A 141,512-nucleotide genomic window follows, 5' to 3' on the forward strand; every position below is an offset into this window, starting at 1 on the left:
CACGCTCATACATACACATCCGCAGATAGGCCTATAAACAAACAAGCAAAATAACATTTTAACAAACACACACCAACATCACCATGAACAGCGGCATAAATAAGGTAGAAATTAGACAGAAATGCATGCCCTTCACCTGTGGATGGAGATGTCATTCTGGGCTTTCCTCTTTAACGGGCCTCATTGTTGGGTTTCCGTTCAATATTCATAAAACAGCACATACCGTGTTCCCTTAAAATTAAAGTTAACTTTTAATTAATTCAGAGCGTTCCAATCATTCCGATCAATAAAGCCTCTTCAATTGAAAGATAATCATAGCTAAACTCCTACCACCTTGGAAGCCCCCTGTACCGGGCTGTATTCGTTATGAAAACCCCTTTTTGAAGGTAGACGAGTGTGACACATTCACTGAATAGGCCGCCTAGTACTATGAATTAAATGGCAGAGCTGCAGATTAGAGTTTACGGAACACGGTCACTGACTCATGTCTTAAAGGCTGATATTTACTCTCAAACTACAGTTTTGGTGTTTTTATTTTTAATTTATAGTTTTTGATTTCATTTTTTTTGCTGCAGTTACTCAAATCTCCTTCTGGCTAGACAGTAAGGATAAGGAGACTGTAGTTGTTTTGCAGCTCCTGTTGACTAAATTGACTAAGTAAAATAATAAAAAAAAACCTATAAGGATTAGACACCACATTGTCTGTAAAAAAAAAATACATTTCAGATTCATTATAATTCATAAAAAGGATCCATGTCCTAATTAATTCCAAAATGGCTCATCATAAAATAATCATTGCAGGGTTGTTTTCAGTTCTTCTGACTTTATTAGCGAACATGCATACAGACATAGCTCAGGTGTTGGATTTGAAAGAAAAAAAAATCCCCTCCTTCTTAAATATTCTTTCACAGAAGACACAAGGAGTGTCTTTGATAGTGTTAATATACACACGATTAAAACTAACCTTCCTCAGTGTTTAATATGTCACTATATTTCATGTTACACTCACTGTCTTCTAACATGCTGCAGGCTACAGTCTGTACACCCTAAACTATACTCTGTTCTGTACTGCGTGTGAAAGAATCCAAGTCATATGCAGATTTGTGAAGGATTCTTTAGTATATTGTTTTAGAAAAATGGACATTGCTTTGTTTCAATTTAACTGTGAAGTTGTGACAAATTAGATTGAATTTAATATCAAATGAGAGCGAACTAGATTTCTCTTTTTTAAATCCTGAAAGAATTTCTCTAAATGCAACCTTCCTTAGCCATGAAGAATTGGTCCTCTGATTTCCTATTTAATTTGTCAATATGAAGATTAAAAAAAAAGATGTAATGAGCAAATGTACAAAGGGGAAGGTAAGGAGACATCAAAGCTAAACTACTGACAAAAAAAAAAGGGTGGGTACGTCAAGATGCTCAAAACCAGGGGCGATTCTAGTTTTTGACAAGATCAGGGGCTTAGTCAATTCTTTGAATTATGTGATTTCTGCACTGCTCACCTGTTTCCTTCTTAAATTTATTGCTCAACATTATTTCTCAACATTGATATGATGGTATTTGAGACAAATAAATGACTATCATTTACATCACTCAGACTGAGACGTGTGGCCACTGACTATTAAATATCATTAGAACAGCCCATCATCAGGTGTCATTTATTATTAGTCTCTCATCTTGAGACAGATATAAGATACAACATCCCAGGTGATGTTCACGAGATCTATTCAGCTATATGAATACACTCACTTGCCAGTTCATTAGGTACACTAGTGAAAACGAACGCATTCTAATACAGCATAGCAATCCTGCACTAAATATTAGCTCTATGACTGTTACCATGTTCGGTTTATGCTGAAACACAGACAGAAAGGTGGCAACTCATCTGCGTGATCCATCTGGAGGATGTAGTTTGTGGTGCTGTTAAACTGTATTCAGTTAAGGCTGTCAAATTAATAGACACGGTACAACACAATGCAACACTGCAAAAAACTACAAAGCACAGCCTCCAGAATGAAAACACAGTTGAATCAACAGCTCTCTTGGTAATTTTAAGCAAATGCTGAATACCATAACCTTCACGAAGCTAAGATTTAGTGCAGGACTGTTACATTAGGATGAATTAGTTTTCATCAGTGTACCTAAGGAACCCTGTTAGAATTGTTTCATAACATGGCCACGTCAATAAAGAAACCGAAGACAGGGAACCTCCACTACCTTGACCATCAGTTCACTGTAGCTCAGTTACTGGTGCTCTCTAGCTTCGTGTTATCGACAAACATTTTTTAGGTCATCAATGCTCTGTGTGCAACACTTAATTACTCCCCCCTCTTTCGGATGCTGCAACTCAATTTCAACCCTACAAAACCTTTTTTTTTTAGGGCAAAAATTTTCAGACAAGGATTGAAACATTTGAGGCTATGATCCCAGATTTTAGAAGGCCCAGGGGTGGACAATATTAATATTTAAAAATATTTAAATTGTATTACTTCAGTGATTTTGTGGGAAACTGTTATAGAAATGTAAATGAACCTTATAATAATTACAACACTGTGCATTAAAAACAAATGTGCCTTTCTGTAGAACAAAATCCAAAATGCTATTTATCTTCTAAATGTATTGATGTTTCATGCTGAAAAATGAGTTGTAATCTGGTGAGTGGTCCTGGCTGTTTAATGAGACACAGCATTTATAAAAGTCAAGGCTATTTTTCATTGCACAATGCAGGGCCACTGGAGTATAGTATATGGTGCAACTTGGTCTCCTGCCCAGGGCTAAGACAGCTGATCTGGGTGTTATATATGATGTAACCTAATGTGGCTGAGACGTGTTTTTTTTTTTTTTTTTTTATCAGCTTGTGTGTAAACCCGTCATCTGTATCACATACCGTTCATACAGTTTATGTTCTGTAATGCATTTAGGAGTTTCGCCAGATCAGCTGTGGTACGTGATTCTCCACAACAATGTCTGTAGTCTTTGCTTGAGTATCTGCATTTAAGGTTCAAGTATTTACTTCCTGTTGTTTTGCCTTCAGTAAATGAACAAGAACCTCTTGACTCAAGTATTTTTTTTTTTGTTTTTGTTGTACATTTAAGCAGTTTGCTTTTAAACTTGTCCAAGATCTTAATAATGGAAACATGGATCTTCGTCTTCGTCTTTGTCTGCAATCTCTTTATGCCCATTATCTTCTTTCAGCCTAATGCCTGGATGGAAGATTATCTCGAGTGCTTTTCTGCAAAATTTGAGCATATTTCTCCCTCTAGTGGAGATTAAGTGCAACTACACGTAATTTATTTCAGGTGTTTCCAAACTTGTGCACTTGCACAGAGCTTATCTGTCCTCCCCTGTAATGACAAAGGGTTTGTAAATTAACTTACAGCTCTGTTTCTGAGTAAATAAAATTCAAGGATCATTCATTTCAAGCAGAGTGATTTTAATGCAGTGTTACAAAGAACTGAAATGTTGCATACAGCAGTGCTATCAAGTCTCAGCCGTCTCCCAGTACAGCAAGGCAAGCAAAGCATTTAGTTTGATTAGTTCAACGGCAGCGAGCAGAAATACTTAGCTGAATCGCAGTGATTTCACGGAGCAGTGCGACAGGCTGAAGGATGTGCAGGGTCTACAAGAAGTTAAAATCAGAGCTCACTCAAGGTCAGAGGTTACGGTCACAGGTTTTCTGCAGCAGTGGGTTTGTCCTTTGAGTCCGGATAAAGCAGGAAGCCGGAGAACGTGCTGTCGTCCTCGCTGCTGGAGTAAACCCCGTTCCAGTCCCTCAGCGTCTCCAGCCACACCTGGTCGCCTTCGCTCAGCTGCATCAGGGCAAGGTTGGAGGCCTGATCGATGTCCTGGCCATACAGAGAATCTCTCGTTCGCAGCTTCCGTATCCCATTAACCACCAGGGCAGCACGCACGGGACGGTTGCGCACGGTGATGTGATAACTGAATAAGTAGACCCCCGGGTAGGTGACGTTGAACTTATTGAGCGTCGGGTCCCAGTGTCCCTCCCCATTGTAAAACACCTTATCAAACTTCACAGGCAGGCCGGGCGGAGGGAAGGACCTGCTGGGGAACAGACCCACACTGAAAGCAGAGCGAACCTGCTCCACACTCTCACCTGGAGGACCTTTAGGTCCCCGAGGCCCACGCCCACCTTTGGGTCCCCTCTCACCTCTCACCCCTGCCATTCCCCTGCCACCTTGGGGTCCTGGGGGGCCCCTAGCCCCAGTATCCCCCTTCCCTCCAGGAGGCCCTGGCTCCCCCCTCTCTCCCTTTGCACCATCGGTTCCATTCACTCCTGGGGGGCCCATCTCACCTCTCGGACCAGGGGGCCCTTGCTCGCCCACATCACCTTTCACACCCGGTAAACATTCGCCTATATGTCCTTGTTCGCCTTTCTGACCCTTTGTCCCAGCTATCCCAGGGGGACCCATAGGCCCCTCACGCCCAGTGCTCCCCTTAGTGCCATTTAGGCCAGGCTCTCCTCTTTCTCCTGGGTCCCCTTTCAAACCGGTGAATCCACGTTCACCTTTATCTCCTTTGGGGCCCTGCTCACCTGTATAATAGAGAGACTATGATCATATGAGAAGTAACGTTTAAAATAGAAGGCTACAAAAACTAGAACCTTCAAATGATTTGTTTATTAATAATAATAATAATAATAATAATAATATATCATGCACCTTTTTCTCCAGGTTTTCCCGGGATCCCAGGGGTACCAGGCAGACCCGCAGGTCCTTGTTCACCTTTTTCACCTGCAGCAGTTTTGATAAATAAAGCGCAGAAAATGACGTCCACGAAGTACTGACACAAAGCAGCGTTTTGCAAAAAAGGGGTGACGAACAGAGAGACAGAAACCGAGAGACATTTCAGAACGCTCCTGCTGTTAAGCCCCGCAGTACCTATGTCGCCATTGAGTCCATTGGCTCCAGGTAATCCCGCCAGTCCTGGAGGTCCTCTGGGCCCTGTTTCTCCCCTCTCTCCTGGCAACCCTGGAATATAGTTAAGTAAAGGTAGAAGAAGGACATTGCTTTGCCGCGCAAAGTGGAAATTTCTTAAAAAATAAAATTCCGTCTTACCCACAGGGCCCCTCTCTCCTGGTGAGCCCGGTGGCCCTCTCTCCCCCATGGGCCCAACGGGACCCCGTTCTGGTGGACAGCACTCACACATGTTGAAGAAGCATTCGTTGTAGTCGAGAGTATAGTTTCCGTGGGGGTTCCCAGGGGGCGCTATGGCATCGGTGTGAAATTCAGTCGGGTAAGAGTCGCTGGGGTAGGTAGTGCCGTCTAAAGGGGACAGAGAGTACACGTCCATCAAAACCTCGGTTGTGTCTTCAGTGTGCAGGCTGCTGGAAGGAGACGGGGTTGTGGTGGTGGTCCGTCCATATCCTCCACCTCCGCCACTGCCCCCAGCTCGAGGGGGCTTCTTGGTGCTCTGGGGTTTGGGCCAGCGCGTGGTTCTGGCACCGTCGGTCAACGCAGCCATCAGGGCCACGGAGGCAGTGGTTAGGAAGACAAAGTAAAAGGATGGCATGGTGAAGGCTTGCCACAACGATCTGAAGGAAGGAATACAAATGAAACAGGTGGATCAGGAGTCATTTCAGTTTCAACACAGTTAGATTTGTGGGTGAGTCTTACCTGCTGATGGTGTTGACTCTTCACTTCATCCCCTCCAAAGAGTGGTAGATGGCGTTTACCTCTTTCCTTTTATTGCCCCGGTTGTCCAACTTATGCACCTCTGAGCCAATGACAGAACAAGGGACAGAAAACACTGGGGGTTATTAGGAGGTAGGTGGGCTGGCAAGAAGAGATTACGTGACTCCTGAGGGATATGAAATAAAGCAGGTTGCATACAAGGCAAGACTTTATTCTTTGTGATATGGGATATGAATCTAGGGCCCAAGAGTGCATAACCTGCTGAGGTGTTGCCCACACACATGCTTGGTTTGTACACAAGCCGGAAAAAAAATCAGAAGTTACAAAGGCGGACACACATCTTCAGAACACGTGTACATGCACATAGTGTTTATACACACAAACTCACCCATTGTTGGTCATGAATAACGGCTCATATGAAGTGCAACACCTCGTAGCGATCACACCATTTGGCTGTACCTTCAAAGCAGAAAATGGATCACGGTACACCCAGTGGGAGAAGGATCGATGTCCATTCACTTCCTTGATCTAACAAACCCTTTAAATCTCATGGAAACCTGGCACCAGGAAACCAAGCTTCACATGAATGCAGTCTCAACTTAAACTTCGATAATTCACAGAAAATCTGATTTCAAGACTTTACTTGAAGAGTCACTAATTCCAATATACCCTGACAAATCGACTGAATGCACTACAAACACTTATATTGTGGCATGCTATTTGTGCATATAGCGATCAGGCATAACATTATGACCACTGACAGGTCCATCTTGTGACAATTCAATGTTCTGCTGGGACTTTTGGACCTGGCATACATTCGTGTGGCTCTTTCTTAGACATGTAGCACCCACTAGACCAGACCAGGCAACCCCACCCTATAACAATGACACTCCTTGATGGCAGCAGCTATCCCCAGCAGGATGCAGCCTGACACAAGCGCACACACACAAAAATGGTTTAGGAACAACTCTAAAAACATGAAAAACAGCAAGAGGTGTTGACCTGGCCCCCCAATTCCCTAGATCCCAAACTGATCAAGTATGTGGGATGCACTGGAACAAGCCTGATCCACAGAGACCCCTCCCCTCAACCCATAGGACCCAAAGGAACTGACTAACAATATTCTGTTGCCAGCCACCACAGGACACCCTCAGAAGGTCCATGCCCATTCTCTGTTTTAAAGACTGAACATCAGTGCACAGAGTGTAGTGTGGGTTGTCTATAGCTCAGTTGGTAGAGCAGGTTGTCCACGATCCAGAGGGTTAATGATTCTCACTGGTGTGTGAATGTGTGTGTGTGTGTGTGTGTGTGTGTGTGTGTGTGGTGAGCGAATAGGTAGATGTGTCACTGTGACTGCAAAGCGCTTTGAGTACTAATAGGTAGAAAAGAGCTATTTAAATACAAGACCATTTACTTCCAGTTATTCAAATTTGATTTTCTTGCTGTTAATAAAATAGATTCAGTGCGGAGTTAAAGGTGTTAAAGTAATGTGGTTAAACAGTTTTCTCTCAGTCCATTTTGGGTCCTCACACTGGAATAGAGCTTGTTTCACCTTTCACAACAGGAAGAACAAACAACAAATCAATAGCTATTATCAAACAGCCTGCCTGCTCATACGGCTGTCACTACATCCTCTTCTCTCTCGCATCCTCCACTTTCTTTTCTCTGGCACAGAGCTCTTGTCCTCTAACTTCCTATCTACTACTAGTCATGCAATTCTGTGCCATTACTGTTTAGCATGTAAACTTATTTTTTATTTCTATTTTATTTAATTTAATCTTTTCTTTTTATCTGAGGTTCTTAAGAGTGTGTTTTTTATGGACAACTAAGCTACTGTAACCAAGCAATTTCCCTTGTGGATCAATAAAGTTTATCTAAGTCTAAGTAAGTCTAAACTGCTGTGTGTCCCTCCTCTCCCCTCCTCCTCCATCTTCTTGTGAGTATCTCTGTCCTGCAGTTGTGTGTTTCCTGTGGAGCTCCATACTACATCTGTTGTCGTGGTCTCATCAACCTGTCCTGTCTTCATGGCCTCCTGCAGTTATCCACTCTTACCTGAATGAACAATTTCCAAACCTGCCTATGATTCCTCTTACATTTTCAAACTGTCATGTAACATCATCAGTTTGTATCATGGGATTCCACATGTACACTTTAGTCAGATAAATGTATCTATGACGGATGTTGTTGTTTATCTTGCTGTTTTCTTCTCTCTCTTTTCTGTCTCGACCCGGCTGGCCTTAGGCAGATGGGTCCCTCCATATGAGCTGGGTTCTGCTCAAGGTTTCTTCCTGTTAAAAGGGAGTTTTTCCTTGCCACCGTCACCTTCAGGCTTGCTCTGGGGGTTTCAGGCCGGGTTTTGTAAAGCGTCTTGAGACGATTTGTATGTTATTGACGCTATATAAATAAAACTGAATTGAATTGAAAATCACTGGATGCCGTTTTATGACCTCAACATGCTTTTCTCTCTCTCTCTCTCTCTCTCTCTCTCTCTCTCTCTACATATATATATATATATATATTATGTGAATAATTAAACATCCTCAGCTGAGTTCAAGCTGGACAACAGTGACACAGTCAAAGTCTAAACTGGGGGAGACTTTTATTTCCATTTGAAAGCTGCGGAGCTGCAAAAGAAACTGCACAATATGTAATAATAATAATAATAATGTTTCACTGCGTATATAATACATAAACTTACAAATATATACTATGTAAATAATTAGTGTATGTTTTTGCATGTGATGTTGTGCTGTATATGACCAAATTTTTCGGACTGTAGTTGATGGAAGTACCAGTGGTGTAGTACAACGAGAAGCCACCAGGCGGCAACATTTAGTTTGTGCAGTGATTGCTGCAACCAACGCATGAGCCATGTTACTAAGGTATGAACAAAGGCTCAGACTCCCACGAAACACTGGACAGTTACTGTTGGGATCTATAATACGTTATGATTGAATCATGCTATTTTAATTTAGATCTTTTTTTTATCTGTAGCCTATTGTATCCTATTCTTATAATAATTTTATATTCTATTGGTATAAAATGCAGATTCTCATACAAGTCGGCAAGCTCATGAAATGTGGTATTGTTTGATGAATGGGAGATTGATTTAGGGAAAGAGTGTCTACATTTTAAATTTGATGCCTTATATTAGGATGACATCATCATTAGATTCCGCAGTCACCGCCATTGATTCGGCGTCTCACTTGTCCACGTTAAGAGTTTGCAGCTGCGCACTCTTGTCATACATGTAAAAAACGTGTCCGTGTCAAGTTCGCACCATGTTAAAAAAACACAGTTCCGCTAAAGACTTTCAGAATAAAGCGCTTCCTGTAGAGATAACGCTCACTGAAACAATTGCGGCGTTTTCTGTTCTTTTGCTTTATTGAGCCATCCAGCAGACTGCGGATCTTGGTCTCGCTCTCCTTCTGGTGGCTTGACAATTCCCCAAGAATGGAGGCGTGTGTAGGCTTGTGTGTGTGTAACATGTTATGTTGATGCGGAGACTGAATAGACACATATCCGATAGAAGAAACGGGGTCAGCGGTGGAAAAGGAGGACACCTCCAAGTCACATCGTCGACTCTCGCCCCCCTGGCGACTCCCTCCCCGGGGTGGTTATAACCGAAGAGATCCGTCGTTCTACAATGGGCTGTGGGAGATCGGCTCAAGTCGGAGAATCCTCTTGCAGCTGTTCAGAGAGTCGGGTGTAGGACCAAGACATCGGACCGAGTCGATGAGGGTGGCCTGTTCGCTTTTGTCCTGCGCTTCTCCGCCCGGTTTCTTTCAGCCAGTCGTGCACCGTGCGTAAATGTGCTCAGACTAGAGGAGGCAACACCTCCGAGGAGCAGCTTCAATGTCGAAATCCAGCCTTTGTCTGATACTGTGGTAGCGAATCGATTTCTCCATCGTCCCGCTGAGCGGATGGAGTGAATTGTGCAAAAGAGGGGGGGGGAGAGAGAGAGACCGCAGCTTGGTTGCGTGTGATGATAGGAGACACAATGACGCTCTTGTCTCTTCTGGGTCGGATCATGCGATATTTTCTCCTCAGGCCTGAGACATTGTTTCTGTTGTGCATCAGTCTGGCGCTGTGGAGCTACTTCTTTCACACCGACGAGGTGAAAACCATCGTCAAGTCCAGCCGGGACGCCGTGAAGATGGTGAAGGGGAAAGTAGCGGAGATGATGCAGAACGACCGGCTGGGAGGCCTCAGTATCCTGGATGCGGAGTTCTCCAAAACCTGGGACTTCAAGAACAACAACGTAGCCGTGTACTCCATACAGGGGAGGAGGGACCACATGGAGGACCGCTTCGAGGTGCTCACCGACATCACCAACAAGAGCCACCCGTCGATATTCGGGATATTCGACGGCCACGGTGGAGAGGTGGGTTAGACTGGGGGGAGAAAGGGCCCCCGTTTATTTAACACTGCGTTTAGTTTGGGCTCTCCCAGCTCTGCTGCTGCAGCTGCAGCTGCGTCTTCTCAGCATCACTTTGATCCAGAGCTGGCACAGAGGGGGGAGGACAGGACAGGAAGTTTTTTTTTTTATGCTGCATGCAGCAGTAGTTACTGCTATGCACTTAGTCCAAAATCTTTACTTTAATATAAGAATTTAGGCAGATGCTGTGTCACTCTAAAGCTGTGTATTATATCATATTGTGAGATTTTATATATAGCATAGCCTATATGTATTACATAAAATAAAATGAACTGATAAACCTTACACAGAGATGCTTCTATATAAACAGCTCTGGTTGATTGCCAAACCCCCCACTGGAGTTTGTCAAACAGAGCACTTCCCCTCCCTACTTCTGCATTGTGTTCTCTGGTGTGAACACCTCCACCGTCTCCCGCAGCCAGGGAGAGAAACGGCTTGAGATTCATCACAAAAAGCTTTGTGTGTGTGTGTGTGCATGTGTGTGTGTGTACTTTTTTTTTGTCTTGCGCCTCCCTCCTCCACTGGCTGCGTTGTCAAGGGTCAGTGGTTTCTCATGGCTGCCCGAAGACCACTTTGTCCCACCATCATCACTGTCCCCCAGAGGTTTCAGTATAGGACACGCACTTTGTGATTTTAAGTCGACCGTATACATATTCTCAGTAAACATGGTATGTGTTTGTGCAGCCAGAGATGGCATGATTTTTGCACGAAGCAATTTAATCTATAAAATGTGAGAAAATGGAGAAGTATGTGCCTCTAAATAATTTGATGGAGGCAACTAAAACCAACTAATGTTCATATTTGAGAAACTAGAAGCTGGGAGGTTTTGGCGTCACTGCTTAAAATTGACCAAGAACATGAATCAGTCCAAAGAGTTGCTGATTAATTAAAATCTTTTAAGCCCTATTCGGAGGTTTTCGCTGGAGCCAGGGAATTGATTTGCTGTCTTAAGTAAAGAGGACTTAGTTTAGTTGGCTGTCCAGAGATGCTGTAAGTGTTGAGAACTCTGGCTCTTAAATTAAACGTTCCCCTGCTCATCCTGACCCTGAAAGGAACTGCTGTGACGTGATGCACATTCCTGATTCCTTCACATTTGTACGCAGAGAAATACAAAGGGCATCAGCCTTTCATTAGAAAAAAAGATTAGCTGCAAGTGTTTCTATTGGGAAGAGACAACAAACACAGAGAAGTGTTTACTCATCCTCACCGCACTGTCTATTCCCGTCCTGTAAACAAATATTTGCCCTTCCTGTCCTCTCTCGTTTTCCATCTTTTCCTGTGCTTTGCTTTGCTACTTTAGTCAAATTTTGATTTCCCTGCGCAGGTTTGTTTACACGTCTTTTTTGATCTGTAGTCCCTCTGACTTGTGTCCCAACTTTTATTGGGTGATTTTCAAATCACTGCACAGACCTCGTCCTAGAATATGGAAACACATCCAAAAACTGTCCCCAAACCGTAAACGCATAGTTTATCGGTTTCCCTACACACCGGTTTATGCAGGGCTGCATTTTCATGCAGTTTGCCATATTAAATGAAGCGACGTGGCCGAGCCAAGTGTGGGCAGGCAGAACAGGCTGTCTTTCAGTGCAGTGCGTCTTGGCTCTGAAACCATGCAGAACATTTCTCAAACGCTAGTTTTTATCGAGGCGGTGAGTTACGGCCCGGAATTATAAAAGTCAGCACAAGCTGCTGCTCCTCTTTTAACTTGATTTACAGACACTGTTTTCTGTTGAAGCAGGAACTTTTCGTTCTTTACAACTTGGACAGGCCTTCCCTCCAATCTCTATAGTTTATCGTCAGGGAGTAGATACGTTTTGCAGCGATTATTTCACTTTTAATAAAGTTTGTCCCATATTTTACATTTGCTAATTAAATGCGCAGGCAGTGAAATATGTGAGTCATTTAAAAGGGGGCTTGTAACTGCAGTCACACTGGCGTTTTCTGCTATTTACTGCAAATGGAAAACGTACACTTGAAGCTCTTCTGCTGATCCCGCCTCACAGAGCGCGGCTCTCTTCAATTAAGTAAATGAGTGGGTACACGCATCAAACGAAAAGCATGAACAGGAAGTGGGTGCTGCAGGAGGAAATGGGATTTCCTATTTTGCTTAGGAATGTCGCAATCTCAGTCTTTAACAACCTCCGCTTTTAATTACCAACTTCATACTCTTCATCATAAAAGTTTGCAGTAGAAATACAGTGGTTATTAGTTTAAATGTCACCTGTGTCAGTGTGTAACCTTTACTGCTGCTTTAAAGCAAGCAGAGACCGTTTTAGTTGCTTATGAATAAAACTTGGCAAACAGCGGCATTTTTGGCAGATATTAAGATTAACGCGCATGATCCACAAAAGGTTTTAGCAGCGAAAGGTCAAAATTAAACTGAATTCACATAAGGCCTCATACTGTACATCTGCTGCAGAGCTGCTGAAACGTATCCAGAAAGCAGCTCAGAGAAGCAGAGAGAAACATGTGGCCTGAGCTGCCCAGAGTGTCCCGATTTCCACGGCAACTGTGAATATGAAATATATATGGACTGAGGAACGTTAACATAGCATAAAACCTTCCCTTTTTTTTAGCTTTCATTCGGCAGCATTAGCATAATGGGAATCTTGGCAGAGAAAATGAAGGAATGCGCAAATAAGTAAAGGGAGGAGGAGGAGGAGGAGGAAGGCAAGAGAGCTGGAGGAGGAGGAGGCTGTTCAATAATTTAGCGCAGAGCACCTGCTGTATGTAACAAAAAAGGCACTCTAATATAGCACAACCAGTTATATGAATGAGAGCACCTTAATTTATATAAAAGTCACTGACTTAACTATGTAATTATTAGGAGTAAAAAAAAATCTTTTAGTGAAAGATGACCTATTTTTCGCATCCCGAAGACAGTGAGCAACGTCAGCTGCTATATATTTAAGATCTGCTATAACACATGCCAACTAACGCTCTCATTGCAGCTCTGTTTTTGGACTCCGCCGGTCCTCTTTACTGTCTCAGTGCTGCAGCATTCGGTTTGGGTTTATCTTCACTGAAAAGCAAAATGTAGAAAGATTCGAATGATCTGAATAAGTGAGATGACGACTGAGTGTAGAACTGGGATGCCTTGTCGTTAGGAGTGACATTTTTCTTATTACGCATCATATACTGATGCTTTTTGGTTTCAGTACATCGAGCAAACCACACTGAAAGGTTGAAAGTAAAAGCAAAGCAAAATCTGCTGTATGAAAGTCTGCTGCAGTGGCTGAAAATGACTCTTTCTTAACTAGAGGGAAATTATCGCCGGGGTGCACTGGCAGGACAGGAAACTCTTTGGGGCCTTGAGATAAAAATGAGAAAAGGGAAGGCTTTGGCAGATTTTGCAATGACAACCATAAATCCTCTTAAACCTATTGAGGCTCTCGATGCATCGACAAACTGCACAAGTCCACTTAGGGCCCCCCTTCCATCTCCCTGATGACAGATTCTGATAGTTTGCACTAGTTAGTTGTATTAAAATCTTCCAAACTCTTGAATCTTGGGTATTAATGAAGCAGTGCAGCTTGACATTTCTGAACTTTTACTTATTAGACATCAGAGGCAGCTCTGTGCACCACCTCTGCTCGATTGTTCTCTGTTAAGTCCTCTGCGTCTTCCTTTTCCCTTCTTCCTCATGCCAGGCTGCGGCTGACTACGTGAAGGCCCACCTGCCCGAGTCCCTGAAGCAGCAGCTGCAGGCCTTTGAGCGGGAGAAGAGAGAGAGCACTTTCTCGTACGGCAGCATTCTGGAGCAGCGCATCCTGGCCGTGGATCGCGAGATGCTGGACAAGCTCTCGGCCAACCACGACGAAGCAGGTCAGGAGGGGGTAGGAGGTGAATTTGGTGCCCCCGTCTATGCGACATATGCGGGAGACCCGAAGCATTTGTTGGAAAGCTGGATGAGAATTTAGAGAATCGGCTGAAGATTATAATGAAAACGCACCGTTCACAAGTAAAATGTACAAACAAACAGCTCACTGCTGCAAAGTGTGAGCAGGCGATTCTTCTGATGCATTTTACAAATGAAAATCTAAAGCCCAACACTTGCATGAGTCGTTATGCTCCCCGACCTCTTTAAAACGACGCCTTCAGGTGTGATCTACTCACTCTGCCTCTTAAAGCACGTCATGCATCGCAGCACCATGGCCATCTAATAAAATTTCCTGTATAATAACCACTCAGCCCAGGGCTCCCCTTCTGTGCAGTACACTTGAAATGCTGACTTAGGGGAGTACGGCTACTGTGTTGTAACATTGTGCCGCTGCACTTTGCTGATTGAAATGTCAGAGAAACCGTTCAGATTGATTGGTTGGGGGCATTTGATACATTTAATAAAGAAAAAAGAAAAGAAAAAAACTGTTTCCCCACACTTTCGGCCTACCGCTGCCTCCATCATTGATTTCTCTGGTGACCATCAACCACTGTGTCAGGATATTATTAAAGGCACAGTGGACGACTACTAAAATCTCACATTTCATTATCCACGCATGTACACCGAGCTCTGGGATAATAGAAAAGTCTAATCATGATAAATCTCTGTATTTATTAAAGTGTGGGATGTCAATTAAAGTATAATAATAACAGCATTTGGCTCTCTTGACATTTTCATGCCTGCAAAAGTTTCTACTGAAATTCTGGACACAGTCTGAGAAAGTTTTGAGACCAAACTTGAACGTTCTTTCTCGTATACACGCTCAGCAAACATTGTTTTGTGCAACACTGCAAGTCTGGCAGAGATTGCATTTGCGAAAAACCTGTCCTGGTCCAGTGCCACTCGCATCACAGGAATAGTGTGATCACAAAAACACGCTGATCCGTAAATCCTGGGCTTCTGCCACTCCTCGCTGGTTGAAATGAAAAGAATTCTCGACGACAAGCATCTGTGGATTATTCATGACTCTCGCTGAAATTTTTGTTTTAATTTATTTTTCTTTTGTTGTTCTATTTGAATTTCCCATACAGGAACAACATGCCTTATGGCACTGCTGTCAGATAGAGAGCTCACGGTGGCCAACGTTGGAGACTCGCGCGGTGTGTTGTGTGACAAAGACGGGAATGCTGTTGCGCTTTCACATGACCACAAGCCGTATCAGCTTAAAGAGCGCAAGAGGATCAAGAGGGCAGGTACATGATGAGACCAGCTACACTATAATGTGAAGCCTATGCGGTATGCACCTGCACTGCAATGAGGGGTCCTTGGTTGCCATCTATTGGTCAATCTTGGAATAGCGCCCTGTTATGCATACAGTAGTACAGCCACAACATTATGACCACTGACAGGAGAGGTAAGTAACATTGACCATCTTGTGACAATTCAACGTTCTGCTGGGAAACTTTTGGACCTGGCATTCATGTGGATGTTACTTAGACATGTAGCACCCACCTAGACCAGACCAGGCACCCCCACCCCATAGCAATGACACTCCTTGATGGCAGCAGCCATCCCCAGCAGGATGCAGCCTGACACAGGCACACACACAAAAACAGTTTAGGAACAACTAAACAAAACATGAGAAACAGCACAAGGTGTTGACCTGGCCTCCAAATTCACTAGATCCCAAACTGATCAAGTATCTGTGGGATACTCTGAAACAAGCCTGATCCACAAATTATTTTTTTAAAGGTCAGACTCAAATCTAAATGTTTCTGTGCATAACTTTTCTCTTTTGTTTCTCTACTTCCAGGAGGTTTCATCAGTTTTAATGGATCCTGGAGAGTCCAGGGAATCCTAGCTATGTCCCGCTCCCTAGGGGACTACCCGCTGAAGAACCTCAATGTAGTCATTCCCGACCCCGATATAATGACCTTTGACCTGGACAAACTGCAGCCAGAGTTCATGATCCTGGCGTCTGATGGCCTGTGGGACGCCTTCAGTAACGAGGAGGCCGTCCGGTTCGTCCGCGAGCGCCTGGACGAGCCCCACTTTGGCGCCAAGAGCATTGTCCTCCAGTCTTTCTACCGCGGCTGCCCCGACAACATCACCGTCATGGTGGTGAAGTTTAAAAGTGGAGCTGGGGGGAGCAGCAAAGGGGGGCATTAGGTCGAGGTCAGGTTTAGAGCATCAAGCAGCACGTAAAATATCACAGAAGGACTGGAGGAAGTCCAAGTAATGAGTACTGTACTTTTAATAAGTGCACATGCATACAGACATATGCATACACACATGAAAACATATGTAAAAACGATGTTTTGTTTAATTTGACTGAAAAAAGGGGCATTTTAACATAACCATCTCTTAGAAGAGCAACCAATCTGCGAGAATGAAGAGGTTTAGTACTAAGACAACCACACAGAGGATTTTCTCTGAACCAGCACACATTAGACTGTGATTGCTATACTACTGTTTACTGTACACACAGATGGTACAGCTCCACTGGAGGCTTCTACAGAGGAGGCTTCTACTAGTGCCTACACAAGAATTACTGTGCAGCTACAGGAAGTTACTGAAAATGCAGCTGCAAGAAAAAAAACAACACGCAGCTTATGGCATTTTCATAATGCTCTAAAGAAGTGTATGCGACTGTTTTAAACCAGAAATAATTGTTGAATATAAGAAGACTCCAGTGGATCCATACCTTTTATTATTTAACTTGCAGCGACGCTACACCTCGATCTGAATTTTGAGTATGAAACACACATCTCCTGTTGACTTGAGGGGAGCCTGTTAAATTTTTTATTTTTTTTTTCCCTTGAGCTGCCTTTAATTAATTCAGGGTACAATGGATTCCAAAAGTGAGCATTTGCCGCAGTGTAAAAAAAAAAGTGTATCTTGGATGGAGCTCGACAGATATTGCTGCTCTGCGTCTTTAAAAAGTCCCTAAAAAAATTGTCAGAGTGGTTTATCGTTAAAGGAGGAGACCAAATGGGTTGTGAGAACAGGAAAGGTGGTAACATTAATATATTTAAGTGCTCTTGGGACTTTATTTTAAAGTTATTATGGCAGAATTTAATTCTGAATGAGTTCACCGACTTCTATTTGTAATGAGGCCAAATATGCAGAGCTTTTACAGCCTGTTAAATGTTTAACATCTGTTAACTTGTGCCCATTTTCACAGTGGGCTGTCTGAAACATGCACAGCCGCTGGATGTTACTGGAGCCAGGCATTATGCTGCACTGAAATCTGACACCAGTGTAGGTGGGTTTCTATGTCAATGAGCTCCAGCCCGAAGGATGATAACTTCCTTAGTCACCGTCGTCCAAACTGACACGGCCACTGTTTCCATTTGAAGGTTCAGATTTAATATTTTAAATCCACCTTTCAAGTCTGTAGAAGGTGTGTGACGCTCAAATGAGAAATTATGGGTGGAACGTCACCTAAACCGGCATTAGCACACACACACACAAACACACATAGTTCAGAAAAAGAAATGCACTTTTCAGATGTTTATTTTTTTTGGAATGGAAAAGTCTTACATATCAGCCAACGTAAACACTGTCTAATGCAAAAGGGTTTTAACGTATGCAGAGCCTGATTTAGAACCTGACATTCACCTCTTTGCAACGTGAACTGCTCCATAGAGGTGGTTTCGCACCATCTCGTATCCGGGCATGTGCTTTGGCTTTATCCATGTTCAGAAGCTGAGTTCATAGGAGTGTGTATTAGCGGACACCGGTGGCTGCCTTTGACCCGGGAAGCACACAAAACATCAGCTGCAACGGACACACACGAAAAAGCGACGAAAAGATGATTCACCCCAGGCTGCACAGAGCGATAGTAGCTAGAAATATGATATGCTCCTGAAGCAATACAGCTGGTGTCACTGACGGCAACAACCTGTCGAGGGAAGTTACAGTAAACCGCGCTTGATTTCCGACTGTTTTATGTTTCCCCCGTGACCTATCCTCAGCTGAGAAAGATGAGGAGTTTCTTTTTCTTATGTAACCGTTTACCTAATGCCTTATTTATTGGTGATTTTTTTTTGGTTTTCAATTTGTCTTTTTTTGGATGTCTTGGGCAGATTGCCAACTCAACATACTGTACATTCATTTTGTTGTCCTTCTGTACACATGAACAGAAGTTTACAATAAAATAAATTCCCGTGATTTTAATGAGAGAAGTTGTCCATGATTCAGACAGGTTGAGTGGACGCTCAGTGTAAAAAAAAAACAACAACAAAGAAAACATTGCTGTATGTAAACTATCAGTATTAAACATCTGAAATGTAAACCCCCTTTAGTCTTTATTATCACAGAGGCCAGATTCACTCTGGCCTATAAGTGATGCATCCTTTTTAAGATCTTTATTTTCAAGTTTTTAAGTTAGATTCGTAGCAGTGAGTCCAAGGTGATCTGTGCTGAATAGATGTATAGATCAGTTTGAACTGCTTTATTTTTCCAGTGTTTTAGTACATTGAGTGCACTTTTGCAACCTCATAGGACCTGAGTCTTGTTCTTTGCACAAGGGCACAACAATAACAGCCATGTAGGGAAGTGGTAAACAGCTACCAATATTCTCCCCCTTTTGTTTTTTTATCAGCTCACCGGGGATTTGAATCGCTTGTGCCCTTGTTCCATCACAACTGGCACACAAATAGCATGTTGTAAATCATTTGGCTATAAACAACCACAAAGGCTGAGGTGGTGAGGTCACATTGGCATTGGGGGGAACACACGTGGCATCCTCGGAGTGTTTCTGGGATGCCTCTGATCACAAATAGATCTCTCCGTGCCATAAGTGTGCCCCGTTGTCTGCAGGGCAACTGGACCAGGCTGCAGCCGCCCAGGCTAGGAGCGCACACCACTGGAAATTACTCAGCGATGCCAAATATAGTGACAGTCGGCACCAGGTGGACGGGCTCAGAATAGCTCGAACATGAGCTGATGCGAATGCCTAAGAACAGCGTTGCACCACTCCGGTGTCTAGTTGCTATAACATCTAGTGCGTCAAGCTTCAGCTTTACGGGAACAGAGTTTACGCTGTTATATAGATTTGGCGCTTTATAAGCTAGACAAGCGCGCATAGGCCACAGTGGAAAACGCAGGCCACCTAGGCAACTTGGGACCCAGTTCTGCATATTTTACAGTTCACTTGAATCCTTCAAAAGATTACAACATGGGACAGCACAGCTCCAAATCTTCCATTGAAGCCCGCGTAATCTTCCAGCGCTTTGGCGGAGTGGACATGTGTCAGAAAACGGATTCATGCTCTACCCCAGCCTCCGTTGTACGCATTCAGAAGAAGGTAGCCACTCAGGCGGGCTGTCCTCACTCTTCCGCCCGGACAACCGAGAAGTCAACATCCCACTCTTGGCCCCAAAGTCGCTGTGACGCAGGGGGACTGGTTTACGTGATGGATAACCCCACCGGTGGAGTGTGGGTGAAGCCCGAAGAGAAATGGACCAGGTCTTGATACAAAAAAATAAAAATCTTCAGGTACAATTTTAACGTTTCAGTCACTGGAACCGATCAACGTCTTGTGACTGGATGCCTTCTGTGCCATCCGCCTTTGGCACCTTCAGAGCAGCAGATGCCGCCGATTTGGGATCCTGCACTGAGGTAACGTTCCATGACGCGTCCACACGGCAACTGGTGAAGTTGAGGTGGATTTCAATGATCCGGAGGAGGCGTCGGACTGATCACTGACATTATTACATTTTCCTGTTTGAGACATTCAAGTTCATAAAGTCTTAAACTGGGAGGAAGATGGTGAAAAGAAGTGAAGAGTCGTGCGCACTGAGACAACGTGTGTTCTTTGGAAACGTCGTCCTATTATTTCCAGAATGATTGTGTCTGAATAAGAAACATAGAATGATTAATTTATTGATTGATTCAGAATTCTGTGAAATAGATCAAATAAAAGATGGGAGCTTGGATTAAGTCAGTACTACGAGGAAGTTAACTGTAAACACAGTGCACTTTGGTCGACAAGGGGAAAACTGCCCCCCTTGACTGGCTGACTAACCTTCATTTATTTTTCCTTCGCTTTTATTTCATTTTTTAAGAATCCATTGTATTAATATATGTGTAACACCAATGCCTAAGTACTGTAAGAATGTTTTATTTATTATAATGATGGTAGTTTGAACGTGATGGACTCAGGGTAAGCGCTGACCCACTTTTAGGGTTGGAAGTGAATGTCTCTGGCAAGTCTCCACTTTTGTTTTCGAGAAGGACCGAGCAAGATTGAAGAAGGTGGATGGTGGCAACACCCACCTGAAATGTAATAGTTGAAGCAAAGGGCGTTTTTTTGTGGTTCATCACAGACAACAACTTCGTCTTTGATTAAAAAGCAAAATGGAGTCAGAAAAACGGTGTCATCTCATTTTTTTGTATTCAAGGCTACAAATATCACAGAAACCCCCCACATTCTTATTAGCAGGTTTTCTCTTTTTTTTTTTCCAGCAAACAACAGTAAAAAAAATACCTGACAATTATTTCCGTGTGTTTTGTGACTCAGAGCCACAATTTACAATGTAGGTCAATATCGAGGGAGCGTACGGTATAAATCGTGGACGAATCAATGATTTCACTGAGGCAATAAAATTGTGTCACTCTGGTTCAGAGATATGCTCAGGTACAAACTTTGTCCCCTGGTGTGGCGCCTTATCGTGTGGTTCATAGCCAGCGGTAAGCAAATGGCTTATCTATTTAACTCCAGGCAACGCACTAAGCAAACACTGCATGAAAGGGAACTGTGTGGAAGATGTGACTGTCCCACTTGAGCTCACTGTCTCTTTCTATCCGCGTCGACATGGGCCTGCGGGCATCCAAACTACCAGAGGTGCAGGTGCTTCTTCTGGGTCTGGACAACGCTGGAAAATCGACGCTCCTCTACAAACTGAAACACAACACGCGTGTCAGCACAGTCCCCACCATCGGTTTCAACGTGGAAATGATCGAGGCGAAGAAGAACAGGAAGAGCATCGCCTTGACCGTGTGGGACGTCGGTGGTCAGGGGAGGATGCGCCAGCACTGGCAGGACTTCCACAACAACACGGGGGCCGTCGTGTTCGTCGTGGACAGCTCCGACAGGGACCGTCTGAACGAGGCGCAGAGGGAGCTGGAGAACACGCTGAGGAGTGAGCAGCTGCGAGGCCGGCCGCTGATCCTCCTCGCCAACAAGCAGGACGTGGGCGACGCGCTGACCGTCACTGAACTCAAGGACAGGTTCAACCTGAAGAAGACCTGCTCGGACCGGGATTGGTTCGTCCAGCCTTGCTCCGCGACGACGGGGTTTGGGGTAGAAGAGGCCTTCAGACATGTGGTCCAAATGGTCAAATTCCCTTCGGACGGTCCGGTTAAAGATAATATTAAGGGAACAGTGCACCACATTAGAACCACCAGACTCTAACTCTTATTTATTTATAAGAAATGTGAAACTTTCAAACGACTGGCAATGTGACTGGTGAAATGTAAATAGTGTTTGAATGGATCTATCCTTAAATTTATTTTATCCAATAATGTTGTGAGCATTACTCCAGATATACACGTTATACTGCTGTGCATTGAAATGACTGTTAATATTTATTTGTTAATAATTAACTGGTTTACCTACACACACACACACAGTGTCTTCTTTCAGTTATCAGAGTCCTATTATCTCACAGTCATGGGCATGTGCAATAAAACCATGGGTTCCTGGAGGAATGGAGCACCACTGATAACAGCATTAATATCAGTGAAATATGCAAATGTTGGTCTAGAACCTCTACCCGTTCTCATTTGGGTGGCGCTTTTATAAAGTAACAGAGTCTATAAATGTGTAGTTGGTAACAGATGGATTTGTTTTTTGTTGTATTTTATTAAACTTTATGGATCAAAGTGCTAAACGGCAAAGCAAAGTTAATCAACACCAGAAAAAGGGAATTGGAAACACCAGCTTTTAATATATACCATTTTGTTTTACTGACTTATAATGCATTGGATGGTTGATGGTAGACGTAAATATCAGGCGCATTTGGCAGAAACCAATAACCAAACTTGAACGAGAGACGATAAAATCTGTCACAAAATCTTGCAGAGCGTGTAGGGAAAAATGTGTCAACATCTAGTGCGGTCTGCTTTTCTTAAATGCAAACTCCAAAGATATAAAATATGATTGCAAACATCCACTCTTTAGCGTGTCCTTCTCATTTAGCCTGCTGTCCCATAGCGGATTTCGGCCGTCCCGTGCCACCGTCCCGCACTATCTCTTCATATGTAGGCAGACGTCTGCATTCGTCGTATGTGGGCAAATGAGGAGCGGGCTCCGGGTCCTCAAAGCTGTCCGGCGTGGCGCTCTCCAGGAGCTGTTCTTGTGATGTGGCAACAGTTGGCTGTCCGTTCTGCGGCGGGGTGAGCTGCCTGGTTTTGGAGCACAGCGCTCTCTGGATAAAGTAGCCCACGGCAAATAGAAGCAGCAGGATAAGAAGCCCGGAAAGTTTCCGGGTGATCATGGCGATGTTGTAGTAAGTCTTGTCCGCGGACCCCTTGCAACAGTCGGCGACAGCGGTGGCGTTTCCCTGCGTGCAGCAGATCTGGTCGTCCGGGCAGGAGCCCTGTCTGCATCTTGGGATGGCATAAACAACTGTATTGACTAGAAGGCAAACTGTCGACACTAGCAATACTTGGCATCTGTAGAAAAACATCGCTGTTGTTTTCGGCTGGATGAAATGATGTGATGAAACTTGAAAAACAGGATGCAGGCGAGACGATTCACGTGGGCATGGGGCGCTGAAAGATATCTTGGTTGAAACAGTGACGCAGAGCCATCATTAACGCACCGCATGCCCAGAGGAGATTTAAAAACACTGGGAAAAAGAAAAACAACTGCGCAAACTATTCTCAGACCACGGCCTATGTTCACACAATAAATGATAAGAATTCAATAACTGGGGATACTCACAGCTGAATGAACATCTATAGTCTCTGCAACATATGAATATGCTAATATGCAGCTTGGCATCGACTCCCAGGTGTTCTTCACTCTTGATTTATTATGCACTTAGCTGGTATATCAATACTCCTAAACACAGACTTACAGTGCCTTCATACATTTGTCACAGAAGTAAACAGGCGCCCAAGAAATCGACAAGTCTCGACGGCAAAACTGAGAAATGGCATGATTAATCCTGAACGTGGGAGAGGACAGCAAAACAAGTGGGCCCAGAAAGTCTGGGGTTTATACGTTTCAGGACCACGGACAGCGCTCAACACGCCCACCGAGGAAAACAATGAGGGGAGCTGTCCGAGGTGCTGACACAACTAAACCCTAAATAACTTAAATGTTCTTGCTGGCAAGAGCACAGCGAGTTTCCATTTGCAATATTAATATTGCATCGTCACGGGTCAAGTCAGGTCATTCCTTAAAAGGCTGCTGTGGTTTGGTCCATTACAGGCTGATCAGTATATATATGACACAATACTTGCAAAGTGCGACACCTGTTAAGGACTTTTTGCTAAAACTCAAACTGTTGCAATTTTCCCAATATCCCATTACCTCCCGAGAACCGTGACTAATCATTTTACTGGCTGTGCCACACGAAGCCATCGTTTTATGTTGCATCATTTAACTTTCACAATGAAATCAATAATGTGACTACATGAGTGGGTTGCGGGTTGTAATGGAAGGAAGTGCTCCCTAATAGCATGTCTGCATTTCTCCTCAATTGGCATTAGGTTAGATGACTCTGTCAAAAGGATGGATGCGTTGTGTGAGTTTGTGTTAAAGTACACGAAAAAGCATCCTCTTTGACATCCACTTCTGTTGCAGCTCTAATGAGCGTAAGTGCTTAAAACCCAATGCTAATTAAATTGTTTGCAAAAGCCGTATCAAGTTCACGAGCCAAGAACTGCAGGATGTTGGGTTTTGTTGTGTTTTTGTATTTGACAGCGGAAGCAAATAAGAACAAAAAAAACAAAGTTATTGTTGTAAAAGACATTGGAGAGAGAATTTGTCATTTACATACAGAATATACATACGAACTGTAACAAAATATAGTGGAAAGGCAGTACTGTTCCTTCGACAATGGTAGACCAAGTTTACAAGCTTTTTTTTTTTCCCCATATAAGCAACATGGCATTTGAATGACGAGATTAATCTCTGCATTCACTGGGCTTCGTCTGTTGTGTTCATCTTGCAGCTCTCCACTCAAGTATACCGAGGCTCAGGTGGTGTTGTTCTGTGGTGAAATTACCGTTTTGGAAGCTGCTGGCTTTGTGACAAATTTACTGGATGGCTGCACAATGAGGGGTCCCAGCTGCACAGTTTGCTCTGTAAAACAACCCGCATGACACTCATTTTAAATGTGAAAGCTCTCTTCCAGCTCCACAAAAGCTTCAAATAAAAGTTGTTGTTTTTTTCAAAATACAAAAATGGAACATTAACTAATTCAGTATCTCTACTCACCTGCTTTGTAGTCCGTTCCTCTCTTCATTAATTTAGCAGGGGGCTGCTGAGGTTTGTTGCGCTGGCTCGGATGCGCTCCTGGATGGATACGGATGTAATTAGCAGGCTGATGTTTGGGTCTGTTGTCTGAACTTTCCTGCAAGGTCATGGTGGGCCATGCGTTGGTGGTCATAGTAGTTTTAGGAGGTTCTGTGGATGTAGGCTCCTCTTCTGGATGGGAAACATCACAGCTTCTGCATACCTGGTCACTCCCATCCACCGACTGCCATCTAGACAAGGTGACAAATAATTTAGAAATCATTTATTTAATGCATCTCCCTTTTGGGAAAATGGTGCATTGTACTTTAATTAGAAGGTTTGAATGGAGATAGACGTGTTCTGATAGTACAGGCACACTGGGGACATTGTTGAATGTGCTTCATTATTAGTGAAATACCTGCTCTGAATTAAAGAGCAGGCCCGGTTTTGAGAGCCGACAGTCAGCGTGACTGGAACAGCTTTCACGTAGCAGGTTACATAGACCTGTGGGAGAAATACATTGGTGTTAAACACAAGCCTACTCTTGTTTCAGATGTGCCACAACATTAAAACCACTGAAAGAAGAAGTGAATAACATTGACCACCTTGTGACAATACAGTGTTCTGCTGGGAAACTTTTGGGCCTGGTATCAGTGTGACTGTTACTTAGACCAGACCAGGCACCCCCACCCCATAGCAATGCCGTTTTATAGAAAAGTGTGTTGTTCATTCATTATTTCTTCGTCAGTTAAGCAGGTAAAATGGTCTAGTATTTACATATGGAAACTGTTGTTGTGTATGTACGACATTCATGGAAAGGGGCTCTCAAAACAGTCCACCCTTAGGCTGCAAATGCAAAACCAATCTATCGGACGCCCACAGAAGACAACGGTAGGGGACAATCTCGGGATCCTTCCCATGGTAAAGAGAAACCCCATCACAACAGTAAGAACAGTCTCCAGGAGGGAGGCATAACTATCCAAGTCTACAATATACTATATACAGAGAGCTCAGCTTAAAATGCGAACCATTTATGATTTTCACAAATATTATACCCCAAAAACAGGAAAAATAAAGTATGGAGTAGGCTTGGCTCATGATCTTAAGCATGGAGCATCATTTGAAAAATTAGTGATGGCTGTGTGATGCACAAGTATGCACAGGCTTACTGTGTGGGTCACCAGTGTTTATCGATGATGTGACAGAAGATAGAAGCAGCCATATGTATTCTGACAAGCGCAGGGATATACCATCCGCTCACATTCAACATTCAAATGCAGCATAGATGACTGACCGCGCTTCTCAGTACAGATGTATAATGACCCAAAATATTCTGTGAAAGCACCCCGGGAGTTTTTGAAGGTAGAGAAGTGGAACATTCTGCATGGCCGAGTCCGTCACCTGATCTCAACCCTATCGAGCAGCATTTCAGTCGCCGAAGAGAAAACTAAAAAGGCAGAAAGACCCACGAGCAAACAACTGAGAACAAATGTCTGGCAAAGCATCACTGAGGAGAAAATAGGATTTTTGGTTCTAGACTCGCCTGAAAAGGATAATCAAAGTATTTAAAAATGTTTGTCTAATTGCATTTGAGCCCGGGAAAGTAGGGGACTGTGTATACAAATTATTGTACACCTGTTCCCAGACCTTTTCTCCATTTTGGATGTGAATAATATAACTTGAATATGTCTGGAAACAGCAGTGTGAAAAAAATATACAGACCCAATTGTATTTTTTTTTTAAAAAACAGCAGAATGCAAACAATCCACCTGATTGTTGGGTTCTTGGTAGAACCTGAAGGCATCCAGCTGTAATCTCAGCTCGTGTTCTTCGACCCTTGGTAGGAACCGTGAGCTGGAGTTTGTCAGGTAAGCATCTGCAAGACATCTTTTACAGCAGCAAAGAACATTTCTTTAGTTGAAAGAAATGACAAAAAACATATCATATTCCGTTTTTGGTTTTTTTTTTTGTCACAGAAGGGAAGATCTGGTTGTGGAGCTCACCCATGACGCTCAATGAAGCCATATTTTAATGCCGCCTCTGGGTCAGGAGTCGCCGTGGCCACACAGCGGTCAGCAAACACTCGCAGGGGCACGTGGTTGCCAATAATGGCAGAGACTTCAAAACGAACGGGGTCACCCAGGAAGTATGTGTAAGAGCCCCTCTCAAACTGCCAATCATCTGCAAAGAGGTGACATGTCAACACACTGCATTCCTCAAACATGGATCTGTCTGATCTTCAGTGTGAAGCAACAATCAAAAATTTCTGCACATGATCACATGACAAGATGAGCCATTCATGTTAGCCTTTTAATACCGGTCATGAGTAGCAGACTGAAGTCTATCTGGCCATCTACTGAGGCTCTGGAGATAAAAGGAACCCAGGTGGGATGCAGGGAAATCTTATCCACAGAATAGTTCCTGAAAAAGATATATGAAATGAGGCTTAATGCAAATGTAGAAAAACGACAAGAGTTAAAGACAGCTGTTAATGTGCAGGACTCGCCTTTCATAGTGGCATTCAACTGGAATAACTGCTCCATCCAGTCTAAGTAAACCATCAGACGAAGGTTCAGGAGAGTAGACCAGGATATTGGAATAGATAATCTTCTCTCTTGACGACTGAAACATAGTTTTTGATAACGTCGTCTGTACAAGTTTGAACATTCAGTGACTACACGTGACACAGTGCTTACTGAAAGTTTGGCTCCACAATCCACCAGGCGGCCCTGGATGGTGAATTCCTCCTCTCCTGAAGGGACTGCTCGGCATTCACTCCCTTCACTCACAGGACTGAGGCCCAGCCGCAGATGTCTTCCGTCCACCCTCAGGCCCGCGTCCAACATGTCAGCCTGCACCACAACCTCCATCGAATCCGGGTGACACTTGACCACGATAGGTCGAGGCCGCACACTGAGCTCTGCGCTTTGCTGCTGCTGCTCCTGCTGCTGTTGTAGTTTTACGGCCGGCTGCGTGAGGTCATAATAATTCGTGAGCGGCTCGTAACGTGAGTTAATGGCTTGGCCTCGGTTGTACACTAACCGGCTCTCTGTGAGCGTGGGAACGGAGCAGAAGACCATTAACCACCAAGGGAGGATTCGTTGCAGGCCGCGGTCCATTCTTAGCCAGGTTTGGGAAGGAGTGATGAGGTCTGGGGAGCGGCTGGAAATACCACCACAGCTGTAAGTGATTGGAAGCCCTCCAACACACCGGTGCGTAAAGTTTGGCTCGTTACGCAACGTGTGTGCTCATACATTCATACTCATGTGTCGAAAATGCGCTTTTTAGTCAATTAATCATTATTCCTCAATAAATATTAATTTAGATCATATAATAACTTGACATATTTTGTCAGTATAGTCTTTTGGCTGAGCAAAAAAAAAAAAATACATAAAAACATGCCATGAGCTTGATTCCCCACCAGGTGGCACCACTACTGCAGAACTTCAACGTGCTGCTGCGTTTCTATCCACATGGTTTAAACTTTAGATGAATTTGAGCGAACAGGGTGGAGCAAGCGGGGTCAAATAAACAGAGTTGGTTTGTTAATAATTTATCTTCAGTTTTGAAATGTGTCTTTGCTTTTATATTTATCTTAAGCTAAGGAGCCGCACAGTTAAAACTGTAGGTGCTACAGTGTTTAATCATTACACTGAGATGACATTTTAAACACATTACGAGATAAGTGTATGTTTAGAAAAGTAAAATCACGAGTCAATAAGCTCAGAGGGTGCCAAAGAGTAAGAGCAAGAGTGTTTTGCATATTTTCCTGGGCCCGTTAAATGTCTAAAGGACCATTAATAAAACATGACATAAGTATAGATAATAAGACATCAATTGTGTGGTGGGATATGTGCCCTGCTTTTTCAAAAATGCATTATCACATGTTTTGAGATTCCCTGCTCATTCTTTCTCTCCCATCTCTATTTTAAAGTGATGAGAACCTGTTGTTCTGTGGCCAGAACTCCAAAGGTCTTTCTCAACCTCAGCTGCCACAAATGTCAATAGTGCCAGTTCCCTTGAACACGGAAGGCAGACAAAGTGAAACAAAAAGCTGTATTTCACTTTCAGTATAATGTAATGAGTAACCAGGGCAGCTTACCTGCACTTTCGAGACATCATCCCCATGACATGGCAGGTAAACCTGTTGTCCTGGTTTCAGAACACAGACTGGTGTCATGTACACCTTGTATTTTTTTTTTCTCTTTACTGTTAAAAAACACACTGGTGAATATGGTGGAAAATCAAGAGCTGCACACCGAGCATCAGACCCCTGAATGCTGTAATGTCATGTAATGTCATGTATTTACATTCTCATGTGTCTCATGTTGCATGTCAGTGCCTCAGACCAATTGAAACGTGCAATTCATTGCACTCCCAGAGTCCTCAGCTGCATGACTAAGCAATCATTATCTGGATATTCCACTGTAAATTCTTTGCTAGTTGTAAACAATCCACTACAAGTTCAACAGAGTGGCTGTTTGCTGATTGATTGATTATAATCTTGCTGTATATCTAAAAGCCTATTACAAATATTAGCTTAAAACCAAACCATGAGCCAGGCTATGACTTCTGACTGACTTTCACATCCTTCTAAATATCAAAACGGCCAATTATTGCCTTTGTGATGGTAAGCGGATTATTATATTAACACCGGAGTTTCCAAATGATGAGTGAGCAAACACTACGCTGCATTTTGTTTGTGTTAAACATTTCCCTCGCACCCAGCTTGCAGGGCAGAGTGAGAAAAACAGTCATGTGTGTCGTATAGTATTATGGCAAAATCCCATTATGGTGGAAATAACATTCTCTATAGGAATAGTAGACCGGCAAAGAAAATTCAGTTTTCCTGTAAATCACACATTATGTTTAATTGTTGCTGTTCGCTCTTTTATAAAAGCAAATTTACTGAAATCTCACCGCAGTCTATCTTTTTTCTTTTTTTAAACCAAAGTGAACAAATAAATGATAAAACAGCAGGTATTATGCAAGACAAACATTTATTAGATGATTCTTAGAATCAGATAAAACACATCACAATAAATAGTTGAAAATAAATAGTCCGCAATTAAAACAAATAAATAAATAGTTAGGTAACACACTTTATATAAAAAAAAGTATTCATCCACTGGATGTTTAAATATAAATTATATGGTCATATAAACCCAATAAATATGTATCATTAGAAAAAATTATAAAGTAGATTTTGAAGTGTTTTCTGTCACTAGATGATTTGACTGTTACTGTAGTTCATGTAATTTGTATGTGAAGTGGTTTTGTATAGCTTTCTACTGAATATTCTTGTGTTGGAGCTCAGCGATGATTCAATTCGAGTGTTCCCTCGGAGGCCATGTATCCAATGGCTCGGTTGATTGTTATGGTGCGGACCTGGAAGCCCTTCAGCTTTTTGCAGAGGAGCAGTCTTTCATTGTAGGTGCTTGCACGGACCTTGAAAAAACACAAGCAAATCTAATTTGTAACTGTTTCCCTAACAATCTTATATAACAATATTATTATTGAAATGTTTTACAAGAAAACATTTATTAAGGACTGTCTATAATATATATATCGCTTACCTCCTCCAAGTCCGTTGGCGGAGACCACTCGAAGCAGTTCTGTTGAAAGTAAAAGGTTATATTTTTCAGTAACAATTAATGTATGTGAAAAATGGAGCAAATATTGGCAGTGCAAGTACGTCACGTCTAAAGCAGATCACACAACCTGTAGTAGAGTGGTTTTATTCAAAGAGCAAGAGTTCATTTTAAGACACGTGAACACGTACGGTGCTGTGTGCAGTAACTTACCTCCATGAGATCTCGGAGGTGGTTCACGGTTGGTCTGTCCGGATGAGCTGCGAGAAATCTGTAGTAGTAGCTCAGGTCATTTTTGATGTTTTTCAAACAGGACTCCTGGATGGGAAGGCAGCACAGAAACGTTCAAGCAAAGCCAAGATGAAGAACGTCGTAGTGAATGTGTCAAACGGCTCAGATTTGGAAAATGAAGACAAACTAAACAGTGGAAATGGTTTCTACAAGTAATACATGTGTCACAGAGCACGACCTACCCGATTGAACTGGGGTCTAGGCTGAGTGGTTCCAGCGCATGTCGATTCCTGAGGGACAAATACAGTTTTGTAAGTGATCAGAGACCCATCAGATGTTCAGTGTATGTGGGGAAATAAAGATAAGGATGCATCTCGTTAGCGGTGCTGTTGAATAGTTTCAACACTATGGTTCTGTATCTCATAATACACCCTTATGTACCTGTGGCGTGCACACAAGTGGCGTGTCGGTCGTGTACAGCTCCATGTTATGCTTCGTGCAGTTGATTCCACTGAAGAGCTTGTTCTGTTACACCGAAAGAGGATTTTTACAACAAATCGTGAACTCTGAGACGTCGCTCTAGGCGACAGCGAACGATTTCGAGCTCATGTAGTTCTGTAGGCCTACCTCCAAGAGAGTGTCAGTGATGTTCTTTAGAAGCGCCCGTGCGTCAGCGACACAGGTGTCCGACATCTGTCCTTGGCTCTTCACTGGACGAGTCTGACCGACCTGCCACACATCACAGGTGAGCGCCAGGAGCAGCAGTGCAGGAGCGATGTCTGTCATAAGAGAAAAAGATACTTCCAACAGTAAATTTGCAGCTAGTTTAAAAATAAAAATAATAATAATAATAATAATAATAAAATAGTTTTGCAAGTGTAAAACACTGTTCAGTCACGCTGTACTCACAGAGCTTGATGAGCGGCATCTTGGTAAAGTCTGTTGATTCAGGTTCTCTGATTGTGTCTGGCTGAACTCGGACATCCTTAAGTGTTTTATAGACTGGCTGACGCAGGGATTTCCCTCGCAGCACTGTAGTGTGTTGACACCTAACTGTAACTTGAAAGTGCACAGTCAACATTGTGTAATTTCCTGTTCCTCCCCTCCCTACATGGGTAAGGGGTTTGGTGAAACTGGAATTAACACAAGGCACCGTGTCTGTACAAGGTAAAGGTCTATACACCTATGCTGAGGTTACCACAAAGACTCGCACCAGTGAAAACAATGGTGATGTCAGTTGTTGACATTTCCAAACAGGACAAAGTGAAAGCATTACCTTATGTTCTATTTTGAACAGTAAGCCTGCGCAGTCTTGTGTGACACCTGTCCAATATTGTCCGGTGTAGTATCAACCACCAGCAAACATGTTTAATTTGATTTATTTGTGAGAATAAGGAAACATACTGATAGATTACAATATGTGGGATGATCGGTTTGTTAGACAATGCATTTTTTATTGAAGACTGTTTTATACATCTAGGAAAACAAGTATATTTTTGGTATTTTTTCAAGGGTTTTGTAAGGAATTGTACTTCTTGTATTAATACCTTAGCTTTCTTTCAGCTGTATGCATGTGTATTAATTTGAAGAAGCCATCTGAGGTGAAGATTAGTGTTTTTTTCAATGATGAAAAACGAGTGAAATGTACAGATTAAAATTTTTTTTTAATTCCCCCCCTTCTGCTCAGTTAACGTTTAATGTAAATTTCTCATAGTTGCTCATTTCAGCGAGCTCATGAGTGTTATTTTTTGCCACGCTGGTCACGATGGTTCCCCTCTCGCTTGCGGTAATACTCCACAAAATTCAAATTACGCAAGTGTGAACACAAGCATGAATGTGCGAAAGAGCAGAGAAACTCGGCGGCTCCTTTTTAGTGCAACTTCAGAGCCGCCTGCATATGTTAATAGGTGGGCACCGAGACATTAGTCACTTTCGGTGACTCAACGCTTGGAGATTTACCCAAAGGATGTAAATTGCCCCCCTGCAAATGATGAATGGCGAAATGCAAATTAGATCCAATGAAATTCAGCCAAAGTGTAGACAAAATTCACGCACTTGAAACATTTATTACTAGATTTTTTTGTTTTTTTTTTACAATCATAATACAGTACATTTATCAATGGAGGAAACCATATAAAAACAAAAGTTTAACTCTGTGTTAAATGACATTCTTAGAAGGCAAAAAAGGTGAGAACACTTAGAACACAACAAGTCGTCATTCCTTTAATAAAGTATCTTAACATGTACATACAGCATGTCCATAAACCTTTAAACAGATAAAATAGATGTGTGCCTAGGCTTATGATATATTACTTCTACATATTTACTTTAATTTTTTAGTAAATTAAGCATAACAAAAATGAAATTGCATATTTTATTGAGAGGTGGCTCTTTGTGTTAAGATGCCCTCCCCTTCTCTATTTTTTTTTATCCTTTCATCAACCTAAAAATAAAATCATCAAGTTTGTGTATTTTACTTATCAGATCAATACAAATTTGTCCAGTAAAGCTCTACGTATATCTTAAAAGCAGGTGGAAACTGTAGCAGCTACTATCCAGTGTCTAAACTGTGTCTAAATGACTTTTATGTGTGAAGCTGCTGCTGCATCTTGTATATTGTGTCATTTTCTATTGCAACAGCCCAGATGTGTGATGTTTGGTAGTGAATTCCAGCGGTAAACGGGAATGGCACAGTGCTCTTAGTGGAATAAATGGTACACAGGTGAACGGAGCATTTCTACAGACGAGCTGATCAACTCCCTTGGTTATTTATTACACAGACAAACAGAAGATAATCGTTCCTGGGTCTCAATCGGACACAGCCTGTTTGCAGAACTCATTATTACCGTTTCTTTTACGCTGGTGCTCTCTCCAACGCAGCATTAACATAAATAAATGCACCGTGCAAAATGGGCCGAGAAGAGTCAGGGTTGGAATTAAGTCAAGAGGATTCCCCTTGAATTCTCTGAAGTGCGGCGTGATTGATCGTGCTTAGTGGAAGTGAAATGCCTGCGCAGTTCTCAACTGTCCACTTTGAAATTTGGGATCTTCTCTTACAGGCCTTGTTCTCCAAAAAGCTTCATGTGGCGCAATATATTAAGTGTGTGTGTGTCAATACCATTTACTGTATTCAGCTCTCCAGAAACAGTCAGCACGGATGGAGTTTCATTGGCAACACTAGTGACAGTCTGTGGAGTGGGAGTGGGGGTGTGGGGGTGAGGGGGGCTCGGACGGCGTGCAGACAGACACACGTGTGGACGGGGGGGGTTTATTTAGAGATGGCTTTCTCGGCCTGGTGCCGCTGGTGGCTGTGCGCGTGCCTGTCACGACAAAAGACAAGAAGGGCATTAAAGTGAGAACATCTCCAAAATAAGGCTTCAGCAGATCATCTCACACAGAATTTGCAGCACATGTACTGAGAGACGCCAGATACAGGACGGAGAAAGCGGCGCTTCACCTGGTGAGGTCCTCTATGTCCACCAGCATGGCGTCCTGCTCCACATGCAGCTCGTCCCTCATCAGCAGCAACTGCACCAGCTCCTCATTTAGACCTGTGTTACATTAAAGAGGGAATTAATTGTAAAAGGGGTCACTATAGTGGCCAGCTTAATTATTTCCTAAATATGAACCCAACACAGTGAACATATGTGGGGTTTTTTTTCCCTCCGGCCAACAACAGTTTCTCTCTAAAATGGAAGGTCAGTAGAATCCTCTGAGGAGCAGGGGGTTTACTTGGTGTCGTACGTGTGCGTGTACTCACTCTGAATCTGTGAGTGTAAGTCATTCGTGATAACTTGCAGCTGCCCAAGACTCATGTCTTGGGCAGCTGCAAGTTACATTAAAGAGGGAATTAATTGTTAAGCGGGTCGCTATAGTGGCCAGCAGAAACCCTTTTACGAGAATAGAGTCTGATCTGTGGAAAAAGGGATTAGAGGATTCCCATGCTTGTTGATTCATTTTTGTTTTTGATATATTGTAATGTATTTGGTATTCATAGAGCTCAGCCAGGAAGCGATGATGGAATTCGTTTATTCCTCTGACTAGTAAGCATGACTTTTAAAAGGATTATCAGCATAGTTCATTAGAAGCTTGTTTTTATACATAATTTGAATGTGAAAGTAATGTGGATGAGTTAAACCGCATTAAAGCCACAGTTTAATTATTTCCTAAATATGAACCCAACACAGTGAACATATGTGGGGGGTTTTTTCCTCCTGCCAACAACAGTTTCTCTCTAAAATGGGAGGTCAGTAGAATCCTGTGAGGAGCAGGGGGTTTACCTGGTGTCATACGTGTGCGTGTACTCACTCTGAATCTGTGAGTGTAAGTCATTCGTGATGACTTGCAGCTGCCCAAGACTCATGTCTCTCATGTCCCCTCGCCTCAGATTCCTCTTCATTAGGCCCTCGCTGATGTGGGGGAGATGGGGAAGCTGCAGATGTGAAAGCACGCACACACACACACACACACACACAGGAAATGACCGCATGTCAGAGTGAATAAAGACTGAAATAGTGTGGTTCCATATTGATAAAAAAGTCAACTGGGTCTAACTGGAATCGCAGATGCCCTTTATCCATCCAATGGGACAAACTTTCTTTTCTTTTCGTTTGCTAGTTTCTAGGGACTTTCTCTTGTGTACACACACAAACACACAAAAAAAAGGCACGACTGATGACCTTTTCAAGCCATGCAAGTCCCTTATGTAATTTTTATTGTGCTGTGTTTACTGTAACAGCAGCCTACTTTCCCTTTGAATTTGTCCTTCAATGTCCTGAATCATTTCTTAAATAGTATTTTTCATGGAATAAAGAACAAAGGGCTCCACTGATAAATCCCCTTTTCTCTCTCTCTCTCTCTCTGTGTGTGACTAACCAAGTCGGCCACAGGTGAACGTCTGTGCAGCTGGATTTGCCTCTCCACCTCCACCTGCATGCGGGCCATGGGTCTAGCCAGAGCCAGCGCCACCCGGGCCTCCTCCTGAAGTCTCCGCTGCACCCGCCAAAACCCGCCGCAGTCGTCTAACGGATCGGAGTCCTCCTCCGCGGTGTCTCGGTCCGACAGCGACGAGCTCTGCTTGCTCTGAAAAGGACGCGGTATTATGATGCCAGTGGACACAACACACGCATAAAACGCACGCACAATAAGACTCAGACACTGTCTAAGGGTGCGTACCACAGGGGACAGCGGCGTGTCCAGGCTGGTCTCTGTCCTGCTGTCCTCAGCATCGCTGTCTTTGTCGCTGCTGCTGTCGTTAACGAAACACACCTGCAAATTCACCCCACTCTGCAGCCTGGGGAAAAACACAGTCCAGAGGGAAAGAAAACATCTGTTAGCCACAATGAAACCTATAGAGAGAAAAGGGAAATTACTTATGGATTGTAGTGATGTGGTTTGCACGCAAAAAAAAATAAATGCAGCCACAACATGCAAGACTGGATGGGAATTTGTGCCACTGTATGTATCTTCAGCAAGGTTATCCTATATACTGTGAACAACATTGTTTATGAAGAGGGGAGTGGAGAGCGGAAAAGCCGGGTAATGTTTGGACCAAAACATTTAAGCATTAGCAGAATGCTTAAAGTGAATAGCAACTAATACTGAAAAACAAAAGGAAAGTAGAAGAGTCAAAAAGTTTGTACCGCGCTTAACATCATGTGCCTGAGTCCATGTGGAAACAACTGGATTTTTTTTTTTTACAGCACAACACAGGAAGAGTGCCCTTTTTTTCTAATTAGAAAAGAAGCTTAAAGTATTTCCTTTTTTCTTTTTTTTTTGAGAAAAAAAAAGCACATGTAGATGTTTTATCAGTAATGCCATAGTACTATACATACTTATATGTTATAATACAACTGTGAGTGTCCAACTATCGCATTTTAAAGCGATCATTGGGAAGCTTTCCAGCATAATGAAGGCCCAGAAAATGGCCTTATTTGGTGTTGGTGAAGGAGAATCTAACAGAGCAGTGATGTTAACTCATCTTGGAGCCTTGCTGCAATGATTTGTCCCCATTTAGTTTCAACATTTCATGAATAACTTTTCTTGAGAAAAGAGGCACCGTCAAAGCAGTGCGCTAGTTTCAAAATGACATAATCCGATGTTATATGTGGGTGTTGCATATAGGTGCCTGCTTTTGGCCGTGAAGCGTTCTGATGTCAGAATACTCACAAGGTGTGACGTAAAAGCTGGAAGTAGGATGAGGTTTAAGTTTTAATGAAACAACAGAAGCTAGTTACAGTAGCAGTTACGCACAAGCCACTGAAACCTCAACCTCAGCCTTTCCAAAAGCAAACACCATTCATTAAATTCCAGATCATAGAACTCCGAAAGAACCTAACAGCCCAAAGTGTCTTCCCCCTACAGAATGAGAACATCTACTTAAGAAGCCTCTCACGAACTGGATGCTGCGCTCCTGGAATTTCCACCCCTCACTAAACCCCAGCGGATGCACCTTTACCTCCAATCGAGGTCACATGGCTCAAATTCTACCAATTGCAGCTGTGAACTTATTTCAGGCATCACTTCTTCTTTCAGGAGCAGACAGACCTGCACTTCCTCAAAGAGGAGGCTGCAGTGTGTATGTGTGTGTGTGGTGAGTGTTAAGGGGAGGGCCCCACTGATTGGTATAAAGTAAAAGGTATTGCATGGAAAAATAAAAAAAAATAAATCAATGAATCAGAAGGTTACTAGAGGTCAGTGAAGAGTTTGGCTGTAGGTGTATTGTCTGTGTTTAACCACCTTGTTTCTGATGTAGTGCAACTCCTTCCAGCGTGTACACGCTGTAGTGGGCGTCCCAAACCTCAGTTACAAATATGACATATCACCGTCATGGGAAAAAGAATTTCCTTTTGTTGGGTTTGATGACATAATCTACTGTGTAACGCTTTCAATACGTATTTGTAAAATGATTTAATGAAGGCCTTAAATTTCAAGATATTCTTTAACTTTATTTATATTGCTCTTTAAAACAGGTTGGTGGAGGCCAACATGTTTAATATGGACATTAAATTAAATTAAATTAAATTCTAATAAATTAAATTAAATTAAATTAAATTAAGGCATGTTTTTAGGCTAATGCAGACTAATGTTGTAAAATAAATCACAACATATTCAGATGTGAGACCGTTTACATTTAATTATTTTCTGGCCACACTTTTGAATGGAAGATATATATTTTTAATGACTTATAAATATTCTACATGTTCCTCATGAAATCTCAGTAACTTATCACGTAACAGAGGTTAACCACACCCTTCGTGCTAGCTCTTTCCTTACCCCCCTTTGGTCTAGTTCAGATATTTAAATGAGTTATTATTAAGTCCAGCATGAATTCCCTTAGGTTGACTGTAAACATGTCTGTGGCTTTCCGGGAAAGCTTTCACTTTGTTTCTGCTTGTTTGTGATTTACATGACTCATTTGCTCTCTTCCTCAAGACACATGATTATTTAACTTATTTTCTTGTGCCTCCTTTTTTGCACAGTACCCTTTGCCATATGAGTCACTGCTTCTGATAGGACGTCCACATAGGGCCTGCCGTCATTTACTGTCAGTCGGCTTGACACCCGAGCCAATGAGTCAATCCCAACGCTGATCCTTTTGAATATGTCTGTTCATAGTTTAGTTAATAGATACTGTGAGAATATCGCCATCTCCTGGCTGTTAGTCTTAACTTCCCATGCTGTCGATGACTGATTTTTATCTTGGCATCTAACTGAACTGGAGAAAGTCGAGGATGAAAATCTTAAAAACATACCATTTTAGCTTTGCGAAACTGAACCTTTTTTAGATTATCAAGCAGGTTTTTTATTTAGACTGTCCTTAGGCTACGAAAGGAAGGAACACAAAAGTTTTCAAAGTCAATCAGAAAACTATTTCAAAATCACCTTATTTGGGGTGCTGCGAACTGTTACACCGTGCTTGCTTTAAATGTGTTATGTTTATATGTAATATATATTGTATGGGCAGCATGCAAAATCTAAATAACTTACAGTTAATAAACAAAAATTTCAAAAGGTATGTTGTTGTTCCTTCAAACAAACTGAAATCGTTCGGATCAGAGATTCCAACTTAACCATTTACATGGATGCAAAATAAAAATGATCCAAAAAGATATGAATGTACATGCCCCTGAACACCTATAAGAATAATACTTTTGACATACACAGAGTGGTACTTCCCACTGTAGAGCGTCATATCTGACGGCCCCCAACCCAACACACTCCCACACCTGTATTGACAACAATGAAATCCTTGGAAGATGACCAAGGTGGATCCATATTTTCAGTGGTGCTGCCCACATCTGTTCCAGCTGGATTCCTCATTTCAAACCAGTGCCCAAATCATGTTTATCAAAAGATTTAAACCTATCAAGCTGATTGTATATTCCTTAGATCAGTGTTTGTTTTCCCGATTAAGGTGTTTAATTGAAGCATTTTTATTCTGATTGGGCTATTGTTCTTATTGTTTATGGAATATAACAGTCTGTGTTAAAGCAGAAACTGTTTCCCGGCCTTCAGTGTGACAATAAGGTCTAAAAAAAGATTTTAACTTCTGAAGTGACAACACAATAGTATTGGTGTCGGTCTTCAAAGGGCTACAACAGCACACTGATCAAACCCTGACACACACACACACACACACACACACACATTCGTCTCAAACCCACCGGGAGGATGGGCCGTTCTTGCTGCAGCTGGTGTAGATGACGGGCTCGTCGTCATAGAAACTGCCAAGGGCAAGTTTCTGCCTGATGGACTCTCGCTCATTCCTCTGGGCCTGCCAGAAACCACAAAAAAAATATACGTGAATAAAAAGAGTATTAGTAAAAGTGCAGCTCCTGTGCTGTCATCTCTGCTTGACTGACCAAGTGGGCCACATATTCTGAGGAAGAATGACTGAGCCGAGTGCGTAGAAATTAAAGCCATGAATACTTGAATATTAATAAAATGAACGACCACTCTCTGCGTCAGAAATCAGTTCTTTGTTCTTTCCTTCTACTTAGCTGTAAGCTTAAATAACCCCCACAGCAGATATATCCTAATAACACATGTACCCTGGTTAAGAAAGCAGATTTGGGTGTTCTCATTTCCTCCCACAGCCAGGTCAGGTTAAAAACTGCCCACGTGTACAAGCGTGAACGTGATTGTTGACCCAGTTGGAGGCTGAATGTTTGCTGACAACCTGTTCAGTGTGAACCCTGCTGTTCACCTGATGCATCCTGGGGGCCCGTTACAAGCCCTGAATGAACACACTGATATAGAAAATGAATGAATGAACGAGCAGATTAGCAGTTCCCCAATAACTTCCCGTTTCAACACGGTGGGAAAGTACACAGTATTTTTCTTCTCTCCTTCCAGATGTAAAAAATAATTAACACAATTATTTCTTCATTTTTAGTCACATGCACATTTTTTTATACACTTTTATTTTCTTTTGACCAATTACAAGTGAAGTGTGAGTTATTTGGTAACTGCCACCACAGGGCTATAATTACTAATTCACTAATCTTTGACTAATTTGCGTATTTACATTAAACCAGACAGCACCTAAGTTCGAAAACGGTTTAGAAACTCTACGCCTTCCCTCCAGGCTTGCTGGTGTAAAATGCCACGTCATTCTGCCCCGGTGTTTCGCAACTTCCTGTAGGTGGCACGTCTCCCCTCGACTGGCATCCTCTCATTTTTTTTTTTCCCCACTTTAGTTTATCTCGGCGTTCATTTTGTCTTCTTCCTTTTCTTGCCGTGCTCGTGCAGTTTACATCCTTCCCCTGTATCCTTTATCCTTTTACAGTTTGCTCCCACGCCGTAGCTGCTCTTAACCCTAACCCTGCTCTTTGTTAGAGTCTCACGCAGAAATATTTAACAAAATGCTTCTCTACTCTCTACTCTGCCACAGCGGGCAAAGTATTTTTACACGATGGGATTGTGCCAAATGCTCTCCGGGCCGCCCACGTTTGCATGTGCTTGTGACACAAACACTCGCATCATCAGCAACAGTTGAACACCACCTCCTCCAAAATTAGAGACGTCTCTCTTACGTTTACGTCTCTCGAAATAACCTCAAAACTGCCCCACCTCGCACCCTTTTATGACGCATCATTAGATGAGGCTGGGATGTAAGAGCATAAATCAGTTGCTCGCCGTCACCATCCAAACCAACACAGCCTCCTGCTCGCCCACTTCGGACAACCGGATGTCCTCCTTACTCGCAGACCTCTTACATACACACATCTAAATTCATACAAAACCTATTTTAGCACTCAGGATGAAAGTGTGTGGCATAGCAAATTCAAATGTACAGCCATTACAATAGATACATCATCATCTGATAATATCAGTATATGATAATATCAATTAAATGAGATTATTTCATATTTGAATGAGGATCCGTGAGAATACAGTAGGTTTCACATATGAACACACCCACTCCCTTTGCAATCACATCCACTCATCCAGTATGGCTGATTTATCTACAGCAGCACACCCATGATGGATACCTATCATGGATACCTGTAAATATCCTGTGTTACATGCTACACCGTCGGAATAACACACCAACACAAGCAAACACGAACCCCCGCACCTGGTAAACGCGTTTCTCCTGGTGAACCATCCTTCAGCGCATCGTACTAAAACAGCCGTCCTGCTCTCCTCTACACTGCAGTGAAGCTAGACCCAGGAGACCCTCTCATATACTGCAGCTCCGTGCAGGAGAGCGAGGGTGGGAGGGAGTGGAGGGAGGCGACGGGAGGAGGAGGGGAGCGGGCAGCAGAGAGAGGAGGGAGGGGGGAGCAATGTGGGAGCAGGAGAGGAAAGAGTGGGAAGAGACGGAAGCAAGAGGAAAGAGACATGGAGGAGGGAGGGGAGAGGGAGAGCTGCTGCTCAGTGCTGCCACTGCTTTCCTGATCTGTTATCTGTTCCTCCATCTTCCTCACTTGCTTTCTGTATCTTGGCCTCTTTATCTTTCCTTTATACAAAGCAGAGGACAAAATAACGCCTGCTAATTATCTGTGCTCTGATAAGAGGAGACAGACTTTCTATTTATAGAAATAAGGGTAGATGACACAGTTGATAAATCGCAACACAAGGTGAGCAATATGAGCTAAAAGACCAAACCAAATATAGTCTGATGCATGAGACTGCAATACTGGAAAACAAAGCAATCAAAGAGGCCACGGCTGGTTTATTAAAGCTCCTCTAATAGATGTCAGCACTTTTAAGGAGCACTCACATGGCGTCTGCATCTGCATCAGCCCTGAAGTGGAGCAGGGGATTCTTCATTTTACATTATCCGTTTGTTTCTCCTAAAGGAATCTCTTTTAGCCTCGTTCCACATCGCAGATTCGAGTGTGACGAGGCGTAAGAGAGACAAGGAAGCACAGGGTGCTTGTGTCCACACGTGCATACACGAACACAGACAATAAACCAGCACACACTCCCAAGTTAGGACCCATTGTGCTGCGTCACAAAACAAGGTAACATTTTGGGTCATCTTTCATCCTTCATTAGCATCAGGCCGAATATACTCAGCCTCTCCCAGGAAATTGTCTCAGGGGGAACATACACAGATCAGGCATAACATTATGACCACCTTCCTAATATTGTGTAGGTCTCCCTTGTGCCTCCAAAACTGTTGTGACTCGTCAGAGAATGGACATGGGCCTTCTGAGGGTGTCCTGTGGTGTTTGGCAACAGAGTGTTGTTGGTGGGGGTCTTAGGGTCCTATGGGTTCAGGGGAGGGGCCTCCGTGGATCAGGCTTGTTCCAGTGCATCCCACAGATACTTGATCAGTTTGGGATCTAGTGAATTTGGAGGACAGGTCAACACCTTGTACTGCTCTTCATGTTTTTTTAGTTGTTCCTAAACCGTTTTTGTGTGTGTGTCTGTGTCAGGCTGCATCCTGCTGGGGATGGCTGCTGCCATCAAGGAGTGTCATTGCTATGGGGTGGGGGTGCTTGGTCTGGTCTAAGTAACAGTCACACTAATACCAGGTCCAAATGTTTCCCAGCAGAACAATGTATTGTCACACAATGGTCTATGTCATTTACTTCTCCTGTCAGCGGTCATAATGTTTTGCCTGATCAGAATAATCACATATGGTAAATACACATTATTCAGTACTGCATAGAACTTTATTTCTGTGTATAATTTTCTTGGGAGAAACCTTTTGTTTCGTATTTGTTCTAAACCGCTTCCTTGATCCTGCTTCACTCTATTTTCATGTAGTTAAAGACGTCAGAACAAGTAGACTCATTGACTTCTAGTGTAGACTAAAGAAGAGAGACATTCAATCACTCACCGAGATGCTGGACGGCCTGGTTATCCCTCCACTATAACACACTTGTGGTGCAAAGACATCCTGAAGCTCCTCGGCCCAACTGCGGCTGTTCACCATACAGCCTCTTCCTTCGATCTGGTGTTGTCTTTCACCGTTGCCATCACAGTCCTCCCACCAGTGGCCTGCCGTGGCCTTCCTGGTGAATACGTCTCCCTCCTCTTCTTCATCCATGTCCACATCATAGTCCTCCATAAAGGCAAACTGTGGAGTGGGTGGATGGAGGAGGGGCTAAGTGCTCCGGCTGGGAACAGGGCCAGAGATGGAGGTCGGATACAGATCTCTGACCAAAATCGGTTTCTCTAATGCTGGCTGTTGTGGCCTGGTTAGTTTACATGATGTCTTGATGTTTTCTATGATAGCACGGAAAAAAGGTTAATACAATAACAAAAGTACTTAAACATGAAATCATGGCATTATTATTTACGACATTTACACTGTAGATGCTATGTTCTCATGTGATCTGTGTGTCTGGCAGACAAATGCACAGCGTGATCTAAATTCCTAAATTGTGTTAAAAAATAAAAAGTCAAGTCCGATTTAGACTCACCTTTACTGTAGAAACACAACCACTCCATATGATTTTTAATCCCCGATCTTAAGTAGCAGTTATAACAGGCATGAGCACAGTGTTGCATAAAAGGTCATCTGCAGGATCTCTTGCACATTTCTGGAGCTCAGCACCCTGCAAAATCCAGCCAGTCCAAGTGACATTCAAGAACATTAAATAAGGGAAAAGTAGACGAGCATCTCAGTTTTGCGAGGGAGACGCATAACACGTCTCTCAGTTGTCACGTGTGGCTGAGTTTCAGTGATGTGTGTGGATCTGTTTGCATGCAGCGTCACACAGGGCGCCCAGGGGAGAGAGAGAGAGCACGGTGTCTAGATATATAGGAACAGACAGAATGGGGTGTATGTGTGTTCATGCGTTGTATGCATGTTTCTTAGAAAATAACCTAGAAAAACGGCCATGTATAGAGGCAGGAAAGACTTGAATGACAATTTTAAGAAAATTTCTTTATCAAACAGTGATTTTAATATTGCCTCGCTTTTATTTACTCCTGTCTCTGAGATGGCGAGTACAACCAGTCGTCCTTTTGGCTCATTATTTCAGCAAAACGTGGGTACATGAGCAGCATAAATAATTTGTAAGATTTTCAAAACCGTAAAAAAAAAAAAAAAAAAAAAAAAAAAGGTAGGATGAGGCATCCAGCAGATTCAGCAGGCAGAATTAGGATTATATTGTACTACTTTAATAAATGATCAAACCTATTCTATGAAATAAATAAATAAATACCAGAGACACAGATTCACCACATAACTTTTCTGTATGTCATGTGGTTTAATAGACCCCAATGGTAAACATTTACATTTACAGATGAAGCATTAAGTGACACCAAGTTCTAAATTTAGTGTTTGATTGCTCAGCCACACAGGGAACCAGCGCCTACAAAAAAAAAGCAAAACAATATAGCTTGATGACCACATTAATCCACACCAATTCAGAAGTTTCAAAGTAAACCTTACCACTTTCTCTTGTTTAGGTTGTAGAGGTAGGGATTTCTCTAGTCATACTCAACATCGTCTTCATCTGTAGAGTCAGGAAACAAGGTAATATCTGCATCTGCATCTGCATCTGCATCTGAATCTGCATCCGCATCCGAGTGTTCCGGAGCCTGGATCCCATTTTTGCCACCTGCTTCAGGTACGTCTGTCTGGTCACCTGGGACTTTGCCAGCTGCCTTGTACGAAACATACGGAGCGAAGGGGAGCTGGTTCAAAGGAACATAAGGTTTCTGTTGACCCGGATCGCTGCCACTGCTGGTTGTCGTTGTCTTACCGGCACATATTTTATATTTTCTTTTTGCACAAATTATGGTGGGTTCCGTCGTCGGTATCATTGGAGGTTTGATCGCTGGAAGTTTGATCGCTGGAGGTTTGATCGCTGGAGGTTTGATCGCTGGAGGTTTGATCGCTGGTTTAGTGGCGAGTTCGGACGTCGGCTTGGTTGTGGGACTGGGGTCAAATGGTTTACTGCCTGTGGTAGGCGGAAGCTCAGTAGCTTGCGTGGGCAGATTCGGAGTTTGTGGGTATTGAGGTTTTCCTTGGAAATACTGGTTGATTGGGGGGTAGGGAGATCCAAAATAATATGGGGTTTCTTGCAACAGCGACTGCCCTTCAGGTTGGTAATGGGGATAAGGATAATACATCGGATAATAGGGATTTTTCTGAGGAGTGTTTAAGGTTGTCCCATGTCCAGTAGTGGCTTGTGACACTGTGGTCATCTCTGGTAGGTTTTGGGGAGGGTAGTAGGGGTAGTAAGGGTAATAAATGTAATTTGGGTAGAAAGGATAACCAGGGAGCTTCTCTTGAGTGTTTGTGGTTAGCATAGTATTCATCACATACATGTAATAGTTGTACAAATTGTGATAATATAGACTATCGGGATCTAAGATGGAATGGTGGTGATTTGCATCTCGTTTACTACGAAGACGGTTCCAGAGCTTGCGATGGAAAGGAAATTTCCCGGACTGTTGAGCAGGCTGAGAGGTAGTTGTATCGGGACTTGGCGACATGGGGCAGACAAATTTAACTGGACTCTCCGACCATCTCACTGGCAACACATATCTCCCATTCTGAAACAAGATTATACAAGCAATTGTGTTAAATATTATGCTTTTGATCTGGGTTTCAGTATTTGCTAAAAGCCAACATCAAATGTTACAATGCTAGCTAATCTTGACCTTCAGCATTGTAGTGGCTTACACATTCAGAGTTATTCTGCCAATTCATTTTTTAGGAGCAAAGACATACCTCCCGTATCACATTGCAGCCATCATAAAGAACAACTAAAACAAGGCCCAATTCGTTCTGATGCATTGAGTAGCCACAGGTTTTGGGCACCCGGATTAGAGGGATGGAACGAGCATTGCCTGAAGGGGGGAAAGAAGACATATTGAAATGACAAATACTGTCATGTGCTTATAATCATTTAAGTCAGGATGTGTTACAGAAGATATTTCTACCCATGTCCAGTTGTAAATCACCAGTACCAGGTCCCATAGCCTTCAGTGTCATCTTGTTATGACCACACTGCAGTGAAAACTTCAAGCGCCTCCATGCTGCTTCATTAGCCTTGTCATTCTGCTGCTGCGATGTCTGCTCAAACAGATCTATAGATATCAAGATGTTCCAACATCATTTCAACATCATCTGGCTTGTTAGTATATAGCTATATCAACACAGCATATCAAATTGGCAGATAAACAGTCATGTCTTACCTGTACCATCCGGTTGATACAAGTCAGTGTGCAATAATCCATCATTTTCTGTGGCAGCAGCAGACAGAGGTCCTGATTGGAAGTTAGGTTCTTCTCCATTAAAGAGAATACTTCCACTCCATATTTGCATTTCTGCAGCCTCACTAGCTTGCTTGTCTTGTGCAACTTTTACGCTCAACCCTTTCAAGTTAAAACCAGTTAAACTCGGGGCTAAAGAGCACACAAGTAACAGAACTGCTACAGTTTGCCATCTCCTACACCTCCCTACATAGTCACCGTCCATAATGGGCATGCAAACCTGAAGCAGATGGAAAGCAACTCGCTATGAAGCAGAACAACTAAATCACAGCTTTCACTGCTGTGCACATTCTGGCACCAGGTAATCAACACCAGCTACGTGGAACTCTGACTGTGGCTCGCACCTGTGTTAATTCAGGACACAACAGGTGGGCTCATTAAGGGCCATTGCTCTCTGATTCCAGAGTTGTTCTTAGGCAAATCCTGTCACTTCAGGACATTCATTATGCAGCACACAACAATACCTACATGATGTTTTTATAGGTTATTTTGCTGTTAAGCTACATAAACATATTATTTATTAGGAGCAAAACAAAACCACTTTAGTACCAGTTGATGATTTGCATCTCAATGACATTTTACCTCATAACAAATGTTTTATAGAATCTGCAAGTGTTCATTTAAACACACACACACACACACACACATAGAATCAGAAGTAAATAACATTGACCATCTTGTGACAATTCAATGTTCTGCTGGGAAACGTGTGGATGTTACTTAGACATGTAGCACCCACGTAGACCAGACCAGGCACCCCCACCCCATAGCAATGACACTCCTTGATGGCAGCAGCCATTCCCAGCAGGATACAGCCTGACACAGTCACACACAAAAAAAAAAACGGTTTAGGAACAACTCAAAAACATGAAAAACAGCACAAGGTGTTGACCTGTCCTCCAAATTCACTAGATCCCAAACTGATCAAGTATATGTGGGATGCACTGGAACCACTAACAACATTGTGCTGCCAGACACCACAGGACACCCTCAGAAGGCCATGATGAGTCACAACTGTTTCAAAGGTTATGCCTGATCGGTGTACGGTGACGCTAAAAGTATGTGCCCCTTCATCAGAATTTTCTAGAGTTTTGCATCAAAAGGATTCAAAAGATCTGCAGATTTTTATACAAGTCCTAGGAGTAGACACAGGGAGCACAGTCAAATGATTGGTTTCCTCACATGAACTGTCTGCTTCAGGTCCTTCCACAACATTTCTTTCTGATTAAGGTCAGGACTTTGACTTGGTCATTCCAAAACATTCATTTTGTTCTTCTTTCACCATCCTTTGAATGACTTGTGGACTTGGTATCCTACATGTCTTCCTGCATGGCCCAGTTTCTCTTAAGATTCAGCTCAAGGACAGATGCCCTGGCATTTTTAGAATTTGCTGGTATATGTCTGTGAAGGTTCTCAGTAATCCAGGTCATGGTATATCCAAAAAGGTTCAAAAAAGGCAACAGTTGCCTTTTTTGAACAGATCCAGCAAAACTGGCCTAAACAGGGACATTTCCATCCCCATGTTTCACAGACAGGATGAGGTTCTGGAATTCAGCATTGTTTCATCTCCAGTTACGAGCAACTCATTCAAGACAAATAAAATATTTTAGTCTCATCTATCCACAGAACATTTTCCTCCCAGTCTTCCAGCTTGTCCACATGTTTAGAAAACAGCAGTGGCCTTATCAGTCTGACATGTACACAATGGTTGTGTTCTGATGGTGGATTCATGAACATTACTCAATGTGAGAGAGGCCTTCAGCTGCTTAGAAGTTAACCTGGGTTCCTTTGTGACCTCTGATAATCTTCCTGAACTCGACAGCTTTGTAACATTTTCCAACTTGATGAACAGCAATTTTTGTCCCCGAGATCCTCAGGAAACTCCCTTGTCCATGCCATCATACACATGTGTTGAGAAGATCAGACAGACTAATCCTTGACTTTTAAAACTTAATAGGCACACTCAAAACCTGATTCCCATTTCATTGATTGGAAACCCTTAACAGATGACCCTTACTAGGTTTTGAAGTTAATTTGTTATAGAGGTGCAAAAGTGCACCTCAGATACACAATATTGGCTCAATTTCCTAACCATGTATATTTTAAGTTTCATTTAAATCAGTTCTCATTTGAGAACAGCAATGTAGTTTTACATCCATTTGAGACGTTATCAATGACCTGCTCATACCTCCTCGACTCATTTGAATACCGTACTCTGCTCCACCAGTTACAAAGAAATGTAGAAATGCACACTTCATATACACCACCACTTTGAAAACATTGTATATGGTAAAAATACAAGTCCATCATACACTACTGTCCACACAAATGTTCCACTCAAAGGGCTCTTTCAAAAACCAAGCCGACAATATCACTCAAGTTATCCAAACCATTTATTACCAGTTTCAGCAAATCAGCTTGTATGAGGAAAAGGAAACTCAAAGGGGCCATGAAAGTTTGGGCGATGGTGGGAGGGTACTGGAGGCTGTGTGGGCACCGATTCCGTCGGAGCTTGTGTAGTTGGTGGCGTAGGAGGGCTTGGATATTGTGGATAAGGCAGTGGTACAAGATACGGAGGCACAAAAGGAAGGGTTTGAGTAGTTGTGGTTTTGCCAAGGGCAGGAAACTGGGCCGGGGGCCAAGGCAATGGTGGCAACACGGGCACTTGAAATGGAAAGTGGGGAGGAGCGATGGTCACTTGCTTGCCAGCAGTAGTTGGAGAAATGGGTGGGAGGAAAAAGTTAGTGGAAGAGTACTGTGGAAGTTGTGGCATTCCTGGTGTCTTTGCAGGTGCTGCAGGCTTGGGTAAAACTAGTGAAGGGTACTGGGAATATTGCCCATACTGAGGATACATCATATGGGGTGGAAAGAAATAGGGTGGGGGAATTTGAGGATTTGATGCATCTGGGTACTTGCTGGGCACCTGTGGATTTAATGGTGGGTACACTGCTTTTTGAGGTACAGGGATACTTGGATCAGCAGGACCAGGTGCTGTAGGCTTGGGTAAAACTAGTGAAGGGTACTGGGAATGTTGCCCATATGGAGGATACATCATATGGGGTGGAAAGACATAGGGTGGGGGAAATTGAGGATTTGACGCATCTGGGTACTTGCTGGGCACCTGTGGATTTAATGGTGGGTACACTGCTTTTTGAGGTACAGAGATACTTGGATCAGCAGGACCAGGTGCTGTAGGCTTGGGTAAAACTAGTGAAGGGTACTGGGAATGTTGCCCATATGGAGGATACATCATATGGGGTGGAAAGACATAGGGTGGGGGAAATTGGGGATTTGATGCATCTGGGTACTTGCTGGGCACCTGTGGATTTAATGGTGGGTACACTGCTTTTTGAGGTACAGGGATACTTGGATCAGCAGGACCAGGTACTGCAGGCTTGGGTAAAACTGGTGAAGGGTACTGGGAATGTTGCCCATATGGAGGATACATCATATGGGGTGGAAAGACATAGGGTGGGGGAAATTGGGGATTTGATGCATCTGGGTACTTGCTGGGCACCTGTGGATTTAATGGTGGGTACACTGCTTTTTGAGGTACAGGGATACTTGGATCAGCAGGACCAGGTACTGCAGGCTTGGGTAAAACTGGTGAAGGGTACTGGGAATGTTGCCCATATGGAGGATACATCATATGGGGTGGAAAGAAATAGGGTGGGGGAATTTGGGGATTTGATGCATCTGGGTACTTGCTGGGCACCTGCGGGTTTAATGGAGGGTATACAATTTTTTGAAGTGCATGTTGACCTGGATCAGCAGGACCAGGAACTGCAGGTTTGGTACATCTGAGCAAGACTGGAACTCCCTGCCACAGCATTGGCAGTGTATAACCTCCACCCTTGGGGACAAGAAAACAAAAATCAGAATCCAAAAGGCTAAACAGGGTTTCATTTAGTCTATACCTATTGCCAAGTAATAGTTCTTTGTAGAAGTAACCATTCAAGTAGTAACAGCCTGATAAAGATCCATCTTTTAACCTAGAAATTCACAGTTTGCCACACTTAGTTTTTACACTACTTTTTTTACTCACGTGTGACGGAACTAGCTGCTAAGCTAGAAGGACTTTACGGAAAGGTGAGGGAACCACAGAGATGCATTCAAACAAAAGTTAAACCCAACACAGAATGGCTTTAGTAGAATTTAGGACAAAGGAATGAGACATTTTAGCTCCTGATTACCTACCAATTAACAAATCTTGCCACCATCAACTACCAATTTTCACCCTTTCCATTATTCAAATGCTGCATTTTAGTAAATACGGTTACCTCTTGAACCACATTGCAGCCATCATAGGGAACCAGCAGAAGTAGTAGCATGGAGTTTGAGTTCAAGGTGTAGCCACAGGCAGGAGGGACCTGGGTCAAAGGTACTGGAGGTGCATTTCCTGTGGGAACAGTTACACTATGCAGCCACTGCATAAAATGAATCACATTGTGGAAATCAGTGAACTAGGCGTTACGTTACCCTGCCCCAGAGCAAGCTGCGAAGCTCCTGGTCCAACTGCTCTGAACTTCATCTGATCCCAACCACACTGCAGGGAAGGTGACATGCGCTTCCATGCTGCTTCTTTGACACCGACATCCTGGGTTTGTCCTCTTGTCCAGCCTGACACGGAATATAACAAACATAATACTTTTTTTTTTTCTTCATTTAACAGACAAATTTAAGCACACGTGCAAGTCAGTGTTATTTGAAAACATTTCATATGCTAGGCTCCTGCTACTCGACCAACCTGTCCAGTCAGCTTGGTAAGCGGTTTCATCCTCCACGGAAGCATTTGAGGGTTTCTTGGTCTCCTCTGTGGGCGCGGATCCTTTTTCCAAAACTTTCCCGAACGCGATATCTCCCTCACTTACGCCTGTCCTGGGAGCGTCGACTTCTTTCCGCCCTTCTCGTCTTTGGGTTTTCCTCAGTCGGTAGCAGTCGACCGTTTGCGCAAATAAACAGGCAAGAACAACAGTTGCAGCCAAGCAAACAGTCGCGCGTCTCCTTGCTGCTTTACGCATCATTCTGTTGTGCGTGGCTCGTAGTAAACGTCAAGAGCGTTCTTCCTTCTTGCTCCTATTTGTATCGAGACGTTTTCCGGCAGCCGGAAAATCAGGTGAAGTGACAGCCAATCAAAAGCTGCGACAGGAAGCCTAATTAAGCTGTGTAATTATTTGAAATTGGTAACATGTGGGCCCCGTCAAGAAAGAGAACCGGAGATTTGAGGTTGATTGTCTGTGGTTTTTTATATATATATATCTTTTTTTTTTTCAGTCCACAACAGTTCACCTCACTGATATATAATAAATAAATAAATAAATAAAACTTTCTCCAGTCGGTTTCCTACTGATGTTTTGTCAGCTGCCAGGCTCTAAGCTCAGGGAAGAATTTGAACATCTACAGCTCCATGGCAACAGCATGGGCGCACTCCACCTGCTGATCCAGAACAGCTACCAAATGATCCCTGAGGTGAGACTGTTTTGACATTTTTACTTTTGTGTTGTTGGAGCTTTCATGTTTCAAAATCTACGCTTAGACGTCTGTAAAAGTTGGCATTTTGTCTGTTTGTCAGATCTTTCACTCAGTGTGGAGGGCCTACATTACCAAGTTCAGAAATATTCAACAAAGGAATCCAAATTCAGTCAAACAGGCTGTGAGGTTGAATCTTACTTAAACTTCAACTTGAGCCTCGACAAAAAAAATTGCAAAAGGATCCCCTGTTGTTTAAATCCTGGAGCAGTCAGCACTTAAAAGTATTAAACAGTGCGCTAGAAGTGTGCTTCATTATGTTTGTGTCTGTATTGTGACCAGTAAGCAGGAGCCTACTTCATCTCCAAGGTTACTGACAACACCAGCAAGTGTGAAGCATTCCTAATTATTTGACTACGGTTGTGGTGAGTGGATTACCTCTTCATTATATCTCACTAAAATTATAACTACATTCAATGGACACACAATGAAAACTAAAAAACTTACAGCCATTGTGGCCTTTATGTTTCTCCTCTTGTGTATGATAATTGGTTTTATACTTTTAACAATATAATGCTAATACAGCAACATGAGTGTGAGCGATAGGAGATAGAACGTGCTTTTCTATTCCATTTACTGTATGTTTTTCTTCCTGTCATATTATTTCATGCAGGGATTAACCCGCTGAACACAGTCAGAGGGACAGACAAAAAAAATGTCAAAACAAAAGTTCAGCTTTTCCTGTAAGTTTGCTCCAATCATTAACAAAATAATATTGCCGATCTCTTATTTAGACTAAACACGATTTAGTGATCCAACATTGACTTCTGTTTTACATTTAGATGCTGCTACTTTAGAACATGATCCGCTGTCTGTCCCGCACGACCACGTAAGGCAGACAAAGTAGTAAATTAATGTTTTATCTTGCTTGTGTCTTTGACTAAAGTCTTGTTTACTTCCGTTTGATTTGTATTTTTCTCACTGTTTGGAAAGAGCATACAAGAGGGACATCCACAGTGTGTCAGTGACCCACCCGCATATTGTATCAGAGCCGCAGGAGTGCTGAGGTACAATCGGGAGTCGGACAACGCCAGGACAAACTTAGCAACCGTTCTCCCAGCGGTACTGAGATCAAATGTCTATGCAGTGTTTTAACTTTCCATCTACTGCAGCATGATGTTACTGATCAGTCCAGTTTAGCTTTCTGTTGTCCAGCCTTCAACAGAATACCCAGTACCATGCGAGTACTGTGGGGGAAAGGCCAGACCCCCACTGCTGGATCTCACATGCGTACAGGAGCCTGAGGTGAGACGGATAGTACATGTACAAAACCAAATTTACCCTTTGAAACGTTAACCTCTTCCAATCATCTTTTGTGTTCTTTTCAGAGAACTCACTTCTGTTGCGTTCAGCGGCAGCAACTGCATCAGATGCTGGTGACGATGTTTGAGGGGAGAACAAATTTCGGGTCTTGCAATCTGACATCAGAGGAGGAAAAGGAGACGGAGGAGCTGGCTTTCCAAGGCAGGAAGATGGAGGATCACAACAAGTTTATCAAGGACTTAGAATCTCAACTTAGGTACGCATTCGCCTTTTAAAAGGCCTTAATCTCTTCTAGAGATACACACAAATGAAAATGCACTATTAAAGAGCAATGTAATTTTTTTCACAGAATAGAATCTGAACCAAAGGTTTTTGAGGGTTACTCTGTTAATCTACCTGGAGCAGAGACCTGTGAGTAATCGCTAAATGAGAAATGCACAGACACAAACATACACACTAGCAGCCTTAAATCCGTGTCATGATAATTGAGCATGAGCTGGCATATGAGACATCTGTGGCATTTATGTACTTTTCGATTTGCCTGAAAGAAAAGTGTATTTTGACTCTGGAATACACTGAAACTAACACGGTTCATTCTGTGCTGTTGTTTAGCTGCCCCAAAATCAAACATCCTCAGCTTCCGACTCTCTTGTGATCCAGGAAAAGGATGCTGCACTGTGGATCCGACTGAAAATAGCTTGACGGTGGAAGAGAAAGAGGAGCAGGGGTTGGGCCCCTTTTGCGATCACCAGCCAATTCAGTTTGGCATGTGTCATCATCAGGTACCCACAAATTTACTTCATGACCCATATACAGCAAGGAGGCATTTGTTTATCCTGGTATGCTGCAAATATCTGAAACTGCACAGATGGTGTTAGATCAAGACCAGAATATATTTGAGCAGAAGTCTGTGTAATCTTGACCTTTTTAGACACTGTATACTGCCCCCATGTGGTCACACTGTGTTTAATTAATACATGCAATAAATGATCCACTCCTAAAGGGATGGTTTGAAATGGAGTTGTATGAGGTACTGTAGATGTTCGGCACACCCCTAGTTTGGAGAAGCAGATAAGGAGTACAGCTTAGCAATGAATCTACATCAGTTATGTTTAAAATATTTGCTGTTTAAACTTAATTGACCACCAGACCTGATATGAATCCGTACCCATTATCTCTTCTACCTCGTCTAAGTCACCAGACTCCACTAAACAAAACATTTAAGTAGCTTGCCTTCTGTTGCCTGAATTTGTTTGTTGCTTATGCAGGTGAGCAATTTGGGTGTGGTAACACATCACCTCAGATCAGCGTTGACGTGTTAAAACACAAATCACACAGCAGGGGAATTTTATGTAACAGCTTCAGTTCCCTAAATTCCAATTACGAGGCAAGGGCCAGCCTTAAAGAATACTAGTCTAAAATTACTTGAATGTTAAGCCTACGTCTCCCATAATGCAACTCTAAAAATAATCTTTCGCTAGATTTCTGTTCCTTTTATAAATGGCCAGCTCACTTTTATAATGGAGCCAATCATCAGTGTGGATTTGTGTACTTGCTGAGGTGTCCCTTAACAACAGAAACGGGGTGTGTGTGTGTGTGTGTGTGTGTGTGTATATATATATAAAATTAGCATGTTTTGACCCTGTCCAATCTTATATTCACAGGAGAGCTCTGGATTCCTGGAGAAGTATTACTCCAATGGCAGGAAATTTCTCACTGCGTTCCCTGATGGCTCTGCTCAGGTCTTGTATCCACTGAGATGAAATATACTGCGAACACACACTGCCTGGTCAAAAAAAAAAAAAAAGTTGCTACCAAAAAAAAAAAAAGGTCACACACTAATATTTCGTTGGACCGCCTTTAGCTTTGATTACAGCACACATTCGCTGCAGCATTGTTTTGATAAGCTTCTGCAGTGTCACAAGATTTATTTCCATCCAGCGTTGCATTAATTTTTCACCAAGATCTTGTATTGGTGATGGGACAGTCTGACCACTGCACAAAGGATGTGTCTTTCAACATGGTTGTTTAAAAAATGAGAAGTTACTCATTGCATCAGTTGGGGTTAAATAACTTGTTGCCAGCTGAAAGATAATCACCCATGCAGTAATTATCCAATGGGAGGCTCGTACCTATTTGCTTAGTTAAATCCAGGTGGCGACTTTTTTTTGGCCAGGCAATGTATTTCTACCATGCTCTGTGCCTTTCAGTGAATTTTGAGTAATTAAAAATTCCAATTTTAGCTTTAAGTATTTCAAACCAGACAAACGGTCGGTTGATTTAGACCAGGGGTGGGCAAACTATGGCCCGCGGGCCACATCCGGCCCGTTGGTCTTTTTAATCCGGCCCGCCGAAGATTGATACAGAATTGCGCAAATCAAATCATATCAGTATTATGACTGCATTCATTTGACCTTGTCCTGTAATGCCTGTAAGGCGCATTAGGCACAGTGATAACTTGACTAGATTTTGCGGAGCCCGGGCTACTCTCCGTTATTACTCTGCTACTGCTCTGAACCCATCTGCAACAACGAGTTGCGAAGAAAAGAAAAGTCGACAGTGAGCGCCGAGTGTTTAATAAGGAATGGACAACTAAATACTTTTTCACTGAAGTCCGGTCAAAGGCTGTATGTCTTATTTGCCAAGAAACCGTTGCGGTTCTAAAGGAATACAACATCAGCCATCACTTTTCCACCAAGCATGCTAATTACGCTAACAACCAGTCAATGCAAGAATGGACGGCTACTGCTCAGAGGTTGGCAGCTAGTTTGCAGGCTCAGCAAAACACTTTTATCCGACAAACTGCCATCCAAGAATCAAGCACGAAGGCAAGTTATTTGCTGGCATTCAAATTAGCAAGGACCAGCAAGCCTTTCTCTGAAGGGGAGTTTCTCAAAGAGTGCATGGTAGAGACAGCAGGTATCTTTTGTCCTGAGAGCAAGAACAAATTTGAAAAAATTAGCTTATCATGCAGGACAGTGACTCATGACGAAGACTTAGCTAGCAAGCTAAACAAAAAAATTTACATTATATTCCTTGGCACTGGACGAAAGTAATGTCATAAGGGACACCACTCAGCTTTTAATTTTTATCAGAGGGATTAATGACAATTTTGAGATAACGGAGGAGTTATTGGCCATGGCATCCCTAAAGGGGAAAACACGGGGAGAGGACTTGTATGACAGTGCGTCGGGGGTCACCAAGAGGCATAAGCTACCTTGGAGTACGCTCGCCAACGTTACCACAGATGGATCGCCAAATCTGACTGGGAAAAACGTCGGGTTGCTCAAAAGAATCCAGGAGAGGGTGAAAGAGGACAACCCTGAGCAGGAGGTGATTTTCTTACACTGCATAATCCACCAGGAAGCACTGTGTAAATCCGTATTGCAGCTTGACCACGTAGTGAAGCCAGTTGTAAAACGTGTTAACTTTATTCGAGCGAGGGGACTTCAGCATCATCAGTTTATTAAGTTCCTTGAAGAAACTGACACTGATCACCAGGACTTGCTTTACCACTCCAGTGTCTGCAGGTTAAGTTTGGGGAAAGTATGCCATCGAGTGTGGGAGCTCAAACAGGAGATTCTCATTTTTGGAGCTACTAGAGAAAGCTGACGATTTTCCTGAGCTGAGTGACACAGATTGGCTTTGTGATTTAGCTTTTGCTGTGGACGTACTGACACACATGAATGAGCTGAACGTGAAGCTACAAGGGAAAGACCAGTTTGTTCATGAAATGTACACAAACATCCCAGCCTTCAAAACCAAGCTAGCTTTATTCTCAAAGCAAATGTCAAACAAGTCATTCGACGTGAAAAAATACAGGAAATCACTGGACGACCTGCACGGAGAATTCTGCCGTCGGTTCTCTGATTTTGGAAAAATTGACAAGTCACTTCAGCTGGTGTCATGTCCCTGCTTGACGTCAATCTGCCGGTTCCTTCTCATGGTTGTGCTCCGGAGCAGAGTGTCCCCTGGGAGACACGAAGAGACAGCAAAGCGTAAAGGCGTTAAAGAATGCGGTTAGAAGAGCATCACAACGACGTCTACAAATGTTTTACTTGACTGAAAGTCAGTTAACAATGATCTATGTATGTAATGCATGAGCAATGGTATGTAAAGCTTTCAGTAACTGGGAATTCATGTATGTTTCTGTTCTTATCCCCCATCTCACTTTTATGTTACAATTCATTATAAGCAAAGAAGTTTTATTGCCCTATTCGTCTTTATTTTGATCATTTGACTCTTATTAATCTCCATATTTGCTAATTTGACTGGAGGCTGAAAATACTAACCACTGCATGTCCCAGATAAGTCTATAAATGTTTGGACACTTTTTTTTTATTCTGTTTACCAAAATATATTGAAGTTGACGCTATACAATAAATATGGACTTAATGGACTCTCTTATCTGCAGAGCTGCATGTTTCTCGTCTGTGGTCCTGGCCACTTCTCTTTCTTAGCAGTTGATTATTGATAAAACTGCTGCTACTGCCCAACCACCTGATTAAATGGTAGGCCATGTGAATAAGGATCGGTAGTTAATGTTTCAAGAGCTTCAAGGTTCTGATGAGAAGAAAACTGAGGAAATATTAATATGTTTAAAACCATGATTGATGGAGAAAAAAAAAGATCAAACCCGCAGATTCATGCAAACTAAGATGAATGGATCTGCTTTAACCACAGGAACAATGTTAACTATGTTAAGTTTGTTTTAATTATGTGGGTTATTTTTTTATTTTGCACCCAAAATAAATAAAAACTGTACAGTGTTTCTATTACTGTTATTTCAAATTCCTACTAGTTTGGGCATATTTTTAACATTAATTCCCTATTTATCCAAAAAGCAACTGGATTTGTAGAGTTTTTGTGAAGACAAGCCAGTTGGACGCTTTTTGGATATACCATGACCTGGATGACTGAGAATCTTCACAGACAATTCCCTATTTACTCATTTTAAATCTGATTTGAGACACTTTGTAATATGGTATATAAATTATTTTAGACAGTTCTGTGTTCTCAGAGACAAATAAATGTTGACAAATGCATGAAAACAACTCCAGGTTTGTTTTTTCTTAAATTCAGATTCTATCACGCTACTTTAAATATTCAGAATCGTCAATACTTACTAACAATAACTTACTATAACTAACTAATAACTCAGAACTTAGTTATAGAAGAGATGTGTAAACATTAGTGTATGTTGTTTTTATTTTTATGCTGTTAATGAAACCATTCACTCACTCATTCACTCACTCACTCACTCACTCACTCACTCATTCATTCATTCATTGTCCGTAGATGGCTAGAGCATATTGCTGTTGATGTCTGGAGCTTCTTCCAGCAGGCAATGGACAAAAGATGTTTTTTGTCCAATACCGTAAGGACAGGCTGCCAGTACATCACAGGGTTAACACAGAGAGACACCAGGCCACTCTGGATGGGGCTCCTCACCATGACAGGACAAACACAGAGGGACAAACAACCATTCACACACACATGGGAAAGGGATGGGGGGGTTCAGTGTGGTAGGGGTTGGAGGAGGGGGGTCATAGGCTCGTGGTTATGGCAGAGGTCAGGCTGAGGCTGGGTCTCTCAAGTTCTTTTGAAAATTTTGAGGAATCGCTTCCACAGAGATTTCTTCTTCACTTTTTTTGGCACCTCCTCCATCTGCTGTTCTAGGTGTGGCAGTCTGTCCGTCAACTCTTTTCTGGAGTTCTCCCCCTCCTCCACCGTCTTCTTGATGGCCTCGGTCATGGATTGTAAGCGGTGCTGGAGGTCGGCCTTTTCCTGGTCCCAGTGTCTTCTTTCATTTTCCAGATCCTCCTGCATCTTGATGGCTGCAGCCGTCACAGTTGACGTCGTCACTGTGTTCTTAGAAACGTAGCGGAGCTTCTCCTTTTCCCACTGACGTTGTTGCTCGTTGTAATAACTTTTACATGTCATATATATCTGTTCACACAAACACTCCAAATATTTGTTCCTGGCCCGGCCCCTCACATTGTGGCCCGCGAGTTTGCCTGCCCCTGATTTAGACTATATGTGAAAATCAACGTGTGTTCTACAGTAGGTGTTCCCATCCTTATCGCCATGGTTACAGTTACCCCTCAGGCCTCCTGGCTCTCGTTGTCGTGGTCACGCAGCAGAAAGGGAGAGTGTGCATCGTGTATGATGACAGCATTGCCCCCAGCCAACGGATTAGAGCCGTGTTCCAGTCTGATGGTGTGGCGGCGTGTTACCACAGTAATGGAAACATATGGTACAAAAAATGGGTTCATAATTACAGTTTGTAACAAATATAGTATACTGGATTATTTAGTTTTTTATATACATCTTTAAATATAATTTTGGTTAACCAATATCCTTTCTTCATACTAATGGGAGGAATATTCATGTGTGCTTAAAGGGAAAAACTGACATGCAAATATAATTATGTATCATTATATTACATGTTTATTATATTCACAGCAGTGTGTGTGTGGATGTTACAGGCTGGCTTTAAACAGGTCAGGTGGCCAGTGTTTGAATGAATCAGGAGCCAGAGTTTCTCGATGGAGCTGGGGAAATCTGAGCCTCACTCCCACACCCCTGCACCCCGTCTTCTTGTCCCTCAATAAATCTGTCGGTGTGCGAGTCCTGGGGAACACACAAGTGTTTGTGTCCTTCTTGGCTAGAGGACAACAGGCAAAGTTCAGCGTGGGTACCTGCTGTGCTCAGGTAAACCAAAAGCATTACTTTCTTCTTTTTAACATGTTATTTTTTTTCTTCAAACACAAAACATTAAGCACCAAGTGTTTGAGCCAAAAAAAAAAAAAAATTACATTAAATTTACAGTGCCCTGCATGTCTGCTTATTAAAACGCCAGATTTGAGCTTTAGCTTGTATTTACATGGAATTCATGAGTGCCATTTCTTATGAGCACTGCATGACATCAGATTGTTGAGAAACTGTACATTGACAGGTTTGCTAATAAACGAAAATGAAGTATTCTGGCTTTGATGTGTTGTAGGGTGAATATCAAAGGGATGAACCTGCTTCTGGATCATCAGCACAGAAGGAGGAGCTGTTTGTGTTGGCAGCAAAGATGAGGATTCACCTGGCCCTTCAGCGTCTTCACCTGTACCTAGTGACGGCGTCCCATCCCCGACCGCTAAAGGCCTCACTCGCACCTCATCTCCAAGTTGTTGCCCGAAAGCTTTTGGAAGCCAGCGCTGATGGGGTAATGAGCGACAGTGACAGAGCCTTCATCCACAGCTGCCTTAAGGATTGTTGATGGATCTGTAATAAAGAACACTGCAGCACAATGACAGCAGCCTAGTCACAGGGGTATGAGATAAAGTCGAACACGACTTTATGATCTTGTATTAGGTTGGACTAATTTTTCCCCAAATAACTGTAGGGAATCTCAGAGTGAATGAAGTCTTACCTTTAGTGTTCAGAGATAGTATTTTAGCATTCACCTCTAACTTGGAACTGCACTTCAAAATGCATGACAAGAGAGGTAAATAACATTGTAACATCTGTCACAATTCAATGCTCTGCTGGGAAACTTTTGGACCTAGCATTTGTATGCCACCCACCTAGATCAGGCCAGGCACCCCCACCCCATAGCAATGACACTCCTTGATGGCAGCAGCCATCCCCAGCAGGATGCAGCCTGACACAGACAAAAACGTGTCAGGAACAACTCAAAAAACAGCATATGTTGACCTGGCCTCCAAATTCACTAGATTCCAAACTGATCAAGTATCTGTGGGATGATCCACAGAGGCCCCTCCCCTCAACCCATTGGACCCAAAGGCCCCCCACAGGACACCCTCAGAAGGCCCATGTCCATTTTCTGATGAGTCACAACAGTTTTGGAGGCACAAGGGAGACCTACACAATATTAGGCCTTATGTCTGATCGGTGCATCTGCCACGTCTGATTTTACAAATAAAAACACTTATGTGTTACAGGAACTCACAATGACAGTAAGTGACCACAATCTTGATGACATCTAATGGGAACTGGCCCATTACCCATTTCAAACTGCCATCTCTAAAACCTTACCTCTCACTTAGGTTACCAAGATAATCAGTAAATCAACTTAGCCTCATATTTAAATAGTTACAATATGTTTTATTAATCTTCTTAGCTTCCTCCAAGGTATGTAAATATAAAAATTATTCAGAAATCATACCAAGACACATTTTCCCAATGTCACAACAGTGATTACAGATTTTAAGAGTTGCAGTTTTTACATGGTCAACTACTTTAGGACACTCTAGGACAAAAAAGAAAATTAAATTTTACATATGGCTCAGTGGTAACAAATGACACCATTTTATTACATAAATCAATTATATGCAACAAGTTAAAAACTACAAGAATCAATGTTAAATCTCTCCTCGTGCGAACACTAATGTCACCTGGATGAAATCTGCAGTAGTATGAATATTACAAGTAAATGAGAAAATGGCTAGCACTGTTGCCATGGATCCCACTCTGGCGTCAGGGGCAGGACATCTCTAAGGGGCATGGTGAAGAGTGATGGGGGCATCCAGTCTGTGCTAGCAGTCTTCCTGCCTTCAGCGCAGACGTTCATAAACATCACCTCACAGCCCAGTGAGAAACCCACCTCAAACCTACACAAGAGGAGAGCAGACCAAATTAAAGCATGGACATTTGAAAAAGAAGAAAACCAATTCCTTCAGCTTTCCTAGGGCTAAGAACACTAGTGTACTTACATGGAGGGGCGTTTAGCTCCAGCCAGGAATTTAACAGTAGGGTTAAGAGTGGAGATGTGGTCTTGTGTTCATGTGAACGTTCATCTTCATCTCGTTGTCCAGGATTTGTACAAGCTGCTGCATGGAGGGCAGGTGACCTGACTCCAGTTTGGACCACACTGGCACATCTATGAAAAGACAATACTCTCACTGTAATCCACTGGATGTAGTTCCACCAACACACAACTTTATTAATGTAGGAACAAATTATGATACAATAACAGTAATAAAATATAGCATTATGTTAGTACAGTTGAAGCCAAATAAAATTGACCTTAATCCAAAACCATTGGGGTCAGTCACTAAGCTCATGGTTTGAACAAAAGACTCACCATTTAATGTGATTTCAAACGCTCCTGTTGACATTAACTGGTTTTCAATCATATTGCTGAAGAAGAACACCATCATGCAGGCATATATCTGAAAGAAGAGGGAAAGAAATCTGAAATGAGACCTCTGTACAAAAACGATTTCCCCACATTGTTTACCATCCAAATCTTCTTTACTCAGTCTAACAGGTGTAAATAGTGTGTACCTGAACACCTCCTCTCTAGACACACAGTGGATGACTTATTGACCTGAATTTTTATGTTTGTATAAACATTGCTTTCTCTCTTATTGACACTTCAAGTGGGCGTTTCTGTTAACACACTTTTCAATTTGACCGGACTGATTTGTGACGTAGGCACATCCTCTCCCAAAGAGCTCTGCTTATTGATTGATGAGATTAGGTTGTAGTAAGATTACACAGGGGCAAATAACAGGGCTTGGCACAGTCAGATGTCTCAAGGCTTTTTAGTTATTGACACTATCAACACATATACAACATAGAAGTTTGGGATGTCTTACCCAAGAGGATTCAATATATACATCTTTAGACGCTTTGAATATGCATGTACACAGCTAGAGACCCTAAGACTGTGTTATTAGTCGGATGTAGCTTAGATAAGATTTAAAGCTCATTAGTAAAAACAAGGTGAAGCCAAACACTGACTAAATCTTTATTTATTCTGTATGCAATTGCAAGTTTGTTTGTAAAAACTTTGACTTCTAAACACACAATACATAGAGCTTTCAGTTAAGATGCACAAACAGCAGTTACTGCAGTTTTATTTACAAAACTATGTTTGTACTCAGTTGGCCGTCTCCCTCTGAGCAGGTTTTAAACCCTGGAGACATCAGATCCAAGCCAAACAATGCTCAACACAGCCTCCTGAAGCCCCTGAATGAGCGCCTAATGAAACCCTATGGGTGTAGGGCGCAATTGATGTTGTGTTTGGATACAGCTGTGTTAGAAACAAAGACAACTACAGCCCCCCCTTCCTGCATTACTATATTCAACTCATGTTCCTGACTCCACCCTCAAAGACACCACACGTGATATTTACAAAAATTCTCACAGGATCCGAGCTTTGACAACTCCAGTAATGCCAGGAACACTTACCTTATTTCCCTGACCCCACTCCCAGATGCCCGGGGCTTGCATACCAATGAGGGCAAAAGGGTCCTTGCCAATAATAATGAGCCCAATCACCAGCAGTTTGAACATAGACAGGAAGGAAGCAACGTGTCTGAGGAAAGAAAAGAAAAAAAGTGGATTAGATACCGGTCCTAGAAATGTCAAACAATGCTTAATATAGATGTTAAATCTGTCCACAGCCTTTAAGATACATTAAAATTATGGAGATATTGGTTTATAGAATTTGGCTGGTATGGAAATAAAATTTGAATTCCTGAAAAGTCATTCTCTTAATAAAATTCAAATGGACACAGAAGCATATCCGATGAATCATCTTACCAAATGATTTGAATATGAAAATTGGGGCCTGCAGACTGTTTGACTCCTGTATTACTACTTTAAACTTCGACATGCCGAAACTGGTTGAACGACAACCCATGAGTGGACATATTCTGTTGGTGATTGAGCAAGAGATATACATCGTAAGACTGGCTGAACACACTGGCTGAAGAATTTGACTCCCAGCGTGCACTACTGTCTCTGTTCTTTAATAGGGGTATTCTCTAGTGGGTTCATTAAGAGTTCACCAGATGAGGACCTGAGAGTCACAGCTTTAACTACAACGCCTGGGATTACCACACAAGCCAGTCTCACATTAAGACTCGCCCTGTTATGGAAACGTAGGCCAATTCTTTATTTGAAAACATTTAAATCAATGATCAATTATAAAAAAAGTTGCCTCATTTGTACCTTAATGAGTGACATTAAGTTTTAGAGCCATATGGATACAGTTTTTCCACAAACGTTGGGCTACGTCAAAACTCCCAAAGTAAACTCCATGGCCAGAAAAGCCTGAGCCATGAGAATTCTGCTTCCTCAGTCGAATCACAGCTAATCTCGGGCGGCTTTGAGGCCGCTTTAATAAAGCTGCACATAATCCACTTGTAACAAGGCAGACAATCCCTCGCTCTCTTACCGATAGAGGGGTATGGGAAGATAGTTCTCCCCTTCAATGCGGATGTCCGGGTACCGCTGGTACAAGGCCTGCGTGTACTCCTCAAACACCCGCTTGTACCCTCAGGAAATGCTGTGTGGAGACAAACACACCGTTAGAAAGAAAGACACAGTTTGGAGCTGGAAGAACAAACATGGAAGAGAAAGATAGTCACAACACAGCTTCGTAAGGGTTAGACTGACAATTTATCAGTCAAATCTTAATTCCAAACCTATCTGGAGACTATGTGAACTTCAAGTATGCAGCAAGTTATCTTGCTATGAACTTTTAAGGCTGCATGTCCCCATTTCTTGTGTTTGTTAGCTTTAAAGAAATGCAAATGTTCATGTTTACTCAAGTCTCATATCCTCGCACACAGAGTTCACGTAAAACCACGTGATATTTGTATTAGCATAACCGAAATCCTCGTGGTTAAAGATGAACACATGCTTTGGTTAATATGTTATGTAGCTAAACTGCCATCTGCTTCAATAGAGTCAGCTCAAAGCGCCCGGCATGATGCACAAAAACAGAAGGTACAACGTTTAAGTAGCATACAGTCATAGATCCGGACAAATGAGGCATTTAACCCGGATTTGAAATAATCCTGTAGTCCGTACAGTGTAAAGAACTGGTTAATCTAATCTACGGACTCTGGGCGGCTCTTGTGGGATTTAACGTTAGTGGCATTTTTGAAAGCGGAAGTGGAGCCATGTTTATGAGAGCTGACAGAAAAAACAAAAAAATAAAAAAACATCCATTTATTTATTTTTTTTTAATTATGTGTGCTGAGAATAGTTAAAGACTTAAAATAAACACAAATATTTGACGAGAGAGCTTATTAACAAGACATGCTAACATAAACCTAGCGTAGCTTTTATCGATTCGGCCTGCTACGCTGTTAGCCTCAGAGTTTAGCTAGCGTGCAATGACTCGCCAGATTTTCGCTTATCTGCTTACCAAATTTGAAATTTGAGAAGAGGTCCCGTTGCGAACTGCATCTTCATCTTTTTCACGCCACTGCTGTCACCAGACGTGGCGCAGCACAGCGAGAAAACCCCCAAGACGAGGAGCGAAAAACGTAACCACTTCATCGCCATCCGTTCCGGGGTTGGTGTGCTCTCTCACTGAGAGTAGTGGAGGAGGAAGGCTAATCTGTACACTTCGTTACTGGTTGGTCCCTCCTCTTCCTCCTGCCGTAATCTATGAATTCAAAACACAACTAGCACCGCCTTTAGCGCCACCTACCGTTCTGGCTGTTCAACTACACTGTCATGTCATTTTAAACCATACACAATCAGCTGTTCCTGACTGGCTTAGTTAACAAGCAAACAGTCACGGTGTTGTTTTTTTTCGGATTCAATCATACCATTTCTGCTGCCGGTTTTAAGAAATCTTCGAATAAAAATATACACTGAATTTATAGACAAACTATAACTATGGAGCCACCTTGTGGTTAACATGTCTCCCCATTTATTTTCTCTGTATCACATACTGTTAACTGTTAACTGTCCTTGTAATGGGACCGGGAGAAGAAGGAATAAATAAATAAAATTATAATAGAAATCCAAACAAATTTATTAAGGCTCCAACCACTTGAAGTGCTCGAACCTCTATTTATAAATTATAATTATAAATAACAGAGCCTCATATGCCAGCTGGACTTCCCTGCTGAGGCTACTGCCCCCGCAACCCGGATCCGGATAAGCAGAAGACTAAGACACAGCAGCGACCTTTACAGTCTGACCAGAACAGCATTTGCCTTTCCAAATTGTCAATACCAAAGCAATGCTTTCAAAATTTGTAATTGTTGAGAAATATAATCACCCACTGGATTACAATTTAAGGGCTTTGCTTACATCTACTTTGTGTAACCAATTGTCTGTAGCAACGGCATTCACCAGCTTGAAGTGATTTAAACTCCTAACCTGCTTAGTTCTTAAACTATTAACTACTTGGTAATACTAGAGAACTCAGTTTAGATGGCCATGAGTGGTTCTGTAGAGGCTGTACAGCACTCACCTGTGGCATCGGTTCTGTATGCTCAGTTCTGATATTTGTTCTCAAAAATGCATCTCAGTATCAGAACTGAATTACCATGAGACCATGTGTGTATTAAATAATTTAACATCTCTTCCTTTGAAAGCTCTGACCTGGCTACTTGTTGTTGGTACTTGGGTTATACTTCCCCCTTGGCTCTGTCCTCATGTGTGGTCTCCCCTCCCTTGTTCAGCTATTAGCTAGGTTATGATGCATGGTTCCTACGGGAAACCTTCAGCATCAAACAATATGTAATTGATGTGATGCCTGAGACAGTGTTCAAATACATTTTATTTAACAGGGTTATAAACAGTAAAATCTGAAGTGTTAAAAGTCAAGAACTCTTTCAAACGCCCACTACTTGGTTTTTGGGCTTGTTTTACTGGTCCAGCCTCGTCATTCGCTCCTGCAAAGCCAGAACAGTGTCTGTGGATGACAAACAAGACTTAATTATTGTAAAGCACTCACCTTTTGGTTATTTATGGCCAATTCTTTGTTGGACACTACAATATATTTGACCGGATAGCAAGGAGATTGGTTGTGGTCTAGATGTTTTGGTGAACTTTCAGATTTTTCACAGATGTAGAAGCTCCATCATCTGATGCGAATGGCTTTAAACAAAAGCTGCAGCCCAGCAAGAATAACGGCAATGTTTACTGTGTGATATTTCTCGATTTAGCATTTAGTTTGTACAAACCCAGCAACTTCCGTGAGTGATCCAACAGGTCAGGAAGCCCTGTCTCAATGTTGTACGAGGTTTGGTCCATTGCATTTGCAAGCTCGCTTGACCTCTGAGGAACAAGAGTTAGAAATGTACAATGATATACAAAACTTCTGTTCAACATGTGTGTGGTAAGGAAGAGCAAAGTAAAGAAAACTCTACCTTTAGTTCTGCATAAACTTTCTCTTCCAGCTCAGTCACCTGAGATATGGCATCATACACGCTGGTGTCCACAGACTCCTAAACAGTACAAGAGAGAAAAAACAAATCATTTAAACCTATCACACACAGATTATATTGCTCATAATTAAATCATTTTGGTCTCATGCGAAAACTTACCTCATCTGAGGAGCTACTAAGTGGCTCCTGTGCCTTAGGTGCTCCACTGGTTTTGGAATTGCCATTCAGTTCCTTCACTCTGTCAAAGAGCAGAAAATGTTTCAAGCTTCATCATCCCATACATAGCATTGTGTTCTCATTGAAAAAAAAATAAACAACAACGTCAAGATTGATCTTCAGTAGCTAAACATGTACCTGTCAGCATATCGTAGTGTGTTCATTGTATATTCACATGAAGCCATGCCTGGAGAGAGCATGGCAATCTATGAAATAAAGAAAGAAAATATGCATACATTAATTCTGTATTTAAACAAACGTACATACATTTAAGTTTGTGCCTATTGTGCATCTGCACCAGACCACAATAAACTATAGCCTGTAATTTGACGTTTTAACGCACCATGCAGGTCCTGGACTTCTCTCCAATGAAGGAATCCCGGAGGACTTTGGTTAAAGTGCTCATCCGGAAAGGAATGTGATCACTGTTCTTTCCCAGTGAACGAATACACTCCTGCAGGACAATAAAATAGAGGTGTTGGGCATATTTTCAACAGCTTGCGGCACATGCACATTAATATTTGAATCGAGTTCTGAGAATGTCAGAAGATTTAAGCATTTGGAGCACTCTCCTTTACGGTTTCATTTTAAAAAGAGACACAAACCGACTCTATGTTGCCCAGCTAGTTATTTATGGAGTGTGTAGAGGCATCAGTATCAACCATAGTTTACCTTGAGAGCCAGCAGGCTGCGGTTGATCTCTGCAGTCTCCACCAAAGTGCTGCGGTCATTGCTGCTGACATCTGTGCCCCGCTCATTGCCAGCCAAATCGACCAGTGAAAATTTGCCGTGCAGCGTGGTAGCACGGTCGTTGCGTCGAAGCACAATCTGGAGGACGGCATGAGAGCGGGATGAGTTGGCATTGGCTGAGGTCTGGCCTGAAGTTCTGTAAAGAAGAAGAAATACAACAGGATTCATAAAAGTTCAATCACATGCTTTGGCTTCACGCTAACAGTTTAAAACATTTAAAACTTTTTGTTCCAATTGTAGTTTTCGGGTTGCCATAATAACTATACAATGATCACAATTATCAATACGTTTTAGTCAACATCTAGTTTAAAAAGAGCAAAGAAAGAAGCATGTACCTTAAGACTGAAATATACACACTGTTAATGGCAAAGTACCTGCATGCACTGCCCAACTGAATCATCTTGATAACCTCTTCTGCTGAGGACACACAGACTTCCTCCAGGCCCACCACCTGAACCTGCTGTCGGTCATCCTCCAAAACACGAAGCTTGGCCTTCTTATTCAGCAGGTCATACACCTAAATCAAAAAGTACATCTTGTTAAAGTGATAACTTGAATAAAAATGTTCTCAAATGTACCAGTGGATTGTTTTTTTTTTTTCTTACTTTGCCATTGTAAATCTCAAAGAAGCTGACATAAGCAGAGAGATCCAGATTAGCATACTTCCTGTGGTTGAGATAGGTGAAAACATCCTGGGCTAGAAGAAAAAAATTAATCACAGTTTGATAAGGGACCAGTTTAATCAATCCTTAATGTTCTGTAGTTTAAAAAGTCAAGCAATAAGTCTCATATTAATTAACTTGAACAAATATAAATTACGCAGGAATAAAACTAATTGGAACTTTGCTTTTGCCTGATTCCTACTTAGAGATAAAGACGAAGTGCATCTGAGGACAGTCTTGGTCTTACCTGCCAAGGCGTAGATTCCTTTAGCGCTGTTCTGCTGCTTCCCTGTGAAGTCGCCTCCCATTGTCTAAAAAAAAATATGGTCAACAATGAATACTACGTTTGGAAAATTATGCTTCAAGACAACTTAGTCCAATTACAGCAAGCAGAGACTTACATGAGTCTTACCACTTCCCGTTTGGCCATAGGCAAAACATGTTGCCATAGCACCTTCAAAAATGGACTGCACCAAAGGCTTTGCTGTGAACCTAACAAAAAAAAAACATTGTCACAAGTTGAAGTACAAAGTACAAAGTACATATTTAAACACCACATTAATTACTTCATGTGGGAAAAGAAAATCAAAACACCAGACAGGATGACAAAATAAGAGTGATTAAATCATACTACCACAGAAAGAAATTATGAGGAAACAATCCTTCAATTTAGAAAATCAATCAGACTCAATTTTTATTTAATAAGAGAACAAATAAAGTAATTACTTGTAGACCATGTCATTGGTGCTGGTCTCATCAAAGGAGTAGTCAAAGTAGAAGACTTGGTTGTCCAAGTACTTGGTGAGGTCCACTTTGTGCTTTGGCTCATGGACCAGCAACACACCATTCCCAGGAATAGACACCACATCAATCTCCTTCTTATTAAGCTCTGAAATAGAAAATATATATATATATAAGTATAAAAAAGGGCAATGGCTTGTATTTTCTACTCCAATACATTCAGATGGTACTGTGTAGTCAAAGTATGCACAACTTCTGGCCTACCTTGCTTGTTAAGGGGCCGCTTCCGAACACACACACAAATCCTACGAGGCTCAATCTATAAAATACGGACAAAAGAAGGAGTGGGCAGCATGTTTCAAAACAAGCATGCACATGGTCCATGAGTCCAATCTTACCAGGTCACTGGCTGACATGGGGGTTACTTCCAAGGTCTCTCTGAAATCTTGGATCATCTCGTAGAATTTCTGGTTGGGTCGAGAAGCTTCCCCAAACTAAAAGGGCATGAGAAATAACGTTCATGTCTGAAAGTTCCGCTTAAAAAATATCTAGATGGTTTTAAAAAAAATATCACCTTTCCCCTCTTGGTCTGCATGTCAGGGGGCTTTGCAACACAAGACAGCCTTTTGTTGCCTTTGTTTAATTCCTGGTGAGCCACAGATCGTCTTCTGCCTGAAGTGCAAGGACAGAATGTGCACCTTTTTAAATGAACTGATCAAAACATCAAACACTTGTGACACTAATGTGTATAGCTCTTTGTCTCTGCATATAGAATACATCTGTAGATCCAAGAAATTCAGAAGGCTGTGATTTCACATTGATGTAAAACTGGTTACTCACCTATGGCTGGAGGCGGCGGGGGAGGCATCTTCTCAGGTTCGCTATTTTCCTTCATGGCCTCACGAGCAAAAGGTAGCGTCAGGGCTGGTTTGGTAGTATTCTTTTTGCGCCGTTGATTGGAATTTGCTTTATAAGAAAGGAGAAACAAGTGAATTTATGAAAATGACATTTCAAGATTACTGAACAAAGAAAGCTCTGAAAGATTACACTGTCTATACATGTGAAACACACATACATACTCAAATATGGGCAAAATATTCAATACATATGAGTAGGATTTGGTTACTAATCATCAACAGTGGAGTGTTAAAAGAAACAAATATTTGGCTTTTATGTGTTTCTCTCATGTGTTTTGCTAATTTTCTATTCTGTATCCAGAAGATCACTACCAACCAGAAAGTTCTGATGAAGGGGCGAGATCAGGACGAATCGTCTCCGGGTTTGTCGGAGGAGACTCAGTAGCTTTAAACGGTGCAAGACCAGATGCAGAGCCTTCGAACATACACGTCTGTCGGGCCTGATTCCGACTGACAACTGAAACACAGAATAAGCCAAGTCAAAGACCTGAAATGTGAGTATCTGGGTGCAGTTTAACCGTTGTTTTTTTTTTTTTTTTTTTTTAAATGTGTTACTAGCGAATCACAAATCGCAAGCTGAACGTTAGTGGATTAACAGGCAAAGCCAACAGTGCCAGCCAGAATGACCCAACACCAAAATGCGTTGCTTTGCATCGTTGTGACTTATCACTAAACTAAAAGCAGAAGATTACTTGTGTATATTCAAGAATTCAGCCCCTCTAGGATTGTGATTTATTGCATTTACACCCTCATCCCTTTAACAAAATGAGTGATTAATTTAATTTGATTTGATTAGAAACCACAATTCAATTGCTTTAGTGACTACAACATGCATGCATTGAGGACCTGATTCTTCAGCTGTTTGAACTGCTGGAGCAGAGGCTTTTGGAAGAAAAACAATCTATTAGGTGATGATACTGGACACTGCAGTTCCACATACAAATAGTGCACTTTTTAGTTACATACACATGGCAGGAGCAGGTATCCTGGATGAGCGCAATCGACCATCGTACTTCTACAGAAGAGACAAACAGGGAGAAAATGATCAGCCATTAAGCTCAATTATAAAAGTCTGGTTTGTTTATGTTAACTTTTGTATGTCATTGCAATCTCAACATCTGGCACTCTCCCCCTCCGTAAGAGAACACTGAGCTTTATTTATTTATTTATTTATATATTTATTTATGTATTTATTTATTTATAAGGCCCTTGTGTTTTTTTACCCCATTCAATTCCTTATTGTTCTTAATACAAGTCCATTTCAAGCCTGCTGAAATGATCTGATTGCTTTGCACTGCCGTCTGTTTTTACTGAACTTAGTTAATACAGTTTTAATTTAGTTGTTTGCTCGGCTCAATTGCAAATGAGGTGTAATGTATCTCAAGTTTAAATAAGGATTTAATCGAATGATGCTTCCTAATCCATATGAAGAGTAACATTACCATGCCATGTGTAACATACACTCACTTGCCAGTTCAGTAGGTATACTAGTGATAACAAAATAATTAAAAAATGACAGTCCTGCACTTAATCCAAGCTCCATGAAGGTCGTAGCATTCAGCATTTGTTTAACATAGCTTAGACAGCTGTTGATTCAAATGTGTTTGCAGATGCTGTGGTTTGTGGTACTACTGAATTGTATTGTACTGACATGTGTTACTATTATTTTGACAACCCTGTTTTAGTCTAGGCTAAATAACAAACACTAATTGAATCCAGTTTAACAGCACCACAAACTACACCCTCTGGAATCATCATACAGTTGAATTACCACCTTTATTACACAGTTTTAACATAAACTGGATATTACAACAGTCAACAGCTAAGATTCAGTGCAGGACTTTGATAATATAAGGCAAGTGAGTGTATTATACAACAAAGCCAGTGCAGAATTTACATGACAGCGATGTAATAATCTATAATATTCAACTTTGATTCAGAATCCATGACAGAGAAAAATAGTCTAATTGCAGGAGAAACTATACAGGAAGGACTGTCTCATAACACAGTGTCTATAACGGACATGTTCAAAAACTGTTGGCTCTGGCACCAAGGTGGACCATTTCCTTTTCAAGCTAACACTCACCTTGTCCTGGGCAGGAGGGGGTGGGTCAGCAGCTTTATTATTGGCTGCATTAATATGATCCAAAAGCTCCGGATTGAGTGTACACAACTCGCACAATTCAACCTACAATACAAAACACAACCACTTAAGAGACTGATTTCACTACTACTTTTTTTTTTTATATATCACAATAAATGTAACAAAACGTGTTTCCATCATACTGACCTCCTTCCCTCGGCATATTTTCCTCTCCTGCCACTCCACCATGACTGTAGACTTTACAGAATCGACGGTTTTCACCGTGGCCGAATGGACTCGACCTGGTTGACACACAAACAGATGAAAGTCAAAGTCAAGCTAACGACACACAGGTATTATTTAGAGGGTTAGCATACAGGCAGTAATAACTCACCATCACTGCGACTTATCTGTACAGAAAGTCCAACCAGAAATCTGGACAGATTGGTTTCCATTTTGGCTTTTTGCTGCTGGGGAAGAAATTAAAGTCCAAGTAGTAACGTTAGCGTACTGTCAAGCTAACTCGCTATCTAGCAATTATGTGGACAGTTTCTCCGTCTTTCGTCGATAAAGAGGCTTGCTATAATGAAACCGCCGTCAAACACGCCGTTTGACTGTAGTTTTGTTAATTTCTATTTCGTCCAACTGACTAGAGACAAAAAACTCTCTTACCTACCTACGTCTCGAATCCAACAACAGCGCCTCAGATTTGAACTGGCGTTATTTCCGAGAGTTTAAGAACCTGATTGGTCCTGAGAGGCGTTCTTCTTCTACGTTTTGTTTTAAATTAAAGACACAGACTGACTCTATACCGCCACCTCCTGGATCCGCTAGGAACATCCGGCAGGAAAATCAACTGTAAACTGCCAACAACAAGTTGTTGGTAGTCCAAGCCCCGGTGACATCTTTTATGGCACTTTTGCACCACAAGTCTGCAGTTAAACACTAATTTGATGTCATAAAATGTGACCCATTTAGAAATGTACCAAGACATTCCATGCGCTGTAATATAATATGCACTGCCATTTGTTAAATCTGTATATATATAGGCCTATATATATATATTTGGGAATTACATATGCTACTAAATTAAACATATTCAGTGTTTTAAGAACAAAGTGATATATGGATAAGTGGTAGATGTTTCTTTGTTATATAAGTTTAAAATACTACTGTTCACAATTTTGTCTGATGAAACATTGATCCTCTCCTTCTTCTCAGTTCTCACTATGTAGTTGATGATGCATTTGATAGTGGACTTGTGTGTAAAAAACGTAATGTAATGTGTAAAAATGTATAAATGTTAACTAGATCAGGCCCTGCAATAGACTGGCAATCTGTCCACGGTGGCCCGATGACAGCTGGGATGGGCTCCAGTCCCCCCCCCCCCGGCCCTTCACAGGACAAACGGCTACAGAAGATGAATGAATGAATGTTAGATCAACTTTATGAAACCTCTCACTGCTGGTTGATTTGACGACACCTCGTACTTACTGGTGGTAACAGCAAACACAGGCCACAGAAGTCTGGGAGCAGCCAGTTTGAGAAATCAGCCAGTAATTGTCCTGTTTTGTCTGTGGCCAACCACGGTTTGAGATTATGCTGCAAATGTCACGAGTCTAGGAACAGCAGGTCACAGCAAAAGGGGTTACCTCGCTGAGAAGTTAGAGGTCTGCGTCCTATCCCCAGCAGCTCTTCATCTAACAGCTCTCCGCGGCTGCCTCTTGTCTCATTACTCCCTGCAATATGTCAAACTGACCCGCTGTCCAAAACAAGGCTGTCGAATTGTTTTGCAGACTCAGTTCTTATGAACTGTAAAATCTAAGCTCACAGACAAGCACGAGGCTTTTGCTATGACTACTTTGTGATGAAAGTCAGCTTGTTTTACATATTAAATGCTTTTGAATCTGCAGCAGCATGAAATGTTCAGTTTGCATCAGCAACAATCCGCGAAGCCATTAGCATTCTGCATTAGATTACATTAGCAGCAATGTAATACAGCATTTTTTTAATTTCGGAGAATGTCACCACAGTTGGTTGCTACTCATTCAGAAATATACCGTGTAGTGACAGATATTTATTTATATTAAATTCTCTGAGACTGCCACTTTCGATCATTTTGTATTTTACGTCACATTTTTTCAGATTAATTATATCATTTCTATCGCATTATATCTTTTTTACGGATGGTATTGATAAATTTGAAATGTGTTTTGCAGATGACAGTGCAAAAGGACACATATTTTTAGGTTAAAAGCAATGAAACACATATAACATTTAATTATATGTCAATATAAAAATACATATACCATGAAAGGAGATTTTATCCACATCAAACCCACTTGTAAGATTAAATTTTCAGATATGTCAATCTGTGCCCTAGGATTTCAAATTCTTTTAAATGTTGATCCATTTAGCCTGCTGCATGTTATCCATGTGACCGCAGGAATCCTGTGTTTGTCCACATGCTCCCTCTCTTCCCACACCCACTGCAAACCAGGCACAGAAGTTCAGTCCCCCATGACATCAACAATCAGGGACAGCTGGAGAATGACCCATAATGCAGTTCAGCCTTGCCTTCAGCGTGGGAGGCTTCCCATTTTTCCTCTTTTCTTTTAGCCCCCCCTAGCTTCCCCGGTACGTGCCCACACCCTCCCAGCCTCCAAACCTCCTAACTATACACAAGCCGGACTTATGTATACACATTCCCTGCGAGTAAACGCTGACACATGACAAATCAAAGGTCTAATAAACAGCTTGTGCTGAACAATTTTCCCCCCACCGCCAAAGGATGAAAAATAAACAGATCCCTGTCGGTCGGCCGTCGAGGCCATTTGGTAGGTCTGTCTGTCGATGACTGGGTGGCCCAGGGCTGCTTGGTGTGAGGCCTGGGATGGAGCCACAACTGTTTCCTGTGGGCAGCCCAACCCCCAGAACCTCTCCACAACTGGCTTAGTGGGTGGTATTCCCCTCCTCCTTCTTTTTCTCTCATCCCCCAAACTCCTACACCCTCCTCCTCCTCTCTCTCTCTCTCTCTCTCTCGCTCTCTCTCTCTCCCTCAAACCCTCCTCCCCTCTTCAGTCGTCTCTGCTCAGAGCACACCTCCTCCTCCTCCTCCTCTCCTTTCCTCCCCTCAGTCAATCCATTCTCACAGCCTTTAGTCCTGAGTGCAACACTTCCCAGTGGCCTTGAGTGGATTGAATAAGATAAGCTCAACTTTTTACCTTCTCTCTGCTGCATTAAAAAAAAACTTGTACGTGTGTTTATTTGACCCTGGTCGGCATGTTTTTGTCCACTCTGTGTGAGCTCCATGATCACATGACTTTTTATGGCTTTAACAGTGTTTTTGCTCAGTATATCCTCATTGTGTAATAAAGTTATAAAGCATTGCTTTTTTGCCTGATTACACACGTAGAAAATATGTGATCGTCACAAACAACATATTAAAAACACTGATTCGCATAGGTGTTATCAAAGTTACTCATATCTTCACACAAGTTATATAATATAATTACTTTCTCTTTCATATATCTCTTTGAAATCATATCCCACGTAGCCTGAGAGTCTATAAAACAAAAACAAAAAAAAATTCAAACTTCCTGTTTTAAATTACAGACTAAAAAGTGAAATATGAATCAGTTGCGGGTGTGTGTGTGTGTGTGTGTGCGCAGCCTTCACTGTTATTATGACACTTTGAACCTCTGGCGTTTGAATTTATATAATTAATACCGATAGTTTTATTGGCTTGGAGTAAATCATTTAAGTGTTTCCATGTGTATATCTGTCTCAAATCTGAGCAGAGTTCTGGTGATCCTATCATAAAAGCGCTGTCGTGGCAATGCAAAAATTTCTTGTTCAACTGTTTATTGTTGAATATTCAGCACATCAGCTAAAAATCATTTGATCTCATCTGCTAACGTCATAATAATATGTATCTCTTCAGTAGTGTTACAGTATTATATCACTTTGTACAGTAGCAACTGTATTTTTATGTGCATGTTCATTGATTATTTCTTCTGCACTCATGGCTCAGACACTTGGTGCGTTATCAGTTTTACATTTGCGACGGCGCACACATGTTGTAGAGCCTCCAGGGTGGGCCTTCCCTCACGCGAACTCAGACAGCTCTGTAACTCATTTGTTTGTTCACACTGATAAGAGTTCAATATTTAGCTGAAATGCACTTAAGCAGAGTACACCCTAACACACCGAGTCGATGGACCCTGCACTGCCATGTTGCGTGGCGTCATGTGCAGTCATGGTAAAGAAGCAGCAGTGTCTGGAGGTGCCGGCTTCTCGGGCTGGATGTATGGTAGCGGTGGAGGTTGACTTGAGGAAGGAGGGGTCTTGTATCTGTTGGCCCGGGGACTGTTTAACTGCTTCCCTTTTTCCATCTGTCCGAAAGCATATTTTCTCAGTGTAAAGAAAATTGGCAGAGGCCTTAGCTCAGTTCCCCTATACAGACTAAATAAACACACATGCATACTGTACGTGAGCGGCGCGCACTTGCAAACCACCCAGGGAGGTTGACAGACGAGAGAGGAGCAGTGAGGAACAAAGAAGTAGTAAAATCCTAAGCGAAGAGCATTGAACTTCTGGATCCTGCACTCTGTCGTTACTCTTTCTTATTTCTTTCCATGGTTTTAATGGAATATATTCTGCAAGACTCGTCGAAGACACTGTAGACTGTTCGGTTTGTGAAGGCCTCATAGTGATGTTGGGATACAGACCATAGAAATGGTATGGATCAAGATGTTAAGCTGGTAAAAATAATTTAACCATTAAAATTTTTTGTTATTGCCAAAGGGTTTGCATCTAATTTAAAGGAAAGACAATCTCACATCTTTGTAATATTAAGATTTATCCTCACCCCACTAGCTAGAAATCTGTGTTGCATTATTCTATGAGGCCAGCAGAGCGCACTACAGCTACAAGCACAAATGTGAACATGCAGCCCGTCAGCTGATTTTGGATCAGGAAACTGGATCACTAATAAGACTCAGGAGCCAATATCAGATGAGAATTTTTCTCTTTAAATGTACTTTTCTAAAGGATCAGTTTGATTTATTATTATTGCCCAATGTGGAGCTGCAGCAGGGATTTAAAAGTTCCCCAGCCAAACTGAATAAATACTGAGAGGGAACATTCACCCATTAAAGCATATTAGTATTCTTAGCATGTGGGGATCCACTGAAACATGCCAGTGACTTATTTTGGTTCCCAGCACATCATTTTAGATAGTTGCTATATAGATTACACTCGCACTTCAACCACTTCAGATTAAGCTTTGGAGTAGTAAACAGTTTAGTCATCTTAGACCTCTGCCACTCTGACCTGGCCTCGAGTCAGCGGCCACCCTGGGTTTCTCCATCTGGCAAATTGTGCCACTTTATTCAAATCCGATTTTGGTTCTTTATTTCAGAGTAGTACAGACAGCTCCAGCAACACTACAGGAATGAGTTATATTTTCTACAGGTAAGTTTTAACCTGCTTCACCCGATTTGACAGGTTTCCCATTAAAGGATTGTGGTATTGAGATTAACAGAGTCATCACAGTGAAGACAGGGAAGTTCATTTGTTAATTGGTTTCCAGTAATACATCTCATATACCAGTCAGGCTGGTGTTAGAGTCTGCCCATCCAGTGAGTTAAATGTTTCATTAAATAAAACCTAGGCTTGATGCCAGTGTTGGAAAGTACATTTACTCAAGTACTGCCATGTTTTGTACTTTAGTCACTTGATACCATCCCCTATAGGAGATATTGCACTTTTTACGCCAATACATCTATCTGACAGCTTTACTTGCTGTTTCTCAGGCACGAGATGTAAGACTCTACTAAATTTCAAAGAAAGGATACAATTCTAGGGGGAAAAAAAAAAATGTTGCGCAGCTGTGGTTTGCTCTGACCCCGAAGCTGTCTCACATCTCCATCTCCTCCATCTCCTCCATGGACAGTTTGGTTAGTTAATACATTTACGACATAGTTGTTTTTGTATATACTATGTATTGTCCTATTCTTTGTTTTTTGTTCCTTAAAAGGGTCTTGTACTTGCACGTCATGCTGCTCAATTGTGCCTCTGACTCAGAATCTGAATCCACTTCCAGGTTGCTAGCTAACTGACTGAAACTGCTAACTGTATTAGCCAAACAGAACATTTGCATGTAATGTGTCAAAACGTAAGAATGCCAATATGGTGACAGGTAAGTGCTGGACTATAACAAAGTAGGACAAACAGTTAGGGTATTTTGGCTATCCTCGCTAATGCTAATGCTAGTGGACAGCTAGCGACCTGTGACAGCACCCACCTGTTAGTCAAAGCTGCCACATTATGCGCAACTACGCAACTCTAACACTTTGTACAGTTCAAGCAGGGAAGATATGTATAAATTCACCCTTGTACGGTTGTCATGAATAGGGATATTAAGTACAGAGTGTGTAAAGTTGGCCATTCGGGTTAATAGGCACTGACACACTTTTGGATTCAGCCTCAATTGGTCATTTGAGCTCCAGAGGTTGCCGTTTGGATTAAAGTGACTTTTTCTTGACTCTCTGAAGAGCTCTGGTTAGCTTAAAATGAGTGGCAACCCAATAGTTTGGCCTTAGACCAAACAATTAGTTCCTGTAAATAACTTTACTTGGACAAATCAAGGCTGGTGAAACTGTAGCCAGTTTCAAAACCTGCCATGTAACCTAATCTTGACTGCACCAGCAGATTGCTCTTTTCTAGTTTTAACAATTATATGTGAGTGCATATTCTGGAAGCTAACATGTTATTTTATAATAGGCGGCTATGATAATATTTTTAGTTTTTCTTCATAGTCTGGGTGTGTTTGAGTATGCGGGACACTTTGAAGGTACTTTTATGACTTTGCGGTGTTGTGAGCTACAGTACTGGAATACCATTAATGTCACTGCTTTACACCCACAATCTCACACATGTGTTCAGTCACAGAGCGCAACTCATTCCTCTGTTTCTCCATTTGGTTAGTAACTAGTCCACAGGGCTGCTCTGTCACTCACAATTTCCCTGTCGGTCTTCATCAGTTTCCACCTTAAAGTACGGAGAGCTGAGAAGGTTACCTTAGGCCGAAACGCAAAACAAGGTTTGTAGCTTGAAGCTTAATGTAAACCTGTCTGCTGGAGTTTTAGTGAGAAAATAAATCGTGTCTCAAACAAAGTGTTATCCATGACTGTGAAATTAGCCCATAAATTCTATTCTTGAATTCAATCGGTTTCTTTATATGAACCGTAAAGATTGAAATACAGCAGGCCTGCATACGACCTCTTTAAGGGAACACCAATCAAAACCGCAAACCATGAATAGCGCAGAAATGTGTCAGTGTGCTTTTGAAATTAATCCTTAAAACCCACCAGCGTTTCTTTTCTTTTTTCCCTCTTTTTTTTTATTGGACTCACCAGAGAAGTCATATGTTAGCTTGTGTAGCGCAGGGTGCAACATGTGGACCCCAAAGTTGTCAAAGAAAAACTACACCTACACGCACAAGTTTTACAGCCTTCTCCAAAACCACAGCAACAAGACAGACGGCAAACATTTCCATTGTATCAAGTAATGCAGAAACGTTCCTAAATCTGTCCTACAAATGCCAACATTATTATTATTACAATACTGACACTAATTTCTGGAAAATATCTTGAAACAGATCAACTTGTATTGAAAACAGGATGAAGTAATCCTACTGCAGGGTGTCTCCTCAGTTTTAAGAAGAGAAGACTTACAGGGTCCAGCTAAAGGCAATAATATTTTCATCTTATGAAGTCAGTTCTCAATTAAAGGTTGAGAACCTCTGACTCATTTAGCTTGGATTAATTTTACCAGCACTGATGATTTATGAAACAAAATGGCTAGTTTCAGTTGCAATTTCTTCTGGCAAACTAGCTCTGGCTCATGATAAGCAACGTCTTGCTTGTTAAGAGAGGCAGCAACAGCCTTTGGTTTGAGACAAATTGAAGACTATGGTTGCCATAAGCAAAAAGCTAATGAAAAAAAAGTCTTAGAAGTTCAAATTTTATAAAAAAAAAAAATGTTACCGAAATTAAAGAAACCACATTGCTGGCCACACTGCGAGTTCTGAAGTGTGGTTAAGAAACGCCACAGCAAACTTTGGTTTATCATCAAAGACAAAAACAAAAGATTGAAAGTAGTCATCTTGCACATTACCACTTTAACCTCAGAGAGACACAGTCATTTTAATAGTGTGTATCAAGACAGGACACATCGTCTTGATTCATGTGAACTTGAATTTCTTGGATAACTGTGACTAATGCGGCTGAGTCATGATTTATCTTTGCATTAACGCTGTCAGAACTCATGTTTGTGATCATTACCGGCTGCTTGATTTTGCTAACTGGACCTGAACTGCTGAACTTAAGTCCTATAGAGTCACACTATTACAAGCTTCCTACACCGTAGTGTTAGTTTTATTGTTAGTGCGCACCAAATGTGTTAATGCAATTGTTTGCCTTCTCCATTGCATAGACAATGATTTGGCAGAGCCCAAGACAAATGATATTGAAAAACCACGCTCATGCATGGTGTCAATTATAGTTTATCCTCTGGTTTGCCTAACGTTCTGTGGAGTAAGGCTCTGCCTTATTGCTCCCCAGCCTGCCCCAGTCCTCCTCCTCCTCTTCTCCTCTTCACCACATGAAATGGCTGTCTGTGCCAGCCTAGCGCTGAGCCTTCATTAGCTTTTACTACCCCACTTGGATGTGTTTAGCTTTGCTCTCTTTCTCTCCCTCTCTGCGTGTCTGACTGTGTGTGTGCGTCTCACCCTCTGTATGTGTCTGTGTCTGCATATGTTTAATTACCAACCCCCGCCCTCTCTTTGGAGTACCCCTCAATGCCATGCCACCATATCATTACACTGTGGCTGCAATTTAAACTTCAGTCACACATACACTCACACACACACACACCAACGTACCCTGGCTGGCCTGCAAATTGTAAAGGGGAGACAGTGGGGCACTGTAGAGAGCTGCTTTAGTTCCTTTATTCTCCTCTAAGATGGAGTCCTCAAATGGAAACACACATGTACAAAGAAAGTGGTGCGGAGAAAGCAAGAAAACACTAAAAACAACAAAAAATGGCAGTGGTGCAGAGTACTACAGCACAACACATCACAACTGATCCACAGCTACGTCTGGTGTTCAAAATGTTATTGTTTGAACCAAACAAACCACTTATAAACACAAGGCCTCTGCCTTACGAGGCTCATATTTAGGCCCTTCTGTAAACAGCACAGCACAGAATGAATCAATTAAAAGGGCATTACGCTGGTTCCTGTTTATTTAAAACATGTTTACACTATATGGGCCCTCCCGCCTGTCTGCATGATTGCCTGGAACTTAGTATTCCTTCTCCTCCTCCTCCTGCCACCCCTCGACAGGCCCGGTCACGGCCAAGGTATACCAAACACACACATGCACACACACACACACACGGAGGGCATAGATTACAAACACATTTGTTATGTTGAAGAGCGTTTTCGGTAAATATTGATCCCGTCCTTCCTCTGTTTCTGTGAGAGATGATTAAAAGAACTCAGTCGGAGCAACAATCTGGTGCAGTGTGCAATCACAGTGGTGGAACACATATAAATGCAAGCAGCGGCGACGCAGCTCAGCTCTTAAAGGAGCGTTGCGTTTGAGAGAATTGGCTCAGACTGACGAGTCAATGAAAATGTTGATGGATCTGGTGGGAGAAAATGTTCAGATTGTCTTTTTAATGTTGCCACAACAGTTTTTTAAAAGCCCTTTATTACAGTAAGTTGCACTAATGTGAACAGTAGGGTTACCCTCATTTCAGAACATTAGCTACGGGGCTAGAGGAAGTACACAATTAGCTTAGCTTAGCAGAATGACTTGAGATGGAGAAATTGCCAACTTCTGGATTGTTGTGGTTTTATTTGTGCATTCATGTGATGTCGAAATAATCTGACAGATTGGTTCCCAAATGGCATAATTCATGGTCTTCTCCTCGTATTGCACTGTACTGTCTTGCACTTTCTTCTGTGTTACATTAGTTGCACACTTGCACTTTATGCAGACATGTCTTAGTTCTGTGTTATTCTGCCCTGGCTGCATGTCGTCTTATGTCTGAAGGAACATTGTTTCGTTTTATGTGTACAGCATCCTCTGCAAGGGGTTAGAACAACAATAAAGCGTCTTGACCTTGACCTGCGTCTTGGAAAAGGCTGCAAAAGTCTTGGCACATGATTTGAAAACTTATTGCAATCTCATTCTGCCTTCATTTGGAACCCGTGAACTCATGCTTAGCACATGGACAGTCATCTACACAACTCTATGCAAGAAATGTACAATATGTTAACTCACTGTCTGTCGCTACCATTTTTGTGCCGGTTTGTCAGCAAACACGTCCCAACTTCTGAACTTCACCTAAAATTTCCAAAGGTTGTGAATACCACAAGAGGGGGCTGTTTGTGTGGACTTTTCTAGTGGACAGGTAAACAAAATCCCATCTGAAGGCGGCAATGTAACACAATATAAGACTATATTTCATTACAGATACAAACATGTTTATGATTATGACTTGCAAAAGTAAGAAATCAATCATGGCATTAATGTCATGGCTCTTTATTGGCACGCAGATACTGGAAACTTCAACTGTTGAAGGCTTGGATCAAAAAAAATTACAACACATCTTTTTTGTTGCATCCATGCGTCTTCCACGTTTAAAAAAAAAAAAGTGTGAAAAATGACTTCCCAGTCTGGGAAATGAAACCACCCGAGGAGCAAATGAATGCACTGTGATTTTTTTAAATTCAACAACAACTCTTGAGCAGATATGTTTCAGTTCGTTATCAGCGTTGCCCCCCCCCCCCCCCAGCTAACATGCATACACTTCCAAAACACTTTCACACTGTGTTGTGGCTGCAAGAGAGTCGTTCTATTGAGACAAAGCGTTGCTGTGGACGTGAAGAGAAACAATCCCAATTCCCCAGATTTGTGTGGTATGTCACCCTGAAGTCTGCTTTCTCACTGGCTTTACAGCTAATTCCCCCATTCTTCTCTGCTGCGCTTAGTGCAAAAGTAGAAACACATACACCACCCCCTGCTTCACACAGACACGCATGCCAGTGCATGTTTTTTTACGTGCGTGCGCTCACACACACACACACACACACACACACTTTTCTTTACTAATCAGCCCTATTGAATTCCAGCAACAATAGGCGCTCATCCTCGGGCCACCCAAGCAGTGCATAAATGCACACACACACACACACACACACACATGCAACACCAGCATCACCAGATCATGAGTTCAGCCTTTTGTTCCTTCATTGTGTTTTTTCTTCCACCATTGATCTCACCTTCACACACAGGTCAGGAGCTGGCACTGGAAGATCGTGTTATCTGGACTATCAGCCTCTATCTGGGCCCACACACTGGATTCACACACAGCAAAGACTGAAGGAGGTCCTTAAACCACTGCTACAAGCAGTGTCCTTGCTTTTTCTGAGAAAAATACATGTTGTGTGTTTGTGTATTCAAGAAAATGAATCCTTTGTAGATATCTGTGAGGTGCAAAAATAAGCGAACCCTTGCTTTCAGTATGCGGTGTGGCCCTCTTGTGCAGCAATAATTGCAGCTAAATGTCTCCACTAACTTCTGATCAGTCATCTGGAGCAGCTGTGACCTTTAAGCCTATTCCTCAGTACAGAACCGTTTCAGGTCTGAGATGTTGATGGGTTTCTTGTTTCAGGTTCTTTCTACTGGAGTAAGATCAGGACTTTGACTTCCAAACATATAATTTTGTTCTTCTTTAACCATCCTTTTGTAGAACGTCTTGTGTTCTTGGTGCCGATGTCTTCCTGCATGACCCAGTTTCTCTTTAGATTCAGCTCACAGGCAGATGTCCTGACATTTTCTTTTATAATTTATTGGTATAATTCAGAATTAATTGGTTCTTCAGTGATGGCAAGTCGTCCTGGCCCAGATGCATCAAAACAGGCCCAAACAAGGACTCTACCACCCTTGTGTTTCAAAGACGGGATGAGGACCTGATGCTGGAATGTAGCGTCGTTTCATCTCCAGACATGATCCTCTCATTTAAGCCAAACAATTCTACTTTTGGCAGAAATGTTCTTTTTGGAGAGCAGTGGCCTTGTCCTTGCCTCTCTGCCGTGCACACCATGGTCGTTCAGCGGTCTCCTGATGGTGGATTCATAAACATTAACATTTGACAATGCGAGGGAGGCCTTCAGTTGCTCAGAAATTACCCTGGGTTTCTTTGTGACCTCTTTGATTATTATGCATCTTGCTTTTGCAGTGCTCTTTGTTGGTCAACCACTCCCGTCTGACTTTGGATTTGTGGATTCCAAACTCTTTAGAGATGGTTTTGTAACCTTTTCCAGCGCCTCAGAAAACTCCTTTGTCCGTGCCATCTTACACTTCCACAAACATGTGTTGTGAAGACCAGACTGTGACAAATCAAACAGCATTACTCATTTTACTTTTTCTCAAATACTTGAGAAATAAAACACATGAACAGTATGCTTTGTTCGGTATCCAAACTGAGGCATTAGAAGTTTAAAATTCTCATGCAAAAAATGATTACATCCCTTCTGCAAGTCCAGAGATCAGAGTCTTACACACAGAACAATGCCAGTAAAGGTAGAGACCTTCAGTTCAGTATCTGGTTGATGCTTAATAGTAAATCCTGTGGTCCCTCTGCAATCATAACAATGCCCTGTTGCCTTATGAGTGTTACGTTCCTAGACGGCAAAGGCCTAACTTCTCATCTTATCTGCAAAAAGTTGTATTACACAGGTGGCACCAACCAATGATCAGTATAAACAAAAGGTTACCTATGTAAGGAGGTGTAGAGAGTACCCCAATCTCACCTATACTCTGCACCTTCTACCACAAATAACATAAATGGAGCACATAGATCTACACGTCTCAATATCACATTAGGGAGGTAACAAAAATCTAAGTAAGCAGCAGCACGAGCAGTAGAGAGCAGAGAAAGCGGAGAGTGGGTCCTGCGGCTGGGTCCCTTTTCATGTAGGCCCTGGGTTGTAATTGGACAATCTGGGGCAGAACCAACCAAACAGCAGGCACCACCAGACTTCCCAGGTGGAAACCAATTGTGGAATCAAGCCACAACAACAAAAAGGGCGAGGGGATGGTGAGAGAAATGCAAAAACAGGCTGCCCCCTGTCTGGGACGTAACATTTAGTATGAAATGTGGCCTGTTTTAACGCAAAACCATGATCTAAATCGAGTCCTTTAACGTAACCTTACAGTGAAAGAAAAGAAAAGTGAAGTTCAGAAGTAAAACAAACATCTCAGGGGGAGGAATAATGGTCTATCGCCAACCTCGTTGTTCCAGACTGGAAACACTTTTACATCTCACCAGAACATTTGCTCTTGGTGTTTAATATTTATCAGAGTTAATTCCAAACCCTCTGTGTCACAGCACACATACCAAAGGATGCCTGGTGCGCCTTGAGTCGCCAGGTTTGATAAAACTGCCGTATTTGATGGCTTGGGACTAAAAACACGTCGTCTTATCCCAATCACGAAGAAATGTTCAGGCCAACCCCGTAAAATTAGAAAGTGTACTGGTATGAGTCATGTTGTGGGGACATAAATTGGTGGGGCCAGCTTCCCTTTTGGGGACACAAAGCAACATAGATCATAAAATCTTAGTATGATTCCTTTGTTTTGGAATAGGGTACGGTTAGATTTAGATTAATGAGCGTTAAGGTTAAGATAATAGAGCTGTTTACAATGCAGACATTCTTATACTGGCTCCGGCCCTGTCATAACCCATTACTGGACTTGTTTTTGTTTTCTTATCGCTGAGCTGTGACATTAAATCCAACACGCGCTCCCGGGGTGACATCACTCAGCGAGCACATTTGTCCTCATTAATGTACAACTTTAAATCAACATGGCCTGCATTGTTTACAGCTTTGGTGTTTTTTTTTTTTATGTGAGTTCACACGCTAGAAAATTTCTGTTTGGTTTGCGCCACATATCCAGGTATGAACACTGGGTTTCATGTGTGCGTGTGTGACTGAGTTTCGGTTCAGATGTGGATGCGCATGACAGCAACTTCAAAAGACCGAGGTATCAGATTCAGACGTGGGCCGCTCTGCCGGGGCTGACAAACGAGGAGCTGTTGTGTGGGAAGCGAAGGAATTTACAGCATCTACCTTTCATCTACACAGGTGGGCCCGCGTGTATACATGTGTGCATTTGTATACGAGGAGTCAAGGAGGTGTGTGCGTAGTTTGTTTTGAGTTTGAGTTTTTAAGAATGTGTAGTGCACGCACAAGCAGGGTACACAGATATTTGTAGGGGTGTGTGTGTGTGTCTGTGGGTGTGTGTGTGTGTGTGTGTGTGTGTGTGAATGCAGTGGCAGAGATTTAGACAGGCGAGTCACAACAATGATTCAGGCAGCCAGTGATCCCAGGCACTTTCCAGGTGGTTCAACGCTCCAGTTCAGTAGTTCTTAATGTTAAGTCATTGTTCGTGAAGTGCACCCCTACGCAAAACAGGATTTGAGCCAAATGTATGTCAGTAAAAAAAAAATACACGTTAAAAAAAAAAAAAAAACAGGTTTGTTAAGGGAAAGCATTTTGAGAGATTTTGTCCTTGTTGTTTCTCTGCATTTCACCCATCCACTTTGCACTAAGCACAGGGAGGGAAGTTGTTCCCAACAACATGATGGCCCGTACGGGGATTGAACCCGCGACCTTGGCGTTATTAGCACCACGCTCTGACCAACTGAGCTAACAGGCCCACGTGTGGCTGATACAGGTTTCACATTGTTGCATTTCACTAAATATTCAAGCGATCTAATATCACGACAGACATCACAGATAGTCCTGAACTGTCTGAGGACAACTAAAAACAGATTTTTGTATCAGAGTTTTTTGTCCTGTCCCACTAATCAGCTCACATACCCTCACACTAACGTGTTCTCCTGTCTGTGTACAAAACTGTACACCTGTATAAAGAACGTCACACTAGCTCCACCTACAGCAGCAACAATCACATGCACTGATGCTTCAATAATCCAATGACGTCATACACCGATCAGGCACAACATTATGACCACCTTCCTAATATTGTGTAGGTCTCCCTTGTGCCTCCAAAACAGTCGTGTCTCATCACAGAATGGACATGGGCCTTCTGAGGGTGTCCTGTGGTGTCTGGCAACATGATGTTGTTAGTGGGGGCCTATTGGGGTGAGGGGAGGGGTCCCTGTGGATCACGCTTGTTCCAGTGCAACACACAGATACTTGATCAGTTTGGGATCCAGTTATCGAATTTGGAAATCATCTGAATATGTTCTCCACCAATGTTGTCTGGTGACCGACAGGAAGCAGAGGATAAAATAATTTAACGCTTGAATTAAAAAAGTAAATGCATGCAAATGTGATTCTTTTCTGTCTTAATTATGTTCTATCTAAATGAAGGCGTCACATTTTAATGAAGATAGAGGAAAAGCAAATCTTTTGTGTACAACATGACGTGGGACATAGGAACAGTAATGAAGCTGGAAATGTGAAGTTTATCCTGATAGTGAAGGTAGAGGAAATGCCATGCAGTCATTGAGATTTTTGGTGGCACGGATGCACTTATCCAGCCTGCTTTTTGTTAGGATTTTACCGTTGTGAAAATGTGGTGAAGAATAAAATAGACAAAATCAGTTATGCACGATCCTCTGTTGAGTGAGAATTGTTGGTTAAGAATTAGGGTTGAGCAATCTTAAGCATCAATCTGACTTGAAGTATCAACACATAGTCCTCAAGCCTTTCATCTGGCACCTCGACAATGCGTCTTGATAACAGAGAGGGCCAATTAAAAGAGTACATTTAACAGCAAACACTGCGAGCCTGTAAGTTAGCTCAACTTGTGATAACACCACCGACCCATTATCTCCTCGCAGGCAAACGTACACCGGGGGAAAAAAAAACGGCCAGACACCACAGAAGCACTTTTTTTTCATTCAATTTATTTTGTTAGTTAAATTTCTATAGCAGGTGAGGGAACATAACGGTCACACGAGGGTTTTTCTTGAGCATAGTTTTCAGAAGTCACAGTGTTTCAGACATGGACGAGAACAGTTTAAAAATGACACATGGAGAACGAAGGGCCACGAGGAAACTCAAACACAAGGTGACACACTCCTACACACCTTCTCCTTCACGGTCCTCCAACTGCCCCCCTTGCTCCACACGCGCACACACACGCGCGCGCACACACACACACACACACACCCACAAAAAAAGGCCTCTGCTCTAAAGTGTTGTCAACCCCTCCCTCCCCTGAAACCCACCCCCCCGCCCCAATCCTCCCCAAAACAAAACAATAAAACAAAAGCAAACGGCAACAAATAGATATATTTATATATAATATATATTTACTCTTTAAAAATAGAACTTCAGTCTAGATACTAACATCTGTACAAACTACAAAAATAAAATTTTAATATAAATAATTTATATGGCATGACATTAACAATTTTTTTGAAATAAACTACAAACCAATGCAGGAGCCCCCCCCCCCCCCCCCCCAAAAAAAAAAAAAACCCTCTCCCTACAAACTCCTCAGTGACAACACCTCCTGGCTGTCTACGGTCTGATCGGACTGTAAATGGTGCTTAATTATTCACAACTGCAGTAGCTACTTGACTCTTATTTCCTATTTACAAAAAACAGAAAAAAAAGCTGCCACTTGTGAAATGACATGAAAAATGAAATAAAAATAAAAACTGAACTGCTTGTTTTTCCCTGCGATTTAACCTGGCAGTGACGAGACCAACACTGAACAACGACGACCAAAACTGTAAAGCAAGTTAAATGAAAGTCCTAAAGGTGAAAGAAAATGCAAGGTGGGCGTACGTGAACAAGAAGGGGATTAGAAAGTGAGTCAGAGCACTCTCAAGCAAATTAAAAAGACAAGTTTACACGTTGTAATAATTGCACAGGGTCAACTTGTTACGACCCTAAAGCAGCCAGAAGAGAGAAAAAAAAAAAAATACAATAAAATAAAAGAAGAAGAAAATTATATAAAATAAAATCACTCCCTTTGCATTGGATTTTAAAATTCCCTTTCGAAAATAATACAAGAAGGTGAAGGTAATACGCTTTTGTCAAATATAAAGTGACAAAAGTGAACGTCACCCACTGTAGAGCTTACAAAAACTGAAAAAAAAAATTAAAAAGATTAAAGATATCACAGCTCCTTCAAGTAGTTTAAAACTGCAGTGGATACCGGGACACGGATTTAACATGAAATATGAATCGGGTGTGAACCCTGCTCGCACGATCACATTCAACCGATGCTGACGGGCCTAATACGGCCTCTTGATGAACATTTCCAGATTATTTACACCAACGTGAGAACATAATACTGAGCTCTGAATGCTGTGATAACAAGAAAAGGGGAGGGGGGGGGGACATATAATGAAGGCACGGCGGTTACCACTGTTAAGAAAACAGCAATTCTCTGCACTTTCACGCTGCGGCAGAGAACATGTGCACAACAGAGAGTGTGTCAAAGGCAGAGAATCTCACAGTATGCCACTGTGGAAGTTAGTCACTTATAAAAGAGGAGGGGACTGGGGTGGGGTGGGGTGGGGGGGGGCGGGGTACTGCATTATTTTTTTTTTAAGGCAAATTGCTTAAAATTATTTTGAAGTGTAGCAGCAAAAAAAGAACAATACAAGTAGAAATAAAACACTGACCATGTATGTTCAATAGCCTAATATCTTAATAACATCTCACTTTTCGTGACAACATATAGCACATTTCTTATTCTATACAACGTGAGGGGAAAAACATCAGCCGCCCCACGTGAAAATAATCTTTTACATCTGAACCTTTACACAAGAGTATACCCAAGTTATACAGTACTCTTTTAAATAGCTTCCCTCTTTTTTTTAGTATTAAAATATATACTCATAGATTTATATAATTCTTAAAAGAAGATTTTTTTTCTTATTATGTCCTTGAAGTAAATCCTCTCTTTTTTTTTTTTCTTTCTCTCCGTGTGAAAGTCTATGTACAGTTGAGAGTTCAAGACGTTGACGTGACGCCACACACGAGGCATCGAGGCGCTCCGGGATGTGACCAGAGACTCGAAAGTGAGAGAGGGCACGGCGTGCGTGAGAGAGTCTAGCAATCTTTGGATGCCTGGATCCTCAGCCCACCTGCAGCAGACAGAAGACAAAACAGTATTAGGAAACTCCTAAGACGTAAACAGAAGGCTAAAAAACTTGTCATGTTGTTAGGCCAATTGCAGGTTGAAAAGAGCTCAAAACTTTTCTCACCTTGCGTTTTGCCGAGCTGGTACTCTGTCTGGCCCTGTGTTGCTTCCAGGTCCTGGAGCTCTAGAGAGTCTCTCTTACATGAAGAAAAGTTTGTTTTGTCGCCGTGAGTCCTCTTAGCGTCCTCAAAGCAGTCCGACTCGCTGTCCGTGTCAAAACCTTCATGCATATAGCCTTGGTACGCGGCCCCCGGCAAGGTCGGATGCACAGCCACCGTCACGGAGGCTGTGGCTGTTACCATGGTAACAGCCCCCCCAGCGGCGGCTTGTTGCGGCGGCAGGGCAGAGCTGCCGTGACCGTAGCTAGGCCCTTTAGTCCTGTTTGGCTGAGGCCCTCTGCCGTTCTGCAGCCTGGGCCCGCTTTGACAAGTCCTCCCAGTAAAGTGAGCTCTGTCACCGGGTAAGTGTTGGCCCGGCTGAGCCTGAAGTCTCTGGGGGCCCCTCTGTTGCTCCCGCTTGTTTCCATCCCAGCACGTGACCTGGGATCCAAGAGGCGACTGTGCGTTGTGGGAGGGTTCACTTAACGGTTCAATCCTCCCACCAGGGGCTGTTGCATTTTCTCTGAAGGGCTTCACCACCTACAACAAACACACGTTTAAAGTTAACTCACAGAAAAGCACTTGATTTAGAAGAACAGACACAAAGATGAGAGACTGGGTTATTTTGCATGTGTGGTCATGAAGCGTACCGTGAGTTTGGGGAAGCTGGGGTTCTTACTGGCTTCCAGCAGTATGTGAGAAGTTGCAGGTGGGACGCCGGCGTGTGATGTTAGGTACGCGCTCCTGTCACAGTACTTGTAATCCTCCTCCCCGATCCCCGATGTGGTCGTCAGCTCGGAGTAATACTCCGAGTCTGACGACTCCGAAAATGCTTGTGGTCGAGTTGATCGCGGGTTGTGGTGGCCTGTGTAGTACCCATGATGGGTCATTGGCGGAGGCAGCGAGGGCTCGGGGGAAGGCGTGGGCAGACAGCTGGCGTTGTCAACCGGTGTGACCTCAGCCGGAGGGCCCATCATGGAGAGGAGGACCGGGAGGAGAACCAAGCCATTCAGCACCCCCAAAACGGTCAGGATGGCTAACACGGCGAAGAAATACCTGAAGGATGAAGAGACACAGGATGTTAGTTTGGGCATGAACCAAAAGAGGCAGTTTCCAAAGCACCCCGTGTTTACACTGAACAGGTCTGTCACTCGTCTTCCAGCCTATACGCTCGTGAATCAGAAAGCATGCACGCGAGGTCACACAGAGCAACGATCCCGCAGATGGGTTGAGAGTGTCGAAAACATTTAACATCTGACACAGATCTTTACTTGATCCATTTTACCAGTTCAGGTTTTCTGTAATAATAAAACGGGCTGGGCCACATGGGCTGATGTTTTATATGGACGGGAACACACATACATGTGCACGCATGACTCCAAACACACGCACACAGTTGGCACGTGAGGAAGGGAAGTAGCTCAGAGGAAGAAGTGAGGGAAAGCCCAGTGTTTGTGTATCAAAGGCAAGGGAGGGGGGGGGGGGGGGGGCAAATCTGATTCCCCTCTCAGTCCAACTAAAACATGCTTTGATGCCTTCACTGCTGCAGCTACAAGACTTTCTCTTGCGCCCACACTGGTGTGCAAGGCAAGCGTGAGTGTGTGAGTTTTTGCTTTTTTTTTTTGCGCGCGCGTGTGTGTGTGTGTGTGTGCATGCATCTCAGTGGAGCTCTGGGGAGGCCAGGGGTGGAGGCAGGCCACAAGAAAGAGCTCCCCAAGAAAATTAGAGAGGACTCCACTTAAACACTAACAGAAAGCAGAGAGAGAGAGAGAGAGAGAGAGAGACAGTGAGATGCTAACCACCAGCCAGACTTTAAGAGGTAAAAGAAAGAGGGAGGAAAAAAATGAATGTTGGTATGAGGAGGGGAAAAAAGCCAACAAGGACGGGGATAATAGCCGCCGAGTGTTATGGAAACGCGGACTACTCCGACGATTATTACGACTCCTTTACTTGACAAAGATCACGCTTGGAGAAAAGTTCACGGTTTTCATGTTGGAGGTAATTTCACAACCCTTACTCGCACTCATTTCAGTCAACCTCCAATTTCCCACCGCCACCACACACACACAGATTTTGCCTGACAGGCTTTCCCTTTTCCTCTTCTGCCGCTGCCCTGGTTTTCTTCCTCTATCAGAGGCCTAGCGTGTGCCACCGTGACCATTTTAATGAAAATTTTCTGCCTTTTTGCCTCCTTTAAACCGCACGCGGATATTTAATCAAGGGGCTTTATCTGGCAACGTTCACACGCAAATGCTGAAACAACAAATAGGATGTAATTGTATTCGTGACGTGGCCTTCGAGCCCACTCGCCCATTTGACTGCTTTTTCATTTCTTTACATGGCGGAAAAAAAACAAGGGTGAGACTGAAAAAAGAAAAAAAAAAAGGAGAGTGAGACGTTGGTGGGACCTCCAACGGCGTCTCACTGTTAGGAATTCTGTTGTTTATATAAACTGTAATCTTTTCCATTCGTTGTCAGGCCCGGGGAGTCGTGTGTGCATGTGTCTGTGAGAAAGAGACCGTAAGTGTTTACATGCGTGTGCATATGTGCATTTCTGCCTGCGCGTGTGTGCGTCTCCGAGCGCACGCTTATGGCTGGCTGCATGTGCATGCATGCTACATAAATGTGTGTGTGAGAGAGGTCTCTCAGCAGAGTTGAATTAGGCTCGCTGTTTATTCAGTGCGTTACAAGGCCAGGAGATGTTTACAGCAGTATATTTATGCTACTCCCCAGCTAGCCAGCTTTGGCTTGCCCCATTCACCCGACCACAGCTACAGCTAAACAAGACCTCCAACAGAGACTAGACCCCTCTGTCTCCCTTTCTCACCCCACCCTCTGAAAATGATCCCAGATTACTGTGTGACAGAAAAACAAAAAAAAACAAAAACCAAGATACTGACATTCTCTCCCTTAAAACCAATCCCACGTCCTCTCTATTCCGAGTTTTTCCCTCCACTTCTAAACATTTACACCTCTTTATCCATCTAATACAACACCGTGGAGGATCCATTCATCATCCATGAATCCACCCACCCACAAGGACCTCATATCCTTGCAAGGAAGCCACCCTCAGAGTTTCTCTCCTCCTCCCTCCCTCCGCTTCTGTCTCTGTTTCTTCAGAAAAAAAGAGGAAAAAAAAAAAAACTGTGCTTTTTATGTCACGGAGGCCTGTTGCAGTCTGTGAGCTCAAGGTTGTGGTTTCGGGTTTGGGCCGAGACCACATTCGGCTGAAAAACATGGAGCTATTCGCCTTTTTTTCCACTCCGACCATGAAACAGTGGTAGAAAGCACACGCACACATATGAGCGCGCATATACACGTGATTTACACTCATGTAGACACACACACAGACACACACACACACAGAGAGGAGAGAGGGAGAGAGAGGGAGGGAGAGAGAGAGAGAGGGGAATGGTGGTCTTTTGGTGGGCTGTAGACCATCTGACTTGCTGACCAGTTCAAATTTAGCTCCTCTTTTTATTACAGCATCCAACACGGAGGGAGAGAATGCCAAACGGATGATAGGAATTTTTACAGATTCCCTTGAGTGTGTGAAAGAGACGGAGTGAAAGAGTGAGAGAGAGACACCACCCAGTGGGCAGCAGAACACTTCCATGTTTACAAGCAGCTGCTACACACCCTTGATGTTTTCCCCATTTGTTGCTCTCTGAGGTTGGGGAGACGGATGTGTGTGTGTGTGTGTGTGTGTGTGTGTGTGTGTGTGTGGGTGGGTGTGCCCAGAGTGACAGAACCAGGTGCGTATTTGTCACTGTTTGTGTGTGCGCGCATAAATAGGGGGGTATAACGTTTCCACCTGCATGCAGTCCTGAATACCCCCTCCCTGACGAGGCTTCCTCCCGCACCCGAGTGAGGCATCACAACTGGTTCCACACACTCATCAGAGGAAACCACTGACTCTTTTGAAGGGTGTAAACACCACTGCTGCCAAACTGAGCACTGTCCCCCCCACCATCGCCACAAAAAAAAAAAAAGCACAAAGGCAGCACAAAGCATGCACTGCTGCACACACACACACACGTATAGCGCCTCACCTCATGATGAAGTCAAACTCCGACCCCGCCAGCATGAGAACGCCCAGCAGAGTGGAGATCGCTCCGTCAACCACCGGGGCAAACATGTGCTCCAGAGCCACCGCCGAGCGCTTGTTCCTGTTGCCAATCGCTGTCAGGAAGCCCTGCGGCAGAAGGGGAAGGTGGGGAAGAGAAACGAGTTAGAAATCTTGCCGATTACACAAAACCCGTGCTTGCGGCGAGGCTTGGCAAGCTCCGGGATGCCTGCGTTTGGTTTTTTACTGGGGATTACTACGCTACAAGACAGTACACCGCGTTTGAAAGCGGGTTTGCCAGCTCGGACGAGGAAGCCAGAAGTTTCCTAGTAAAACTTTTAATCGCACTTATTTTACCTTAATCACTTTCCATTTCAGAGTCTCTGCTTTTGCGCTGATTTTTTTTTTTTTAAACAGCTTTCTGCTCAATGAATTAACCCTGACGGTTAATACGAGTGGGTGCCCCCTTGTTTTATGTCGAGGCTGTTTACTTACCAGTGCAATGTGAACGGTGAACTCCACTCCGATGCCCACCGAAGCGATCAGTATGACCACAGGAATGGCGCTGAGCTTGATACCAATCAGACCCATGATGCCGAACAACTCCACAGTCATCATGGCCAAGATAAACACCTGAAGAACACACACGGAAATGAAGCGTTACCAACTTCTGTGCGGAAAAATGTAAGAGTTCCAACAGGTAATGATTCAGTAAAAGTAGAGTGATAGGGTTGGATATTCAGCTAAATGATAATGAATAATTAAAAGCAAACAAGAACATATGATGATGTCATTCTTTAGCGACTGAGCTGAGCCCTTTTGCCGCTTCACCCCACACAATCTTTGACCCCGTTCTCAAGATCTCAAGCGCATCTCAAATTTCCCACCCTCAGGCTAATGCCGGCCCCTTTTTCCTCCCTCCTTCATCTCTTTCTCTGCTTCCTTCCTAGAGGTAGATGAAACGGCTAACGGCGCCCAAGACAACATGCATCCGTCTGTTTGTTTTGCACACGAGACGGCAGCGCGTGTAGCTGCTTTTATTGTTTCCGACATTTTAACGCAGCAGCTATCACACAATGCTAATGTCTTAACAGTCGATGTGTGGGTCCGCGAACCGCAATACAAACAGCAACAGCTAGTCTTAGACAACAAGGAGGAGAAAACGGTTCCTGGCCAACGGGAGCGTTTGATCCCAGCAGGGGCTTTGAGCTGGGGCACGGTTAAATTGGAAATGATAAAAGCTGTTTTACTGCTCGACCACATACAGGCTGGGCGAAACCTTCGCGGGCTGACTGATGCTTGGAGACCATACATGCGTGGAGCTGTGCCTCTCTGTCGGAGGAGATTGTGTTGTGCTGCCGTCTCAATCAGCGCTGCTAGGGACGGCTACTTTAAATTAAACACATTCCATCTGAAACTGGCTCTGTTGTTGTGCTACAGGCCCCCGGTGGGGATATGCGGATGTGTGTTTGTGTGTGAGTTCGGGGCCTTTAAGGACCACCGGTACCACCAGCTTGTGTGTGAGATGTTTTCCAACTGCTAACACCAAGATTGTCTCATTCTCTCTCACGCGCGCACACAAATATATCCCTGATGGATGGGTTGAGCAGGCCAAGGTCGCAACTGGGCAGATCTGTCCTGTCCCCAAGTCTCTCCCTCTCGCCCTGACAAAAGCAGCGAGGGAGTTGGAGGTAGAGGCTTCAGGAGGGCAAAGCCTTTCTTGCTCCTTTGCATTTCCTTTTCTAAGGCCGGCCGAGCCTAGATTAGAATGACAAAGGTCCGTGTGTGTGTGTGCATACTGGCCCTCCACAGAGAAAAAGGGGCCCCCTAGACAGAGTTATTGAGCTATGCTGAGGAGCGTAAGAAGAAAGAGAGAGGATGACGAGAGGGGCGATGAGGCTAATGATGTCGAGGTAGGATGAGGTGGAAAAGGGAAGGAAAAGGGGAAAGCATGTGGGATAGGAAGGATGAGGAAGACATGACGATGAAGAGCTGTTGGGAAGCTGATTGCTGACTTACAATGATTCCGGCGGTCCAGGGGTTGAGCAGGAGAATGGCGCAAACCAGGAAGGTGCAGGCCAGCACCACGCTGATCGACAGCAGGAACCAGTGTCTGAGGCCGATGTACTGCTCCCAGAAGAGGAAGGGGTATCCGTTGGGGTAGTTGAACACACCCTTGCGGCTAAACTCATCACAGATGGTGCGCACACTCTCGATGGCTTCCACAAAGTCGCTGGCCTGGCGAAGACCATTCAGGTAGAAGGGGAACTGGGCGAACTCCAGAGGTTCTGCTGCTGGGACTGCACGAGGGACGGAGAAGGTTTGAGATCAGGTCACTGGATATTCAAGCTAGTTTCCAGTTTCGCCAAAACGATACAAGATAAGACACTTACTGCGCAGATTTTCCCCTGTGGTGTCGTACTTGTCGTGAATCCACTCTCTGGGGTGAGGGTAGAAGTTGGCCTGGGAGGCAGCGTAGCCCAGAGGATCATTGCTAACCCAGACTGTCAGGTAAATGTAAAACACCTCCGGGGGGATCAAACCCTCTGCATCCACCAGCCGACGAGAAGTCAGCTACAGAAAAAGGATTTAAAATCACTCATTGAGTTCTTGGCCACAATGCCACCCACTGTGTAATGACAAGGGCATCCGTTTGTCTGCTTTAAAGCCTTTTTTTTTTTTCTCCCTTTCAGGTCTTAAACATACCTGGCTGTAGTTAAAAGGCTCTTTCTTGGAGCCAGTCTGGATGAGGAGTTTGTATGCCAGGGCTCCATCTTCTGTGCCGTTACGATAGCTATCAGCGGTAATCCGGCCTGCTTGCCAGTCGGCATCAAAAGCAGCCTGAAGACCTGCACGCGGGGCAAAACAGACAGGGTTATCGGTGGTTGTAATTTATAACTGCTCTCTATTTTCAGAATAAACGTTGTCTGTCCTATATGTGGACAGTGACGTCTTCAAATATTAAGTTTTCTTTTCCGTCGCTTTTGTTTTTTTTTTCCAGCTGGCTCTGATTGACCCGTTAGCTATTACTTCCTCCTGACTGGGCCTCTGACACATTCTAGCCTAAGGACACACATATGTACACACACGCAGATAACCTATGACCCCAACTCATCTACTACGCCACCCCTGAGTCCAGGTGGATGGGGGTAAACAGCGCGACTGAACTTTCACTCACCCTTTGCACATTCTCACCCCCCACACCCACCCATAGCAGCGCGCTGCTGTCCTTAGTTAAAAAAAATAAAAAAATAAAAAAAGCACACCTGAAAAAACTTGTTGCACCCTCTACCAGATTCTGACATCATTATCAAAAACCCTCAAGGGGACAGCGAGTGAGTTATTACCTGACTCCCTTAAAAAACATAACATTGCAGAGACTGAACTCTTACCTCTGAGCCAGTCCTGGAAGTAGTGCAGCCACATGCGGGGTAGCTTGTTGTCACTGTCTCTGACCACATATTTAACGGAGTTGAAGGCGTTGTGCAGCTGGATCAGCAGCCTTTGAGAGCGGGCATAATCGAATCCGTCCATGGTCACCAGGTACATGTTGTAGAAGGAGAAGTACTTAAACTGGGCGTCGATGAAGTCGTACTCCTTGGTGTCGCGTGGCACAATGTCAGTCAGGTAAAGGCCGTCGTGCACCATGGTGGTGCCGTACAGGCTGAGACCCAGGAGGCCCAGGAAGAGAACAACCACGATGGCTTTGCTCTTGGGCTTGAGGAGCAGGGGGGCATATTTGTCCCTGGCAAAATTGGACAGGTTCCAGTGCAGGAAAGGGAGTGGGACGCACTCTTTCCCTGATTTGGAGTCCTCCACTTGGGCTAAGAGGTCCCGCGTGGAGCTGGAGGTCGGGGTGAAGAGCTGGGAGCCGTAGGGGTCTGGCACAGAAGTGGTGGTGGGAGAAGGTGAGACGGCTAGAAAGAGGAGATATAAGCAGGAAATTAGTGTTTTGGTACAATGAGTGTGTTTGAACTGTAGTGAACACTGTGTACATATAGCTTTTTTTACCTTGAGCCTGAGTGGTGGGGCAGAGGATGATGGAAGGAGGGCTGGTAGAGATCTGGGAGGTAGGCGGAAGGATCGTGACGATGTGCTGGCCCGCGGCGTCACACTGCGTGAACGCCTGCACCGTGGTGGTGATCTGGGTGCTGGTGGTGATTGTCGACCCCGCCGCGTACTGGTGCGCGTGCGCCGACCCAGCCGCGGGCGTGTGCGGCTGCTCCCCGGCATCCGACAGCTCGTGCGGAGAGAGGTGGATGACGCGGTCGGAGCAGGGGCTGTACAGGCAGCAGAGGATGTCCAAGCGCTTGTCCTCGCGCCGGTGGAGGTCCAAGCTGAGGATGGCGGGGAAGATGAGCAGCACCATGGCAAAGTTGAACACGACCACAATGGCCGCCTGGGGAGAGAAAAACAGACAAAGTGAGAAGAGACAGAGAACAGTTTGTGAAATTATAGACAATCCAGCCCAGCTGGGGAGAGTCAGAACTTTTTTAGCGACTGAGACCACAGCCCAGTAAGTAAAGAAAAGCCTCACTCTAAATCACAAGCCAGGAACACTAAGCAAGCCAGGAGGGGAGAGAAACAGAAAAGAGTGCCAAAAAGAACAGCTAGAAAGAATAAGAGAAAGAAGCAGAAGGGATATATATATATGTTGCGAGTCTGAGCAAAACCATCACCTTTCACCACGACTACTGCCACCGCCTCCCCGCTCACCCCAGCCCCTGAAGCTGACATTCTAACTGACTGCGGTTTCCAGTGTGTGCACATCTCCGCGTGTGTATTTGTGTGTGAATGCTTGTGTGCTTCGGACCACCCACAGCTAGTCACAGATCAGAGAAAACCGCCTTGACGGGCCAGTGATATACTGATCCACTCCTCCTCTCTCTCTCTCTCTCTCCCTCTCGTTCCCTCTCTGTCTGCCTCTCTCAGTCTGTTCATCACTCTCTTTGCTCTGATTATTCCCCATTATACACGCGGGCACGCACACACACGTCTATATGCGCGCATACACACTCAGACACACACACACAAAAATAAAAATGCTGGCCCTCTAGGTGCAGTGGCAATAAAACTAGGAACAAAGGCTTTCCTTGCCTTGAATAAATGTCACCACTTTTAAGTTATCTCTTTCATTTTCAAAGGAGCCTCAGGCCTCACGGTGTGCGATTGTGTACTACTTGTTTATGTCTGTGCGCATGCGTGTGAGGGCGCGCGCGCGTGTGTGTGTGTGTGTGTGCAGAACGTACCTGCAGTGAGAATGCTCGCAAGGCCGGGATGGGTACGAGAGCTGCCATGAAGAACGCAATCATGTTGTTGATGGAAGTCAGAGCCACGCTGGTGCCGGTGCGACGCAAACAGTCTCCCGTTCGCTCCTGTGGAAGGAACACAGAACAGAGTCAGAGGAGAGGAGAGGAGAGGAGAGGCGAGGCGAGGCGAGGATGGGGAGAGGAGAGCAGAGGAGACCTTTAAACCTACCTTAAAGGGGATGTTACTTCCAGTTTCTGTGAAGGAGTGAGCCAACAGAAACATGTCATCCACACCAATCCCCAGCGCCAGGAAGGGAAGCACCTGGGATGGGAAACACATCAATGGAGAAAGGGTCAGAGTGAACATTTGAACATCAAAATCTGGGCTTCACATGAAAGGTAGACCACCCCCCGCCCCGTTGTGTTAAAATCTTCTTTTAACTATATAACTATATGTGGTTTTCTTTATGTTGTACCTGCGTGGTTGCAGCGTTGAAGGAGAGGCCGAGCAGCGAGCAAAGGCCCAGTCCCGCTGCCACCGACAACGCCACCAACAGCACCCCGGCCAGCCCCACGGCCCCCTGGGACTTGGCGCAGTCCCACCTCAGCATAGTCACACAGGCATAGGCCAGCTAGAGAGGAGACAGACACATATGTTATTAGAGCAAAAAGGGGAAGTGTTATTACTCAGAGTTAATCAACGAGAACGAGTCGCTACGCTTACCATGAGCAGGTAGCCTCCAGCCACCCTGATGACGCTGACATCGGAGAAGGATTTCATGATGTCATTGAGAGTGGTGGTAGAGAAAGCGTGGATGGATTGACTGGAGTTAGCTGGGATACTCTGGTGAACCACCTGGAGGATAAATAGCAACGTGTTATCAAAGGGTTTAGCTTTAATGTGTTAGCTTAAAACCAGACACACAAAAAGAATTATCGAACACATGGCCTCAAACCGCCAATGCTACCCCAAGCCTCCTCTACGGCCCCATATTATTTTAGGACCCTAAAATGGAAAAAAAAAGAAGGGCTCCGTCCCTTTGAAATGTCTTTGAAAGTGAGTATGAGTGTGTGTGTGTTTTTACATGAGGTAGCGTGTGTGCGTGTGTGTGCGTGTATAAGTATGACAACTGAGGAGTAATGAGCACAGATGCCAGAGGTTGTGGGGTCAAAGGTGAAAAGGATGGGATCACATGGCTCGGGAGGCTACCCTCCGCGCTCCGTGGCGCGAAGGAACCGAAGCGCCGCCGAAGCTGTTTACCTGTACGCACTACGGCATCGGTCGCGATCTCAAACGGATCGCTTCGTGTTCTTTTATTGCGTCAGGAGAGGGGAATCGCGTCGCTGTCAGTTTACGTTTGAGCTCGTTACCCCTCCTCCCTTCCACATGTCCCTCACTTTCTTCCCTCCCTCCCTCCCTCCCGGCTTACCCTCACTGTGGTGGGTGTCAGCTATCACAGCAACAGCTTGTTCCTATAACTAGGGCTCTGACAGAGAGAGATGATTGGCCTACCACACACACACACAAATACACAAACCTGGTGCCCTGGTCTGCCCTGCGATTCACTTTACAAGGGAGCTGAAGACTGATGGAATTCAGACACTGCAGAGTAAGTCTCAGTGGGTGGGTGTGCATGTGTGTACTAAAGCAGAACAAGGCTGCATAAGGACAAAGAAATGTCTTCTCGGTGTCCAAAAAAGTTTTACTGTGTACGTTCATACCTCCACGAACTTCCTTTGCCAGGACTCAAGGATGGCGGTGGCCTTTTCTTCGTTCCAGTTGATGTCATGGATCTCGTAGTCGTCTTTAAAGTGCTCGTACAGCTGCTTTGGACTCATCAGCAGGAACATGCTTTGGAGAGCCTCGGCACTGTAAAACACAGCACAAAGTTTAGGACACATCAGAGACGTCGGGCCCTTCCGGCAAATATGGTTTGCTTCACCTGCATCATCCATCTCATAACCGGCACATTAAACATCTTTCACTCCGACTGTTTAGATGTTCTTAGTATCCCTGAACCTTAATGGCACAAGCCTCTCTGTGAGTGGCTAAAAGGCAGGTGCCGTCTCTTCCAGGATTTGTCTGCCTGTCTGTCTGCCAACGTAAACAACTTAAAGCAGGTGTTATCTAGTCTGTCTGCAGGCCGAGATCCCAGATGTCCTCAGGTTTTCTTGGCACCAGCACGGCGAGCAGCAGTGCCGCTCGAAATGCGAAAGAAATTATCATAAATCACATCCGATGCTAAGTGCGGCTCTCGCAGATGGGACCGGGATCCTCTTTGATTCTAGGCTCGGTTGGGCCCGCGTGGGTCTTGATCTGGGCTCCGACCCAACGTTGTCACTCCATTTGTATTGGCCACGCTCTTAAATCCACTTGAAATCAGTAGAGTGAAAACAAAACTCTGGAGATCATCTTTTAAAGAGACTCGGGTCAGCTTTAGATGAAAGTAAACTGGAGAGCTTTTCCCCTACATGTTTTCTGAAACGTATTGCAGGGTGGGAGGGCTTTATGTGGCTGCCAATCCTCTTTAATTGGTCTGTCCTGGACCAGGGTTATGCAGGAAACTGATCCCTCTTGGTACGAGGCATTCCTAGCATGTGTTGGTGGAGTTATTAGGGGTTAAAAAGATTCCTCAGTCTTAGCGGCTTTCAACCTAAAGGGCTGACTGGCTGCCTGCTCAGCTGCACTACAACAGTCGTAACTTAATGCACACACACCTTAGCAGTGCGTCCTGGCTGTTCTTGACGCGCCCTCCCAGGATGAGCTCCTCTTGCCAGTGCATGAACTTCCGGCTGAAACCGTGGCAACCCCCCTGGAGACGCCCCGCGATATCAAGGCTCTGTAAGGACAAGGAGCAGGAGAGTAGACGGAAAAAGTTAGGATTTTATGTAGTGTCCTTTGTCCTATGTGCTACGTCTTATTGCATATGATGGCTAAAGCTGCGTTCTTTTGTTTGACTTTACCTCTCCTTCTTCCTTGTTGGGCGCGCTGAGAGGGCAGTCAGGGTCTGAAGGGTCTAGACAAGGCCTGTTCATGTAGGCATGTCCCACCTAAGGAATCCAAACAAGTACATTAAAAACTGGAAAACTGCTTCTTTTTTAGTTATTATTATATATCTGATTTGAAGTTTTTGTGTCTTACCTGGGCTTTGTCTAGCATCTCCTTAAATCCTTCCAGAGACGTGAACTGACTCAGTTCCTCCATCAGCTTGACTGGATCTAGATTCATCCACTGGATGTCTGGCATGCCCCTGCAAAGCAAAGACAAAAGTCCGGTAAGCGGAAAATAACTTCAGAACTCAAGAGAAGGAAGCGTACGATAACTTTCATCACTTTGTGCCTGCAAGTCTCCATGGCTATCCATTCCAGCTAATCTTTACTTTGAGCAGGAAAAAAACTCCCGAGTCCAGTTTCTATCTCGCTCTTTTGTCGCGCCGGGCTACGCAGGAGGCGAGCTGCAGATACAGGATAAAATAGCGTTTATTATCCTGTTTCACGCTGCCACAATGCCCGGGGAAAAGGCACGGTGGCTGCCTGCTCACTTTCATTCCTCAATGCCCTGCACCGAGTCATAACAATTACCTCTGCCTCCCGAACATCTTGATAAGAAGGGGAGGCTGAGAGGATGCGAGGGAGGCAAGAGGGAAAATAGGTGAGGAATGAGAGGAGAAAGAAATTGGGGAGAACTCACGCTATTTTCTTTATTTGACGTGCGCACATAAATAACTCCAGGCTGCAGCCTGTTTTAAGGAGTTAGCGTGGATTCATTTTATTTAAAGCTAAAATATATTTCAGAGCTGACACCGCTCAGAGATAAATGCTTCACCTATAATGACTGTTTAGACTCGAAGAAATGATGCGCTATTGTTGGCAAGGCGCTGAGGTTCCGTTTTGTGATTCAAGACAACACGCAGACAAAAAAAAAAAAAAGGGAAATAAAAGAATCCCAAGTATCTCAACCCCAGCCTCAATCTCCCTCCAACGGCTCATGAAGAGAGCTCCTCTCCTGTTCCCACATACCAGGGTCCCTTTTGCCGCTGGTTGCAAAGACACTCCTTTATCAGCTAGTTTTTGCTTGACTGAACCAGGCCTGGGCCCTTTTGTTTTTTCACAGATTGCTGCTTTTTGTTCTCCTATGTTTTTTTTCTCTCTCTCTCTCTCACTCTTTCTCACTCTCTCTCCCAATCTGCCTCTCTTCCCCTTTCTCCCTCTCTATCGCACTATTTCTCTTCTTTTGCATTTAAAACAGGGCTGAAGCAGAATCCGACCAAAGGGCCGCTGCCCTCGGTGACCACCACGAGTTCTCTTTAGCGCCACGTGAAAAAAAAAATTTTTTAAAAAAAGAAAGAAAAAAAAAACACTTAATAAACAACAACAGATGTCGAACACTTTGTGCGAATTACAGGAATCCTTGGAAGATGTGTGAATCATCAAAGACCCCTTCTCCCTCTCTCCACGCTTTCAGACAAACCGACTGGGACGCGCCAGGGATGGGAAACTTGTGTTTGTTTCTGTATGTGCTGGCTTGTCATGCAACACGCTGCAGTCAGTGCAGACAGATATATAAACAAATAATTTCTTTGCAAAGGAACATCTGCTATGATCTAAACTATCTTTTATAAACTGAGCGCTCGATTGAAATATCACTTCTGACGACAAAAAAAAAAAAAACAACAAAAAAAAAAAACAGATCCCTTTCAGCGACTCAATTTCTCAAGAGAACTTTGTCCTCGGAAAAAAGGGAGAGGAAAAAAAAAACTTGAATCTGCAAATGCCCAAATACGCCCAGACTCCACTGTTAACTGTCTTGTAGCCTCTCTCTGTCCTTCTCGGGGGACTTGAGGCTTGAATACTGCCCATTTTATTTGTTGGACAACTTGGGAGCTGGGAGCCCGGGGCATTACCATGAGAATGCCGAGTGTTAGCCGTGAGCTGACAAAGCCGGCCCCCCTCCCTCCTCCGGGGCCCCTGCACTGATGGACACTCACTCGTAAACTGAAAGAATGCTTACCATTGTCTGACCCAAAGGGCTCCCCTGCCACCACCACCACCACCACCACCACCGCCGCCGCCGCCACCGCCTCCCCGCCCTCCGTTCTACCAACCCACCACCCTGCTACAGCCATCTCCTCTCTCTCCATCCCTCCCTCGCTCGCTCACTCGCTGCATCCCTCCCTAAACTTCTCTCTTTGAATTTCTCTGTCAGGACACCCCCCTCTGGTCCCCCTCTGGGCCCTAAAAGAACTCTATTACTGACCGCCGCTGTCAGTCACAGCACCCACTGACAGACTACTGAAAGCCCAACTGTATGTCTCCATCCAGCATGTGTTAAAAGTTGCGGACCTCTCCAAAAACGCTACTCTGATCAGATGCAACCAATGACAGCACAGAGAGTGAGAGAGCTTCCATGAAATGTAATGTGCAAAAAAAAAAAAGAAATTACGTTGGGTCAATATTCTGAGACTTACGGTAAATAGGCAGAGCCTCCCTGTAGTTTGGCCCCTTCCCAAAAACAGTCCAGTGGGGTGATTATCATACAGGGGAATAGCTTGTCAATCATCTGGGATCAGGAAATAGAAAATAGGAATGATTAAACATCACAAATCAGTGAGAAATACGCACTTGTAGCGTACGATTGGAAAAGAAATGTTTAACTGTCAACTTACCCTTTCAATCATGACATTTTCTATAATAGGAACTCCTGATTTATAGCATATTTTATTAAGGTCCCACGATCTGCGAGAAAGAAAACATATATTTTTTTTTAATTACAGCTTTTGTTATGGACTCGAGGATAAATACAAAAAAAAAAAAAAAAACTTTCCACATGACGGGTCGACTTACTTTCCGAACAGGGACACCTGCACCTTGCTGGCGGACAGGGCGGCTTCCATGTGAACCAGCAAAGCTTCCTGGGTAAGAATATTTGTGCCCTCTTCTTTGGGGGTCTGGATGAGCATCTGTGAGGTAAACACCGACTCCTCTCCCTGCTTCTCCTTGGTGTAGCGAAGCTCTGTGCTCACCCGGCTGCCAGCTAGAAAACAAAGCAGGAGGGAGAAAATGAGCAGTGGAAAAGACAGATAGATAGATAGATATATAATACAATAGACGGATGGACGGATTGACTAATGCACACTCAAAGACAGAGACACACGTGTATCCTATAACAAAGTCCGTTTTGTGCGCACGTATGCACACACACTCGCACAAGAACACACACTTATATTGACCAACGCCCTTGGCCTTCGCCAGTGTTGGTTTTGAAGGCACTTCACACAAGCCAGTGTCTGGCCAAGAGAAATGAGTAATACGGCTTCTCATTGGCTCCTTCTGCGAAACAGATGTGCCCTGTTAGTTAGTAAAACCAGCCTTCCGATGCCCCCAAAAACCCTCCACTGCTCCGCTCAGGGAAGCAGATATGGACTAAGACATTCACCTCGAGAAGAGAAGAGAAGAGAGGAGAAGGGAAGAGGTGTTGCTAAGGACAGGAAGTGCTTAGCGACACGAGAAGATAAACAAGAAAGGTGAATATATCCATGGAGATAGAAGGAAAGAAAGGTGGTTGTCATATCAATGAGGTGGTGATGAGCAGAAGAGAGTTAGAGAGGATGAGAAACAGGGAGAGAGAGAGGGAAAGCTATGTTGTGCTGTGCGGTAGACCCCAGCCCCCTAATTACAGGAGGTTGCCCTGAAAAGAGTTTGCCAGCCGGGGGGATCTGTGCCTGTGCCAAGTGGACATGAAACATGCCGCGCTGGATCACAGAGGGCCCGTCTGCCCCTCTTGCTGTCCCACTACATGACAACCCCGGAGAGAGAAAGGGAAGGGAGGGGGAGAGAAGAGGGAGGCGGGGGAAGTTTGGAAACAAGGGCTACCACCTTCTTAATTCGAATTTTTGTCACTCTTTTGCCCACTTTCACATGCGCCGCACTCAGTCCCCGGGTTTAACTCTTCCAAGCATCTACGCCTCTACTCCTTTTAACCCCTCTTGCTTCCGCCTTTCCCCTCCATCCGTCTCCCTCTCTTTCTGTCTTTCACTCTTTCCCTCACGCTCCCTGCACCTCCCCCAGCCTGGAACAGGCTCCTATAATTGATGGGGAGAAAAGAAAAAACAAACTATTCAGCCTACGCCGCAAAAGTGTGAGATCAGGTTGGAACTCCACGGGCCTCGGAGACACAGTCCAATATTTCTAGGCTTCGCTTTCAAGGCTTTAATTACCTTCGCAGGAGCTCGAGAATATCAGGTCCCCGTGTTTATTTGCAGCCACCGGTGTCTGGCTTAGTGCATCCCAAAAAGAAAACACCTTAAAAATGGGACGTGTTCTCTGTGGATATTCTTTGCACATCTGGCTACGTGAAATGTTCGTCATCAACGTGTTGATAAAGCTTTTATTCTGAAGGAGAAGAAAGAGGAATAAGCAGCTTTTGAGAATTGAGAGGACGGAATCAAAACAAAAAGCTGCACTAGAGCGCATTTGACTTTGATTAAATCATTTTCACGCCGTCGTGTGCAAGGAGTCAGGACTTGGTATGAAAACAGTGATTACACCTACGGTTCCCCGCAACTCTACTTTTGCGTTTCCTCCCACTCAGATTTCCAATCAAAAAAAAAAAAAAAGGCTACTACAAAATGGAACCCTTTCCGTTCGTGGACCTCTTTGACATCTGTTAAACCTTTTTTGACATTTCGTATGTTAACCTCTGCAGCGTGGGGTTTTGATCCCAACAGGAACTGGGTGGCTCGGAGAGACTCTGGCTCTGTAATTACAGGCCTCCTGAAGTAAATTATAGCTATTTGTGTCTCGTTCCTCCCATCTGGACCACCCAGGCAGCCAGTCCTCTCTCTACTCTCTTTCTCGCCTTCTCTCCTCAACCCCTGGTCCGGCCCCAACCACCCAACTCCGAGCTTCACAGCTACTCGACTCACTTCTTCTCCCGCTCGGCTCGCCTCTCACTCCATTAGGGAACCTTTCTTTTTCCACCTCTCTTTCTGTCTCCTTGTTTCTCTTCTCCCTTTTCTCCCTCTTTCTCTCTCTCTCTGACGCTGCCTCTCTCTTTCGGTTTCCCCCCCTACCCGCTCCCTCCACTCAGCCAGCGCTCCACACGGCCTTAAAGAGACAGTTCCCGGAAATTTTCCCACCCTGGGAAGAAAGCGCCTTTGAGTGTGGAGGCTGGGGTTGTAACACCCCAGCGACTGGTGAGTTTATTACATGAGCAATTTTGAAACATGAAATATCGGTCCATGTTTGGCAACGTGATCAGAAATTTGGGGGGCAAGTGGGGAAATTAACGCAAACGATCACAGCTCCGTCCAAATCAGATCCCCAGCTTCTCTGGATGTTTTTCACAAACTCGACCACCGTCTTACAGATTTTAGCAAACAGCCCGACTCTTTTGGGCGCAACATATGAATTCATTTACTAGCTTCACCACCAAAAGCGCTTTCACAACAGTTACGACACTGGAGAAGTGAAAAGCAAGGGAAAATGTCATAACAAGCCCTGACACGGCTTCATGGCCGTGGGTGCACAAATATAATGTTTGTCTGAATGTGTGTGTTCGTGTACCTGAGCATGTGCGCGTGTGGTGAAAACACTGGACCCTGTCTCCACCAACCTCAGTCATTTCCTCCCCACCTGACCCTTCCATCCCCAAAAGCCAAACACCCAGATTCGCCTAACTCGGCGAAATATGTGCGGCTTCTCACATCTGGCTCCCAGGACGAGCCAAGACCACATTTAAAAATGCTGCTATTCTATTCTATTCTATTCTATTCTATTCTGTGTTCGTAGCTTACAGGCCTAGTCCCGGTTCCAGGCCATGCTAGGTCAGACCAGGCCGCCTTCAAAGTTCAGTGTGGTAGATTAGCTGGATTAGGGGGCCTCTGAAAGGCCCCACGCTGCTATGGAGGAAGACCCAAGACGAAGAGGGCTGAAAGTGACATGTATGCTTTAGCTCGCTATGTAGTGCATTGGATGATTTACGCAGCATGACAACATAAGAAGAAATGTACACCTTATCCCTGCACACAACGTCCCTAGAAAAAATACAGCTTTAATCGGAAAAGGCCACCATGGAGTAGGAACAATATGAGAAACAGGAAAACACCATTAGCCTGCGATGGACTACCTATCATTTACTTCTCCTCTCAACTCACAATACAGCTCCTTTAGATCTTTTGATTTCCAGCATTCGTTCTCTTCTTGGCCTGTTACCCAGTGTCACAAAAGCCCCCTTTTGTCACATATGGACCCACCAGAATCAGGACTGTGCCCCACTCTGGGTCCTTAGCCCACCACTGCCCTATGGCATACCCAAGCCAGGGCACCGCCTAAAGCGGGCTGCCCCCAGCAGATGGGCCGTTCCTCTATACAATCCTTCAGCACAGCTCCAGACTGAATGCAGACCCTTTTGTCATTCAACCCTTCAATTTCTTTCAGATGTTTCCCAACAAACAGCAGAATAAAATAAAGAGGGAAGGGTTTTTTTTTTTTCCACAACAAAAGCAAATGGACCGAAACTTTCCCAGCCTGTAAACAATGCCAGAGTCGGCGGTGGGAGGGTGAGGCAGGGGGCAAGAAAGAGAAGCTGGCACTTTGCTATCTTACCTATAGAAATACAGTGTGTCACTTCATCAATCGTCAAAGACAGAATTCTTTCTATATAGTTTATAATTCTTATCAGTGCATGAACATTATCTGTTTCTGTCTGTTTGGATCGTGCAGCTCCAGCATTAGGTAAAAAAATAAAAATAAAAAACAACTCTGCGATCACACCTTAAAAACTGTATAAAACAGCAAAAAAAACAACAACCTGAAAAATCAGTTTCACTTACATTCTATTCAGATGTGCCAGCGGTGTTAGCCACCACACATAAATTTCCGCCAGGGTTGGCATTTAGGCACTTTCTATTTCCATATGTATAGGCTTGCCTCTGCTAATTATGCTAATCATGGGCAGTGTTGGCCACTGTGAAAAATAGTCACATTAGACACTCCACTGACCGCTAATACTGCTTAATGTGTGGTTGAAACATACATTCATCCCTGCCTGAAAAGCAAAATTTTTCCACGTTGCTGGTCTCATTCAGATGAGAAATGAATTTATTGAGCCCAAGAACCATTTCTTTTTTTTTCTTCTTCTTCCCTCCCAAGTACCAAGAATATGTCCAGTCTCTCTCTCTCTCTCCATCTCCCTTTACTTTTTTTTTTTTTTTATACTTGCAGGGTGTAAAGACGGAGGCAAATGGTGCAAACTCTAAGGTGACTGGTGTCGCTTTATTTCGCCAGGGCCGGAGACAAAGGTTGCTCTTCAGTGTGAAGAGAAAGGGCGCCGCACTATACTGATTGAGTTTTTATCATCCCATTTTCAGTATCGTTGCAGCCTCTCTAAGGACATTCAGCGTAGCAAAGAGTCCAGCGCCTTCTTTTATAAAAGCTTTGGCACCAAAAGTAACACCATGAAGTTCGACGTTATCGCTGGAAATGTGTGATACTCGTTAGCCAAAATGATTTGTTTTAGCGTATTAGACCAGTACTTTAAAAAGAGTGGAGTTGGCGTGTTTCCTCCAAAGAGGAAGGAAAAGCCATGTGTCTGTCATATGTATCTATAGCTGCTCAGTGTGTGTTTATTTGTTGGGGGGTGGTCTTGGTCTGTCTGCTGAAGAGTGTGTGTGTGTGTGTTGGGGGGGGAGGATGCTGAGAAAGGGGATGGAATGAGGTAGACTCGGATTGAAGGATGGAGGGAAGGGGGTGAAATAAACATTTAGAAGTGACCCAGGTTGACTCTGGTCTTGTTTGTTCTCTCTACCAGTGAGGTCCTGGGCCCTGAACGCTGGGAGTTTATTTATCTAGCTGGGGCACCACCGCGCACTATTCACCTCCAATAATGCCTCATAGAGCTCCCTTTCTCTGTCTGAACTGGGCCGCTGTGTGCACTCCAATGAATTATAGCATTTACCTGCTGCGCCGCGCTGAGGTTTGTTTAGAGAAACCGCTCCAAACGCCGAAATGCCCACGTGTGCATTCGCTCGAGTGTTTTTTTTCCTCATCTTTCCTCTCTTTTAATCGGGGCTGTTTCTTAGCCTGGCTTCACAGCTAGCTAAGCTAAAGTCTACGCTTTTCTTCCTATCCTCTTTCCGCGCGGCCTTTTTCGTGGGACATAGGGTGCGACTCATATTTAGACAGCTTGAGCCTGTGTACAGCGTCTGTCATGCCTCACCCAAACTCTGCCAAGAAGGATGAGTTTAGTTAATGTCAGAGTAAACACCATCACTTTTACGCTGGGGCCGCGTCTTCCCCCTGCGAACCGCACGCGCTTTCAAAGTGGGGCTTTGTGAAGGGGAGAACAATCCGAGCTGAAAAAGTCTCCACCGTTTGATAGGACGCTTAAAGCAGTCGCCCGAGCGCGGAGCAAACACAAATCATCAGTTTCACAGGTTTCAGTGGAAAGGCTGCAGCTTTAGGAAGGGAAACGCTCTCATAAAAGCGCGCTCTCTTGCCGCGCTTTATGGCGAAACGGAGGAGACGGTCTCACACTTGATGTTTGTTCAAGTGAGACAGGCGAAAACACTCGCAAAAAAGAAGAAAAAAAAGTGTGAGCCGGCCATAAACCTTCCTCCCTGTTCCTGCCCCAACCCCCCACTGTCTCCTCTCATCCCTATCTTCTTCCTGCACCTCTTTTTATGATCTTTCTCCTCCCTGCTTGTGGACAACACAGACACTACCCAGGTCGCACACTCTTGAACGTATAACTGTGTTTACTGAGTGGAAACTTTGTTTTTTTGTACAAAATTAGGGAAAATGGTGGATTATAGGACAATATCATTTAGTTTCTTTGTGTAGTTTCTGAATAAAAACACCTGCAGAGGGATCATTCATCTAGTGTCATCCCTCAGGCAACATATTTAAAACAAACAAGAAGAGATTTGTGTGAGTGGAAGGTAATTTGATGGGTGATGTCTGTCTCATATTCTCTCAGACTGAAAGAGCAGTGAGCCAGAAATAGTTCTTAATCTCCTTGTCAGACTAAACACCCTGATACTGAGGCTTTTATTCTCACCTACACAGGTGTGTGGACCGAAGGCGAGAGTAATCCCTCCGCTCATGAAGGTGCACGTTGCAAATGCACAAGACTCCTTCAAGTCAAACAAAATGATGTAGCGGCGTGTTTGCTTAGGAGAGGTAGGTATGGACTAAACAAAAAGGAACTTTCTGTCTGCTCTCTCTAGACACAGACTGCGCTGCCATGCTCTGCTTCACGGCGTTTCGGTCCCGTAGAAGGGAGGAAGCAATTAAAAAAGCCCTGGTGGCCCTGACTTCACAGAGCAGGCAGACAGACAGGTAGAAACCTAAACACGTGCACACAAAGCACAGGCAGACAGACCGGGACGCAGTCAGGAACTTCAAGCGGGCGGACAGACGGCCCGGCGAGCCGTAGCCACACACCGAAGGTGACGAAGATGACAAGTGTACGTGTTTGTGTGTGTATGTGCGTGTGTGAACACCGTGGGGGCAGCAGCTTCTAGTATGAATATATGATGGGAAGCATATGTTCCTAACACATTCACACACACACACACAGCTAGGTGGCAGAGTGTTAACACATACGGTGTCAATTCACAGCTAGTTTATTCTGAACAAATTAGGATACAAGTGGGAGAGCTTTGTTTATCCTGCAATCTGGGCAAACTGTTTCACACTACAAAAGGGAAGCAAATGACTTGCATGTTCACATCAAACGCGAGTCAAGATACATTACAAATAGAAAAACTAATTACGGATAAAGTTGTAAAATAATTAGGAAAATTGCAGTGTTGCTAGCAAGCATCTCAATCCTCCTTCTTGTGCTCCACGGCTTATTTGCAGTGGTGCGTGTGTGTTTTTATGTGTGTGTGTGTGTGTGAGAGAGAGAGAGAGAGAGACAGAGGGAGAACTAACCTCTCCTTGTTACCGAACCACTTTACTCTCCATTGAGGCCCTAGCAGCTTTGTCAATGGGCTATTGGTGGAAACAAGGCAGGCAGAAACTTTAGAAACATGGCCACGGCCTCTTAAAGGCACAGCATTCCTTTTCAGCCCCCCTGGTTCAACTCTGCGAGTCCCACAGCAAAACAACTGGCACACAAACATCTAAACATCTCCTTTAAGACATGGCCCGGCCAATTAGCTCAAGAGGTAATCCTGAAGCTTTACACTAACCAGAATGAAACCAAAGAGAAAGGACACAGTGGAAATTCCAACTCTTGTGCCTTGTTTTCGTTGGTTGCGACTTTCACTTCCACGCTGAGGCTAATAATTTCATCGGATGTGCATTAGCAGACTTTTGTTTTTTTAATTTTTAAATAGTGCCTGACGAACTAACTTATTTAAATTCCTGCGCAAGTGAAGCGCGCAGCCTCCCGACACTTCTCCTGACACCAGCAGTGTGTGATTCCTGCGACACCTCCACACACAGGTCCTGTGGGAGCCGCCTGTTCCTGTCCTCCAGTGACATGGTGGGCCTCGAAAAACCCTATAGAGTCTGTTTATATTCACCAACTGCTGTGGCGCTTTTAGAGCGTGCAAAACAGGTGGGTAAACTTCAGCTGCATTCACTTATATTTTTTCTTCTTGTGAGGAGGAGAGAAGGAGGAGGAGGAGGGAGGGAGGGAGGGGGGGTAGGGAGGTGGTGCCTGCTTGCCTGCCTGCCTGCTTGCCTCTTGTTGAATGGAATCCAAGAATAGTTAGGGACCACACAGGGAGCTGAGGGGGGGAGGGGTCAGAGCCCTCAAAGATGGCTAACCATTCACACAGTCCATCTGCTGCGGGGATCAGCCCCGGCACTGAAAGCCTGGGGGTTTAAAAGGAATTTGGCCAGTGTGAAAAACCAAATAAAGCTGCCTCTGCGCCTTAAAAATGTACAGATAACCTAAATAACCTAAAGACGGGAATATTTAACGTATTTAAGGCGATGTATAGAAAATCGCAAACCGCAACTGTGGCTATAAGACTAGAAAAAGAGGTGTATGACAGAAGGGAGCATTTAGAGGCAGCAATGACGAAGATACGGTTTTCAGGTGAAATTGTACGTAAGAGAGGAACAACAAAAAATCAGGACACTCAGGAGACATAAACAAGAAAGTCAATAGTGTGTCTACAAGTTAACTTGAATGTGCATTCTTCCTGTATAGTTGTAATGATGTGAGAAATGAGTAAAAATGTGCTGCCAGTTGTAATTTTGTGCCAATATGAAACCACAAATTCAAAGCCAAAACTAAAACTTCAAACCACTCCAAAACTCTTTGTTGCTGCCAGTGTGTCAGTCACTGAACACCTAGTGCCCTCCCACGGCACTGAGATGACACTAACGTGCCCACCCTGCACCTTCCCACCAGCCACTACTGTCAATGAAATTCCACTTAGTGATGGATGGCTGATACCTCCAGCAGAGTGTCCTGAACTTGAAAGCACGCAAACCGGCTATGAACCTATAGCGGGCTATCAGAACGATGACAGCTCACCTGGAGAACCGGCAGCAAAGCAACGATCTTGTGAACAGCTTGCACACAGACTCAGCAGCAAACACCCGAGAGAAGCAAATGAGAGGTTATCTCGACTCACCTTCCACCCATAGTTGCTCGATGTTTGTTTCGATGGCGGCGACCCGGAGTCCCACCGAGAGGGCTCCGAACACTAAGAGTCCGATAAAGAGGACCTTCCCACAGTGCCTCTGGATGTGGCAGCCCAGAGAGAACAGGAAGGCCTGGAACCTCGCCCGGATCCACAGAGGAGCTTTCTGACCTACCGCCTTACCCTAGATTTGAAGCAAGAGGGAGGGCGAGAAAAGGGACATTGTTGTTATTGTCATATCACTTCACATAAATGATGCATCACTGCACAAGCGTCCGAAAGGGGCAGATTTGTCTCTGGTGAACGGATCTGAGAGACACATCTGAAGAGCATGGCAGCATTTGACGAGACACATATTTATATTCACAGAGAATGACTGCACTTTATATAAATCTGAGTTAATGCGCTAACAGGCTAACAACCAGATTTGCTGCATACACTGTCCCGTCTTGTGTGCGTTCTGACTCCTGCTTAAACCTCAAGTCATCACCTGTTCTCAGTCCAGACAGGATCTCCAGGGGCAACTCATGGCACAGTTGATTTAATATAATAAGCTTAATAAAGGAGACACAGTCCTATTAAGAAGAAAAATATATGCAAAATACCCGTAAAGAAAGCTACTGTTGCAGCAAAGGATTGTAGTAGTATCAGTATTGCGTTACTTAAAATGTGTCACTTCATATATTGTAAAGAACATTATTTATTTAAAGCTATATTTTTAAATGTATAAGGAAAGATTTTTAGTTAAATGTTCTCTTGGTGGTGAAGCCTTGTTCTGTCACTGACACGTCTTTACGCGTAAACTAACACACAGCTGTTTACACATGGAGCTGAAGCCATCATCTGCGTGCTCTACACCAGTGCTCATTCTTCACTTTTTCCTATATTTTTTGACACATCTGCTCCAGCCTCAGCTCCAGCGCGAGCCCAGCTGTCCCTGTGCTACGAATGTCACTGCTGCAGAAGACGCCGCTTTGGTGTTGTGGTTTCTCTCAGCAGTGCTGAAACACGTCCAAGCATCCGGGCGGTCCAAAGATGCTTTGTCAGATCAAACTCAATCAGTGAATTCCTTTACAAGACCCACCGCATTTCCAAACAGACCCCGGGCCAGTGCGCTCTCCGCTGGCTGCACAAAGCCAAAAACACGCACAACACGGCTGGGATATGGGAACGAGTCCTCCCTCACTCACCCCCTCACGGTGGCTTTAACATCGCAAATGAATGAGAAGCTGATGTCCATTCAAATAAACAGCAAAGTTAACGTGCTGCCAAAATCGGGGCTCTTGTTTAGCTCGGGGTTCCCAAAATGTCATGCAAGCGCAAACTTCTATATGGTTTTGACCCACTAAACATAAAGCATGCATTTGATGTTGTTCTTAACGATCTTTGGTGTCAATTTATGCAGACTGGCCTATTGTTTCCTTTAATTTTTAAACTGTTAAACTGCACTAATCCTCATTTCGCTGTCGTCTCCTTCTTGGGAACTCCGGTGGTCCCCGGACCCCAGTTTAGGAGCCGCTGCCTCACTACACTACGCTCCCACATGCGCCCTCAGATCGCGATTAAATTAAAAAAAGCTGCTTTTGAAGAGTTTTCTCTCAAATGTGCCGACTCAATGAACGCTGCCTGCCCTTCCGAAGTGAATCCCCTCAAGACTGCGGGCACGGAATCACCTTTGAGATCTGTTTAAGTGCGAACGCAGCGTGGCAGTAGCTGGGTCTCCGGAGTAGGTCTGGGTTCGCAGGCGGCTGGGAGCGCGTATAACTCGGGGGTAAATCTCCAAAGACGCCGGCCCCAGGGACCCCGCGATCCGAGGCCATAGTCCAAAGAGGGTGAGCGGGGCGCAGAGCGAAGCGACACAGAGTTGGTGCTGGAGTTCAGAAACGGCGACAATAATCCAACATAGAAGCGGAGCGCATCCAGCACCGCCGGCGACAAATTAGAAGAAGGGTTTCTAGTCTTCCCTGGAGCCAAACAAGTCTCGAAACTCCATCCCAACATTATGCGCCGAAATCCGTATAGATCCTCCAGTCTTCATTCGTCCCGATAGTTTATGAAACGACGTCTCAGAGAGGAGTAGTAGTAGCTGCTGTAGTAGTAGTAGTAGTAGTAGTAGTAGTAGCCTATGTCTGAGCCGTCCGTGTCAAGTCTAACTCCGATCCCGTAGCGGTAACATTTGGAGAAGTTCGCCTCTCGGCAAATCCTGAAAAGGGAGGTTTGATGGAAAAGTGCTCCGGCTCCCATTGGCCAAGGAAGAGGCAAATTACTTTGCAAACATCGCCTATTATTAGCTGCTAAGCAACAGCTCACCAAAGTGGAGAGAGAGGGGGACCACCCAGGCTGCTGCTGCCTGGGCTGGAGGGAGGGGAGGGGAGGAGGACGGGGAGGAGGTGGAGGGGGAGGAGGTGGAGGGGGGGGGGGGGGGGGGGGGGGGGGGGGGGGAGGAGGAGGAGGAGGGGGGAGGGAGCAAGAGAGAGGAACTCTTTCAATAAACTCTGCACAGCCGCGCACGCACGCACGCACACGCACGCACGCACATACGCGCAAGCAACCCAGCTCTTGCAGCCTGCCCGACTCACTTGCTCTCTGAACATTATTCCCAGCGGCCTGGCCCTCCAGTTTGCAGGAGCAATCGCACATGCCATCTATTGATATAACAGCGACAGTCATGCAGGCAAAGCCCCTCCGCGTTTCATCTGCACGGGCCAATCTGTGAAAAGATAAAAAAAAAATTCATTGTTTTTTTTTGTTTTTTTCAGACAAGAACTCAAATCATCATTTTTTTTTTCTTTTGTATGGGAAGGAATAACAGATCTTTCAACACTTTTCATATCACTCCAGGGCATCTCATGTTGGAGAAGGTTTGGGAGCCTCTCATTTGTTACAAAACACCCAAAGAAGATCCCCCCCTCCCCTCCTCTCTGAAGTCTTTGCTGTGAGTGCAGTTTGTTACAGACAGCTGTGAGATGAAGTGTGTGAGTGCGTAGGTTCTTAGCACCAACAGCTGTAACCTCACCTCTCCTGGCTGAAGGCTTCGCAAAAAAAAAGCCGGTTTCCTACACTCCGGAAAATGTGACCTCTCGCTCCTGCGGGGAATTATTCTGCATATGCATCTTTTTCGTTCAACGCCTCGGCGCTGCCTGGCTCTGTGTGACAGCCTTATCTCTGAGGAGACTCTTGGAAAGTGTTCATGTCTTGCCACGCATGATTTCACGGGTTCAGAAAGCAGTTCACCTATAAAAGCAAGGCCTGAAGAAAGGAGGAAAGCAAGAAAGAAAGAAAGAAAGACTGCTTTTTCATCTCTCGCTTCTCCTTCAGAAAAAAATTATAAGCTAAGTGTGTCTTGGTGGTTTGCTAATGTGAGGCCCCCCCCCCCCACTGGCCCCGCTCACCTAAACGTATGGGGGTGAAGAACAAACGCTTTACCAGATTACACAGTCGTTCTCTGCCCAAGCACCAACCTGTGCTGATGTGCAGGACATTTGTCAGGTGGCTGGTGCTAATTTGAGGCCCTTTAAGGTGACTGTAAAACAATCTGAGGCCGGGGCAGAGGTCTTTGAACACGCGCGATGGCGTTCATTCGGCTGGTGACGGTGGAGAAGACGCAGGCTTGATTGGTGTCACAGTTTGGCCGCCGAGCCGTCGTGTCCATCATCACTGTTTACACGAGAAAGAAAAAAAAAAAAACAAGAGCGGGTCTGATGGGCAGGAGGATTTGTTGCAGTGTGCCACGGACAGAAATGGCATGCAGCTAATTCAGTTTTTCACCCTTTGACCTATGATATCGCAAGCAAATCAGAAGTCCCAGTGTAAAAACAACAAAGAAGACACCATTTTTTGTACCATACACTCATGTTGCGCACTCAGCTTCTAAATAAATATCAGTTTTTCCATAAAGAAGCACAACGTGACGTAACAATAGTCTGGAGATGGGCACACTTTTAAAATTATCTCCATGAAAATGTTGTAGGGTTGTTTGGTAGTGATTTGCGGTAGCGAATGCCTGAAAGTCCATAAATCTAATAATTTCAAGGTATTTTGAATCATATGATTACAGCTACCATAAGTTTTCTATCACATGTTGAATGTAAGTGTTTATACCACTCCCGAGTGATGTTTAAGCGTTAATGGTAAAGCAGTAATGATTAATTGCGTATGTTTTATTTGTATACTTAAACAGAAGTGACTGACACAAGCTGCCTTTTTCTTGTTTTATAGTTAAAATCAGGACTCTTCCTTCCTACTTTAAGTATTATATGTATGAATTCTGTTACAAACTAGAGGCAAATAACTATTACTTCCACTAAAACTAACACTCAGTCAAATAACCAAGTCCAGCACCAAGTCGTTTTATCATTTGTTACCAAAATAAAAAGTTTGTTAATATATTGGGCAGTACACTGGCTAAAAGAGTCCACCACTGGCATTAAAATCCTTAGATTTCACCTTTGTTGATTAGCAAATCCACTTATTTATATTATAAGTTGAACCTCGTTCAGACATATATTAGATTTTCACGTTCACTGATATGTATAGTTGTATAAACATTTTATTTCTAGTCACTTTCTATTTTTTATATAGCTTTTGTATTTTATGTTCAATGTATGTAACTGCTACTGGATGCTTGAATTTCCCTCGGGATTAATAAAGTATCTATCTATCTATCTATCTATCTATCTATCTATGTCAGAAGTGTAAATGCATGTGAACAGAAGTGGGTAATATTGCATTTTAAGTCATGAAAAGCCACAAAGATTCTGCTTCTGTAAAATGAATCCAGCTGGTGTCAAGCTTGTGTTGTGGAGTAACTGTCATTATTAATGCTTGATAAAACACGATATGACCGCCGTGTCACTCTATGAAATGTAGGATCATAGGATACTGTGGGGGCCGCCACTCTCCGCAGAAGTTCACTGATACACCTACTCACCCATCTGTCCGACGGCAGGCCACCATGCGCTCTCGCCACGCGCTCACGTTTCCAGAGTGGCACCGGCCGGCCTGTTTTTCCGCTTTGCTGCCGCTGGGTATGGCTTGGCTGGACTGGGTTGGGTCGGGTTGAGTGGTAGAGGGAAACAGGCAGCTGGAAATGGGAGCTTATGTGGAATGTGAGGAATTGGGCTGTGTGGTAGGGGGCCCCTTCAAGCCTAACAAACTCAGGGAGGTCCGAGGCCTGGTCTGGAGGCCTTGGATAAATAAACCATCTGAGATGACCATGCGCTGTGCAGATATCTGCCATCACACCTCCCCGGCCTCCAAACACAAACCGCCCAGGCCCTCTCTCCACGTCTTCTGTCCCTTCAGGATCCCTCTCTCCCTGCTTCCTCTCTTTATCATCTCCCCTGTTCCACCCTCTGCGTGATCTCCTCTACTCCTCAGACTTTTTAACACCTTTATCTCCCCCTCCGTTTCATCAGCTACTCTAGTCCCGCTCTTCCTTCTCCTCCACTCCCCCTCCTCCTATCTCCATTCCTCTATTTCATCTCTCCCCAGTGACTCCATCCATCCAGCCGTTCATCCATGCATGGCTGGCTGTCCGTCCGGTGTTCTGTATGTGCTATAGGCAGAGCCACGGAACCGCTCTGGCAGTCAGCCGTCTCACAGCCGCAGAGACGCTGAGAGTTCAGGCCCAGAAAGTGTTTATTTTTTAAGACAGAGGCTGCGAGGCTGCTCACGACTGCATTTCTCCTGTCTCGTTTCTCATAACAAGGGTTAGGGAGAGTAAGAAAAAAAAAAACAGTCCTGCAAAAAAAGCTATAACGTTGAATTGCTGTTGCCGTAGGGAGTGAATAACGGCATAGACTGATGGTTCCACCTCTGAAAATACATGCAAATTAAAAAGAACATCCACGTCTTACTTACAAGATCACATCATGAGTGTTAATTCGTTTTTAATGCTGTGCCGTTGAGCGATGTAATGTGATATAGTCTGCGTTCATATGTTCAGCTGCTTGATGGATAGCAGTTAGTATAGCGCAGAAATATAAAAAGATGAGGTTTATTTTAAATAACTTTTCCATTCTTTCACAGTATTCGGAATTCACTGTATATATATATATATATATATACGTATATATATATATATATACGTATATATATACGTATATATACATGTATATACACCAAGTGGAAGAATAACAGTTGAAGCTCAGATCTGGTTCATTCAGGCAGCGGAGATGAGATGCTGAGCAAATTTAAAACCCTAAATTAATGAAAATTATTCCTGATGACGGTCTGATGTGAGGCTAAGGATGCAAATTATGAAATCACTAAGCAATCGGGAGACGTGATGATAATAATTTTGTTACCCATTCATTTGCCTCTGCATGTACTTTTCTACGTGTGAGGGCAATTTACAATAATTCCCTCATGCAACCCACTTCAAAACACCACATCTAGCTTAGCTCTGACTGATACATAAAAGAAGAACCTGGAGGGCGAAAAAAAAAAAAAGTCATGTTACATATTATTGGGAAACTCCACAAGAAAATTCTTCAGCTTCACTCACACAAGTTTAACACATATCATCAAAAAGGCCAAAAAAAAAAAATAAATAAAAAAAGTTGCCAGAGAGACACTTTCCGCCGTGGGCTCCTCTGTCAGTCTCTGGGCAGGGTCCGAGCTGCCACCCACGGTCTCACACAAGATTAATTATGATAATGCATTTCTTTACCCCTTTGTCATCGTAATGAATGGTTGCCTTTCTGGGGGAAAACACACAGAACACAGAGAGAGACAGAGAAACACACTTTTCTTTAAGTCTTTGTTTGTGCGGTTGTAACGGAGGTATTGTCAGATGCGGCTAGCAGGTGGCAACGCAAACTCAGACCTGTGGCTTTAAAAGACGAGGCGCAGATTGTGCCTCTGCGAGCAAGCGTAGCCGAAAGGTTGTAGTTTTTCCAAAAAAAAAAAAGATATATAAGCGATGCAAAAGCTTATCAGACGAGCTCCAGTCTAAACACTTTGAGACAAGAATCAGTTATCTTCTGAGACACAGCATTTAAATTTCAATTTTTTCCTTCCTTCTCCGATAGCTTGCACTTCAGAAGTCGCCAAATTCGAGACATATCTCTTTTATTTCTAACCTCTTGACAAGGAGCCGTGGTGTAAAACCGAGCACGATTTAAGGAGGAGTGAGTGTTGTAAAATTATAGTGCAGAAAAAGGAAATATAACCGAACTCATGAGACAGAAAAAAAGTTTGTTTGTAATAGTGTGAAACAGCCCATCTGCTTGCATTTGCAGCTGTAGATGTTATAAACACGAACTAATAAGATTAGAAGGAAAAGGGCACCCAAGGGTGTAAAGCAGGTCATTCTTTTGCTTCTTAGACGTGATCCCAATCAGCCACCCACTCAATGTTTAGTTAATTAGCCGGGGGGGCTCCGCAGTGAGTGACAGACAGCAATATCTGGCTTAGTGTGTGTGTTGTCTAAGGCATGTCACCGAGGTTGTTATCCCATACATGGGATCTGTGTCTCCACACACACTCTTTGTTGGCTAAGCAACATAAGCAACTGTTGTATCTAAGGCTTGTAAAAAGGGTGTTTGTGTGTGTTCAGACGTTTAGGTTAGAGACGGGGGCGGCGTTGGTGTGTCCGTATGTGTGTGTTTGGCGGCGGTGGGGTGGCATCTTGAAAGGTAGTGTGTGGAGGAAAGAAGAGAGAGAAAAAAAAAAAAAAAAAAAAGAGGGAGGGAGGAAATTCATTTGTGGCCGGAGAACACAGAAGACAAATTGAGGAAGTGTTGTGCTAATGTGTAGGGGTCAGCAGCAAACACACGCAGGTTTCTGACTGACTGCCACTTGGGTGGCCTGCTCGCTCTCCCTGTCTGTCTCCTGCTCACCCACAATCAGCCCTCGAGCCATGAAGCCACCCATCTACTCAGCCAACCCCCCAACCCGGAGCCCAGGCTCCACCCCACCTCTCCGAGCATCTGTGTATGTCTATGTATCACACATTTGTCTCAACCATCCATCCTGTCCATCTGTCTTGTACTGGGGTTCTTTATTTTATATTTCACCCTGAAGCGTTCTGCAGCGGCGAAGGCGAGGCTTCATGTGTTGGCGGCGGATGTCTCAGAAGCCAGCCTGTGAAGAAAAGGCTTCATTTTTTTAGCTTTAGGTTCGTTAGGAACATCTCATTTAACATATGTGTTCTGCATTAGCATGTTTCAACTCTTCCTTGACGGTGTGATGTTCAGACTGACTGAAACCCTCCACGGTTTTACGTTTGGTGCACAGCTTTGTGCCTAATTTCAGCCCTAATCTGACATATATGCAACTTTGGGTAGGTGTGCACTGCTTTAAAGATTTTATTGTGTATTTTTTATGGTTAAAAAAAAAAAAAAGGAAAGAACAACCCTATTTCATTGCTATTTCATGTGCGCCTCTAATGCGTGTCATCTCTGATTCTCAGCCACCGTCTCCCTGCATTAATCAAATCCGAGGAAGGTCAAATACTTCTTCACCAATGTTATCTAACGTGCCCTGGATAATCCACAGACTTTACTTTGGCTAGCTTTCATCGCAACATCTTCTTCAGCTGTTCCAGGAAAAGTACTCGCCAGTCGTACGTTCGGCTTATCCGGAGTGACTGGAACACTGCTTCCTTAAAAAACACAAATCAAGAATACGCAATACTACGTGGTAGCACAAATTTCCATTCACTTCCGTTGAATTCAAATTGTAGATGGTGTGCCCATGAATCCCATGAAACATCCGGAAGGTTCCAAGATTTGGGCGAACGGATCTTTTAAACTACAAACCAACCAAGTGGCTGTATCTACCTGTACAAACTGGTGTTTTGAAGGCACGTGTGAGACATTACGTCATTTTAAAATGTGAAGAAGTGTGTTTTACATTCGTGTTTGATCTTTACTAAAAGCATCTGATGCTGACAGGCATTTGCATCGACCGTAACTCCGCGCACAGGCTCCAAAAAAATACACATTTTCCACAAATACACACCACACGGACACAGAAATGCACTTTGGGCAAGCAGTTTCATGAGTTAATAAGTTTGGACAATCACTACTTTTCATTTATTAATATGGTAGATTTCATCCTTGATAAAATAAATCATGTGGACAATTTTTGTGCCGGCAAAATCAGCAGCTGATATTATCTGGTGCTACATGGATTTGTTCAGGATGCGTAATTATAGGAAAAACTTTTGCGGAGAAAATTCCACAAGCAAAAGAACCAGAGACCAACAGACATCCGCCTGATATATGATCTGCGTCGTGACATCCGACCTCGAGATCCGCACGGCAAACCTGCACATTTACGTACACATGTGCGTGCTCAGGGTGTTAGATGGCGACGAGCAGTTTGTGGGACAGGGGATTAAACAATGGTCACACACAGGTAAGCGTGCACACACACACACACGCACAAGTGAATGGACGCAAGGTTTCAGCCATGGTGGCGTTGCATGGGGCGGGGGGGGGGGACTCTGGAGTCTTTGTATAAATATACAAACCTCTACCCAAACACACCCGGCTGCCAGATCTCATCATGTGGTTAAAGCGAGAGGTCATAAGAGTAACGCTGCTAAAAGGTTAATGCAGCCAAGACAAAGAGCGCAGACAGAGTGAACCTTGACTGTGTTTTAGCTCAAAACGCAGGTGACAAATGCGGTCTGTCGAAACATTTAGCCACTTTTCACATGAAGGAACAGCTACAAGTTGTAAAAAATGACAGGATTCATGACTTAGAATGAATCAATATGAATGACTATGATGCTACAAGGATGAAACAGTATACGGGATATGTGAATGAATCAGTTAAGGAATGCAACCTTGAAATACAACTGCGAGGAAGTTACTAAAAGGTGAAGCCATGAAGAAACACTGCGTATAAGGACTTATACTAAAAATGTGACTGAGGTTGGTTGCAGAAAGATGAACACAGGTGAGATAAGGCGCATGGAAAAGGACAGAACTGTGAAGTATTTGTTTGTCAGCTGAATCTGCTTCCGCAGTAAGCGGTTGCGATAGACGACTATTCTCTGGTGAGGCCTTAAAAAGGGGGGGGGGGGGGGGGGCAAAATAAATCTTTCAAATATTTGACTCTTTTTTTTTTATTTGTGTCACATTCTGCAGCTTAAATGAAATATGACGTTTCGGGTGAAGAGTTTAAAATGCAGTGTTACGTTGACGGACGAACGCCCTAGTTCACAGCGCCAAGTCAAATTCAGTAAGTGCTCCGTGTTTACCAGGCAGGCTGGATTTTATACAAAGCTTTGACTAGAATCTACAACATGAGACTACGAGCATCACAGCATATTTAGCTATTAGTATTTGATTTAACAAAATGCATCAACTTAGGAGATAAAAAATGTCTTTCTGCCTGTATTTTGTTTTTCAAAGATTTTCTCACAGTTTGCTTTTCCAGCTGTGAACAGCTCCTCCACTCCCTCCTCTGCAAAATCAGAGCATATTTAATTTGGTCAATCTGAATCATGATTAGGGTTATTTTCAAATCTAATGAGTAGAAATCTGTCAAGTGTCCCTTTAGGGGAGAAGCTGTGCAGCCAGCAATAGATTTGATGTTGAATAAAATGTACTCCAAGAATTCTAACTGAAGCAGCTCTTTATTCAAAGAGTTAAACTTCACTTTGTGGCCTGTATTATTAAACTGCAGTGCGACATAACATACAAATGGCTTTAACGTAACAAGACGGAATAGTACTTGTCATCTTTTAGAGAGTATTTATAAAAAAAAAAAATCAAGACTACAATGCTGTCCAAAGGGAAGTAGAGCGGGAAGACAAACACGGCATCATAATCTCTCTCCTACACACAGAGAAAGAGAGAGAGAAACATCACATAATCGGGCCACAAGAGACAGTCTAAATGACTCAGGCAGGGCCACAGACACAATAGGAAACAGAGGACAGTAAATCATACGCACACATGCACACACAAAAGCATCCCTGCAGACATCCCTGTCCTCATCACCCTCCTTCGTGACTCAGGAACTTCCAACCTGTAATTTGAGAAAAAACTCTACCGACGGAATGCAATAAATCTTGCGACAGCGGAGGGAGGAGAAGAAAGGGGGAAGAAGAGGAGAAAAACAGAGAGAAAAGTGTCGGCCGTGAGTCAGTTTCCTCCTCCGCTGCGTTTCGTGAGTGTGTGTGCGAGGGCGGGTGTGTCGGTGTTAACTGATACAGGATCAAGCTGGGTGGTCCGGGGCCTACATATACACCAGTTTTGTGTACAAATAAACTTAACCCCCCACACCATTGTGGTCACCCCTCCCACTGCTTTTTCTCTCCATCTCTGGTCTTTGCAGCTGCACTGTGTGCATGTGTAAACAGCCACGAACATTCAAACGTGTACGAGCCCGTGTACGAACCCCTCCCTCTGGAACTGGGTAAATTGAGTAATTGAGTCCTGCCATTAGGAGACAGTAATGAGCTGGTAATAGCCAGTGTGGTGACATGATTACGGAGATCTAACAAGTAGTCTCAGTCAAAGTGTCTCCGTCGAACTGAAGACACCGCTGCTTTCTTAAACGCAAACAAGAAACACAAACACGGCGACAGGTTTAAGCCGACTTGTCTTTATTTGGATGTACAAAAAAAGCCTACGAGAAGATGGAGTCCAAGTGTCAAGCAGCGTCCAGGCTTCTGATTGGTCGGTCAGCTGGTGAACCCTTCATGTTTCGCCGCTCTTCCATTGGTTGACGAGGTTATGTCTGTCCCCTCTTATAAAATCTAGATCTCCATCAGCTGGTCCGTTCCAACAATGACCTCATTGGTCCGCTCAGCTGCAGGACAGAAAGACGTTTACAAAGGAAAGAGAACAGAAAAAATATAAAGATTATATCTTTGCAAGCCCAGCTGTGGTGATTTTCATATCTGAAAATCACTCAAAGTTTCTCTAAGGGAAAAGAAAAGCCGCAAATACCTTGAGGTTGATGAAACCCTTCCATACCCCACTAAACAAATTCCAAAAATTAGTCTGGTTTCGCATGACTAGGCCTGCTATGAGATTAGGCCACGTGTGAGGGAGATCCAAAACATGACAGAAGCTACCGATCTGAGAGCAACATCAGGCCTCAAAGCTCACGAGTTGCAGCGTTTTGGATGACGACAGAGAAGAACGGGACAAAAGGCACATGTAGTATAATCAGAAGCTAATTGAACAGACATCACGGGGAAACACTCCTGGCAATACAAGAGAGGTCCGAGACCAATCAAACACTGCAGAGGGCACTTGCAGTGAAGTTCCCGTCGAGTTCTCCACCTGCCCAAAAGATAACTGAAGGTGTTGCGACGTTCACATGCAAAGATACACGTCTGTTCAGCACTGTAGAAACAAATGGCTTCCAACAACTTGAGCTACATGTTACCTGTCATCAAACATACTTGATATATGAGTGAAGTGGCCAACACGTATGCATGAGTTAAATGTGGCGTTGCCTTAACTTGTGACAGCTGGACATCCAGGGGAACAGATTTGTAACTGAACGTCACTTCACACTATATTGACGCCTTGTTTCTTATGGCATCGACACCATCCACTCAGCGGGTATCATTTTGAGAAAACCTCCTTCATAACCAAGCATAAGTGATTCAAAAGGAACATATGGCTAAACTGATGGGTATTGAATTTGATCTAACAGAAGTGGGAGTTAGCAAATCAAAACTGATTCAGGAAATCAGCAATACCCAGCCCTAGAGTCATAGCATGCAAAATCTGTGTTAATATTAAAGAAAAAGGAGGTTTCTCGTAATGTTTCTCATTGTTATTTGGCAGATTCCTCCAACTCTTGGATGTTGAAGACTCCTTTAGTACATCATCAAGGAGAGTTTTGCAAATACTACTTTGCTTGTAACTTTGCAAACAATTCAAACAAAGCAAACAGTGTAAAGGAAAAAGAAACGGAGAAAGGTAAAGGCATCATTCCTTACCTAATGAGACGCTGATCAAGACAATCGACGTATTTAGCAGCATGGCAGAGATTTAAATCTGGCATCTATGGCTAAATCCTCGCACCGGTAGCTACCTGCAACAATTTGTTTGTCCAAGCTAAAGACGAAAGCAACCATTGACTGAGATGGAGTAGATGGACTATAGCAACGAAGAGTGTTGTGAAGCTGGTGGGGACTATAACTGAGGGACTGGATAACTGCCAGTTTCAAATACAACTTATATTTAAGATGAAGAATTATAGTCTAAAGCATTAAGCAACCCACAGCAAGGGCAAACAGACTTGCACTGGTGTGGCTTTTCTTCATTGGAGAACTTTGAAAGAAGACAAAGGACTGTAAACTGTAGGCTTATGTATGTACATGCAAACAGATATAAACAGAAATAAATGGAAAACAATGGCTACCTGGCGTCCAAAGAAACTCAATATGCATGCAACGTGGAGGAGTTAATGAGGTACAGCATGCCTATCCACTGTGTGATCTTTTAATTCATTTGAGATCAGCCCCAGAAACCTGCGTGTGGTCAGTCTTGGGTCACCCTGACCGCAACCTGAACCTCCCAAAAAGAAATACACGACGCTTGAAAGAGCAAGTCTGCCATTTTTCACTATCTCTCCCTCTCTCCCTCTCTCTCAACCCGACGCTAGTTGGGGAGCGGAGCGAGGAGAGCGGCGAGCCCCGGCTCCTCCTCGCATCCCCTCGCTCCCTCCATCTCCAAGTGCCGATCCAAAGCAAACGGTGGCAGAGAGTCATGTTCCATCCACACAGACAGGTTTTAGTGTGAAGGAATCTGTTGCTCAGAATGAGCCTAGCCTCTGCTTTGTGGCGGGGAGGACAAATGGAGCATGGGACAGCAGGAGAGAGGAGGGGAAGAGGCAGTGACTGGAGAGAAAGGGAGGAAAGGTTACTCGACTTGGGCCGGATGACTTGTCAGTAGCTAATACAGTCTGTAGATGTATTATGAACACAGGTATTTGTGCAATAACATGATATGTCTTGGTTTTTAACTTTGATTTTAGAGTCGTATTATATTTTTTTTTATAGCTTTGCTGTGTTTACACTGTTAAGGTTTTCAGTTTCATTGTACATGAACAAAGACAAAGGCATATTTTATTGTATTTACACATTTCTCCTGCTCTTAATAACTGAAGGAAAGCGTTTTTCATGAAGTAAACACCGGATTGTTTTGTAACTAGATAAGAACGACTTCTACTAGGATGCAGCGTTAGACCAGAGCACGGTGTCGCCGTCTCCAAGAGACAGCGGATAGCAAGTTGTTTTTGTCTATAAACTGATGCATGCCTGTGTGTATACGTCAAAGCGCCGAGAGGTGAGGTATGTATCTTTTAAATATTGACACCTGATGGACCTGTACGCGTGAGCACGTGTGTGTGTGTGTGTATGTGTGTGTCTCTGTGTGTGAGGCTGAACTGTCAGGGTGGTCCTTAGCTGCTAACAGCTCCAGCAGCAGAGAGGGTGTTTAATGTCTTTAGCAGCCTACGGTCAGCCAGCAGCTAGATTGGTGAGGGAGAGACAATCTTGTGCTTTCTTTCAATATAGAGCAGAAACGAGAGAAGGTTTTTCTTCAGTGAAAAAGCATCGCGCAGAATAATCCAATCTGACCTGCGCAAACAGAGACGACGTGGAAAAGTAAATTACAGCGGATTGTATGGACGACATATTTTACAAATTACTTCAGAAAATCAGTAGAAAGAAAATGAATGACTTGCTGACAATAGACATTTAGAGGTCTGTTTTTTTAATCTTTGATTTCTTCCTCTTCCACTACTAAATTTTGATATCTATCACATGTTTGGCGAACTGTGCCAAGAAGTGAACGCGCCAAATTATAAAAATAATAATAAACAACCCTGATAATTCAAGGACCTTTGCGGTTTAGTCCTCTTTTCAGTCTCTGAAGAAGGGTCATTCCTCCAATGTAATCGTTGATGTTTAGTTTTTTTCTTCTTCGTATATTTTTTTGTGCGTTTTTACGTATCTGAATTGAAAATAAGAGAGAAAAACTTCAATTTTGTGCTATTTGAATAAACTTCTCTTTACTATATATATTAAACGTGTGTTTAAAGTCTATTAAACAGACAGTTTAAGATGTTTTTTAATAAAATAATGATATGGGAAAGAAAAGATACAATAAAACTAAAGTGCGTCTGGGTGTATGCAAGACAAACTAACTGCCTGAATCAGGCAAAAAAACAGAAGCTTTGGTGCTGTGGGATTTAACATTAGCTATACATAGTGTGCAAAGTTTCCAGTGTCCAACAACATAATGTTAGCAACTGTCCAGCGGGAAATACAAGCCCAAAAAAAAAAAAAAAAAAGCTGAAGCAAGATCAATTTTGTTGCAACAATCGCTCACAGGATGCTCCCAAAAAAAAAGAGCTCAACTGTTTCCAACATTTTTGGACGAGTTTAGCTCAAATTCACACTGTTGTTACTTAAAGCACCCTGTTGTTCACTCAATTAGGCTGCTCAGTCTGGAAGCCGAGCTCGCTCTCTCTCTCTCTCTTTCTCTATATGTGTGCGAGCGTGTGTGTGAATATGTGTGTGTGTGTGTGTGCGTGCGCGGTGGATGTGGCTGGAGGCCGCTGCTGTTGAATTCCGGGTGGTCCTGTTCTGGCCCTGCTCTCTAACCTCTCCATCAATGTGACACACACATACACATAGACACACACACACATACACACAGCTAGCTTCGGGGACAAGAGGATTAAGGAAATAAAAAAAAAATAAAAAAATCTCGGACAAATCAAGACTTCGGGATGAAGAAACTTTCCCCGCTTATAAACGGATACCACACACATACGTTAACACCTTATCTGAGTCCGCCAGAGAGAAGGACTCGGGGAGGATGAAATAACAGCAACACTAATCCTGGCTACTACACGCTGTAATAGATAGCATTTATCTGCAAATTTGATGTATTGGATGGTGACACAATGTAATTTTGCTCTCTCTTGTGTTTATACTTCCTACTACTTAATACACAGTGTGGTGTGAGGTTTCAAACTTTTACATCAACACGAACAAATGGTCCTTTAAGTGCTTGTAAGGATGAAATTCCAACACACGTTTAGAGGAAGGCTGTGCCGTAGTGTTAAGAGAAAAGTACAAGAGCGAAGTATTCTGTGCTGATGAGGAGAAATTAAATACTGCACTACATCAACAGAATAAACTAAGAGCTGGAATTAAAGATTTATCCTTATGTTCGTGTGTGTTTATGCTGGAGGGTCTCACCCTCTGGTTCGATCCGTTGTCCATTTCCCACCAGACAGTACTTGAGGTCCGCGCCCCGGCCAATCACAGCATTGCTGCAGATCACACTGCCCTGGATGTTGCACCTGGAAGTCACACACACACAAATAACACTAATTACATTTCTATTATATTCATAAATTCACATGTGTGCTAGACACTTCCAGAGAGGAGAGGTCATCCATGCACCACGGAGAGCTACCGAGCAGATCTTGAGTCACTGAGGGCTGAATCGGGCTCATTAAAGGTTATTTTTCATCTCAGACGTTTGGTTTCTTTGGGCGATTATTTACACACGCACATGCCAGTACACACAGCAAAGGACATTCATGCAGTACTGGGAGCTGCCCAGTACAGGCAGAGCCTTCCACGGTTGGCTGCTGAGCGTCTTCACTGGCACCGTTGTGCGCTGAGAGCCGCACCGGAGGTTACACTGACATTCAGAGTATTTCCCCGCCGAGACTCCTCACACCTGCTCTGAAAACTCCGAAAAATCAACTGACGTTAATGACACGACATTAGCATATATATTAACTAAAAGCATCCCACGCTGTGTGCGTTTGTGTGTGTGTGTTAAGACGCTGTAGGCTGCAGTACCCACCTGGGCTGGCAGTGCCAACCCACCATGCCTGCTCACATTCAGCCAAACCATCACCATAAAACTCTTGGAGAGAGACACAGACAGTCTTGTGTGTCCTGTGTCGACTAACCGTGAAGGGCGTGTATGTGTAAGTGTGTGTGGGATACAGAATGTGTGTGTGTGTGTGTGTGTTTCAGTAGCTCGGGGAGCCCAGCGGAGAACACATGTTGGTCTTGCCCGGGCAGTGACGCACACACACTTGGCCCTGTGCACCTCACACACAAGACAGGTTTGTATTGGCCCATTCTATTCAGGTGGTTAGGCCTGGAGGGAGAGAGAGAAAGAGTGTGTGTGTGTGCGCGTGTGTGCGTGTGTGTGTTTAAGCGACTACCTAGGAGGTGGTGGTGGTGGTAGTTGGTGATGGGAGATTACAAGATTCAGAGTTTTGTAACATTAGAGAGCGAGGGAGAGAGAGAGACCACCAAAGAAGCTTCGGAGCTGAAACACCACTAATTACTAACACCAGGGCTCCTCCTTGCCGTGACCCCCCCATCCTGCTTCACTTTGACACACACACACACACACACATACACACACACACACACACACGTCAACCCCCACCTCCTGTGCCACCCCCCAATAAAGTTGACCCCTACTATCCCCCTTCCCAAACACGCAGCGCTTTGTCAACAAGCTCTGGTCAGCTCCAAACAAAGAAACCAGAAATGCGAGGGGTTTCTGCGACATGGCTGGGGTCTGCTAATCCCCTCATACTGGCTCTTTCTTTCCTTCTTTCTCCTTCCTTCTTATGTCCTCAAAGCGAGAAAAGAAAGAATTGCAATTTCTTTCTAGCGTGCTAGCTTGCTTTCCCCTCGCTTCTTTCTTCCCTTCTCTAGTCTCCCTCATTCTTTCATGCCTTTGTGCGTGCACCTACATGGGCATGATGAGGGTCCCCATGCTGGCTGGCCGGGGTCCCTGAAAGGCTTAAGAAGAGATGGCGAGAGACAGAAAGAGAAGGAGATGGTGTCGAGGCCTTGATGGAAAGAAAAGAGAGGGAGGAGTAAGAAATTGAGATAAAAGAAAGAGAGCCCGTGAATGAGTGCATTAAAGACCGGACTTGAGGCCAAGATGAGTCTCTTTCCACCAAGATTTTCTGGCCAAGAAACTGAACAGATCAATCTACATGCTAATTCTACAGTAGCTACTGTCGCTCTCTGCACAAGCCTTCTCTGTTGCAACGAAGCAGTCGGTTCTTTCCACTTCAACACCTGGCTACAGATGAGAGGAAGCTTTAATGTGCAGTAATGTTGTATCGCTTCTCAGACTGGGTTCATTTGTCCTTCTCAAGTCAAATCATGATGTTCAAATCATGACTACAACATTTGTCATGTTCTGCATTGACCTTTTGTGTTTCCTCAACAAAAATGGAGTTGTTCCTGCTTCACTTAAGTTGAAATGGCGTGTTTATACTGCATTTGTACATTCTGAACCCATTATCTGGCAGTATCTGTTTCCGTAAATCTTTTATTTCTTTTAAGATAAGAGAATCCTTCTGTATTTCACTCATTGCAGCCACACTAAAACTGGTGGAAATGCCTTTTAGAAAATATACCATTCAAACCCCAAAGGTGTTTCATACATGCAATGGGAAAGCGGCGAGTAAATTAGGGGCTAAATGAAATATATGGATGTTATGTGTTTCACTTCACCAGCTCTGTGTTTGTTTGGAACTGGTCTCTGGCTGGCTGCACACCAATAGATGCATTGTTAACTCAGCGATCCCTATCTGACCCCACAGAGCGCAGAAAACAAAACCTGTTACACCTCCTATCAATGGACACACACATACACGAGCATCTGCCCGACGCACACACACACACACACCAAGGAAATTCAATGGAAAGATATGCAGTGAATGATACCACGGCATACCACGCCTTTCAAATGTAAAAACCCAAACAGTGTCAACACATGGGAAGAAAATGTTTTGTAGTTTTTAATATAGTTGAGGGTGAGATTAAAGGTAATTTTCCTGGCAACATAAAGATGAGTGATTTTATTTTGAAATGTTTAAACACTGCTTCATATCTCTCACACACAGCCTGCATGTGCTAACGGAGCACTTCATTCAATCTTTCATTCGTAAACACGCCTTAGGTAAAATTCTTGTTTCAGGTAATGTGTTCACGAAAGCACTTCAGAGTACACGGCCTCGACAAGTGTGTGCAAGCGTGTGTGCACAGGTGTGTGTGCTCTCACCCCTCCTCGATGGTAACCCCATGCATGATGATGGAGTTGGTGATTTTGACCTTCTCTTTTACAGTGGTGGAGCTTCCGATGGTGGACCTTTTTATGGAGGTCTTATCTGCTACCTGGCACAGAGCTCCGATGATACTGTCTGATCCCATCTGAGGGCGGAGCACAAATGGTAACTTTACAAAGGTGGAAATGCACACGTACACAAGCTACTCAAATGATGATGCAGTGGAAAACAGCTAATTAAGATGGAAATGCAAAAAACTGATATACACTGATCAAGCATAACATTATGACCACTGACAAGAGAAGTAGGTAACATTGAACATCTTGTGACAATTCAATGTTTTGCAGAGAAACTTTTAGACCTGGCATTAATGTGGATGCTATTTAGACATGTACCACCCACCTAGACTAGACCAGACACCCCCACCCCATAGCAATGACACTCCTTGATGGCAGCAGCGCTAGCAGGATGCAGCCTGACACATGCAAAAAAATGCAAAAAAATGCTATAGGAACCGTTTTTGTGTTGACCAGGCCTACGAATTCACTGGATCCCAAACTGATCAAGTATCTGTGGGATGCACTGGAACAAGCCTGATCCACAGAGGCCCCTGCCCTCAAACCAAAGGACCATGAGGCCCCCACTAACAACACCCAGACACCACAGGACAGCCTCAGAAGGCCCATGTCCATTTTGTGTTGAGTCAGAACTGAGGCAGATGGAAGACCTTCGCAATATTAGCAAGGTGGTTACGATGTTATGCCTGGTTGGTATATATATAAGTATAAAATAAAATGTATAAAATAAGAAACTTGCTCATGGGTAAAGATTTATACATACAGATACAGATAGCTTTATTAATCCCCAGAGGGCAATTCAGTTTCTACAGTCCACCATCTAGACATACAACCATTCACACAGCCATAGTATATAGCAGGAGTAACGTGATAAGGTCTGGGTCCAAGTACAATTTATAAATAAAAAGACATCAGAAGCAGAATAACCAGAATTACCTGACATCGCTCAGAAATGAAAGCAGATGAGTGGACTGCTGGCTCCTCAAACAGCTTCGGAGCCTAGTAGCAAGAAGACAGAAGGGTGTGAGATATGATATGAAGAGGTGTTTACAATTAATTAAATAGCTATTAATCAATCTGATGCAACAGGCTAAAAAAATAAGCACCTAATTTGGAGTTTTTGTTAAACTACCGTTAACAAGGTCAAGATTCACCTCAACGTTTATGCTGAGGAAAGTACTGTCAGCAGCAGACAGAGCTTTGTTGTCATGTATAATTATACATAAAGTATGTGATTGAATTTATAAAAAACAAAGCTACTACGTACGTGAACATGCACAATTGAAGATGTTTCTTTAAAACCCTCAGTGGAGGCTACTGAGGACTCACCTGTCGGTTTGCCTCTATGTAAGCAGCTAGAGTGTTAACACGGTAGCACAGGCCCTCGTCCATAATATGAACATAGCAACGCAGCTTTCCTCCATGGTAGGCTTCACTCATGTCACCGTGGTGGTCGTTCCAACAGGAGCGCTCCTGGGCCAGCTGGAGAAGAGGCTCGTCACGGGACGAGATAAGAAGCTCTGGGCAGTAAAAAGATAAGGGAAGAGAGAGGGTGAAAAGATACAGAAATGCTGTTGTTGGAGATTCTACGTGCCCTAGAAAAGGCAACTTCTTATGAGGTCTGAGTCAAAGCCATAACTGGCTTTTTAGTAAGATCCAACTATAGAGCTTAAGTATTCTAGTGCTGTGGCTTTAACACATTGTGTTTCCTCTGATATTGTGATGCTGTGATGGTACGGTGCAAAGAATAACCATGGTTTGTAGAGCCGTCGCTCATCTTCTGCGACTGATCCTCTGTGTCGTCTTTTATTTTCTGACTGTTAATTGTTTTGGAAAACTGCTTGCGCACCAAATACGGTACCAGCTCGCCGCGGATTGATGATATGGACCTAGAAGAAAAGAAGAAGAAAAAGAGTTGATATATAGCCATAATATGACTATGTGTGCATTTATTGTCTTTGCAGCAGTGACGCTGCAAGAATCCTCAAGAACTTTTACTGACTGGGAAAAAAAATGATGCTTGTGTTTCCATATGCAGTTTGTGTTACTAACAGCACATCTTAGGCACTGGCAATTTTCAAATAGCACTTCAGGTTCTCTCTTCTAAAACAACAGCAACAACAGTCTCCCCCTCTCTGTAAATCAGAAGCTAATATCCTCATCTTCATTTATTTTTCCACTTCCTTGCACTGTGCCGTGCTCAGTGTTCCTCTCCACCACCACCACCAGCACCACCCCACACCCCTCCACTTGCCCTCTCTTACTTTCTTTTAAAGGGAGATTAGAATTTCCATCTGAATGACAGGAGAAAAACAACAGTTACCCTGTCTATTTCTCTCCTTGAGCAAGAGACAGAGAAAGGAAGAGAGAGGCAGAGAGGCGCTGTGAAAAGGAGGTCCGAGAAAAGAGCTGAAGAAAGACATGAGTCATCTAACGAGAGAGATGATATATGGAGGTGGCACAGGGTGCACCAGTGATGCAATGACGGAAGATTTATATCTGCATCTCTATGGCAAATTACTATATTAAAGAGAGCTTTAACTAAAAACATTCAGAGGATGAGTACAAGGGATTTTTGTTTGTTGGATTGGCTCTGGACTTAATGTGTGGGAAGAAAATAGTTTGGTGAGGACACACTGTTTAAAGCTGTAACCCTAACAGTGGGCAATAATGGATTTAGAAACTCTGCCTATAAGTAACCAGTTTTTGATGGGAGCTTTTGCAAAAACAAATTCAGATGAGTCAGCAAAGACTCATCATCACCTTGTTTTGAGAAGTTGGGCACCTTGGTGAATGCATTTGAATCTATTCCCGAAGTAATCGAGCATGCTTGACACTTTTGTGAGTACTTTTTTTTTTTAATGTGCCGTCTCAGATGTCCTCTTCAAGTGTGAAGAATTTGGTGATGTAAAAGCAGTGATTATGATATGAAAAGTGAGATGAGATGTCTATTGACCAAATGTTGTTTAGCAGACAGGCATTGCCAGACCTAAACCGAAAAATATATCCAGACAGTGTCTACTTAGTGTGACTGACACATAGGATTTGCAATATACAATGTCTCAATTATGTTTCTTATGTGGTTTCCACATAGCTAATCCTGGGGGGTTTGAACAAACTTCACAGTCACAGACACATCTACCCATTCGCCCACACAAGCACACACAAGTTCACACACCGGTGAAAAAGGACAAAAGGTTCTTTACGTTAAGGTAGGCGAATGTATTGTCCACTAAGAAATTAAGAATGGTGATACTGACTTTGCTGTCAGTGTGACGAATCATCATCATCAGCTCTCATTTGAACAGATTAAATACATGCTAACACTGCAAAGGTTCCAGGAATACAGGCCGAGAGTAACTACAGAAGTCTCTCTGTCGCACTCCTTCACTTCAGAGGCTAAAGGCCTAACAGCCTGTCTCAGTGGCACATAGTAAAACAAATTAACACCTCGCTAGAATACCCTGCTAACAGAACCTTTCAAAGCCCTGCACACCATGTACCCACGTTTAACACTTGCTACAGATTACGCAGCGAACGAGAGTTTCTGCCGATGCGACTGTGGGACATGTGCATGTTCTCTATGTCCATAAATAAGTTTGTTAGTCTGTTCTTCTCACGCAGAGGTAAATTTCCAACGTTCCATATTTACATATTAATCAGTTCATAGTCAGAAATGAGTGAAGGACTCACTTGTTTTCTGTGAGGAAGTCCACCACTGCTTTTTTCAAGCAGTAGAGGTGAGCGTCCACTAGGCCCGTTTTGATGTGCATCCTGGGATGTCTGCAGGTAAGAGAGGGAGATACAGTTAGTTAGTTAGTCAGCGAATCAAAATGATCCTTTAACAGCTGTACGGATTCGTCACACACAGAGGTAATGCACGCTGACCAGAAAGAACACATCAAATATTTCATCAGGAAATGCATCACCACTGTGTTTCAACAGCTTAACCCAGGATGCTACCTGGGGGACAATTTGCTTTGATTCCTTTCATCACCTGCTGTTTTTATGTTTTATGTTTGCTTTTCATTTACCCAATCTGCTTTTGATTAACTTCCCCCTTTAAATTTTTTAACGGCAAACCAGAAACCGCCATAGGCTTACATACAAGCCAGAGCAGTGACATCTGTCTACTGTCCTCTGTCAGCTACCATAGAGCAGAGTTTTCCATGAGACAACTCCCAGTGAGACAGGTTTATGTCGATGACCGGGGGGGGGGTACACATGCACACAGACACCCACCCATGCATTCATTCATTCACACATTTATTCACATGACAGCAGCCCGAGTTTGAAAATGACATTTACGAAGCGAGAGCCAAAGAAAACCATGTGATCCTTCAGGTTTCAATAAACAAATCCATCCTCACCCCTTCGTCCTCTCTTACTACCCATCCTCCTCTTCCTCTACCATGTCAATCATTACATAATAAAAACTGCAGGGTGCGTTGTTCTTAAAAGGAACATACCAGCAGCCTTTCCATGTTTTAGCCCACTTACTACAGATCTCAAATACCCTCCATTACTGCTCAGCCATTTTTCAAAGCCTGCCGCAGTGATTTAGATTTGTAAAGTTGTAAAAGCAAATCGGAGTCTGCGTCTCATTATCACAAAACAATAACGCAACTTTGACAAAATTAAAAGCAGACATGATGCTCTGTGTTCACAGCGGTGATCAGATTTGATTTATTATTCCACAATGAAAGAAAAAGAAACTAATGATAATGAGAACAATTCTCTCTGGAAGTGGTTGTTTCTGGGTGTGACCCGAGATTTCCTGCCAATAAGGAAGTAATACTAATGCCACTTTTGCATGCTATGGTTTAATTCAGCGCTGTGGCTGCTTATCAAGCAAATGACAACTTAAAGGGGGGAAGAAAAGTCTCGGCTTCAGTTCCTCTTGGTGTAGATTTTTAAAGTATCCGAAACACCAATGAAAAAGATTTTCTCTCATTCCCATTTATAAGTCAACTCATCCTTATACTGACTGTCCTATTGTTGATACTAGTGTATAGCACATGCTCCTTCCCAATATCGGGCTGGCTTTATATAAAATGTATTTTCATTGAAGTAAACTAAAAGCCTGTCAGTCCAAATGTCCACTAATAATTCTTGAACGTATAGCTATAATAAAGCCTATCCCCAGACAATGTGCCAGTGGTGATGGCACTGTAAAGACATATTGGGCATGTTTCATTTTAAACCTCACTGAAAAAAATAGAGAAAAGAAAAAATGTTACCTAGCCAGCAGGCTAGACTTCGTGCAGTGCAGATGTTACAGGTTACAGATGTTTTGTAATAGCCTACATTTTAGCTTAATCATTAAATAGTCACACTTATTGCTGTTGCTAACGTTCTTTTCTCAACGTTTATCTGATGAAATAAATTCTTTCTGAAAATTTTCGGTGCATCCCTAAGATATATATTACTGACAAAAAGCTTCAATTCATGAATAAATAAATGGAAAAAAATAAAAACGGTATGAAACATGAATAAAACTAAAAACAATCCCTCCCTTTACCTCATACTCTCCCTCTTCTCGCTCAACAACCTCTACTTTGCCCTCCTTTAACTCATTTTTCACTGGCTTTGCATTATAACTAGAGTGACTCAGGAGGATTACGTGGTCACACATATTTTAAAACCAGATGCTGAAAAGCGTAAATCAAACCGAGTGTGTGTGTTTGTCTGTGTTCAGGCATTTTATTCAAAAGCATAAAAGCACATGTTCATGCACGTACAGATATGCTCCGTGGCAGTTTGTCAAATGTATTTATTCGCACAACTGTTCCCAGGTGTATGCCTCTGTATGTGTATCATGAGCGTAAAGTGAAATTTATGGGAACACCCAGCATGGGACATCGCTGTTTGGCACCTGCAGGGGGGCAGGAGACAGAGCTATGGTAAGTTGAGTATGTGTGTGGCATGGATAATGTGTACAGTACAGTTGGTACAGTAGCAGTGATGTCTCACAGTCAAGGGCTACTTCTAATATCAGATGTGCCAATTCTGACTAAAGGCTCATTTAGAGCACTGCGGGACATAGACGGCGTAACCTACTCACGTAGCCTACGCCGGCGCGAGCCATTTATACTTGTGCTTCGTCAGTCTGGCTCACTCTGTAAAAACTCCACCCAAACGCTAGTCTGCGCTGTGTGTTTTTTGCCAGTCGGGTTAATTTTTGTTTCTCCTTCTTGCTTCACTTTCAACAATGGCAACTTTCGTCGTCAAGTCGAGTCATACAAATGTTTGTATCTCTGAACCTCCTCAGCTGACCTTTCCTCGAAGTGTTCGGAAATACTAAAGCGGAAACACGCCACTGCCGAGCGGACCAATCACAAATTGACACAGAAGCCTAAACCGCCTATAAGACTAGCTAATAATGCACTCTGGACACGAATAGAAATAGATTTAATCAGTCCATTAATCTATTGAGGAGTAAATTAACCCTTACTACTAAATAATTAACTTTAATTCAAACATCTAAGAAATCTACAAATCAAGGAAGCAGGTGAATTTGTCTATTTTTGCTCATATAGGTGTTGCTTTGTGTGCAGAAAATGTTCGGACGATGTAAAACTTCTTTTTTCTTAGTAAGTATAACTCTAATAATATTTTTTTTACTTTAAATAAAACAAATCAGTAACTCAGAAATATGACCCTAAACAAAATGTTTTTGCCCCCAAATACACGATTTACCGATTATATGTTTCATTAATAGTCTGTGATGAAATTTTCTGGATTGGTTTCAGCATACTGGTTAACACTTGTTTTCAGAAGCCAACTACAACAACCATCTCGCTTTTCCCGAACAAGGGTAAACATGTTGCCTTTCCAAACAGGAGCATCATGTGATTTCTGGTTACTGCGAGCGCTGCAGAGCTCTGTGTCGAGGGGAACAAGAATTTAGTGCCTCTGCAGGCAAGGATGACTCAACCCTTGGATTAATGACTGACTACTAAAGTACCACTAAAGTCCTCGGCGGGAGAGAGGAGTCACATCTCACTTGCTCTCAAACACGAGGCATAATGTCTTATTTAGTTACAACTAAAACCCCACAGCGGACGATGAGTCAGACGCAGCAGAATGACTGTTAATACCCTCATTAGGCAGGTTTTCACTACAGAGCCAACGGGGCTGAAGGGCTTACGACTTATTTGGGGCATTGAACTGTTGCATCCAAAACTACATTTGTGTGATTCCCTTAATACTAGCTTAATAGATGTTTTCATAATAGAGCTGCTTCACATATTTTTGTTATAAGCCTGAAGTGTGCAAGAACCTGATGGTGTAGTCGGGCTTCTCTCAATGAAAGTTCTGCACACTCACACTCGGTATGTGAGATCATAGAGGAAACCTAGACACAATCGTATGTTTATTATTTGGCCTATAATATGTCAGAAAAGAATGAAGAGACTCCATCGCCGTTTGCCAGAGCCTAGGGCATTTGCAAACAGCCTCGCAAGGACATCAAACTCGAGAGCTGCGCTTTGAGAGTAGCACACGTTCAGATTACAGCGATGCGTAAGAAATGGAAAGAGATTTTCACATTTGCGAAAGCTGTAACCAGCATGTGTCTGCATCCTGTTGCTAAATAAACTTCAATTAATCAATTATAAAAATGCTTCAGTTCATTTTTTTTTAATGTTTAAGCGTCGCAAACACTGAACACTGGGTGAGGAAATTAAATGAAAAGCAGGCTGCCACATATGCCAACGATTTTAGCTTTCTAGTCTGCCAAGCCATTCACAAGTACTTACATAAGAGTCATCAAGTAAATAATTATCCATAAGTCAAATAACCCAAA

General features: G+C 43.5%; 11 protein-coding genes across 15 annotated transcripts in view; 2 read left to right on the top strand and 9 right to left on the bottom strand.

Annotated features, from left to right (window-relative positions):
* Positions 1-3,587: 3,587 nt before the first annotated feature.
* On the bottom strand, positions 3,588-5,529 carry otol1a (otolin 1a; the record flags this gene model as incomplete). Its single annotated transcript, XM_084547294.1, has 4 exons — positions 3,588-4,552; positions 4,680-4,751; positions 4,899-4,988; positions 5,076-5,529. The coding sequence occupies 4 exons, from the start codon at positions 5,527-5,529 to the stop codon at positions 3,666-3,668; spliced, it is 1,503 nt and encodes a 500-aa protein (XP_084403420.1). The 3' UTR covers positions 3,588-3,665.
* A 3,476-nt stretch (positions 5,530-9,005) lies between these two features.
* ppm1la (protein phosphatase, Mg2+/Mn2+ dependent, 1La) lies at positions 9,006-19,029 on the top strand. The gene is made up of 4 exons (XM_084547299.1): positions 9,006-10,035; positions 13,740-13,914; positions 15,061-15,222; positions 15,783-19,029. Exons 1-4 carry the CDS (start codon positions 9,637-9,639, stop codon positions 16,136-16,138), a joined length of 1,092 nt encoding a protein of 363 aa, XP_084403425.1. The 5' UTR covers positions 9,006-9,636; the 3' UTR covers positions 16,139-19,029.
* A 1,760-nt stretch (positions 19,030-20,789) lies between these two features.
* Positions 20,790-21,521, top strand: arl14 (ADP-ribosylation factor-like 14; the record flags this gene model as incomplete). Its single annotated transcript, XM_084547306.1, has 1 exon — positions 20,790-21,521. The coding sequence occupies one exon, from the start codon at positions 20,790-20,792 to the stop codon at positions 21,387-21,389; it is 600 nt and encodes a 199-aa protein (XP_084403432.1). The 3' UTR covers positions 21,390-21,521.
* A 1,476-nt stretch (positions 21,522-22,997) lies between these two features.
* Positions 22,998-27,579, bottom strand: zp3b (zona pellucida glycoprotein 3b). Its single transcript, XM_084547309.1, has 8 exons — positions 27,140-27,579; positions 26,950-27,065; positions 26,761-26,864; positions 26,447-26,624; positions 26,213-26,330; positions 24,862-24,947; positions 24,426-24,694; positions 22,998-24,290 (listed from the first exon to the last, which is right to left on the bottom strand). Exons 1-8 carry the CDS (start codon positions 27,560-27,562, stop codon positions 24,184-24,186), a joined length of 1,401 nt encoding a protein of 466 aa, XP_084403435.1. The 5' UTR covers positions 27,563-27,579; the 3' UTR covers positions 22,998-24,183.
* A 5,919-nt stretch (positions 27,580-33,498) lies between these two features.
* LOC311489978 (schwannomin-interacting protein 1-like) lies at positions 33,499-43,512 on the bottom strand. Of its 2 annotated transcripts, XM_084547302.1 has the most exons (8): positions 43,150-43,512; positions 42,564-42,952; positions 38,932-39,041; positions 35,441-35,558; positions 35,141-35,347; positions 34,574-34,697; positions 33,723-33,816; positions 33,499-33,585 (listed from the first exon to the last, which is right to left on the bottom strand). In XM_084547302.1, exons 2-8 carry the CDS (start codon positions 42,792-42,794, stop codon positions 33,534-33,536), a joined length of 936 nt encoding a protein of 311 aa, XP_084403428.1. In that variant the 5' UTR covers positions 42,795-42,952; positions 43,150-43,512; the 3' UTR covers positions 33,499-33,533. The 2 variants fall into 2 exon arrangements, with proteins under 2 accessions (XP_084403428.1, XP_084403427.1); XM_084547301.1 differs by having other exon boundaries at positions 35,141-35,558.
* Positions 43,513-43,861: 349 nt separating this feature from the next.
* LOC311489971 (uncharacterized protein) lies at positions 43,862-46,339 on the bottom strand. Its single transcript, XM_084547293.1, has 5 exons — positions 45,881-46,339; positions 45,626-45,772; positions 45,414-45,532; positions 44,127-45,235; positions 43,862-44,046 (listed from the first exon to the last, which is right to left on the bottom strand). The coding sequence occupies exons 1-4, from the start codon at positions 46,170-46,172 to the stop codon at positions 44,165-44,167; spliced, it is 1,629 nt and encodes a 542-aa protein (XP_084403419.1). The 5' UTR covers positions 46,173-46,339; the 3' UTR covers positions 43,862-44,046; positions 44,127-44,164.
* A 1,998-nt stretch (positions 46,340-48,337) lies between these two features.
* On the bottom strand, positions 48,338-50,994 carry LOC311489970 (uncharacterized protein). Of its 2 annotated transcripts, XM_084547292.1 has the most exons (5): positions 50,706-50,994; positions 50,438-50,578; positions 50,239-50,357; positions 49,686-49,811; positions 48,338-49,655 (listed from the first exon to the last, which is right to left on the bottom strand). In XM_084547292.1, exons 1-5 carry the CDS (start codon positions 50,980-50,982, stop codon positions 48,372-48,374), a joined length of 1,947 nt encoding a protein of 648 aa, XP_084403418.1. In that variant the 5' UTR covers positions 50,983-50,994; the 3' UTR covers positions 48,338-48,371. The 2 variants fall into 2 exon arrangements, with proteins under 2 accessions (XP_084403418.1, XP_084403417.1); XM_084547291.1 differs by having other exon boundaries at positions 48,338-49,811.
* A 9,859-nt stretch (positions 50,995-60,853) lies between these two features.
* Positions 60,854-65,106, bottom strand: selenot1a (selenoprotein T, 1a). The gene is made up of 6 exons (XM_084547307.1): positions 64,929-65,106; positions 63,951-64,061; positions 62,960-63,086; positions 61,848-61,935; positions 61,477-61,643; positions 60,854-61,374 (listed from the first exon to the last, which is right to left on the bottom strand). The coding sequence occupies exons 1-5, from the start codon at positions 65,066-65,068 to the stop codon at positions 61,519-61,521; spliced, it is 591 nt and encodes a 196-aa protein (XP_084403433.1). The 5' UTR covers positions 65,069-65,106; the 3' UTR covers positions 60,854-61,374; positions 61,477-61,518.
* Positions 65,107-66,281: 1,175 nt separating this feature from the next.
* kif2c (kinesin family member 2C) lies at positions 66,282-72,984 on the bottom strand. 3 transcript variants are annotated; one of them, XM_084547288.1, is made up of 23 exons: positions 72,955-72,984; positions 72,673-72,748; positions 72,486-72,580; positions 72,282-72,383; positions 71,162-71,210; positions 71,042-71,077; positions 70,512-70,652; positions 70,119-70,244; positions 69,853-69,950; positions 69,677-69,772; positions 69,543-69,597; positions 69,264-69,426; positions 68,939-69,029; positions 68,785-68,848; positions 68,481-68,572; positions 68,250-68,392; positions 67,798-68,011; positions 67,469-67,579; positions 67,264-67,331; positions 67,069-67,147; positions 66,892-66,969; positions 66,706-66,799; positions 66,282-66,434 (listed from the first exon to the last, which is right to left on the bottom strand). In XM_084547288.1, exons 2-23 carry the CDS (start codon positions 72,731-72,733, stop codon positions 66,388-66,390), a joined length of 2,103 nt encoding a protein of 700 aa, XP_084403414.1. In that variant the 5' UTR covers positions 72,734-72,748; positions 72,955-72,984; the 3' UTR covers positions 66,282-66,387. The 3 variants fall into 3 exon arrangements, with proteins under 3 accessions (XP_084403414.1, XP_084403416.1, XP_084403415.1); XM_084547290.1 differs by lacking the exon at positions 71,042-71,077; XM_084547289.1 differs by lacking the exon at positions 72,955-72,984 and having other exon boundaries at positions 72,673-72,950.
* A 16,991-nt stretch (positions 72,985-89,975) lies between these two features.
* ptch2 (patched 2) lies at positions 89,976-116,728 on the bottom strand. The gene is made up of 23 exons (XM_084547308.1): positions 116,243-116,728; positions 114,561-114,753; positions 105,808-105,997; positions 105,630-105,699; positions 105,432-105,523; positions 103,106-103,214; positions 102,928-103,014; positions 102,682-102,803; positions 101,686-101,833; positions 100,688-100,819; positions 100,440-100,595; positions 100,193-100,285; positions 99,964-100,089; positions 98,726-99,113; positions 98,107-98,631; positions 97,421-97,563; positions 97,108-97,288; positions 96,734-97,014; positions 95,210-95,347; positions 94,701-94,843; positions 91,299-91,704; positions 90,615-91,188; positions 89,976-90,494 (listed from the first exon to the last, which is right to left on the bottom strand). The coding sequence occupies exons 1-23, from the start codon at positions 116,387-116,389 to the stop codon at positions 90,460-90,462; spliced, it is 4,479 nt and encodes a 1,492-aa protein (XP_084403434.1). The 5' UTR covers positions 116,390-116,728; the 3' UTR covers positions 89,976-90,459.
* A 9,311-nt stretch (positions 116,729-126,039) lies between these two features.
* Positions 126,040-141,512, bottom strand: part of eif2b3 (eukaryotic translation initiation factor 2B, subunit 3 gamma) — a 30,929-nt gene continuing 15,456 nt past the window's right edge. Inside the window, exons 6-12 of the mRNA XM_084546799.1 lie at positions 137,399-137,488; positions 135,458-135,594; positions 135,035-135,225; positions 134,642-134,704; positions 133,625-133,773; positions 130,768-130,871; positions 126,040-126,344 (exon numbers count right to left, since the gene is read on the bottom strand). Of these exons, the coding sequence (XP_084402925.1) occupies positions 126,292-126,344; positions 130,768-130,871; positions 133,625-133,773; positions 134,642-134,704; positions 135,035-135,225; positions 135,458-135,594; positions 137,399-137,488 (787 nt within the window). The 3' untranslated portion in view covers positions 126,040-126,291. The remainder of the gene's footprint in view (positions 126,345-130,767; positions 130,872-133,624; positions 133,774-134,641; positions 134,705-135,034; positions 135,226-135,457; positions 135,595-137,398; positions 137,489-141,512) is intronic.

This window comes from Chelon labrosus (assembly GCF_963514085.1).
Source record: "Chelon labrosus genome assembly, chromosome: 6".
Lineage (NCBI taxonomy): Eukaryota > Metazoa > Chordata > Actinopteri > Mugiliformes > Mugilidae > Chelon > Chelon labrosus.

Bases quoted from the DNA above. Each gene is read 5' to 3' on its own strand.
- ppm1la (XM_084547299.1), top strand. From the start codon at position 9,637: ATGATAGGAGACACAATGACGCTCTTGTCTCTTCTGGGTCGGATCATG. The intron at 10,036-13,739 runs GTGGGTTAGACT...TCCTCATGCCAG, and splicing joins TCGACGGCCACGGTGGAGAG to GCTGCGGCTGACTACGTGAA. The intron at 15,223-15,782 runs GTACATGATGAG...CTCTACTTCCAG, and splicing joins CAAGAGGATCAAGAGGGCAG to GAGGTTTCATCAGTTTTAAT.
- zp3b (XM_084547309.1), bottom strand. From the start codon at position 27,562: ATGGACCGCGGCCTGCAACGAATCCTCCCTTGGTGGTTAATGGTCTTC. The intron at 24,948-26,212 runs GTGGATTGTTTG...TTTCTCCCACAG, and splicing joins ACCAAGAACCCAACAATCAG to GTCTATGTAACCTGCTACGT. The intron at 24,291-24,425 runs GTGAGTAGAGAT...GTTGTTTTACAG, and splicing joins AGGAACGGACTACAAAGCAG to AGCAAACTGTGCAGCTGGGA.
- LOC311489978 (XM_084547301.1), bottom strand. From the start codon at position 42,794: ATGGAGGACTATGATGTGGACATGGATGAAGAAGAGGAGGGAGACGTA. The intron at 34,698-35,140 runs GTTAGTCACACA...TCACATCTGCAG, and splicing joins GTTCACCTGTGGCCGACTTG to CTTCCCCATCTCCCCCACAT. The intron at 33,586-33,722 runs GTGAAGCGCCGC...TTGTCGTGACAG, and splicing joins GACATAGAGGACCTCACCAG to GCACGCGCACAGCCACCAGC.
- LOC311489971 (XM_084547293.1), bottom strand. From the start codon at position 46,172: ATGCCCATTATGGACGGTGACTATGTAGGGAGGTGTAGGAGATGGCAA. The intron at 45,773-45,880 runs GTAAGACATGAC...TGATATCTATAG, and splicing joins GTATCAACCGGATGGTACAG to ATCTGTTTGAGCAGACATCG. The intron at 45,236-45,413 runs GTATGTCTTTGC...ATCTTGTTTCAG, and splicing joins GCTGCAATGTGATACGGGAG to AATGGGAGATATGTGTTGCC.
- LOC311489970 (XM_084547291.1), bottom strand. From the start codon at position 50,982: ATGATGCGTAAAGCAGCAAGGAGACGCGCGACTGTTTGCTTGGCTGCA. The intron at 50,579-50,705 runs GTTGGTCGAGTA...ATTCCGTGTCAG, and splicing joins TTACCAAGCTGACTGGACAG to GCTGGACAAGAGGACAAACC. The intron at 49,812-50,238 runs GTAACCGTATTT...CTTGTCCCCAAG, and splicing joins GCTGCAATGTGGTTCAAGAG to GGTGGAGGTTATACACTGCC.
- kif2c (XM_084547288.1), bottom strand. From the start codon at position 72,733: ATGGAAACCAATCTGTCCAGATTTCTGGTTGGACTTTCTGTACAGATA. The intron at 67,332-67,468 runs GTGCGTTAAAAC...TTTATTTCATAG, and splicing joins AGAAGTCCAGGACCTGCATG to ATTGCCATGCTCTCTCCAGG. The intron at 66,800-66,891 runs GTAGAGTTTTCT...CTTGTTCCTCAG, and splicing joins AAGTTTATGCAGAACTAAAG to AGGTCAAGCGAGCTTGCAAA.
- ptch2 (XM_084547308.1), bottom strand. From the start codon at position 116,389: ATGGCCTCGGATCGCGGGGTCCCTGGGGCCGGCGTCTTTGGAGATTTA. The intron at 114,754-116,242 runs GTGATTCCGTGC...CTTCAAATCTAG, and splicing joins CACTTAAACAGATCTCAAAG to GGTAAGGCGGTAGGTCAGAA. The intron at 95,348-96,733 runs GTAAGTCAGCAA...TGTGTTCTTCAG, and splicing joins CCTGGACCGCCGGAATCATT to GTGTTTATCTTGGCCATGAT.